The sequence below is a fragment of the Melospiza georgiana genome, chromosome 10, assembly GCF_028018845.1.
Source record: "Melospiza georgiana isolate bMelGeo1 chromosome 10, bMelGeo1.pri, whole genome shotgun sequence".
NCBI lineage: Eukaryota > Metazoa > Chordata > Aves > Passeriformes > Passerellidae > Melospiza > Melospiza georgiana.
Window position 1 is genome coordinate 1,004,353 of NC_080439.1, and position 127,084 is coordinate 1,131,436.

General features: G+C 52.1%; 4 protein-coding genes across 5 annotated transcripts; 1 reads left to right on the top strand and 3 right to left on the bottom strand.

The window, feature by feature from the left end:
- Positions 1–2,777: 2,777 nt before the first annotated feature.
- Positions 2,778–49,099, bottom strand: PLCH1 (phospholipase C eta 1). The gene is made up of 24 exons (XM_058031531.1): positions 48,997–49,099; positions 28,795–28,941; positions 28,092–28,335; positions 26,745–26,874; positions 25,082–25,252; positions 23,143–23,236; positions 21,787–21,990; positions 20,483–20,603; positions 19,469–19,640; positions 17,801–17,908; positions 17,067–17,228; positions 15,912–15,983; positions 13,035–13,129; positions 12,303–12,400; positions 11,618–11,797; positions 11,421–11,528; positions 10,762–10,886; positions 10,261–10,345; positions 9,622–9,768; positions 9,139–9,218; positions 7,842–7,901; positions 7,015–7,375; positions 3,979–6,241; positions 2,778–3,876 (listed from the first exon to the last, which is right to left on the bottom strand). Exons 1-24 carry the CDS (start codon positions 49,073–49,075, stop codon positions 3,741–3,743), a joined length of 5,442 nt encoding a protein of 1,813 aa, XP_057887514.1. The 5' UTR covers positions 49,076–49,099; the 3' UTR covers positions 2,778–3,740.
- Positions 49,100–61,387: 12,288 nt separating this feature from the next.
- C10H3orf33 (chromosome 10 C3orf33 homolog) lies at positions 61,388–67,104 on the bottom strand. The gene is made up of 5 exons (XM_058031361.1): positions 67,012–67,104; positions 66,865–66,924; positions 64,034–64,187; positions 63,189–63,349; positions 61,388–62,559 (listed from the first exon to the last, which is right to left on the bottom strand). Exons 1-5 carry the CDS (start codon positions 67,102–67,104, stop codon positions 62,287–62,289), a joined length of 741 nt encoding a protein of 246 aa, XP_057887344.1. The 3' UTR covers positions 61,388–62,286.
- A 1,452-nt stretch (positions 67,105–68,556) lies between these two features.
- On the bottom strand, positions 68,557–78,781 carry SLC33A1 (solute carrier family 33 member 1). Of its 2 annotated transcripts, XM_058031518.1 has the most exons (6): positions 78,058–78,781; positions 73,742–73,932; positions 72,930–73,114; positions 72,420–72,537; positions 71,469–71,684; positions 68,557–69,877 (listed from the first exon to the last, which is right to left on the bottom strand). In XM_058031518.1, the coding sequence occupies exons 1-6, from the start codon at positions 78,779–78,781 to the stop codon at positions 69,710–69,712; spliced, it is 1,602 nt and encodes a 533-aa protein (XP_057887501.1). In that variant the 3' UTR covers positions 68,557–69,709. The 2 variants fall into 2 exon arrangements, with proteins under 2 accessions (XP_057887501.1, XP_057887502.1); XM_058031519.1 differs by lacking the exons at positions 72,420–72,537; positions 73,742–73,932.
- A 1,167-nt stretch (positions 78,782–79,948) lies between these two features.
- Positions 79,949–103,268, top strand: GMPS (guanine monophosphate synthase). Its single transcript, XM_058031454.1, has 16 exons — positions 79,949–80,064; positions 85,237–85,418; positions 87,040–87,154; positions 88,036–88,133; positions 89,116–89,219; positions 89,849–90,042; positions 90,676–90,841; positions 92,277–92,428; positions 92,796–92,969; positions 94,296–94,401; positions 94,899–95,014; positions 95,910–96,035; positions 96,410–96,525; positions 97,795–97,925; positions 100,703–100,875; positions 102,767–103,268. Exons 1-16 carry the CDS (start codon positions 80,038–80,040, stop codon positions 102,866–102,868), a joined length of 2,082 nt encoding a protein of 693 aa, XP_057887437.1. The 5' UTR covers positions 79,949–80,037; the 3' UTR covers positions 102,869–103,268.
- The last annotated feature ends 23,816 nt before the right edge of the window (positions 103,269–127,084 follow it).

Here is a 127,084-nt window from a genome sequence, read left to right on the forward strand (position 1 = left end):
AGTGTTGGATCCATCCCAGCTTCTGCTGCAATCTGCTGCTCCTCGTGTTGGGATTAGATCAGAGAATAGCGGGGTTTGGAAATGACCCGACTGGTTTAACTATAAAGGAACTGTTTCTGTGTCATTATGAAGTCTAACACTGCAGTTCCCATTTCTTTTAAGTGCACCCACCAGGAAGAATGGGATTTATCTTTATTTGCAAGTGCCCAGCCAAGCAGCCAGTGAGATTCAGGCGGTTCAGAACCTCGAGCTCCCTTTTCAGCACCCCTTTGCTGTGTTTTCACTGCAGACACACACACATGGAACCACAGCAGCAAATCCACGTGGCTCCACCTGCAGAGAGGCTGCAGAGCTCCTCAGGCAGGAGCTGGACCCCCCAAACCCTGCTGGGACTGCAGCAGTGACAGGGCAAGGCTCTGCTGCAGAGGGTTTCACGTTAAACCCCCAACTGCTCCTAAAGCAAGGGTTAACAAAGCACTGCAGCTGCTCTCCCTCCCTCCCTGCATCCCTCCCCTCACACAAACACAGCCATGCCCACCTGCACCTGCCAGGCCAGCGCTGGGGGCACACACAAGGCCAGGTAACTCAGCTGTGTCCAGGTAACTCAGCTGCACCCAGAGTACAAACCCTCCTGGCTGCTCCATAGCTACACTAAAGTCACATGCAGAAGAAGATATTTCCACTTCCATGGCTTTCTACAAGCACAAAATCCCACCTCAACTAGGCCAGCCAGGCACTGCTCATTTTAATTTCTTTCCATCTCAACCAACACAGGACTTTAAAAGATAATCTCTGGTAGAAATTCAATTTGTTTCTTCTCCTGCATGTCTAAGCAGATCTGTAATCAGTGTAATCACTGTCCCACTGTCTCATGTGACTGAGGGTCCTGCATGATTTTCCCTGTTGCAAAAAGGAACAGCATTAAAATCTTATCAAACAAATCCAAATGAGCATCAGTCCAAGAACAAAATTGACCCAACACGCTCCTGTGTGAAAACCTGGCTGTTCTTTCACAAAATGTTTTATTCTTACATACCGTAATCTTATTTAAGATGCGAATGGGAAACTCAGGATGAAAGCTCTCCTACCAAAGCATCGGAACAGGGGCTCCTGTGCAGGAGTGAGGGATGTGGAATGGCTCCTGACACCTGGAACATTCTGTACAACTGTTTAAAGCAAGGGCTGTTGATATTCCAGTAAACAATCATATAAACGTAACTGGACACTCTTCCTGGCTTTAAATTAGAAAATATATAATTTCTCAAAAGTGATATTCCAAACCCATCTGTTCTCTGCAGATTCTTGAACAGCTTAATTTATGCCTTCTGTCATGAATTAGCAAAGCAATCTAAGCCTGCTAACCCAGGATGTGAGCCACTAGCCTTTACTAGGCTGAAGTGGTTGTTTATTCTGTGTGGGTACAGATTCTGCACCAAAAAAGTCTTCACTAGATGGATGTCCAACAAGCTGCAGCCTTGTTCAGACAGTTTAATTAATTTTGGGAGAGGACTCAATTGAGTGGCCATCTAGATGTCTGAAGTGCAGATTGCTGCTCTGTCCCACCCAGAAATCTAAATCCCTGGCTTTGTACAGTGCTGCTGGGACCCACACGCCAGCTGTTCCCAGAGTCTCAAGGATGAATTTCTGAACCCAGCATCCCTTCAGCTCATGATGCAGGGCACAAAGCTGGAGAAGGAGGCATTTGCAGTTCTCCCAAAGTGCCCCATTCCCACGGGGTTTTGGAGCTCCTGCTCAGAGCATGTCACCCCCAGGCTGGATTTTCTGGGACCCCAAATTGCTGCTGCAGCACCGATTCACAGTGACACAAACATTTCTGACCCAGTGTCCCACACCAGCTGGGGGCTGGCATCACCAGTACTCACAGTAACACACATCACCTGGGCACAGGAGAATCAGCAGGGTGCTTCAGGTACCCCAGGACACTTCGTGGCAGGAACATCCCCACGGGAGCAGCTGGATTGGCAGCAGGTGCGTTTGTTTGTATTGCTTCCACTCCATGAAACAAAATGAAGCTTGTTCATTTAAACTAAAGCTGAAGAAATATATATATATATAAATATATAAAGGCTGATGTGTATTTGGCTTCAGCTGCATTACAGCAACCCTGCCCTGCTCCATTAGCCAAATGTCACTGTCACACAAAGAACTGTCCCCATCTGGATTAACTTCTAAAATTTAGAGAAGAGTATAAGAGATTATGTGATAAAACACTGCTGCAATAATCTATCCTTACCTCCTGCAAACACCATACAATTTTTCTAAATTAATTCCAATTAAAGCAATTTTTTCCACCTCCCACAATGGAGATGTTTTCATTTGCTTCCTTACAAGGCACTTTTGCTAGGCCTCAGTCACACCTGCCAGACTGCATCCTGGCTATGAGAAATCCAGGTGCAAAGCTGAAGCGATTAATCCAGTGTCTGGTTCTGGTCCTCCATGGAAAAATGCTTTTTGTTTAGAAAATCCCCCGTTCTGTCCTGTGATACCACAGCCACTGTGCTTTGTTAGAGCCTGAGTGGGACAGTCAGACAAACTCAAGTGTGGCTCCATTCCCAGAAAGGAGACCAGAGCTCAGCTGCCACCTCCAGCCAAGATCACCCTGTGAAATGAAGGATCCTCCCTCCTTGCATCTCCTGCCAAGACAGATGTGTGCAGCCACTAACTGCTGCTGGATTCAGCACCAATCTATTTGGATGGATTTTTTTTTTGAGAAAACATAGAACCAAGTGCTTAAAAATCTATTTTAATGACGTTTTCAAGAATAATAATACTCTGCATTACAAAAGAAAGAGGTAAAAGGTACGTCTTTGACATATCAGAAAAACTTACAGCAAAGGCATAGAGTATCTTCCAACCAAAATAAAGCTATGTTGTTCCCTACAGGGAAGCTTTAAGTGTCTGAGATTCCTTCACCCAATTCACTTTCAGCCTTCATAGAAAAAGGTGAACAGTCAAAATAGTCACTCTACCATGTCAGCTTAAATATTCCACTGACTGTCGACAATTCAGCAATAAAATTACAAATATACAGAAAATGGATCTACTGTACCGAAGCTACTCACACAACCAACAGCAAAAATACATAACAAAATAAGCAGAAATAAAGTGTTTTCATTCATAAAAGTATAATTACTCGCACATTCCACTCTGTCCCAAATCAACACAGTAACCAAAAAGGAAGACAACTGTTGTCACACTTTGTAGAGAGGGCAGAAGACAAATCTACACAGGACTCACAAATCTGGACTAACCCTAATTCTACAAACCATTTGCTGCAGACTCACAGTTCATACATGAAAACATGTAAAATTTATAGTAACAATTCAGAACAAGTGATGCTAATGAAGGGTTGCTGCCTGTCGGGCAGAACAAGCCCCAGTCCAGCATTCCAGACACCACAGTGCTTTGGAGAATCCTCACAAAAGGCCGAAAGTGTTTTTCCAAGCAGGAGGACAAGACACAAGGAAACCAGTATTGCCTTCAGTGCAATGTCAGGCTTTGGAGCACGGCATGACAGACACAGAATGCTACAAATGCACACGGGCTCCATCAGCAGCACCCCTAAGGACGGAGGGTGGCTCCTGCCTCCCTCAGCCCTGCCAGGAAGGGGCACGTTAAACCACCCCTGACTTACTGGCATTACACTGCGTTCAGAAATACGCTGTGGGCTCCAAGCAGCTCCGGTACGCTGCAGAGCAGCAGTCGGGGCCGGGCCGTGCCTACAGCCGGAGCAGGAAATAGATCTCGGGCTGCTCCTGGGCGCCAGGAGGCAGCGGCAGCTCCCCGCAGCCGGGCAGCAGCAGTTCCCCACAGCCGTGCTGCTGCAGCTCCCCACAGCCGTGCGGCAGTTCCCCGCAGCCATGCCGCAGCTCCCCGCAGCCGTGCTGCCGCAGCTCCCCACAGCCATGCCGCAGTTCCCCGCAGCCGGGCCGCAGTTCCCCACAGCCATGCCGCAGCTCCCCGCAGCCGAGCTGCTGCAGCGCGGAGCAGGCTCCCTCGGGCACGCCGCGCCGCTCGCCGGGGCAGCCGCGCAGGTAGCGGCCGATGCAGGAGCCCGTGGAGTGCCGGTTGGCGGCCAGCGGCGGCCCCGGGGCCTTGCTCCGCAGCACCACCCCGGGCACGCACGGCCGCGGCTTGCCCGCCGCCTCCTGCCGCTCCCGGGCGCGGCTGGCGATGTTCCGCACCCGGCTCTGGCTGCGGGACGACAGCTTCCTCACCAGGGCCCGCGGGCAGTCCTCGTCCGGCTGCCTGGGGCACGGCGGCTCCCGGCCGTCCTCCTGCTCCGGGGACAGCAGCCTCCGCAGCTGCTCCGTCAGCGCGTCCGTCGAGTGCGGCCTCACGCCCTGCATGGCGGCCAGCTTCCCGTCCCTCAGGCCCGAGGAGATGAAGCTCCTGCTGATGTACTGATACTTACTCTCGAAGTTGCACGAGATGTCCTCCGAGGTCAGGTCTCCCAGGCTCTTGGACTTGCAGGGGCTGCTCTGCTGGATGGCCGGGTGTGTGGGGAACGGCAGAGCCCCGGGGTGCAGGGGAAAGGCTGAGCCGGCCTTGGGGACGCACACGGCAGCCCTGTGCTTCTCCGAGGGCTGCTGCCTCGAACCCGCAGTGCTCTCACACGCGGGGACAGCCAGGTGGCTCCTTGCAGCCCCGCAGGTCCTGGAGCAGTGCCGGGCAGCGGCACAGGGCGCAGTGGTGGAGCTGCTCCCAGCGGTCCTGTCACCGCCACAGGAGCTGCTCCCAGCGGTCCTGTCACCGCCGTGCCCGGTGGAGCTGCTCCCCGAGGTCCTGTCCCCGCTGGTGGAGCTGCTCCCCAAGGTCCTGTCCCCGCCGGTGGAGCTGCTCCCAGCGGTCCTGTCACCTCCACAGGAGCTGCTCCCAGCGGTCCTGTCACCGCCGTGCCCGGTGGAGCTGCTCCCCAAGTTCCTGTCACCGCCACAGGAGCTGCTCCCCAAGGTCCTGTCCCCACAGGTGGAGCTGCTCCCCGAGGTCCTGTCCCCGCCGTGCCCGGGCTCCTGCCTCTGCCTGAGGCTCACGGGCGAGGCCAGCTGGCTCATGTCCTCCCTTCGGTACTCACGGGCGGTCACCAGGAGCTCCTGGCCGTCCCCATCCAGCTCCAGCAGGCTGCTGCTGGCCGAGTGCTCCCCAGGGACAGGGCGCCCCAGCGGCTCCTCAAAGATGAGGCTGTTGGACCCAAAGGAGCTGGCAGGCTCGGGGGCTTCCCAGCTTGGTCCGCTCTTTGTAGCACAATTCCTTTTGGGATTTGCGTTTAGCAAAGAGAGGGATGAAGAGCAAGAAGAGCTGGGCAGGTTACTTTCTAGATTATTTAGTCTTTTCTTGCAAACTAGTGCCCTGTGGCTCTTACATTCAGAAGGTGGAGATGCCTCATGGAGAACTGTGTATGTGGAATACTCGGGATCCTCCAAGCTGGAGAACATGGCTGTGTCCAGAGTGGAGAATAAAGAGGATTTGTTGGATTTTGTGGGAGTGAAGTTGTGCCTACAGGGGCTGCTCAGGTCTGCAGCAAACATGTGTGGGACTGCATTCCCCACCCTGGGGGTCTGGCTGCTGCTGCCATGGGGGCTGGAGACAGGAGGAAGGGGAGTTTGGTCATCTGTGCCATCGAGCTGCCCAATGAGAGTGGACACAGCGCTGTCCAGCTCACTCTCAGTCGAGAGAGAGACTTCATCAATGAGGTGAGAAATGTCACTGTCCTGCAGGGCCGCCCTGGAGTGACAGTCAGGGCTCTCAGAGCACTCGGCAGAAGAAGGGGAAAGAGGTGCTGCAGTGCTTTTCTTCGTGTCACATTTGTGATTCTCCACCTCTGTGCTCTGAGAAACAGAAGTCCCCGTGAGACTGACCTTCCCTTCCTTAGATCCTTTTGTGTCATCTTCCTTTTTACTCTCTGCACAGTTTTTGTGGTGTGATTTTTCTGTGGGAAGTTCCGAGTCAGAGTCTTGCGTTAGGGGGACAGTTCCATCAGAAAGATTATCCTCCTGGTAGTCTACAAGGTGATTTGCTTGAGCTACACCATTTGCAAAAACCAAATGTTCAGGTTGCTCCTGTGGAGGTGGTGCTAAACAGTCAGCTGTAGAATCCCTCTGGTTATTCTCCTTCTTGAACTGAGATGCTAAATGTGAAGCATTTGACTTTTGCTCCGAACGTGGAGAACCCAATTCTTTCAAGCTTGTTTCCTTCTCATTTGTATTGTCATCACTGTTGGCTAAATTAAATGAGAAACATATTAGTGGCATTCAAGACTCTGCTCTGTCTATCAACAGCTATTTTGTCCTTAGACAGACAAATGGAGAACGCAAAACTAGGTACAGTTGTGACAGAACTTAATCATGGGGTTGTGCAGGTTTAGTACAAATTATCTGAGTGACATGAATAAATGGAAAAATACAACTGCAGGCACTTCATTGAAATTTCCTTGGAATGTCTATTACATCAGGCAGGTGATGTAATATTTGTTGTAAGTAATGTTAATGAGGTACCACATCATAGCTTGCACGTGGCATTACCTTCAGCTGTGTTCCTAGTCACATTTGTACTATAAAGAAGCGTGGCAATAAAGACAGAACAAAACAGCTCTGTTAAAACACACAACACTTGAAAACAAGATGCATGCTTCAAGCTGAGTCAAAAGCATCGAGTAGATGGACTCCAGACTGGTTTATACATGTGGCTACTGCAAAGTGTTACAGTACAAGGATTTTGTTTGGATCTTCTACCAGCAGGCAGCATTCACAAGGGCAAGGGTTTGAATTCCTCGAAAAACACATATTGGGTGTTTTCTCCACAAATCCTCATGTCTTTCTATGCCAGATTTGAGCTTTGTGACTCACTCCTTTGGAGATTTAATGACGCAGGGACTAGAGAAGTAAACTTGGTGTAATAGATACTGGTTTTAATGATTGCTAGAAATCAGGTACTCTAGGAAGAGGCGAGGGGAGCCCCGACCGTTCACCAAAAGTAGTTGTGGAAGCACCTTACCAGATGTGTTGTCCTGTGCCTCGGCCTCCTGGGCAGCGTCCTGTGCAGGGCAGGGCAGCTCCACCATGAGGAACCTGTCCACGGGCATGGAGGCGGGGCGCGCCTGCGAGGGGCGGTTCGGCCGCCGCAGCACGCCGTCCTTGTCCTTCAGGTCTGCCGGCTCCGAGGCGCTGTCCTTCATCTCAGCGGCCTCCAGGAAGCCCATCTTGCTCTTCTTCCTGCCCTTGGCCGGGGCGCTGGCCGTGCGCCGCAGGATGCGCTCGCCGATGGAGCGCTTGCGCGCATGGTGCCCGCTGGGCTCGGCCGCGCCCGCCTTGGGCGCCTTGGAGAACAGCCCTCGGAGCCCCATCAGCTGCTTGCTCTGCAGGGACACAAAGCACAGCCTGCCTGAGCTCACGCCCGCTCACGGGGCACAGAGCTGCTCTCACAGCGCTGATGAGCGATGACGGCAAAGTTCAAAACGCAGCAAAGCAAAAATTCACACCAAGCCACTCACAGCTACTCTGAGCAAGGAGCTCCAGCACAGGTCTCCATGGATTCATGCATGCCTGCCTTTCTCCTCATTAGGATGGCAGCCTGCCACAGTTACCAGAGAGCTTTGCTCAGCCTCCTAATGGGACCTGACAAGGCTCTAGGAAATGCTCGGCAGTGACAGGCTGCACATGAACGTGGAGTTTTCTACGCATGAGTTTCATCAAAGCAATATTCAGATGTTTCAGAGCCTGCATGGAGAATGGTTCCAGTTTGGCAGTTGCAGATCATGCGATTGGGAACCACTGGAAAGTCTGTGCCCAGCAAGTGCAAAGTGCATGCTCAATGAGCTCTACCTTGGTGGCTCCTAGAAAGTGCATTATTGTGTAACTGGGATTGAGGATTAAAGGGCTCCACTGAAAGGCAAAAAGAAATGCAAATCCATTTGGCTAATGTTTTCAAGACTGCCGCACAAGCAAATAAGGTAACAGTACATCAGCTGTAAACAGAACCACTTTACAGCAAACCATTTAAAGCTATTTCTTAGTTGAGTATGTGTCCCCCAGGAACGGAGCAGATCTCCTCAGTCAGCCGATGAGAAACAGCAGTGCAGCCATCATTGATTCAGAGCAGCATCAGGGGAACAGAGCCAGGGACACAGAGGGAATCCCAGCAGGTGTCCCCTCCTGCTCCCCTTGCCTCCCCTCTGGAGTTACACTGCTGGTTTTCTTGAGCAGATTTGTTCTTACAAGGGCAGCAGCCAAACAGGCCTTGCAAACCATCCCCAAGGGATGTGATTGGCCTGATCTGCCCAGATGTGCACATACCAATACATGAGATCCCATCCCATGATCTGAGGGGATCAGGGAGGAGAAGGGAAGTGGAGCTGGGAGAGGATCTGGACAAGAGCAAACCTCAGCCCTGCTGTTGTCTCTCTGTTCCCCTGAGCTTTCTGTGGGTGCTGCACAACTTTGGGTTCATGTTTGTCATGACATTCTCTGCATCCTCTCAGAAGGCACAAAGACTGAGGGCTGAGTGTCCTCTGCAACCTCAAACCTCACAAAGGTCAGGGTTTTGTGTTTATCTCTGTTTCTTAAATCACTGCTCAGGTGCTATTTTACTTAATCCTTCTGCTGACCATGGCCTTAATTTCTTTGTGCTGCTTATCTCCAGATGGAAACAGCTAAGGAAGGGCAGCTGAAAACACAGAACAAGCACTGTGCTTTCACTTTCACTTTAAAATCATTCTAAAATTAGCAAACTTGCAGAAAAGCAAGATCTATGCACTAAAACCCAAAAGTAAATTAGGTTAAAATAAATTTATTTAATTAACTGCTAAAAATAGCTTGTCAAATATTATGATCTGGTGCAGCTACAGTTCTCAGGATCTACTTGCAAAATAAGATCAGTGTAGCACACTGAAGAAATGTACCTAGACAAGATCATTGTTAGGTGCTAACAGTAAGAACATCTGCAAGCATGTGCACACCAAGAGTGGAGCCATGGTATGGTGACCTTTCCTTGCTGATCTCCTGCAGGGAAACCCCACACACACTCTGAGCCTCCTGGGCACTCCAGCACAAATCCTGGGAGGTTCCGGGCTACATTTAAATCCATTTTTATTAGAAGATGTAAATTTCCAGCTGTACCTACCTTTCCATAGGTCTCATTAATGATTATATGAACAAATATGGAAGCTTCTGTCAGTCCTTCTAAGTACACATGGCGATAGCCTGGGGAAACAGAAATAGGAATATTTCCACACAAACCTCCACCAAGAACCAGCAGTTTGCATTTTATGCCCAGCTAGGAATGACTGCCTGTAAAAGTGATGTACACACAGGAAGCCACCTGGTGCCTTCAGTAAACTTCTCTGGGGTCCTCACAGGTTTTCTGAGCCCCAGTACAAATTGCCTCCAAGTTATAAAAAACACACCACAGTAATTTCCAAAAGCACAGACAACCAAACTCCTTTTTGGGATGGTGCATAAAGCACCCTAAGATAACAGAAGGCTTGTCCAAGTTTCACATGAAGTCACAGAGATAAGATTTATAAAAATCTATCATCTTGTGCTGCTAATGTTCTCCTTGGGTTTGAGGGAGGATTTGCACACCTGGGAGAGCAGGGGGACTCACCAGGCACGAGGCTGCTGAAGGCCACAGTTCTCTGGCCCACAAAGTCCCTCCCGATGGGGTCGTGGTCCCAGACCAGGAACCGCACCAGGGCAATCTCGGGCATGTGGATGGTGAAGGTGAGGGTCTCCTCCCAGACAGGATTGAACCCTGCAGGGCAGACAGGACACACTGGGGAACAGGCCAGAGCCAGCGCCTGCCTCGGTTCCAGGAGCACAGGGCACAGGACACAGCAGCAGCAATGACAGTTCCAGCATGGCAGTCATTACATGTGGCACATCTGCCTCTAGGATTGCTTTAAAAACAAAATGGGTCTGCCTGGGAGCTGGCAGGGATACCCAGGCTGGCCCTGAGATAGATACAGATATAGATACAGAGAGATTTGAGCTTCTGCATAAAGGAGATCTAAGAACAATTTGGTTAAAAGGCAATGTGGGGAACAACTCCTGCCCTTCACCTCTAACTTGTTTGTCTCCACACCAGAATTTCTGTCTGGGAAGCAGAAATAATTTGTTAAAATACAATAATTTGATTTCATCAGATAAGATGCTTTGCAATTTAGAAAGCAATAACAGACACTAATTCATTTACACTTATTTAATATTTTACTCTAAGAAAAAGAAATCTCTTAGATTATCTTACCATTGTCATCCACCACTCTGGTCTGATCTTTACAGCAGTCAACAGGTAACCCAATAATCTCCACCTCAACAAAGGGATCTATGATCTGTTTATCAAAAACACAAGATTTTAAAAACAAGCCAGCCATACAAATGAAGGTGATTTTTTTTTTAAATTAATGGGGAGAGTTGATTTAAATTCATATGAGAATTCAAACTCCTTTGATTGACATGAATTTTCAAGCAGCACTATCATGTGAATTGGTTCCATGGAGTACATGTTGATGTATGATTTGCATCAAGAGCTATGGACAGCTATGACTAATTTTCATAAAAGTCACCCTTTAAAATACAAACCAAATCACTTCTTAAACATCACACGTAGGATACAGGCTGGGGAAAGTGTAGCATGTTGTGACCAAAAGCTTGACAAGATCTGAAATTTACTGGTGTATTTGAATAAGGAGAAGGTTTGAGTCCCACACTGCCTGTCACTCCCATGGAATGCACCAGAGCATCTCACCTCTCCTCTGTCCCCCAGCATTGAGTCAGGGGGCTTGGGGAGCTGCTGCCCACTGATGATCTTCAGAATCAGCTGCTTCTTCGGACTGGCAGGAAGTGGATCAGCAGAGTAGGGGTTGAATGTGCCTGAAAGATGGCAAGAATGAGATTGTAAGGGAAAAGATACACATAATAAATATCTCCCCCCAAAACACACACACAGACTAATTCAGTCAGAAATGAGAAACTATGAGTATGGAGCAGCTGCTCAGTAATTCTAAAATTCTCCTCCTATTTCTTACAACCTTTTCTGAGAGAAGGCCCCTTGGTTTTGTGATTCCAAGGCAGAGCTAGACCAAGCCCTGGATACTTGCTCCTGGGCCACTGCAGAGCTTCCTCTACTTTCCTGCAGCTGGTCATCCTAGAACCCCTTTTTCTTCTTTTAAACTCATGTTAATAAGGCAAAGAGCTCTATATATATATCTCTATACATATATATATATATATATATATATATAATCACAGTAAGAGATTGCACACTGGTACAAGTCTAAGAGCTGTGAGTGCAAGGAAATAGGAGAGATTCTAGATCTGTTTGCACTTTCCTTTCTTGTGCCTTCTCTGTGAAGGACAGTTTGTGCAAGGCCTGGCAGCTACAGTGATAACCGCACTGAACCTTACCTTTGCACATCTGCGGAGGTTTGAGCACATAACCACAGTTGCCATTTACCCTGAATTTTGCTTCATTTAACTGCATCACACGTCCCTCAGACTGGTAGTTTAGGGCCACTGAAAGAGAGAAGTGGGGTGCCATTAATAAAGATAATATTATTAGGCACATACACAGAAGGGAAGGAAGTCTTTCACACAGCTCCTACCTAACTGGCAGCCCACATTCCAGTAGGGAACAGGGTTGAAGTTGCTGGAGTCGATCCGGTAGGCTGAGGGATAGACCCGGGTCAGCTGCCTCTGGTTGTAGAGCATGAACTGCTCAGCCTTCTGCTGCACTGCCTGGTGGGCTCTGGTCTCACTGAATGACAGCACGTTCCCTGTGGAGCCTGTGTGCCATGGCACAACCAACAGACAGGTGACAAACAGTCCCAGGGCGTGGGCCTGAGCCCAGACCTCGTTACCTGGCTATTCATCAAGGGCAACCTGAGATTGAGTCCAGTGTTCCAGGACAGATTGTCTTGTCCTTCACAAATCATGTACCCTGAGTAACTGATGGGCACCACTCCCCCTCTCCCCCTTCCAGGAGGGTCTGCTGTTCTCCTCTCAAGTCTGTAGACTTGAAAGGAAAGCCAAGTGAGAGCTTGGCAGCTCTAGGGAACCTGCAGCAAAATCCTCTGCTGGCAGCAGGGCCAGAGGAGTCACTGCCAGGGAGGGAGTGCCCTGCCGGGCTCTGGTTTGCCCTCGTGCCAGCCTAACAGCAGCACTCAGTGCCCCCTCTCACAGGTGACAAGGACATGCCAGCCCTGTGCCACCCTAACAGCAGCACTGAGCCCCTCCTTTCACAGTGACAGGGACATGCCTGCCCTGTGCCAGCCCCGTGCCACCCCGTACCATCATCCACGATGTCCTGGGCTGCCACAGAGTTGGTGTACACCACCAGGTCCGACAGGGCCCGGCACAGCTTCACTGTCTTCCTGCGGCGGGCCAGCCTGCTGGGTGAAAGCAAACAGAAACGGGCACTTGCAGGACTGAAGTGTATTTCAATCCCCCTTTCTGTTCTTTTCAACAACAAGGAAATGAAGAATTGTGAGCAGGGAACCCTGTGAGGCAAACGTCCTTGGAAAGGGTTCTGGGATGACTGCTCCCCTCTACCTCCACAGCCCATCCACACAAACAAAATCTTTCAGTTAAAATATAATGGAAGAGCCGCACCATGGCTGTTCTAGACAAAACCAAGGAGCATTTCAGTGAGAGCAAACACATTCTCAGTGGCACTTTTCTGATTGCTTTTTTTCCCATTCTCAGATGCAATAACGTTGCCTGGGCTGTGATGCACATTCTGTAACCTGCACAGTTTGCTCTGTTTGCAGCAGGTGAAGTAGGGCCTGGCACCTTTCCATGGGCACTGGCACTGTCACACTTCTGTGCAGTTAATTGCTGCTCGCAGCCCGTGACAGGTGACACAGCCACAACACCGGGCTCACAGCAAACCCAGCTGACAGCTGTCACGTGTGGCAGACACATCACGCGTGGCACACACACACACACAGGACCTGCTCTGGCACAGCCTACACGCTGCTGGCACAGAGCAGCCCTGGCCCCACCTGGGGGGCTCCAGCTCACCTGTGGGGCTGCCCCAGCTCCTTGCCCGGAGGGTGCTGCTGGCCCTCCTCATCGTCCGAGGCACTGTGGGCTTTGGCTGCTGCCTTGGCAGCTCTCTGTGGGGAAAGAGCCAGGCAGGGTCAGTCGCTGTAACAGGGGCTGGGCAGGAGGCTGAGCTGGGCTCTGCAGCCCCAGGGACAAAAGTGACCCCTGGGGCTGGGCCAACAGAGCTTCCCTGCTGTGGAGAAGGAAAGGCACCACAGAGCACCCCATGGCAGTGATTCCAGCTGTGGGCAGGAGCAGCTCTGGGTGCTGCCAGGCCCCAGGGCTCATTTCTGCCATGGTCTGTCCAGCACAGGCCGCTCCGTGCTCTGCCCCTGCCCTGCTCCCTCCCAACACCAGAGGACTCCCCTGGCTCCAGGGCACTGCTCCTGCTGGAATCCCTGTGGGTTGTGTCCTGTTTAACAAACAGCAACACACAGCGGGGTCTAAATATACAGAGCACTGCTTATGCCCACCTGTGCCCCTCCCCAGTTTAGCAAATTAAATGTATTCATTAGTGAAGGTGTGAACAGAGTAAGGGCAAAATGTTCAAACATCATCTTCGTGCTCCATTTCGAGCCACTTACAAATATTCAAGTGATTCTAAATTATTACACTATAAAGAAAATAGCTATGATAAAAAGATTAAAACCTCAAAATCCCCTTTTCTCATAAGCACCTATGATTTAACAGTTTCCAATTTACACGTTACATCTTTTGTAATGCTAAACAGAGCTTCAAGTGAGAGTTACTTAATCCCCTTCTCGTCAAGAGGTAATTAATATAACTGAGAGCTCCTTATCCTTTTGCACAGGGCTCACTGAGCACAGATTTCTTTCCTCCTCTTGTCATACACCCTATTGGACATAATTCAGTTTGCTGTGTTTGGTGCTGACATGAAGCTGACTGTATTGGAAATCATTTGCATGGTTCACTTTGGAGTCTGAAGGTCTGCACTGAGCATGTTCCACGCAGTTAACTTTCAGGAATTGCCAGCTTTAGTGTCTTTGCACCTCCCCAGTAGTTTTAAAAGCATTTATTCATTTGGCACAAGAGCTGGCTGAAAATGTCATGTGTCAATATTGTTGGGTGGATAATTCTGTATCTGCAAAAAGATCAATAGTAACCAGTCTTCCCAGGCATCCCTTCAGCTGGAAAGGCATCAGGGAGCAGTTACAGGATGTCTCTGTTGCCTCAGTCTACAATACAATCACTATTTTCTAAAAAAAATCTATATGTACCCTTATTTTTTTCACCAGAGATGAAATGAATGGGCTTTCCAAACCTGCTACACCCATTAGGATAACTAGCTGAAGTAATTAAATTATTGACAGACTCTCAGCCCTCAGCAGAAGCAGCAGATTCCAGTGGCTGACGTTTGCCTGTGACATGTCATTCCCAGCACTGGTGTGGCCAGCAGCAAGCACAGGGTGCCAGGGGCAGTGCCCAATCTCAGGTACCACAGGTACCCATGAGGAGGGAACACGCACTGAGCTGAAGGTGCTGAAGGGAACACGAGCGCTGTAACTGATGCAAGCTTGGAACTGAAGGGTAAACACGAGCCCTGCTACTCTCTGCTTGGGGAATGTTGATGGCTCCTGGCTGGCTGCAGGGCAGATGGACTGCTGGCTGATTAAGTTCTTTGAAATGTCTCTTAATCACAAAAAACCGCTCAGATTCTCAGTCCCCAAGCTCGGTGCAGCCCTCACCATGGAGAGCAGAGTCTGGATGGCTGGGGCAGAGGGCTGCTGGTGGGACAGGGGCTGGCTGGGCTGCAGAGCTGCCTCTGTGCTCAGTGACTGCAGCTCTCAGTGACAGGGCTGCAGAGCTGCCTCTGTGCTCAGCCATGCACTGCAGCTCTCAGTGACAGGGCTGCAGAGCTGCCTCTGTGCTCAGCCATGCACTGCAGCTCCCACTGACAGGGCTGCAGAGCTGCCTCTGTGCTCAGTGACCACTGCAGCTCTCAGTGACAGGGCTGCAGAGCTGCCTCTGTGCTCAGCCATGCACTGCAGCTCTCAGTGACAGGGCTGCAGAGCTGCCTCTGTGCTCAGCCATGCACTGCAGCTCTCACTGGGGGGCTGCAGAGCTGCCTCTGTGCTCAGCCATGCACTGCAGCTCTCACTGACAGGGCTGCAGAGCTGCCTCTGTGCTCAGCCATGCACTGCAGCTCTCTCTGGCTGCAGCAGGAAGGGAGCTGGCAGCTGCAGCAGCTCAGGCTGAGGCTGTAAATCCAGGCTCAGGGCTCTGTGGGAGTGTGGCGGTAGGGGAGGCAGATGACAGGAGCACATTTGTCAGGATATGGGCACAGGAGGAAACATGGGCACTGTCCCTTGTGGGGGCTGCTCTGTGCCCAGCTGTGAAATGGGAGCTCTCAGCTCCTGCCTGGCCATGGAGACACCCCTGAGGAGCAGCAGGGCCGGCAGTCCAGCCCAGCAGCTGCACAAACACAAGCAGGATGTGAAAACCAGGAGGAGGTCAGGCAGAACACATGTGCACAGAGCAGGAGCCCTGAGCCAGCACGCAGCCATCGCAGCCCCTGGGAGCAGGGACAGTCCCAGCACGGCCCTGCCCAGGGTGGGACACAGCAAAACTGGGCCCTGACTGAACCAGGCACCATCAGCTCTCTGGAAAACAAGGTATGCCAAGACATTTGTCTCTGCTGCTCTTGTGCTGCTGCAGGTTTGATCAGAAAATCAGCAATTCCACAGCTCAATCTTCTGAACAGATTAAGACACCGATCCCTCCTCGCTGCCCCCATGCCCATCACACTTGTCTGGAGCAGTAAAACATTGCCAGGGTCTCTGGAATGCTGCCAGTCCTACAACAGCAACCTCAGCTCTCATTTATTTCACTCACCTTGTGTTTACTGAAGTTCCCCATTAATGATCGACCATGAGACTTTTTTCCACCTTCTTTTGTATCCAAGTTCTGTGCAGAAAAAGTGCAATAAAAAGCATAAATAAATACCTGCAGAAATGTCTTTAAAGAGTCTGCTACAGTCTCCAAAAGGCATCATTTCAACCTCATACAAGTTCCTCTGTGTCACTCTGGCTCACTATTAGGAAAATAAAATTATTGCAAATGAGACAAAGTAAGTTAAAGTCTGATCTGGGAACAAATTGAAATCCAAAATCTCATTACAGGACTTTTCTAATTTCTTTGTACACTTCACAGTTTAGAATCATCTAACTGTAAAGAAAAATACTAACATTAGCACTCAAGACAACAACAAGCCATGTAGAAAAAGCAGTCTAGCAAAACCAGGCAAATAACAACAAACCAAGACATCTGAGTGTTCTTGAAAGCAGCCACAAAGGGAAAAGGGAGAGGAAAAAGAATCTCCTAGCAGATAAATGTGGACTTCTCATAGGCAGCCTGCAGGCTGAGCTCCACATTCCCAGCCATGCCCCCAGACATCAGCTGGATAACTCCTGGCAGCATCTCACTTCTTCTGTCAGGAACACACAGCCCTTCATCTTCTGAAGAGCAAAACAAACTGAAGAATATTCCCCCAGCATTTCAGCTGGGCGAGTGCTTCAGTGCTGTGAACTCCAGCTTCTCCTTGCTCAGGGCTGAGCTGGACTCACTTTGGGCTTTCGTGACGATGAGGGCACTGGGGGCCCAGCAAAATCAATAACCTGGGTTCAGAGATTTGCTCAGAGCTCAGGCTGGAAGTCTCTGCAACACGTAGAAATAATCTTTAGCGGATTTTTACTTCTTTTAATAGCAATTACTTGGGAAAAATCAAAGGCAGACCAGTAATGAAGGAAAAATAAATGAACACTAAAAAAACAGGAAAAAACCCAACTGCTCCCTTTCTAGTCCATCAATTACACAGTAACTCCCAGAAAAGAGTTCTGTGACACTGGTTCATGAGCAGGCACATCTCCACAGAAAATCCACTCGGTATTTAATGTCCCTGGAGTTTGCATGCAGTTCCTCAGTTCCTGGCTCTCTCATCTGAAACACCTGCAGCACACTGCACCGTGCCCTCCTTCACAGCCCACGTACCTGCTTCATGTTCACACTGAAGCTCTGGTGAGTTGCCTTCAGCAGGGCCCTCACAGTGAAGCTGTCAGGATCCTCCTTGTCCCTGATTTGGGATTCTTTTAGCAGAGACTCCAGTTTTGTCCGTATGAAGGATTCCACCTGGTGCTGAGTTGCACCGTTGCTCTGAAAGACACCAGGAAACGCAGCTCAAGCAGGGTTTGTGTCCATCCCATGCACACTGAGGGTCACACGGTGCTCCCATTTCCTCCCCTCTGCAAGAACAGACTCCTTGCACAATCCTGCCTGATCCTGCCCTTTCTGCCTGTGCCTTTCACTGCCATTTCCCTTCTCCCTTTCCCCTGAGCCCTCCCAGCTCAGCTCACAGTCCCCCCACAGATCCCCAGGACCTGGCCATGGGCTCTCTCTGCCCCACAGCTGTCACAAGCTCCCTTCTCTTTCAGAAGAGCATGAATTCCCAGCTAATGCACTTACAGACACTCTAAGCATTGGATTCCTGCTCCAAACAGTGAAAAAAGCAAGTGATTTCTGCTAACAGTCATCCAGACTATACAGACTCAAACCAGTCTCTTACATAAGGCACTTAAAGTAAAAGTGAATCCTATGGAGCAGCATGAACCTGACACAGGAATTACAAACTTAGGAATGAAAAACTCTGCTAACTCTAAGTAGGACAGAAGTGTGCATGTAAGAGATGCAGAGCTGTCACACTCTGTGAGCTGACTGTGTGCACATACAAAGCAGGGCTTTAACTTGCAGTCGTCCTCAATTTCATCAGCACTGTCCTCTTCTGAAACCTCTCCTTCCTCAGCATCTGCTGCAAGGCTGCAGGGCAACTTCTTACCCTAAAATGAGGAAAAAACACCCCAATAAATGTGGTCAGTGTTAGTTAGTGCACCCAGTCTGCTCCTCTTGCTTCACCATCTGCTCCTACATAAATCACCTACTAAACTTCTGTGATATTGCTCCTGTGCACAGAAGTGTTCTCAGCCTACCTGCTGCATCAGTGGGAGACAGGAATGACACTCAGGATTTCTACAGAAAGGCAGAGGATTGATTTTGAGGCTGCATTTTGAAATTAATAATGCTGCTGCTAATGAGGGGTCAAATTCACTTCATGCTGGAACCTTTACACTGGCTGAAATCCCTGAGTGTAACTAGAATGAATCTTTATATACACTTACAGGATGAAAATTTTGCCATTATTTGAAATTGTTTGCGAATCAATACTAGTGAATCAATACTGCCTTTCAAAGGAAAATATATAAAAAGAGCAAAAGCAATAGCAAAAAGATGAGAAAGCTGGCTTACTTCTCAACAAGGTACTGATTCCTTAATCTGACTTTATGTTTTCCAACAGAGCTGCGTAAATTGAGCAGGTGATGGGAGGCAGGGCTTTGTGCAGGGATGCTGGGATGCTCGAGATGGAATTTCTCATTCTGAAAGCAGCTCAGCTGCACAGCAGTCTGCACCCACAGGGCTCCAGCAGTGAGAGCTGGAGGATCACCCTGCAGTGACAGCTCAGACGTGCTGGAAAGGCAGCTCAGAAATTCAGGTAAGAGCCCAGAGCACCCAGCCTGCGCTGCCTTTGGTGCAGTGCCGGGGGATTTCTGCAGGAGTGATGTTCCACATCATTTCCTGTGGATCCCTCAAACACCAAACTGTGTTTGCACAGTTCGTTAACCAGCAGCCACCCCAGAAAACGGATGCAGTGAAATGCAAAATCACGGCTGAGCACTCAAAGGGCTCCTAATTCGGGGTCAGCTCTGCACTGTGCACTGCAGCATGTTCAAACTAACATCAGACAAACTGGGGATCCCTGCAGCCAAGGACGGGGGGAAAGCCAGAGTATCCTGAGAGTTCACACAGAAGTGATTGCCCCCCTGTGTCCAAGTAAATTAGACAATGTAATGGGGCAGAACTCTATTAATCATCCTCCCAAAGGTCTGCCTTGTGCTCCTTCCCTGTTTTATCCGTCCTGGCCTTTGGAATTTCTTTCAGAGCAAATCTGTTTGGAGTGAGGGGCTCACACAATTAATCCTGCACAGAGCTCTCCCCCAGCTCCTCCTGAGCTGCTCTCCTCCCATAAACACAGCAGATGAACCATGAACAGAGAGCTCCATCCCCTGAACTGCAGCTCCAGCTCCTCCTGAGCTGCTCTCCTCCCATAAACACAGCAGATGAACCATGAACAGGGCTCCATCCCATGAACTGCAGCTCCCTGCTGGCTGAGGGGAAGGGCAGGAGAGCTTCACTCTTCTACCACTCCAAAGTACTTTGTTCAAGGAAAGACTGTCAGGTAATGTTTAGATGCTAAAGGGGTATGAACTGGTCCTCCAAAGAAAATATGCAATAAATATCTCAAGCTGACTTTTGTTGCACTCTGAACATGCCCAGCAAGTTACCTTCACTAGGATTTTCCCTTTTAAATCCTGAGGGCTGGGAAGCTGCCTGGGGTCTCCAGTGCTCACAGATGACAAGTCCAGTTTGTCACCAAATATGTCCTTCAGGTACTGGGCGATCTTCTTTTGCTGTTGAATGCTGCAGTGGTTTTCAATGGACAGGATGACTGGAAACCTGGAAACAAAGCCCCAGACACTGTCAGAGCTGCACCCTTACCACCCACCTGGGAATGCAACAGCCAAGTTCTTGCACAGATTTGCACGACTGTTTTCTAAACTCTTGGCAGCCCCAGGGCTCTATAACCCCAACCACCTCCTCTAGCTTTGAAAGTACCACCTTGTACTTCTCATCAATAACACCAAACTTTTGGGCTTGGTTGTTTTCTTTCCCACAAATCCATTGTTGGGTGCTTTTTATTTAAATAGAGAAAAGGAAGTATTTTCCTTTTATTGTCTTTAAACTACTCAAAATTCTCGACACCGACTCATAATTTGAGACTACTCTGCGTGTATGTGTGTATACACATATATATGGGTAAAATCCACAGTTTTCATAATAAACTGTTATAAAGCACCATGGCAAATGAAACAGATTCAGAACACTACCCCACACCTCAGCATTTCCTCAAACTACACATGACAGCTTTTCAATTTCTCTGCTGAAATAAAGTATTTTCAGTAGGTAGAGAAGATCACAGTATTGATTTTTCAGGAGAATTTCCCTGTGGATGTGAGTGGGAAGTTCTGTTGAAAGATAATCAGCAGTGTCAGACTGTCCAAAGCCTTACTGAGTTCAAGAGCACAAAAAGGTTCAACTTGGGCAGAACTCTCTCCCTCAGTTGATGGGAAGAGCTTGTGCAGATGAACAATAAACACAACACAGGCAATAAACAGGGGAACAGAATCTACCCTGATGTGCCTAAAGGAATATTTGCACTTCCTGGGCTTGATGGTTGTTTTCAGTGTGGGATTAACTACAGAAAACAGGTGTAGCTGCAAAGCTGGCTCCACACTTACTCGTTTTTGATGAAGGCATATTTATTGATGGTTTCTGCCACGTCCCGGAAGAGGATTTTGGAAGTCAGGGTGTAGCCATGGTGCACCACTGGCTCCCCATCTGGGCCATCCCAGCAATCCACTGTTGAGACCAGAAAAGGCACACATTAAGGGATGCCCCCAACCTCCCCATTCCTGTGCTCCTGCTGCCAGCAGAGCTCACCTGCTCAGCCAGGTTCACTCCATCCCTTGGCACCCCTCATCCCATCTGCTCTGCCCTGCCAGCAGAGCTCAGACTAACAGGACAGTCTTTTCCTAGCTCAGATGAGAATTCTGCATCCTAGAACTGTTTTCCCCCTTGTATTTATTTGAGGTTTTTTCCTCATATATAAAACTACAAAGGTGTAATAGGTCAAATAATGTTTACAGCTACCTCGGGAATGGAGTTTTTGCTTCTGAGGACAATCTATTTTAAAAGAACTTATCTTTTCCCACTCCCAGTTTAACTTGCAGCTTTATAACTGACTGTATGAAGAGTAGCATCAAATCCAGCACATGCAGAATGGACCAGCATAAGAATGCTTTTCCTAATGAATGCCTGTACTCTGAATTTGTACCAATCTTGTCACTGCTGCTGCCTCCACAGGCAGTTAAAGTTCCCAAGGAGAAAGCTGCAGATCTAGTCCCTGGGCTCTCAAGTAGCTGCAATAGCTTTGAGGTCAAGGAAAATAACACTGCTGAGTGTTCTTGGGAGCTGATCTGCAGAAGGCAATCACCCAGTTCTCTCAGGTTCATTTTCTCTAATTAATTTTTAAATAGAGATTAACAATATTTTTTTTCCAGATGACCTTTTGTAACACTATTCATAAAAAATTAATGTTGAGTCTAACTTTGCCAAAAGACTTTATTTATTTTTGGAAAATAAAGATACTAATACTAATATAAAACCGCTAATGTTTTGTTATTATTTAAATCATGCACAGCTTAAAAAATAATCTAGTGTGATCCCCATGGCAGCGGGGTAGAGCTGGGTGATCTTTAGAACCCCTTCCAACCATTCTGTGATTCTCTGGTGCCTGCCCAAGGTGATCATTCCCAACAGAAAAATCCAGTTTGGAGTGGTCAGAAAGTGCCTGAGGCAGCCCAGCATCACTGCTGGGAGTGTGGCCCTGAGGCAGTGGCCAGTGCAGCTCCTGTGCTGCCCCACGCAGCCAGCCCTGTGCAGCCAGCCTCTATGTAGCCCCGTGCAGGCCCCATGCAGCCCCTGTGCTGCCAGCCCCCCATGCAGCCCTGTGCAGCTCCCATGCAGCCCCCGTGCAGCCCACCTTCGACGCAGCGGCAGCCGGCCTGCAGCACGCGCGCGTACATGTCGGCGCGGGACTGGGAGAGCAGCTGGTCCCCGCTCAGGTAGGTGTTGTGGGACGAGGCGATGAAGTAGTGGCACAGGGGCTGCCGCATGTCCTGGTGCACGTGGCGGTGCAGCGGGTCGGACACCTCGCACGCCGGGCTGCGCATGAAGCTGGTGAAGCCTGCGGGCACAGGACAGCTCTGAGCCCCCGGGGCACTGCAGGGCACCAACGCCTTTCCCAGCAGAGCTCCCGGGTGGCACTCCTGCGCTGTGCATGGCACTGCCCTCAGCACACGCATTGGGGCACGCAAGGCAGCGGCTGCCCAAAGCACAGCCGCGCATCGGCGGCCAAGGCACTGACCCATCACCCTCACTTCACAATTTCCTTTTTCCTGTAAGTTTATTCAAGAAGATGGCATTTCATTTATAACCCTCTAAATAGAGCATCGCTGAACAGAGAAAGTTTTAAAAATATCTCCTTTAAGAATGAAACATGGAAAATGTTTGCAAAGGACTGTGCAAACAATACCAGCCCTGAAAGCAGCTCAGAGATAAAAGCAGCTGCAGCAGCAGGTTAAGAGGAGCAGAAATGCTTGCAGAAATATTGTTTAGGTGTCACAGCTTGTTTGTTTTACTTTCCTTTTTCCAGTTTGAGTGCAGCGCCCTGGGTCACATCAGAAGCTTGTTGAAGGGAGGCCATATCCAGGATTTAAATACCATGTGGAGGAAAATTCCTACTTTCCCCCTCCCCAAATCACCATGTACATAATGCTGCTCCACAGAAGCTTCCTTCTGGGCAAACGAACACAACATGGCTTTTAATCTATTTCATCTCAGCTCTGAGGCTGACCTGATACTAAATTGGATTCTGAATAAACATACAATTTACAAGTGCTTTCACAAGCAAAGGGAATCAGGTATTTAAACCCAATGAAAACGCAACTATCTGTACTTTATTTCACAGAAGCATCAAGGAATGGATTGTGCAGGATCCCAGACCCCAGAGCCGAGGCAGAATGAACACTTTGCTTTCATTACCTCGCTGGGAGCAGGCTGTAGATGAACTGCAGGGCCCAGGACAGTTTTGTGAGAGTGAGCAATAAATCCCCACAGCCTCAGGCATCCAGCCCCGCTGCTGAGGGTGGCTGTGATGGATGGCTGCGAGCTGCTGCCTCACCACACCTGCTCACATCTCCCCCCTGACTCACAAAACGCTCCCACGCTCCCGACCGCTGATCCAGGGGACACAAAAGCCTCAGCAAAACACATCAAAGCACTTCCACTCCACTGCAGCATGGCCAGGGAAAACTCACTCTGAAAGCAAAACTTTTACCTTCAATCCCAAGAACATTTTGCTTCTTGTTTTCTTCTGACACTTCAAACTTCTGTATGATGTCCAGACAATATTCTGGTGTCACATTATTCATCTGCACAAAAACAGCAGCGGAGGTACACTCATTTTTAACATCACCAGCATGTGAAAATCTACTTAACTTGGAGAAGACAAACAGGAGTGAGAGGTAGCCATCAATTAAAACCTATGTCATTTTAGTCTCAAGATTAAAATTGGCTGTTTAGCAGCCTTAATAGTTGTACTGGCCAATGCTGTGGAAATGAGAACTATGACATTATATTCTTTAATATAATCTTCTTAGACATGCAAAAAGATTTGGCAGGCTTCGATTTCATTTTCATGCGTTTTCCACTCCTATGATTTCATTACTTCCAAGGGAGTTCACTGTAACACACAGGCTAGGAGAGAAATAATTACATTCTGAAATGAAAAACAGCAGCTTTTCTGAAACAAATAGGAATTCTGTCAACAGCTTCAGCTAGGCCACAGCTGAGGTTCTAACTGATTGTGGGGCACTTGCAAGTGTTCACTTCTATTTCCTTCAGAACTAAAGGGAAGGAGCAGCTCCCATCTCATCTTTCCTGACTGCCTTGAGTTGTAGAGAACCAAAGGGAGAATGAGGATGGGGTGGATTTCATTTCTCCCTAACAACATCACAGGAAGACAATACTGGCTCTCAAACCTCTGGCACCTTTCTTGTGCCATCATCCAGTTCACTGTTTGTACTGTCCCAGCTAAGCCAGCCATCCTGAGATGCTGCAGGAATTGCACAGGATAATAAAAAAGAACAATTCAGTAGGAAAAATAACTGATTATCCTTGCTCAGGTTGGTGTTTGATTGCAAACACTGCTCAGAGCAGGCCTTGTTCTGGTACAAGCTGGCTCAAATTCACTTTTCCATTATCCCCCGTGGCTCCTTGCTGGCCCAGTGTGGGCTTCTCATGTGCTTGAGGAATGGCAATGTCTAATCTAGTCCAAAGCTGCATCTGCTGGGGAAAAGTCCACACATTTGTGCTTTTTAATTGTAGCTTGAGAGGTGATGACTTTGGCCATTCATTTTTTGTTACACTTTAGAGTCAGTACTCCACTAAAAACAATATGGGTTGCTCTCCTAAACAGGGAGTTCTCCTAAAAAAGAAGCCAGTTTAGCAAGCTAACAAAAACCCCAAGCTGCTTTTGTTCTGTCCTCAGGCTGCAGAGTGCTTCATATCCTGCCAATCGAGTAGCAGATGGAGCAGAACAGACTGTCCACAGATTTGCAAGCATCCAGACAACAGCAAAACCAAGATGCTGTTTGGGTGCTGAGGGCACTGGGGAGCTGCCTCCTGGCTGGGAGCACGATCAGCTCCTGGGGCAATGCTGCCCTGCCCCAGGGGAGCAGGGAACATTCAGGAATCTCCTGACCTCCAGTGCTGGGCACTGGGAAGGGGCACGGGGCTGCAAGGTGCCTCCAACTGCCCAGCCAAGAGGTTCGGGAGCTGCTGCTTTCACTGTCTGTGGTTTGCTGCTGGAGCAGTGCTGAGCAGGGCAGCTCTGCCCACACAGGGCTCTCAGGAGGGCACACAGAGCACTGAGAGGGTGCAGAATGCCAGACCTGACAGTCAGCTCCGGGGTTCTGCTGCAGCAGCAGCTCCACAATGTCCCTGTGCACCCCAAAGGCAGCTCTGCCACGTGTTCCTCTTCCTGCCCCGGGTCCCTGAGCACCCTCTCACACCACTATCCTGGGCACTGCAAAAATCATCCAAAGCAGCTCAAACTCTTTCTATAAGCATTTCAAAAAACAACAAAACCTTCAGAACTCTCTTCTGTCACATCTGTGCTTTGCCCTCTGCCCCAGGTCAATATTTTCCATAAAATCCTTTCCTTACACTTGAATGTAAGTGCATGGCCATAGACATGGGTGCAGACACTGCCCTACCTTCTGTTCCACCCTCAGAAACTGGGCCAGCTCCTCAGCAGTGAGATGATCCTTCTTGTCACTGTAGCTTAGGAGCAGCAGGTACAGATCTCGACGCAAGGACATCATCTTGTAAAACACTGAGAATTCTTCAAAGTTCAGGGTTCCTTGGTTCTCATCTGTGTCTGCCTCCTAAGAGGTAATGGCACTCAGGTAAACATGCTCAGCACAGGAGAAATCAGGGAATAAAACAGAGCAGGACTTGTGTACACCAACAGAAATGTAGTAAATTCTAGTCTGTAAGACTGTTCAGACACAAATCCCAACAGGCTAAAATAACTGCAAAATTATATCATCCTCTCTGGGGTTACTGGTGAAAACAGTTACTAAACTAAAGCCACAGATTCCCCATGAAACTCTAATTTCCTTTTTAATTCCATATTTATTTCCCCCAGAAAGAGGCTCACCCTGGGCTTTATTCTGATCTCTTGCCCTCCTGTGTGCCCTGCAGTTATCCTGGATTAAAACTCAGCAAGAGGCATAACAATATCACCCAAGGCTTCCCCAACAACAGTCTGATATCTTAAACCACTCAGGACAGTGTCAGAGTCTCCAATGCACATTATTTAATGTGCAGCACTCTACAGAGGGGACAGCTCTGCAGCAGCCCTGGGACTCCCCACCAAAACACACACCCAGCATCTCCAGGCTGGATTTGCTGCTTCTCCTCAGAGGTAGGAGGAGAAGAAAACAGTACTTAGCACACACTAATACAAGCTTTTTTCCTGTGAACATCTGCCTAAGAGGATTGCTGTGGATTTTCAAAACAAAGAATATATTCTGGAGAATGGCTGACAGGCACTGTGTGGGTCTCCATGCAGAGAGGAGCTGCAAACTCCTGTCACAGCAAGTCAGCTGAGAGGAAAGGAATTCTCAGCTAAATGGTGTTGAATGTGGTTTTAAATAATTTTAGATCTATTACATACCTTAAATGACATTTACAATCTGTGGGAACGAGTACAACCCAAACTAATCTCTGCAACACCACCCCACCAGTTTCCAGGTCTTTGGGAGTAACTCCAGACTCCAAAGATGTATCTCTAGTGGGGAATTTATGAAGAATAGAAGATTCTTCAACCTTCCCATGTTTTACAGCAAACCAGCTTTGAGCTGGTACTGGTTTAGAAAAGTGAACAGGACCTATTTTGCTCTCCATTATGTCCTTGGTTTATCTTTCCTTTCCTGAAGTAAACACAAGGACTGGTGGAAAATGGGAGCTGTTTTCAGACAACAGAAGTAAAAAATTGATTCTAAATCCATCAAATCTGAATGGCTAAATATGAGGAAGTTGTTAAAACCTAATTACTTGCATCAAGCCAGTTTCTATTAAATAATTTTCCATAAAAGAAATGAAATAAACATTTCAGTAGCAACAGAGTGACTTCATTGTCCATCAGTGCCAGCATCGAACGGTTCAGTTCACAGAGCTGAAACCAACAATGCAGCAGAAAGAGTAACATTGGTAACTTTTCTGTGTGCTTCCTGTCATTGAAACAACATCCTGATGCCTACAAAAAGGCAGGACATTGAAAAAGCCTGTGAGTGCTGTGTTTGTGGTGCCAGGCTGCAGAGCCTGCCCTGGCTGTGCCCAGAAATGGCTGTTACCTGGTGTCCCAGCACACACCTGGAACATCTGGCGGACCTTCCTGCGGGGCAGGCTGACGTTCAGCTTGTGCATCAGCTGGTGGATCTCCTCGATGTTGAGCAGCCCGTCGCCGTTCTTGTCAGCCTCCTCGAAGGTCTGCTTCACCCAGCTGCCAGCGTGTCAAGGACAGGCACACAGGGCTCTCCCCAGGCACAGCACGCAGGGCAGCTCAGGAAAGAACCTTTTGCCCCTGCCCTTACTACAGCTCAGCCAAAGCCTTAAACCACCACTGGTTTATGGCAATTATTCACAGCCCAGCCCCTCTGCACTCCCATTTCTGGTGCTGGTTCCTCCTCTGAGAACGTGCTCCAAAGGTTTCAAATATTGCTGGGCTTACTCTGGGATCTTCTTCCGCATGTCCTTTCATTCTACCTGAGCTTCACTTCCCAACAGCACCTTCCACCCCCTCCTTGCACAAATATCCCTCAGCACCTCCTGCTAAGTTCTTGCAGCAGCTGGGAGTGGGACAGGGCCATTCTGTGCGCAGGCTCCCAGCTGCCACACTGGATAAAACAAACGGGACTTGCAGTGCTGTTTCACCAGGAGAGAAGATACAGCAGACAGGAGCAGCTCAGAAAAGCCATGGTTAAATATAGCAAGCTGAGGACAGGTGCAACAGAGCATGCAATACAACCCCAATGGACCTGTGCCTGCTGTGGATCAGAATCAAACACGGCAGATATAAATTAAAAATACCTGAAATATGTATATTCTCCAGGAGTTCCACTGGAGAGTTCCATGAGGCAGAAGAACAGACAGGTTACAATTTTAATTAAGATGGCCTTGGGGTTTGGTATTTGGGGGAAGAGTGTTCTTTGTGTATAACATTTTAGTCATCACTGTTGTGAAAAAAAACTATGGGGAAAAAAAGGCACATGAAGAAAATATTCAGAGAACATGAGGTTCACTTTGGCTACTGAGCTACAACAAACATTTAAAGAGCTTTAAGGATTTGTGCTCCTGACAAACAATGGAGGCTGGGAAGAGCACAGGCATCTGACTTACACAAGAGCAACAGAGATGACCAGGAGTTATTGAGGTACTGAGATAACTAGAAATAACTGGTCTGCCCCTTCAAAAGGGAATTCATTACCAAAATGCAAGCCTATCCCCTGACTCCCATGCAGTTGGATCCAGCCCCCAAGGCACAGCCCATGGTTTATCACACACAGAAGTGTCCGTGTCAAACCCCCTGCTCAGGTTTCCATCGCACTCAGTGGAAGGGCTTTGGTCACTGGATAGGAGGAGAAGGGACAGGCTGTGCTGAGGTGCCTGGAAACCGAGGCAGGCACATGGCCCAGGAGGAGGCTGGCCCCCAAAGGATACTGGTCGTGCGTCCTCTGGCGCTTGGCCAGCGAGTCCTCGTCGCTGATCCCGGCCAGCAGGTACTTGAGCCCCGTGACCCAGGTGCGAGCCTCCTCGGGGTTGGACGTGATCAGGTCCAGGCTCTCCAGGTGGCTGCCGTGGTAAATGGTGAAGCAGCAGCTGGGCTCGAAGCTGCCCTCGGCGTGGCGGTGGAAGATCTCCGACTGCCGGCCCTCGCTGACTTTGTAAATGGAGTCGATGACAACTGGGGGGAAAGGGAACCAAAGGCCACGCTGGGACACCAGCCAGCCTCCTCCTGCTTCTCCCAGCCTGAGTTATTCAGGCTCAGAGGCATTAAACTTTACTAATGTTACATCTTCACATCCCAAAGCCCTCGCTGGGACAGCCAGCCAGCCTCCTCCTGCTTCTCCCAGTCTGAGTTATTCAGGCTCAGAGCCATTAAACTTTACTAATGCTACATCTTCACATCCCAAAGCCCCGTGGGACTGCAGGTTTCCCTGCCATGGCTGTGCCAAGTGCCAGCTGCCCTGGAGGCTCTGAGCACTGCCCAGAACATCACAGGGCTGAGGCTACAGAAAGGGAGCACAGGACACAGACACCAAGCATCTCCCATCAGCCCACGAGCCTCTGTGTGGCTCTGTAAGTCACACTCTAATACTAAACTGCCCCAGAAATTAGAAGAAATATGAGGAGGTTACTTTACTTTTTGCCTTTTCGCTCTTGCGGGAGGGCCTCCATCGGATGCAGGTCCTGTGCTCGTCCAGGTAGAAGAGACGGACCAGCCCCTTGGTTCCACTCTTCAGCTTCACCATCTGCGTCCCAGACTGCATCACACTCATGCATCTCTCAACTGTGGGGCAGAGCAGAACAAACTCAGCTGAACAGCCACCTCACCCACTAATGCCACGGCCCACGGGCTGCCCAGCATGTGCCAGGCACACCCCAGCTCTGGCCTGAGCCTCCAGTGACACAAAGTGGGCAGTGCTGGGAAACTGTTCCTTCTTCACTGCCACTTTCTGCACACAGGAAAATGGAACAGCTCATCTGTCTGAACACCCTCTCAACAAAGGAGGCAAAGAAAACTTTCATCTATGTTGAAGGAAAACATTTTATAGTTGTTTCATGTTCATCTTATTTACATTTTTTCTATTACTGCACACAGAGCTGTAATTTAAACCGCAGCACTCCATGCACTTGGACTGGTGAGATGCTCATTCAAACCCTGCAGTCCTTTGGGCTCAGCAGCCCTGGAGTTTGTCCCTCGTGCTGTGCCACTGGCAGAGCTGCTCACAGAATGACACAGACACATTCACACCCTCTCCATGCTGCCACCGACCTTCCAACTCACACTGGGATGATTTCCTTCTATCCACCCGTCCCATCTGAATGATAAGGCTTTTTTCCTCCTCTGTGTTTTGACTAAAATAAACCCATTTCTTCCATTTCATCTCCCATCCTCCCTCCTGCAGCCTTCCAAACACAAGGATCAAGATAAGATTTCCTCTTAATCTCTGTACATATCCACGCTCTTAAATTACCTTCTGGTTTTATCCATTCACAGCCTCTCCTCACTTGGTATCACTCCAAATTCATCTCCCTGGGTGATTTGTTTACACTCTGGCTGGCTCCCAAATAAACTCTCTGGGTCTGTCTTTATTTCTTATCACCCTTCCTCTCTGCAGCACTTCTCTCCCCAGTGCTCCTCAGTGTCACAGCAAAGGCCAACCCACACTCCCACTCCTCTGCCAGAGCTGGGATTGATTTATTTATTCTCCCAACAGCTCTGACACACTCACAGGCAGGCAGAGCAGCATCTAAACACTGAGCAAAGCAGGGCTGAGCAGCCCTTGGCACTGGAATAACCTCCCCTGGCTCCCTCACCCACCAGGAGCTGGCAAGGCAAACCCCACATGGAATAAACCCATCAGGAGGAGTCTTTTTTCTGAGTTCTCTTTTTGGAGAAAGGAGGGGACTGAGGTTGAGCTGAACAGAACCAAATTCTTCTGAAAGCCTCATGTGAGTGCAATAAATGTGTCCTTCATTACATCCATAAATAATGGCACCCCCTGGATGAGCACACGCTGAATGAAGGTGAGTTTGGAAGGGCTTTAAGATTTACCATAAATGTGACATAAATCAAGCCAGAAGGTGATGTTAGATCATATCCACATGTTGGCTGGGGCAGCATTAACTTAGATATATCTAATACACACAAAGTACCAGGAAGACAAACATTTACACCACGAGGGATGGAAAACTCTGAACCTGAGAGAACAAAGATGAACTGAAGCAAAAGGAGTCTCTAAAAGTCCCAATGTACATCCACACAGGAATGCCTTTCCTTGGCAGAGCCAGCCCTTCCCCGTGGACCTGAGCTGAGATGAGGTTTGCCTTGGATTCCCACCAAGACAAACAGGACCTGTCCCAGCAGAGCAGTGAGGGTGCTCACCCCGTACCCACACGTGCCCTGCTCCACCAGCCTGGCACACACACCAGCAGCACCTCTGCTTTCACTAACAGAGACATCACCCCAGCAGTGCTTCAGCTCCGTGAGAGGTTTAGCAACAAGCTACTCAACGCAGCAAATCTGCTCCTTTGCACCTAAGGCTAGCAGTGACCGGTGAAAGTCTTAAAAGAAGATCTAATTCTCACGTAAGGCTCTCTATTAACACCAGCTCGGTCGTCAGAGAAGAAATCCCAGCCCGGTGTCACTGAGATGCCATTGAGGGCAGCCAGCAAAAGGCAGAAGGGAGAAGATCACATCTATTCCATACAAGAAAAGCAGAGAATGGGCCACGGTCAGGTAACTGCAGCCAACAAAACTGGGGGGGAAAATAAAAACCATAAAAGGCAATCCAGTTCCTTCTTCACCATTTCAATTGCTTAAACATTTCTACATCGCATTTGGAATTGTTATGGGTGCAGTCACATTCATGCTTCAGGCACACTTCAGTCACAGGGAATAGATTTTAAATCACTTTCCTTTACAAAGTGGAGGACACCCAGTTCCTGCCCAATGTCTCAACAGCGTCCCCTCCCAAACCCCACCTGCAGCGGGTCCAGTGCCCCAGGGAGCACCATGTCTGCTGCCTGCACGTTCCCAATTCCAAGGAAGTACCACGAGAATTCAAACATTTAAAGAATAGTAAACATGTAAGAGAGTTCATGGCGTCATTGCTGCTGTGTAGGTGTTAATAACAAAGGCTCCACGTTCAAGAAGGGACTGGGGTAATGGAAATGCCACAGCAATCAGGAGCCCACTGGATCTCAGCTCTGCAAACCATTTACAAAACACCCCATCCTCCCCTTCAGGCTATTTATAAAATATAAGCACGCAAATAAAAAAGGTCTTTTTCAAATCTATTCTCAGTATGCTAATGCCGGTCCCTTGCCAGACACCACACATTAGCATCTGAATCAGGGAAGGTATTGAGCAGTGCAGGGCAGAATAAAGCTCCAGAAGAGCAGTTCAGGAAGGATTGCACTAAGGAATAGGGAAGCTGGTTCCAGAAAAACATCTAATCCTGTAGATAAACCAGGAATACAGAGCAAATGAAGCAGCTCCTCAATGCAGACACAGATTAAAATTTGGGGAAGCGAGACATGATTCCCATTAAAAGCTATTCTTCTAACACAAGGACTAGCTGGGCATTTTTTGCTCAAAGTCTGAAAATGAATTAAACTAGGACACAATGGAGTTTATGTTACAAGATCAAAGAAAATGAATCTGGAAGTTTAAATAAAAAATTATGCTTATGCAATGTATAAGGAAGGGCTGGAACTGGGTGAACCATGCCATGATTCTATGATAGGTGAAGCTTTAATTTAAAATTAAAAACCCCTGAAAACTACATTCACTTCTGTTTGCAGAGCTATGCAAACTTGACAGTCTAAAATCATCCCAACAGACATCCTGGAGTTTAACAGGATTTAATAATGAAAGAGCAGTCTCCTTTTCTTGCTCCCAAAATAACCCTTTAAAGCAACACAGACCTGAATTCAAATAGCCCTTTTTAATTTCGTTTAGGCAGCTCTGTGGGTGCCCCTGCCCACACTGCTCTCACTGCCCACTGAGCCAGCACTGCTGGGCAGTGTGGCTGCTCCATGGCACTAATCCCCAAACCAACCCGTGCCACCCTCTGTCCCTGTGCCACCCTCTGTTCTCATGCCGCCCTAAATCCCCGCGCCACTCTCCATCCCCGTACCACCCTCTCTCCCTGTGCCACCCTCTGTCCCTTCGTGCCACCCTCCATTCCCTCATGCCACCCTGCATCCCCTTGTGCCACCCTCCATTCCCTCATGCCACCCTCGGTGCCTGTACCACCCTCTGTCCCTTCGTGCCACCCTGCATCCCCTTGTGCCACCCTCCATTCCCTCATGCCACCCTGCATCCCTTCATGCCACCCTCCGTCCCTGTGCCACCCTGCATCCCCTTGTGCCACCCTCCATCCCCTCATGCCACCCTGCATCCCTTCATGCCACCCTGCATCCTCTCGTACCACCCTCCATCCCCTCATGCCACCCTGCATCCCTTCATGCCACCCTCCGTCCCCTCATGCCACCCTGCATTCCCTCATGCCACCCTCGGTCCCTGTGCCACCCTCTGTCCCCATGCCACCCTGCATCCCCTCATGCCACCCTGCATCCCCTCGTGCCCCCAGTCCCTCCCCTGCCCTCGGGTCACCCTCTGCTGCCCAGGGATGGCTCAGCACAGCCCCCCGGGATCCCCACAAACCCCCATGGCTTGGGGGCCGTTCCCTGCATCCCAGGAGCTGGGAATTCTCTGGTTTATTAAAGTTCATTTACTCCCAGCAGTCATGCTGGTGAGAGCACTTCTGCCTGCCCTTGTGCTCACCACAGGGACTTCAGGGTGTGCAGGACCCTGCAGTCAATGCTAGAGAAAATGACAATTATTTAGGGAAGTAAGACATTACGCTGAGCAGCATTTCCCAGCAAACACAAGAGCATTTTGCTACACAGGGCACATCCCTGCAGTGAAACAAACATCTCCTCCCATAAAACATGTTCTCTGAAATTAAATAAATATCCTGGCTATTTTTTGCTACTGTATTTTGGGGTTTAGTTTTTCAAGAAAACACTATTACCTTTGCATTAGCAGCACAACTCTACTGCCAAGAGTATACAGCAAAAGGAATTATCTGTCTCACCCCTGTTGTGAGACAGATAATTTTACTTAAAGTCAAAGATCAAAACAAATTTCTTATTGCTGTCCACAAATGTTCTTTTATTTTCCTGTATGTTAAGAAATTAATGTTTCAAAGTGCAACCAAATGACAAAAAGTCTGGTCTCATCTTGCTTTTATGGACTTACTGTTACAGCCGTCTGACAAAACAAAAAGATTAACTAAGGTACAAAGAGCATTACCAAACACTGAGAAGTATAATTATGAAAGAGGATATAAACTGGGTATCTAAATGATAGGCATCAACTGCATTAAGCCAACATTAAGCTTGAAGAGATCAAAGGTACCCATGAAACGCAGGGGTTACTGTTCTAAGTGCAGCAGCAGCTCTTGTCCCCTGCATTCAGTGTTTGGGGTTTCTGTGTTCTGTGAAGGGCGGTGAGGCCCTGGCACAGCAGCTCTTGTCCCCTGCATTCAGTATTTGGGGTTTTTGTGTTCTGTGAAGGGCGGTGAGGCCCTGGCACACCAGCTCTTGTCCCCTGCATTCAGTGTTTGGGGTTTCTGTGCTCTGTGAAGGGCGGTGAGGCCCTGGCACAGCTGCTCTTCTCCCCTGCATTCAGTGTTTGGGGTTCTGTGTGTTCTGTGAAGGGCGGTGAGGCCCTGGCACAGCAGCTCTTGTCCCCTGCATTCAGTATTTGGGGTTTCTGTGTTCTGGGAAGGGCAGTGAGGCCCTGGCACAGCTGCTCTTGTCCCCTGCATTCAGTGTTTGGGGTTTCTGTGTTCTGTGAAGGGCTGTGAGGCCCTGGCACAGCAGCTCTTGTCCCCTGCATTCAGTGTTTGGGGTTCTGTGTGTTCTGGGAAGGGCGGTGAGGCCCTGGCACAGCTGCCCAGGCACTGCTGGGGTCACTGTCCCTGGGGCATGTGGAAATGAGCAGATGTGGCTCTGGAGGCCCCAGTTTAGCGCTGAATGCTGTGGTGGGGCTGGGCTGATGGCTGGATCTCATTGTCTGAAAGGTCCTTCCCAAAGAGCCCCAGCCCTGCCCTGGAGCCCGCACACAGCTGCTGTCCCGTCCTGCAGGGAAAACAGCCCGGATCCAGCCCGGGCCCAAAGCACACCCCAGAACCCTGCGATGTTCTCAGCCCTCTGCCCTCTCCATCATCCCCCCACGCTGAGCACCGAGTCTGCCCCTCCAGTAATGCCATCCAACACCATTTTCTGTTCTGCCAGCTCCACCCCAGAGCACATCTCATCTCAGTCCCACTCAGCAGCACTAATGCCATCGGGGTGCTGATTGTTGGGGGTTACATAACAGCCCAAGGGCCGGGGGCGCAGGGGGCACACACAGGTCTGGGGCACTCCCCAGCAGGACTGGGCTTTGGTTTAAACAGCCACAGCTCATATTTTATGCCAGTTTAATTTGCCTCGCAGCAGCTCTTGCGGCCTCACGGAATTTCACATTAAGCTTCTTACAGTGGGTTTAATGGTAATCTCTGGGAGCCCGTGGACATGAGATGGACAATCAATCTCTCACGCTTCTGCACTTCCCAAGAAACCCTCGAGGGAGCCACTCAGCACCAGCAGAGCCACCAGAGGCTGAAAAGGGCACGGGCAATTCGTCTCAGCCCTGGAGAGCAGAGCATCAACACCAGTAACCAAACACAAGTTGAGACTACTCAAAACAACTGAATGGTGTCTAATCAAAGCACATCACTAACTCTGGGAAGCAGCTCGTGCTTGTAAAGTCACTAAATAATATGCAAACAATAAAGGGGTGAAGCTGAAGAGCAAAACCATTCACTATCCAGAATGGAGAAACAACCCCAAGCACAACTGAAATCTAACAGCATGTTTCAGCTCTTTGTAAGTCTGGAAACTGTCTGGTGGTGTCTTTTTTTCTTTCAAAATAACCCAAAACAAATGCAAAAGCTGGGGAGCAGCAGCTCCCAGAAGTCACGTCTGAGTAACACATATTTCACAGCAGCTGCTCTTTCAGCCTCCCCTACTGACACTGCGGGCTCAGTGCTTCCAGGACGGCCAATAACTCATCTCATTTTCACACTACAAGTGAAAGGTCTCTGCTCCTCACCTTTTCAAGCTGATCCCTGACAACCCTTAGTTATTCTTGCCATGGGAGAGCCCAGAGCTCCTTCCCAGGCTGAGGCCCCCTCCTCTTTTGCTCTGAGAGATCAGAAAGGAACCAGAAGTATCCAAACAAAAGCTTGGCACTACAGTATAATCAAAAAGAGCCTGAATGGTCCTTAATGACAAGCTTTGTTCCCTCACTGAGACTTCAGAGAGCACTGTGCAGTGCAGAAATGTCCTGCCAGGCCAGTGCCTCTTTCACAGGGGCTGTGCTGCCCTGTGGGACCCCATGAATAATGCATGTTTGCCAGCCCTGCCCAAGGACCCCTCCTTCTGCCAGCTCAGCAAAGTTCCACTTATTATCTTCAAGCAATTAGCCCAGGTTTCATCCTTTCTTCAGAAACAACTCCACCAGAGCTGTGCATTGTGAGAGCCCTGGTGCCACAGCAGCACAGCGTGGCTGGGGACTGTAAGTTTCCCATTAGGACTGTGGAATTAATCCTCTGTCAACACTGAAAAGCACAATCGTTTAAGCACAGCCATGGCCGAGTGCCAAGGCACATTGTCACATCAATGGGGTGAACAAGGAGCACAGATTTATTAAGCAAACACAGTTAAGTTTGCACATCCTAATCCTCTTTCTTCCTCGAGGATCCCTCAGCAGGGAGGGCACAGCAGTCGATTATGACACTCCAGAAAGTGGAAAAAGCAGGAGGTGGGAAGAGAGGCAGGAGGAGGAGGAGGAGGAGGAGGAGGAGGAGGAGGAGGAGGAGGAGGAGGAGGAGGAGGAGGAGGAGGAGGAGGAGGAGGAGGAGGAGGAGGAGGAGGAGGAGGAGGAGGAGGAGGAGGAGGAGGAGGAGGAGGAGGAGGAGGAGGAGGAGGAGGAGGAGGAGGAGGAGGAGGAGGAGGAGGAGGAGGAGGAGGAGGAGGAGGAGGAGGAGGAGGAGGAGGAGGAGGAGGAGGAGGAGGAGGAGGAGGAGGAGGAGGAGGAGGAGGAGGAGGAGGAGGAGGAGGAGGAGAGTTTCTGCTGCCCCTGCCAAGGGGAAGATGAGCACACAGGTGTGTGGTGTCACTGTGCCAGATCCAGGGTGGCTTTCAGGACAAGCATCCTTCCCCTGTGTGACCATGGCCCAGAGCACCAGGCACCATCCCCAGGTGCCCTTCAGGACCCTCCCTCTGTGTGACCATGGCCCGGAGCACCAGGCACCATCCCCAGGTCTGTCCCCATGTCCCCAAAGGAAACCTGGGGCTCCCCAGGCCAGGGTAGCTGTGCTCAGGAGGGCAATGCCTCCTCACTGCAGCTGGGCCACCCCTGCAGTGCCAGGGGCTCCTCCTTGGCAGAGAGCATCTGAGCACCCCAGGAGCTGAGCCTCTGGATGCAGAGGTGGAGAACAGTGAGCCACGAGCTCTTTCTCTGCCAGAATCCCATATCTGCCCTCTGAAAAAATCAATAGGTGCATAAATAAGGATCATACATCAGTGAACCAGACCTTGTTCTCAGCCTCCCTGTGTTGTATGATGCAACAAATACAATTCCCACCACAGCACACTGAGCTAGGGCAGACTTCCTCATTCACCACACCGCCCTTTGTATGTCACACCTCCCACTTAACTGCACCAATTTAACAAAAAATAGGGGGAAAAAACCCCCACCACCAAAAGGCCCTTCCTAGAGCTCACCCCTGTGCCCACACAGAGACGTGCAGAGGATGAACTGTGCCAGCCTCAGGGCAAGCAGTCAGCCCTGATGTCTGCAGACTGACCAGCAAACAGCCACGTGTGGCAGCACCTCAGCCCTGTCAGCACCACGGGCTGGGATGGGAGTGCCCTGATGGCACAGGAGCAGCTGCAAGGGGGATCCAGTGCCCAGCACCTGGGGCCAGGCTGAGGGAGCACTGCTTCCCTCCAGGCTGCCAAGCAAAGCCACATCTGGGGCTCGGCTACAGGCTAGGAAGAGGGAAAAAGGCAGAATAGAATGGAAGGTGAAGTTAATTAACCTTTAAAAGTAATGAATGGAGACTGCAGTGCAACAGATGATATGAACTAATTTATTCACCCTCCTCAGAAATAGTCATTTTGCTAAAGAAACATGTTTATCTATTCTATTTTAAATTGCCTCGGTGCAAGTCACCGACAGTGAGTCATCTGTGGGCAAACAATGAGCTGACAGCCTCAAACACCAAAGTGATTTTATTACTGAAAATGATGCTGCTTTGTGCATCCGAGTTCCAGGCTGATGGATGTTTCTGCTGGTAGCGTGGGAACACCTGTGAACCCGTTCTCTGCTGTACTGATGACCTGCACAGCACAGCTCCAGCTCCCTGCTATAGCCAGGAACAGCCAGCCTGGCCCCTCACAGCTCCCACCTCACTCAGGCAAGGAGACACGAGCAGCACTCGCTCCCTGAGGCACCAGCTGCTGGAGGAAAGGGGACGAGCCAGCACACACCCCCCTTGCAGCAGGCTCGGTGCTGGACAGAGCTGGGGGGTTTCTGCCAGCACGTTCTGCTCACGGCCCCTCGTGTCCCCAAGCTACTGTGAGCCACCACTGACCCCCGTGCGGCACTGGGGCAGCTCAGGCTCCAGACAAGCACTCAAGGAGTCACCTCCACAACTCCCATCTATGCCCCAGGCTTTTGCAAAGACAGCAGCTCTTCAGCAAACGACAAAAACGTTTCCCCTAACACCATGACTGCTCTGTGGATTTACTGAAACGAGTAGATTTCATTCATAAGCACCAAAACCACGAACACTAAGCAGTTAGCAAGCACATAATCTAGTTACTCCCTGGCCAGCCACGTCTCTGCAGAGCTGGTGAGACACTGCCCCACCAGCATCCAGCTCCAGCACCCTCAGCAGGGCCATGCAGGGACACTTTGTGGTGCCCCACTGTGACACTGGGTCAGCCAGCACTCAGGGCAACACGGGGCAACCTGCCCAGGATACACCGAACACCTGGAGGCTTTCAGCCTGCCCAAGCTGCCATGTGCATGTGCTAGCTTCTTGTGAGTGCATTTAATGCTGAGACAGATTTAAGCTGTTACTGGAATGAAACCTGTGCATGGCCAAGTTCTCCCCAGGAGTTTGGTGCCTTCCATAGGCACTCAGACCAGTCTGCTGCTCCAGGCTAATTCCCTCACATACCAGGATCCCAGAGCCTGCACAGGTGCCTGCACAGCTGCAGGCACACGAGTCCCACAGCAGCACTAATAAGGACATTGAACAGGGCACTGCCATGGTCCCTGCTACAGGGGGAGCCTGGCCATGACCCCACCTCAAAGCTCAGTGCCAGGGACAGCCCAGGACAGCAGGGACAGCGGGGACAGCGGGGACAGCGGGGACAGCGGGGACAGCAGGGACAGCAGGGACAGCCACTCACTGCTCCACTGCCCTCCCCACACTGAGGTGGCACTGCCACAGCCAAGGATGACCAGCTGGCATTTGGCCTTGCTGTCACATCTGGGTGAGGAAGGGACTGCAGAATGACCTGGAGCAGAACTCCACCCTCAGCCGAGGTCCCTGCTGTGGAACGAGCTCACCCACACACACAGGGCCAAGAGATTCAAACCCTGAACCTGATGCTTTCCTTGCAGGCCTGGTGCAGCCCCTCCAGGAGAGCTGGCTGCTGTGAATTATTCAGTGGGGCCATATCCATTACCTGGGGAGGCAGATGGAGTAACACCTGCCCTCCTTTAGCCACGGCCTCCACGGAGAGCTCTGGGTACCCAACACCAGCAGCCCTTGGCACCACGGCTCAGCAGCCCAGCACAGGCAGCCCTCCCTGCAGGCCATCCTCAAATAACTCATTTTGCCTGAAATAGGCTCTGGTTTCTATACAACAGCCGTCCCTATTCCTAGAGACTTCCAGCAGATAAAAAATATCTACTAAAATCAACCATGACAGATACAAAGGGAAAAAAGTATCAACTGCCAAGGCTGCCCTGAAATTTTCTAACATAACAGGAAAGATGATATTTCAAAGTTTAATCCATGACTTTTGATGGCTTTATTTTAGATTAGCTTGTTTGATTTTAAATTACAGACAATCTTGTCACAAAAATTTCTTCTGCGCTATACAATTCTGGCAAGAAAGCTCTTATGCTAAATGTATTTTCTAAGTGTTTTCTTTAAAAGAACATAATCCAACATCCTTAAGGATGAGAAAAACACAAAAATTAACTTGAATCTACCATGATTTCTCCTTCTCTCTACAGCATTCACTCTTTATCCACTTAGAGGCTTTAGCTAACTGCCGCTTTCTATTCAGCACTGACTTAAACTGAAAAAAATTAGATGTTATAAACTACAAGATACTGAAGAAAGTTATTCAAGATGTCTTCCTTTTTTGTATCATCTCCTGCAATTCTTGGAAAGACATCTTTTATCCAGTGCTTTCATTCAAAATTTACATACCACTTGCAAATGTGTTATACTATTATAAGTGCTACTAAAAAAAACTCCTCTCTGCTGAAAGCCACAGCAAAATTCCCAACAGATGAAAAGGTCAAGAATGTTTTTATTCAAGGCAAACACATTTGTAATAATTTAGGCTAACACAGAAGTGCAGTTTGTTCTCATCAAAAGAGCAGTATCTCAAACACAAGCTACATGTTTTCATAGAGAAGCTGACTTGACTTTCCAGTCAATACAAACCCACCAGGTTTTCTTGTTAAACATTCAGGAATAGATACACACTTGTTATACCAACAACGTCCACACAAACACTGCAATTTACCAAACCCAAGGGTTAAGTTACCTGATTTTTCTATAACTATTTCCAGACAGATTACAAGTTTGTCTCATGGCAATTCCAAACTCAAACATCCTTACCTTTTTCTGGACTTAAATTTTTATATACTTCAAGGTCTGCCATTAAATTTGTAACTCGGGCATTATTGGCAAGCAGAATGGAAATTCTCCCTTCGGGAAAGGCTCAGTTTGATCTTCGTGCCTTCAGAGCCAAGCAATCCTCGGAAGCACAGCCGAGCGCCGCTCCTCAGGACGAGCGAGGAAACCTCGGCGATGCATAGCACAGATGCGGAGGGGAGAGGCGGTCACGGCTCACGCTGGGGGAGCGCAGGCTGCGCGGGGGCCGGCAGGGTCTGCCCGTGCCGCGGCTGCGGGGCGGCGCTGCTCCGGCGGCTCCGCGCACAGCGCCGGGCACGGCAAGGGGCTGCGGGCACCGCGAGGGCTCCGGGCTCCGCGCACAGCGCCGGGCACGGCACGCTCGGGGCTCACAAGGGGCTCCGGGCTCCGCGCACAGCGCCGGGCACGGCACAGGGCTCCGGGCACCGCGAGGGGCTGCGGGCTCCGCACACAGCGCCGGGCACGCTCGGGGCTCACAAGGGGCTCCGGGCTCCTCAAGGCACTCCGGGCTCCGCAGGCGCTCCGGGCTCCGCAAAGGGCTCCGGGCACCGCAGGCACTCCGGGCTCCGCAGGCACTCCGGGCACCGCAGGCACTCCGGGCACCGCAGACACTCCGGGCACCGCAGACACTCCGGGCACCGCAGGCACTCCGGGCACCGCAGGCACTCCGGGCTCCGCAGGCACTCCGGGCTCCGCAGGCGCTCCGGGCACCGCAGGCGCTCCGGGCTCCGCAGGCGCTCCGGGCTCCGCAGGCGCTCCGGGCACCGCAGGCACTCCGGGCTCCGCAGGCGCTCCGGGCACCGCAGGCACTCCGGGCTCCGCAGGCGCTCCGGGCTCCGCAGGCGCTCCGGGCTCCGCAGGCACTCCGGGCTCCGCAGGCGCTCCGGGCTCCGCAGGCACTCCGGGCACCGCAGGCGCTCCGGGCTCCGCAGGCACTCCGGGCTCGGAGCGCGGCCGGCCCCGGGCAGCGCAGGGACTCCGCGGGCAGCGGGGCGAGGGGCGGGCAGGGATTACCACACTCCGGCTCGGGAGCGGCGGAGTGACGCAGGCTGGATGCGGGAGGGGAAACCCGAGCCCGCTGCCGAGTAACCCCCGCATCTGCAGCCGGAGGGGAGAAACCCCCAGCGCCTTTGTGGCCTTTGCCCCGGCTCCGTGCCTCTGCTGCTGCCGCTGTCCCACTGTCCCCAGCTCCGGAACAGCCACCCTGCAGGGACAGGCCAGCTGCGGCACAAATGCACCCGGGTCGGGCTGTGCATCCCTGAGCGAGGCAAGGAACGAGGAGCAGGGGCTGAGCACCAGCTCTGCCAGCAGCTACAGAAACCCCCCGTGCCCCTGGAGAAATCCTGGGCTGCTTTAAGGCATCCCAGTGCTCCTGAAATCAGGCAAAGTGGAACAATGGGCAGGAGCATTCAGACTTGCATAAACCGCACTTCCTTACAACGGAGCCCGCAGGGCTGGAAAGCACAGCAAGAATGAAGCCAGCTCCACATACAATGCTTCACATCCTTCATTTATTGCATTTTCTAATTCTTTCCCTCTTCAGCTGACTCTTCCACTGTGACATTTACATCAGCACACCAAAGGAATTCCCAGCTGTATTCCTAAACACTGTGACAGCAATAAAAGAGACCTTGTCAAGCACAGGCCAGGAAAAAGTTACACGACAGACAACGTGACAGAGGAGGAAAACAAATAAAAACCACTCAAAAAACCACCCCTCATAGTTCCACATGCCTGCAGAACTTCAGTGGGATGGGAGACAAAATCCAAGTGGAGCTGACATGTTTTACCTCCTGAGAAATCATCATTTCATAGCTGTTGGTAGCACAGAGAGCCTTCCCACAGCCCCCACGACAGAGCTCAGCACTCTGTGGGTATCCATGGACCATGTCCAGCACCCTGGAAGGTGAATCGAGACCCCAGACCCACTGCAGGATCTCTTGGCTGCTCAGCTGTGGCTCTGGCGGCACTGTCAGGAGTGGCACAAGTCCCACTCTGAGGAGGGAGTGTCACCCATTGCCAGGCAGAGCAAGGGAAATGGGGTGGCCACGGCGTTACCCCAGCTCTGGTTCTCAGCCCACCACCTTCATGGCTGAAACCACCACCGTGGTGCCTCTAGACAGTTACCAGTGCATTGAAATTATGCAGTTCAACAACAAAAAATAAACTGTCACTGCTGTACAGTTTAATTATTGATATATCAGATTGCACTTGATAATGTGTTAAATGCAAATTACTCACACTCCTACTGTTCTGTTAATTATAATACAAGCTACACACAAGCACCTTCAATGCCACAGCTGCTCTGTAAGAAACCTTACGCAATCACCAATACACTCTTCATTATTTTGTCTCCAAAATAAGCTTCCTTTTAAAACCAGACATGCCTAAATGCTACATGTCTTTAGAAATTCAAGCATGTTATGTAGGTTAGAAGCACATTACAGCAAACAAATGAAGATGTTATGTAATTTAGTTGACAGATGCCAAATGGTATAAGAAGACCTGTAGGTTTATCGAAAATCAATCCCCATGACAACTCCTCAGTGTCAAGCCAGGTTTTGCACTGAATCCCAAGCCCTGACGGTTGGTTTGGCTTTCCCCTGCTCACAGGCTCATTGTCCTGCTGGGAATGCTCTGCAGGGCCGCAGCTCACACAGTTCCAGCAGTCCCAGAGGTGATGGTGACAAACAAGTTTCTGAACAAAGAACCCACTTCCCTGTGCCTGTAGCTGATTGACATCAATGGCCACTGTAAGACAAGACCTTTTCAGCCATCGCTGCTGTCCTGGGGGTGCTGCACAGTCCCAGGTGAAAGCTGGCAGGAACAGGAACAGCCTCACCTCCACACCTGCCTTTCCCACTTGGGTTTCCTGCCCACACCTCACAAGGCTCAGATTACTGCACAGAGACACAGCCCTGCAAGTTCTACTGCAAAAATATCCATTTTCCAATAAACGAGAATATGATTTAACTAACAGTTTGGAAATTACAGCATCAGAGGAAGGTTCATTTTCTAGCTCATTGGGTTTTCCTTTATCACTGTCAAAATAGCTGGAAACCAGCACAAAGCCTAATTCTGCTAAAGAGCAAGAAAAGCTGATTAGAGAACTAACACCTCTTACAGGGAATAGATAATGAAATAAGGAGATAACAACATCTTCATAATCATCTTCCAAGTGTAATCTTAGATCTGAACTGTGAGACAATCTCCTTGTGAAAAGTCAGCCAGCAGTGAATAAAACTTTGTATCAGCTGCACAGAAAACTTGTCATTTTTATCAGATTAAAGCTTTTATCAACTCATTTATCGTTAATGAAGACATGGTTCTACGGAAAGCTGAGAAACACACAAAAATGAAAGGAGAAAAATACTTGGCATTGGAACACAAGGACCTGAAATACTGTCTGGAGACAGATCCCACATGAGACTCCACCTTTCATTAACAGATGCAGAGACAGACACAGCTCTTGAACAAAGCAGAGAGAGTTTCTTCAGGCACTTCAGGCCCTTTTTAAACCTCAGTGGACTTGAATACATTAATTCCTTAACGCTCTTCTTGCAAACACATTTCCATTTACATCTGTTTGTCCCAAGGAATGGATTGTGGATATTTCACATAAATCAGAACATGAGCCCAAACCCAAATTCCTGCACTCGTTCTGCTTTGCCAGCACCATTCTGAAGCAGATAAAAGGCTGAGCCCTGCAGCCCACAGCTGGCATCTGTAGCTGTGCCCCCAGCCCCGCACGAGGCTCCAGCAGAGCTAATTATAGAGCACTGCCCATAGCAAACATCAGGCCTGAAGGATTTGTGCAATCTGGCGAAGCTCTGGGACTGCTCCCCCAAAACTCTTGTGCTCCAATAACCAAAACAGGCCATTTGACTGCATAAAAAAGGACAACAGAAGGCATTTTCTGTTCTCACTGGGCACGGAAGTCTGAGGCCACTGAAGCAAGGAGGGGCTCTCCGTGGTTTCCTCATCAGGGTGTTGGACAGCCAAAGGCACCAGGATGTGCCCAACACAATTTAAGGACCTTCCATGGTCACCTGTCAGGCTCAGACCCACTCACACTTCCCAGGGAATTCCCTTCCCAAGGTGAAACACAACCTGCTCCATCCCTGCTTCCCTCCAGCCAGAGGGTCCACACCAAACACCACAAGTTTTGGAGGGGGTTAATTCCCACAGATGGCCACAAGCACAAACGAATTCCAAACATCTTATGGAAAAAAATAAAAAATATCAGATGCAGTGAAAAAATAGGAATTACCTAGATGCAGTTTTGGCTGGGGAAGTACTTGCCTTGCTGACTGGGAGGCACTGGGAGCCACAGGAAGGGCTGCTCTGTACACTTTGGGTTTTTTCCCTTTGTATTTCTAGCCCCGACCATCGAGCAGCAAAGTTAAATGGATGTTTGCTCTGACAGCACAGCCATTCCTACATTGTTACTGCCAGCAAACAAACAAAACATGATGCACAGTTACAGCTTAAAACCCCTGCAAAAATAAAAAAAAAATAAATCTCTCCTTCCAAGCCTAGAGGGATGCTGTACTTTGTATTTCGGAACTGCTCGCAAGAGGAAGGAAATGAAAGTGAGTTCATCAAATCCTCAAGGCTATTCCAAACATTCTAATTGCCTGTCTTCTCTGTTCTGCAGAAACTGCTAAAACAGCTCACCCCAGCCCCTGTCTCTGGTCTGTTATTCTCTGTGTGCACACACACTGCTGTATCTCACTGCTGCTGCTGCTGAAGAAAACTGACATTTTTGCTTCTGGGCAGATAAGACTCCCCAGAGTACAAGGCACAGCAGCAACCTCCCCTTCTGCAACCAAAAATTTCAGACATAAACAGATAAGAATTTTAATATCCTGCAAATGCAGCCATTAGCAGCTTTTCTTCATAAAATTATAAAATGATGAGAGAGCCTTAGGCGACGTGGATGCACCCAGTACTTCATTACACACATGAATCTCAGTCATTATTTAAAGACAACCCACCAGAGCCCGTGGAAAGCCCCACAGCTGTGTACCAATACTGCTTGTGTAACAGCGTGCAAGTGTCCCAAAGCACCCTTAAAGCCAGCAGAGAGCAGCCTGATCCATGGCCAGCAGCACTCCTGAATGGAATGGGAGCTCTGCTGATGTTCACTGGACACAGGGATTGAATGGGACCACGGTTAGAGTTTGCCAGCCTCATTTCCCACTAGTCAATACATTCCTGCTAATCACATTTACAGCCTCAGAGCAAGAGCACAAATACAATGCTGTAACAATTTTCCCAAAACCTGTCAATCTCCCACTCAAAATATCTTAGTTTTTCCTGGGCCTGTTTCATACACTTGTGGGCAATTTTCAACTTGCTCTGGTGCCAACTTCCCCCATCAGCTCCAATAAGCCTTTTCCTCTCTGAGCTTTCCCTTTGCAATGCACTCAGAGCCAGCAGTCACATCCCCTCTAAATCTTTGATTTCCAGACTAAACAAGCCTGACTTATCTCACCTTCCCTTCTGTACCTTCTCCCTGTTCCTGAGCTCCCCCTGCTCAAACTCTGCTGCCCAGAACTGCATCGGGCTGGGCCTTGTGCCACCAACACCTTCATCTTACTGAGTGCTCCAAATTTCATCCTCCTTCAGCTGATCACAGAACCAGAGTGCTTTGGCTTGGAAGGGACCCTAAACTCACCTTGTTCCACCCCTGCAAGGGCAGGGGCACCTTGCACTGCCCCAGGGGCTCCAAGCCCCTCCAGCCTTGAACACTTCAGGGATGTGACTCCCACACTAATGGGATTCTGCAGGGGCACTGCACTGCAACAGGGCTGCAGGCTCAGCCAGCTGCTTCTGCTGCAAGCTGAGCCTTTTTTCCTTTTGGTTTTACTGGGGAGGTTTGGTTTTGTTTGGGGTTTCGTTGGTGGTCTTTTGGGTTTTTGGTTTTTTACATCAAACAATTAAACCACTCCCAATAGAGCTTCAGCATTTTTATTAATGCAGTCCATGAGTTCTTGCCTTTGAACTCCTCAGCAGGAGGTGAACAAATGGAACCCCATATGCTCAGGTGCTTAAACTAATGCAGCTGCCACAAGGGTGTGAGGAAAACACCAGAGATGAGCACAGCCAGTGCATCTCTTGTGCACCTCTGCAGACACTTCCAGTTCTCCTGAAGATCCTCCTGTGGTTTTTGAGAACACCAACTGGCCCCGTGGGGTGTTTTCACCTGGGCTGCCCCAAGGTGCTGCAGTTCCTCCAGCTCACAGGTTCAGCTCCAGACAATCACCCCAGACAGCCCTGGTGCCACTGGCTGCCCCACTGCTCCCAGGGAGGGTGCACTTGGTTAATGTGAGCAGCCTGAATTCCAGCACAGCCCTGGAGCCTGAATTATCAGCCCTGGAGGAGCCCAGCCTCTCTGGAGCTCCAGAAAAACACACTAATTCCTGGGACATGCACACATCCTTACCCATGCTGTCACCTCTGTCACTGTCCAGGGGGAATTCAGCCCCTCCATACACTCACAGGGAAAGGAACTGTCCTGCAGCGTCTTGCTTAGGTTAAAGGGGACAAATGGGAAGCCCTGATGGATTCTGTGAGGGAAAAAAAGTTAATCTTTTCTGATCATCAATCAAAGACAGATAAATTAGGCCATGAAATCTTTCTGGTCTAGGATTCCTGCTCATTATGCCCTGGGCTGCAGATGATTATCACTTTGCAGACTCATCCCTCAATAGCTGTTCATGGATTGCTGGACTCTGTGTGATGGATCATTATCCAGCCTGTGCACCATTAGCAGGATAAAGGTGAGGTGCTGCTCTGAGCTGAAACACACCTCAGCTCTCAGGGCATGGACCAGGCTCCTCTTTCACTGATGTGGAGTGGCAGAGCTGCAAATCCACACCCCTGTGCCTGCTCCAGTCCCACACTGGTGCAGGGAGCAGGGATTAACAGGCATCCACCAAAACACCGCCACAGTGCCCAGGGGCACCGGGGTGAGCACGTCCCTTCCACAAGGTCAGAGGGAGCTCTGAAGGAACACGATCCCACCAAAACCAGTGGGACCACACGAGTGGCCTGATAAATGTCAGGAACAAATTCATTTCATTGGAGAAGCAGAGTGGTTCTGCCTGGAGATGACAGCACTCTCCCTCTAACACAAGTCCCAAGTGCAGCACACACATGAATTAATGTGACAACACCACTGTCAGACTTACTTACAGAAAGTTATTAACATTCTTCTGGTGTCCCAAATAGGACTAGAAGTGCTCGTGGGCAAGGAAAAAACAGTACAGGGAAAAATGGGGCTCTCTCTGAGAGCCGGCTTTCATTAGGAAGATTCACAGACTGACAAATGATTCATTCTCTCACTAAGCCATTAACTTCATCAATGGTGACATAACCACAGTGACAAAAATGCAGATACAGTTTGTTTTACAGTGGGCTGCAAACCTCTCCAGTCCTGACAAACACACTGAAAATGGAGCTGTATGCTCTCTAGGGAAAAAAAATCACCTTTGCTTTGAATGAGACGAGTATTTCTATCTTTAATTCAAAGCATTCCATGCCTCTGTTATTAATAGTGCCATAAATCTGCCCCAGTGATGGGGTTTAATTACTGACCTCAAAGGGAATACAGAATACAAGGTGTGGGGGATCGGTGGCACCGGGGGTCGGTCAGACCTCGCCGCGGGGGATATCGGTGGGACCGGGGGGCATTGGTTGGATCCAGCCCCGGAAGCACCGGGGGGTTCAGGGGGACCCGGGGGGGCGGTCCGAAGCTGGCAGATCCATCCGGGCAGCCCCGAGGGGGATCGGAGGACTCAGCCCCGGCCACACCAGAGGAGATCGGTGGTACCAGGGATATCGGTCGGGCCCAGCCCCAGCAGGCCCAGGGCAGACCGATTGGGCCCGGTACCGGGGACATCAGTCGGACCGGGGGACATCAATCGGAGCCGGTACCAGGGCCATCGGTCAGAGCTGGTACTGGGGGCGGTGGTCGGAGCCGGTACCGGGGGGATCGGTCGGGCCGGGGCACATCGATCGGAGCCGGTACCAGGGCCATCGGTCAGAGCTGGTACCGGGGGCGGCGGTTGGAGCCGGTACCGGGGTAAATCGCTCGGATCGGAGGACATAGGTCGGACCGGGGAGGACCGGTCGGAGCCGGTACCAGGGCCATCGGTCAGAGCAGGTACCGGGGGCAGCGGCCGGAGCCGGTACCGGGGGGGATCGGTCGGGCCGGGGGGATCGGTCGGAGCCGGTACCGGGGGGGATCGGTCGGGCCGGGGGCCATCGATCAGAGCCGGTACCGGGGGGATCAGTCGGGCCGGGGCACATCGGTCGGAGCCGGTACCGGGGGGATCGGTCGGGCCGGGGCACATCGATCGGAGCCGGTACCGGAGCCATCGTTCGGAGCCGGTACCGGGGGGATCGGTCGGGCCGGGGACCATCGGTCAGAGCCGGTACCGGGGGGATCGGTCGGGCCGGGGCACATCAATCGGAGCCGGTACCGGGGGGATCGGTCGGGCCGGGGCACATCAATCGGAGCCGGTACCGGGGGGATCGGTCGGGCCGGGGCACATCGATCGGAGCCGGTACCGGGGGCGGCGGTCCCGGAGCGCCCCCTGGCGGCGCCGCCGCAGCCCCGCCGTTCCCCGGTCGCTGCCGGGGGTCCCGCACGCCCCGAGCGCCCCCCGAGCGGAGCGGGCACGGCCGGGGCTCGGCCCCGCTCTGCCCGGAGCAGCGTCCCCAGGAGATACCCCGGGCATACAGCATGTCGGGCACCGCCGGCTGCAGGAAACACCGACCGCCGAACGCAGAGTGACCGAACTCACCGTGGAACACGCCGTTGTCCGCTAGGAAGTGCCGGCAGTACTGCAGGCTGCTCTTCTTATCCAGACTCCAGTAACTCATCGTGAGGCAGCTCCCCGCTCACCATCAAAGGCTCTGACCCTGCAAGGGAAACGGGAATGGGTGACTGGGGCTTAATTTACAAACAATGTCCCCAACTCCTGCTGCCGCTGTAGTTATTTGAGCCCTTCATGCAAAACGTTCCGTCGGCTTCACACAAAGATGACAACAAAGGAAGTTCTTCACTCTCCAAACGCGTCCATCCCCACGGACACATCACCTGGATGGAGGCAGAGCTGTGCTGCACTGGTGCCACCAGCCAGCTCCCCGGGTGCTGCAGGGAGCAATGGGCACCTCTGTCACCTCTGTCACCACCCCCGAGCCAGCCCAGGCCACTGTGGGGCCTGGAGACACGATCAATTTAATCCATTCAGTGATGCTGTCCCATATTTAACAGGCTACAGACACATCCCACACCACAGGACTATAAATCCTCCCCAAGTGAAGGTTACAGTAATTAAAGAGGTGACTCGGAGGTAATCACCCCCTGACTTTGAGAGCAGAGCAGAGTTATGAGGACACAGGGCCCTGTGCCCTTGCCCTTGGCTGACATTGGCCTGAGGCACTCTGAAAGCGCCCATGGACGGGCAGCTTGAGCCTGGGGAGGAGCACTTACATCAGCCACCCAAAATTAACACTGACGGCTGCAGGCAGACACACCAGCATTTCATACTTCTTTGAAGCCATGGAATTCCTAATCTCCTGTCCTGACACCAAATCCTTTCACTGGATCCTCCTTCTCCCTCTGCTATTTTATGAAGTTCAGGTTCTGGTTTCAGCAATCCAGACACCCCTTCCTGTTACAAGCCCACTTAGGTCTCCCATTTTATCTCCCTCCCACCTTCACTCTGGCCAACCCAGCTGCTTGCTCGCCCACACTTGGCACAAACAACCCCAACTGTCTTTATCCGAGCAATTCTAGCAGGATGTGAGGACACTGCCACCCAAATCTCCTCACTAAACCACTGCCAGGGGGCCTTAGTAACAAAGCCACCCCCAAATGCAGCACCACAGCACATGAAGGGACACAGATCCATTTCATTCAAAACAACAAGGACAACAAATAACCTGAAATCCCAGCCAACAGGACTCCTCTGATCCTTAACGACCAATTTAGCCACAGTCCATTCCTGGGGTGCAGCCAGCTAACAAGGGAACAGAAGGACCTGGAGAACATTTCCCCTGTCCCCGTGCAGCCTCAGTGTCAATGCTGATGCTGATTTGAGAGCAATAGAGACCCACAGGGCAGTCCCAGTGTGACACCACGCAGGAACAGCAGGGATGGGATGGGCTGGGTGCTGTGCTGCAGGTGGGAGCCACAAACACCTGCGTGTGCTTTGCTCCATCCTAAAACGTCCCCAGGCTCCACCGAGGGTGTGTTTTGGGTATGGACCGTGTGTTGTTCACACTAAAGGCATGTTTTCCCAACTTTGGAGCCCAAGCAGCAATACCCACTGCCCCTGCCAGGCTTCATCTTCCACAGTCCCTGCTCTTTCACCCTCGCCACCCAGCAGCTTTCCTCATAGCCTGCACTAGGGCCACTCTGCTTTACGCAGTAAGGCACAAGCTGTTAGTTACCTTCAGAGCACAGGAATAACACCACAGTCCAGCCTACAGCCTGGCTTTTCACTTTAGGCTACAGGAGTCCAAGAGGCATGGTGCTTTAATTAAGGAAACCATATCAAATATTCACCCCCAAGAATTTGCACACAATAGCAGCAGATCTTATCTCCCACACAGATCTCTCCCGTATCTCAGGGAGATTTACAGGAACTGTGGCTGTCCATACCGCCCTGCAGCGCCTCCAAAAGAGCCCCTGAGCCCCCTGCCCTCCCTCTCACGGCCGCTGACACAATCCCCCTTTGTTCTGGCACAAAGGGTTCTCCCACACCACGGCGGCCCCGCGGAACAAAGGTTCTCCCGGGCACATCGGGGATGAAGGCAGGCTCCCCAAGGGGTTGCATCAGCTGACACAAACATCCCACAAGAAAACCTTCCCAAGAAACACCAGCGGTTCTTTGGATAGTGCTCAAAGTTATTTGCTTTACAAGGCTCCAGGAGCGCCCAGCCAAGATCATGCCTCACCCTACGGTACAAAAAAACAGCAAACAAAATCCCAACCAGCCCCACACTTGGGCCAAATACCATCGTTTCAAAGGAACACACACTTAGGAACTTAACTGTATACAAATTTGCATCATTTCAATACAGGAGAAAAAGAACATTCTGTCTATGCCACTGACTAAAATGCAGGCTGTCCCTGTATCACTTATTTTATACACGTAGAACAAATTATTAGAGTAAAAAGTGTCCATAAGTACATAATTAGTTTAATTAGGACTGCAACAACAAAACTATTTTGGCAAAAAGTTACCAAAATCCTGACGAGATATAAATCTGAGTTCAAAACCAGCTTGATAAAGCAGCCAATTCAGAGAGAGTTGAAAACACTCCTCACTTTTCCACTCTGCAGGTTTCTCAGCTTGGGGTATCATTTTCACAATAAACAAATTCCTGCAGGTTCAGCCCTGAGCCTGCCACATTCATTCCAAAAGGTAAAACAGTTGGTGCTTCACCACCTGAGAGCAGAGATGCTAGTGCAGCGTGTCAGGAATCCACCTATTTTATCTGGACAAAGTGTATTAATCTGGAAGCTGAGCAAGGTGTCCATTATGTGCTGTGCAGAAACACAGCACCTTGAGAGAGCTGCATCTGCTATTTCAGCTGATTCATTTCCATTAAACCTGTCGACTGCCTTATTTTTGTGCTTTGAGCACTGTGTTCCATGAGAGACACTTTTCCAGAGAGCTTTGATTAGTTGTACAGAGCTGTACTTTACAAGAGAGTTATTAATGGAAGGATACTTCCATTAATAACTTGAGCAGTATCAGTTAACTGGTATTGCTTGTTATTAATAGAAGTAAGCAAATATTGCTCAAAGATTTTGTCCCTGTAGACCAAACCCCAGCTCCAGCACCAGGGATCATTCCTGAGGGCAGGGCAGAGCTGCAGGACACTGGCAGGACACCAGCACTTCCCTCAGACCAAACCACAGCTCCACTTTCACAGCTCAGATCTACCCAGTGAACACACATGGGAAGTGTGACTTATAAAAAAATGATTCCTTTCCTTAGCCCCAAATGGTGTATAAAGTTCATGTTCCTGGTAATTAAAGGAAAGTCCAGAAAACACTGAATATTAAGCGGGCTACTGAGTTTGGAAGCTTGTGCCCATTAATGACAAATTTTAGCATGAAAAATAGTTCAGAGATACTGGGCTCTCCAATTGACATAAAGGAAAAGTATAACAAAATAGTAATCTTAATTTTAAAAAGGTAAGAAATGAGAAGAGCAATTCAGAGTCACACAAAGGCCACCCCAAGTGTGTGGTGGAAATGATGCTGTGATGGAAACGATGCTGTGGTGGCCCAGCTATGGCCAGGGCCCTCTGATGAGCTTCAGAGATGTCAGTGTGGGAGGGAGCACAGACCATCTGGCTGGCACTGAGCAGCAGGAATAGAGTCCAGAGAGAAAGGCTGGGCTTTGGTGTGGCAGCTGGGATGGTGGTGGGGGCACGCAGCATCTCTGACGACACCATCTCGTGTGGGCAGCCACCTCCCAGCCGCTGCAAACAGAAAATAAACACCAGAGGACAAATGCCACTTTGAACTTCCCCTGCAGAATCCTGAAGTGGTATTGAAAACCCAAGCAATTCAGCTTCACTACAAACCTTCAGTGGTATTAGAAGGGAGGAAGTGAAGTGGTTTATCTTCAGTGTGAGAATAAGCAAGAGGTTCACTTGCTCTCCTCGGGAGCAGAGCGAGGGCTGCCCACAGGGGATCACTGGGTTTTCCCTACAGTTTCTTAGCTCAATGAAGAAATGTTCCCCATCGAGCTGTACATCATTTCCCAAGGTGCCATCAGCCTCAGCCCTGGGCAAGCACACAGACACTTCTCCAGGACACGCCCCAGAGCTCAGCCCCTTGTTACACTGGGATTAGGAATAACAGCACTGACCAGAGGGAGAGAGGCTGCTTGCACTTCTGTTCACACCACAACACGCACCCAGGGAACTCCATCCCTCACCAGCTTCCTTTCCCTGGACCTTATTGAAATACACTGCAGGCTCCCTCCTGGTTAATCAGTAGCCACCAACAGGAACTTCCCAGTCCATGTTTTTACTTTCTAACCAAAGTGACAACTCTGGTAGAACAGCTCTCAAACTTCAGAGACCAGTTCTGCACAACAGGGGCTGGGTTTTTTGAAACAGTACCCACAAAGCAAAGAAATTCTTGGATGACAAGCTTAGCCATAGTTAGACCTAAAAAGCACAAATCTGAAGAGATTATAAAAGCCTAATATGACAATATTCCATGGGGCATCCACCCATCTGCAGTCTTGGGCTTCTTATTCCACTAAGCCACCAACAGTCACCCAAATATTGCTAAGCATTTAAGCTGGTCTAAATTCATGCAGATTTAGATTTAATTGTCACACAAGCCAGGCTCCAAGGGTTCCACACATCATCTGTGCAAATCTCCGCTTCAATCAGAATCAAATATCATCATTCACTCAAAATAACTTGCATAAACATTGCTAAAGTTACACATATGGGAGTCAGGCAGAATAGGCAAGGCACACAAGATGGAAGTTCCATACTGCTGACTCAAAAAGACATTTTTTCCAACAAATTGATGTAATTTTCATACTTACAAAATAAAGTTTTACCTACCTATTGTATTAATTATGTCATTAATGTATGGCTGCTTTTAAGAGTTAAAGCATCTTGTATGAAAGAAAAGGCTTAAAAAATATCCTTAGTGTTACAATCCCTTTTGACCAGCAAATATTTAACCATAAACATTACCAGCATGGAAAAAATATCAACAATGCTTGGCAATAGAAAATAAAACCATCCAGTATGGGATCCTTTTCTTATTTCTCTAGGAACTGGTCTGGAGGAACGAAAGCAGAGATTTTAGCTTGGTTTATTATTCTGACAGACGAGTTCCCTAATCAAATGTGCCAAGAGGCCAGAACAGCTGTGCTGGCACCACGCTGGCAGCAAAGGTGTCTGAAGGGGCAAGCCAGAGCAGGAGCACAGGAACACGTCCTGTGGGTTTCCCTGGGAGCCACTGCACACTCAGAATTCCATTGTGACCAAGGGGAAGGGTCTCAACAGAGTTTGGGATGCACATACTGCGCTTGCATGCTCTTAGGTAGATAAGACTTACTGAAAATGCAGATTTTTAGAAACTTTTACTGGGGTTAATCTGGTATTCTGGCTATTCCCCCAGCAGAGCGGTAATCAGATCTTGCATGGCTCTCACCAGATGAGGACAGAGGCTCAGGCCAGCCCTGACTGCCCCAGTTTGGGTCCTGCTAGAGGACAAACCCCCAGGATCTGCTGTTCAGAAGCACGAGGAGCGGGCTGGGCTCCCTGCACAGCACAGAGCAGGCTCTGGCACACAATTCCCCAGCACCCAGCCCTGCAGGCAGGCAGGACACGGGGCTGAGCCCCCTGTGCAGAGGCTCCTCTACCTGTGCCAGCCCCTGCGGCTCCTGGCTGCTCGTTCCCATGCAGCTTTTGTTCCCAGCCGTTCCCCCACTCCTTCTGGGAGCCCTGAAAAGCGTGTGTCAGCACTCCTTGCCGCCGAGGAAGGCATTAGAAAGGATTTGAGCCCACTCCCCATGGCAACGGGCCCTGAAAGGGAATTAGCATTTGCTCCCCATTCCTCGAGAAGCCTCGATGGAATTTGTTTTTCTCCTCTTTGAGGAATTATGTGCAGGAGGGCCTCTGAGGTTCAGCAGGCACAGCTTCAGCTGGCACCTGCCTGGCACACCCTGCTCAGGGTGACACTCACCCACCAGACACGGGATGGGTAAATATCAGTGAGAGTTTTCCATGTTTGCCTTGCACAGACCTCCAGTGCTCTGCACACCTTTCTGCCAGCTCTGTACACCCATTCACCAATCCAAATCAGGTTTGGGTTCACTGCACAGAGAGTTTCAAACTGCAAATGAATGCCAGAGTGTTTCTGCAAATTCCTAGAAAATCTGAAATGTACAACTCACAATGTGATAAACTGTGGAGATAAGGACACCTGGAAAGGACTGTGCCAACGCAGCCACGTCCAAGGCATGGACATGGATAACCTGCACCTTGTGTCCCTGGCCAGTCACCAGTGTGTGTGTGGTTCCCCAAGAGTGGGCATTTCTCACCATAAGATCCTCTGTGCTGAACATCAATTAACAGTTGGCAATTGCTAACATTCTTCCCTTTTTTTTTCACCTGTGGGTGGAAGAACAGCCCAGCAAAGAAGGAGAAGCTCATGGGGCCCAGCACTGCCTGGTGTGACCCACGCCATCCCAGCCACACTCTGGGTCACACTCGGTGTGCAGAGGAACAGGAACTCCGTGTCAGTCCCAATAAATCACATCTGTAACAGAGCACACACCACGCTGCACCACTGCCTGCCTGCACTTGAAGTTTCTTGCAAGCAGCCTTGAGTTACTTCAGCCTGAAGAGACTCACATGGGCACCTCATGCCAAGACCTGTAACACACACACCAAACACCCCTGGAGTGGTTTTACATCCTGCAGTGGTAAACTCAGCTTCCACCAGGGCACGTGGCACCCTCAGCACCCTGGGCCCTGCTTCTTCTAGCCCTGCAACAGGCATCTGCTCCAAACTCTGCCCCTTCCCTGCACTTCACTGGCCCTGGGGAACCTTTGTGAGCACCCACCTGCAGTGTCAGATACCTCCTCGCATTGAGCGTCCCCCAGCCTGCCTTGCCACCCCTCAGATCTGTGCTCCACAGCACTGTCAGCCCCCCAGGTACACCTGGACAGTCCTTCTGCAGGGTCAGAGGGGCAGCAAAAGGCTCCAGAGTCAGGAGAGCAGAGGGCAGGCTCAGATCTCTGCAGTGACAACAGTGCCCGCCGTGAGCGTGGAGACTGGCACGAGACACCCACCTTTGTCACAGAAAACAGTTCCAGCTTCCTAAAATAAACAAGAAGGAAGGAAGGAAGGAGTACACGAGAACACACAGCTCCCTGCTGCCCGTTAGACCAGTCTGGCACCAGCTGGGCTCCACCAGAATCGCCTTCTGCTCCTGGGCTGGGAAACAAAACCAGATTTGTCCCTGGCACAGCCCAGAGCCACGGTTCAAACCAGTGAATCCACTGCCCAGGGAGCCGCTGGCTGCTGGCCAGTGCCCCCAACACCTCCCAGTGCAACAGCCACGGCTGCTCGGAGCAGGCTCTGCAGGAAAAGGCCACCACAGTGCTTGTGCAGCACCCTCACTGCCACAGAGCTGAACTCATCTTGTGCAGCACCCTCACTGCCACAGAGCTGAACTCATCTTGTGCAGCACCCTCACTGCCACAGAGCCCAGCACACCCACTGCAACCAGGGTCACACTCGGGCTCCTGAGCTCCTGTAAGGGCTCCCAGAGCAATCAGGCATCACAGTCTCACCTCCTCTGAAGGCACACGCAGAAAATGCTGTCCTGCTGCAGGCAGCACAGCGGGTCTCCAGCAGACCTGGAAATAGACATTTGCTTTCCAAATTTGGAGAGTTTGTTTTTGTTTTGCCTTTTTTTTTTCTTTTTTTTTTAACATTCAGGCTTGTTTGAAGTTATTAAAGAGGCCAGAGCAAACAAACAAAACGAATCTGCACACCACCACACTACCCCACGTGGCTGTGCCCCGACTGTGCCACCAGCGTTATCAATTTAAATTGAACTGGATCTTGGGTGACACCTTAGAAAAAAATGCAGCCTATTCAGATTTCATTAAAGGAAAACTGTTCCGTTTATAGAAAGATTATTTTATAGACCCCAACAGAAACACACAGCTTAAAGCCTTTCCCAGAAATAAGGGGAAGCCAAATCTTGAACAGAGGACTAATTTTTGCTCTACATTTTGATGCTCATTAAACTGTTTTAGTGTCGCGGGTATTTCTTGACAGTGTTTTAAATTACAGATCAGCTCATGCAAAGCTGGGAGCTGTTAATAGCGGGTGACCTCTCCTTTGCTTTTACGGAGTGAAAATTTTATTCTCCTTCCCAAATACCGGTGATTTTGATCAAAGTCATGGCGGGACACCCGCCTCAACGGCTGAAAGGACAGCAGCATTAAATCAATTCCCTAGGCAACCTCCCAAGCCGAGCCCCTTTTGTTAAAATAATGAGCTGTGCGCCACTTGATCCCAACCCACCAGCTGATCCCCGTTTTTATAGACAATAGGTAGCACAGAACCAGAAAGCACCCGTGAATGGATCATTTCCCACAAATCGTGCATCTTCAGCTGATAAAACTCAACATTTCTTTCTGTAACAGCCTACGGGCATTTTTAAATACAGGAAAAGAGCATCCTTCAGGGTTAAGAACAGATTTTACAAAAGTAACACTCTCAAACTTATTGCAGGGAGCTGATGCTTAAAGAACCAGGAAGACCTTTTAGCAGCATGCATGCGCTCTGCTGCCTCTCACCTCCCAAAAAGCCTGGATTTTCTTTCCATATCGCACATTATCTTAACTCAGGTGCCTCACTGAAGGGTTAAACCCTGCCTCTCTTTTCAGTACTGTTACCTGCAATTATTCTTTCACATTTCAGAGCAAACACCTTAACTTTTCTTTCATTTCCTAAGTTTTGCAACATGAGGGCCAGAAGTCCCAAGGCCAAGTAAAGCAGGAGGGCCCCCTGAAAACAGGCAAACATTGTGTTTTATAACTCAGGAGTTAAAGCACACTCTAAACAAAGAGCCTATGACTGGTCCATCAGATAAGGCTTATATCTTTCTCCCTGGAATTTAATAACACTTCTTCTAAAACACTTTCTGGCCAGCTGGAGTTGGAGTTCCCAGAATTGCACAGAGTGGCTGAATCGCAACAAAACGTGCACGGAGTTTAATTTGTACTTCATTTTTTAAAAATGGTTTATGGCGTAGGCAATTAGAAATAAGGTATTTTCAGGGAGAACTCAATCCAGCAAGAGGTTCGATTACAAGCACCGTCCCAGCCCCATCCAGGCGGGGACAGGCGCTCCCACTGCTGTCCGGCGCTGCTCGGGGGGGTCGGGATTTTCCACCGAGCCTCGCTGCACACGGGCAGGGCTGGGCTGGGCAGGGCTGGGGCGATCCGAGCGGCTGCGGCTCGCTCCGGTCTCCGTGCCCGCGGCCCAGGGGCTGCCCTGGCACGGCCGCGGGGCAGCGCCGCCCGGCACACGGCGAGCGGGGCCGAGAGCGGCTGGAGCTCAGCCCGGCCATCTCCCCGTGCCCAGCGGCACAAACACGGCCGAGGCGGGACCGGCCCCCGGGAAAGCCACGGAGCGGCTTCGGGCACGCAGAGCCGTCTGTGAGTGAAACGGGCTGAGAAGAAACTGCAGCTCGCAAACCCCCACCCCAGCCCCGGCCGCGAACACAGGGAGAAACCAGCACCAACCGCATGGGAAAGCCCAGCGGAGGCTCGCAGGGACACAGTCCCGTCCCGCCAGGAGCGCCCGCGGGGCCGCGCACGGGCACGGGGCTCGGGGGGCCCGTCCGCCCTCGCTCACTCACCGCGGCCGCCGGGGTGGGCTCGGTCCGGTCCGGTCCGGTTCGGTGCTGTGCTGTGCCTCGCCGCCCCGGCCGCACGCACAGCCCCAGCCCGGTGCGGGTGCTCAACCTGCTCCGTTCAAACCCCAGCGCTGCCGCCCGCCCCGCCCGGCCCGGCCCGGCGCGGCCCGCCCCCGCCGCGGGCCCTGCCGAAACCCGGAGCGGCCTTGGAGCGGAGCGGAGCGTCCCGTCCGCCCGGGAGCGGCTGCGGCGGCCCGAGCCGAGATCCAGCCCCGGTGTTGCCGCGGCCCCGAGCCCGTTCAACCTGCTCCATTGCTCCATTGTGTGTGCGCTGCGAGCGGCGGGGCAGCGGCGCCCGCTCCCCATCGGGACTGAGCCCCCCGGTCCGCTCCCCTCAGCACCATCGGGACTGAGCCCCCGGTCCGCTCCCATCCTCACCTCCGGGACTGAGCCCCCGGTCCGCTCCCCTCAGCAGCGTCCAGCCGGGACTGAGCCCCCGGTCCGCTCCGCTCAGCACCGCCGGGACTGAGCCCCCCGGTCCGCTCCCTTTAGCACTGCCGGGACTGAGCCCCCGGTCCGCTCCGCTCAGCACCGCCGGGACTGAGCCCCCGGTCCGCTCCCTTTAGCACTGCCGGGACTGAGCCCCCGGTCCGCTCCGCTCAGCACCGCCGGGACTGAGCCCCCGGTCCGCTCCGCTCAGCACCGCCGGGACTGAGCCCCCGGTCCGCTCCCTTTAGCACTGCCGGGACTGAGCCCCCGGTCCGCTCCCCTCAGCACAATCAGGACTGAGCCCCCGGTCCGCTCCCGTAGCGCTGCCCCCCGCCCGCCGGCAGAGTCTCCTCCCGCGGGACTCACCGAGCTCCCCGTGGGGAGCGGCGCCGGTGGGACGCGATGGGAACGGAGCGAGAAGCGGCCCCTCGGGGCGGCCCCTCGCCCAGCGGGTGCCATGGAGACCCCCGGCCCTCCCACCCCACCCTGCCATGGCAGGGACGCCTTCCTCAGTCCCAGGCTGCTCCAAACCATGTCCAACCTTGCCTCAGACACTTCCAGGGATGGGTCAGCCGCAGCTTCTCTGGGCACCCTGTGTAAGGGCTTCACCACCCTCTGAGTAAAACAATTCTTAAATCCGATCTAAACCGATCTCCCTTCGTTCAAAGCCCTTCCCCGTTGTCCTACGACAACAGCCCAGCTCGGAAGTTTGTTCCCAAAGGAAGCAAAGAGCAGCCCGGTGCCCGCGCTGCCGGTGGGCTCCGAGGGGCCGGGGATGTTTATTGCCATTTGCCTGACATGCCACGCCAGCAATAAAAAGTCTGTGCAGTGTCGGAGGTATTTTTCTTGGGCCATTTGGAGGCCGAGTCTCTCCTTTCACTGCCTGTGGTCTTTTGAAGATATTGCATCGCTCACGGCACGAGGGCAAAGGCACAAGTGCTAAATGTTGAACAGTTTAATTCTTGTCCCTATTCCCGGCCACAGAGCTGCCTCCTCTGTTGGAAACCCTCTGCTGGGCACTGCTGCGGGTGGAGGGAGGGATGGAGCTGCTGAGGGGGTTTATGAAGGGGAGAAAACGCTGCTTCTCCCCCAGCCAGCTACAGAGATATTTGTCTGTGCTCCTATTACTGCTTTTCCAATAGCCCGGCCTCCCACAGAGACAGGATCTGCAACCTCTCAAGCCCTGCACAGATGGGAAGCACAGCTTTGAACTGAATTGGGCTCTTTCTGAAGGGGGAGGGTGCGCTGGTGGGTTGGGGTTTTTCTTAAAGATAAGCCCTGCGTGATAAGGAAAACAGCACTAACAAACAATTACAGGACCTGACCCTCAAGAAATCATTTGTCACTGCAACCCCAAATCCATGTGAGAGAACAACACACTCTGTTCACATTCGCCCACACCTCACCTCTGCTTGCTAGAAATGTAGCATGTGGCTTCCTGAGACTTTTCTCTCAGCTTTACAGTGGATTTTTGTGATAAATCCTCCTGTGACTCATCTACAGAACAGAAGTGCAAAGTCCAGAATTATATTTAATTATTACAGAAAATAAATCATCAGTGTACAATTATGCCCAGCTTGGAAAAGCTCCTCTTACTTCCCAGACGTAGGAACACCATAAACCCCCAGAAGTGGATTGTTGCTGAGCCTGAATGCGTATTTTGGGGTTAAAAATCAAGAGCTTTGCTCTGGAGGGTGCCACATTCAATCCCAAATCCCTTGGGTGTGATGAGTTTCAGATCCAGGAACCACGGTGGTGGCTGGCTCAGCCCTCTGCTGTCTTATGCATAAACCCAGGATGTCACTTTTGTCATTTTCCGCTTTCAAACAGGCACAGACACCTGGTTTGCTGCCCCGGAGCTGCCTCCCCTCTCCCACACTGGGCTCCAACACTGCAGGTATTTATTTCATGGCTCGCTGCTCCCTAGCACAGCCCCACCCTGGGAAGACCAGGAACAAAAGGACTAAAGAACCACTAACATCTATTCTTACCCAAGGAAACTGGATTTTTTTAGGGATCTCAAGAGTCACAACTTCGCCCTGAAGTCAGCAGAGAAAATGCTGATGTAGCAACTAATTGCCAGATAAGCAGTGCTCAATTATTAAGGTTTTATGTACCACACGCTTCTGCTTCTACCCAGTGTTTCATTGGAAAGCAATCACACAGAAAGAAAGAAAATTTGTAAAACACTTCACTTTAAATATTTGGACTGTGGGAGATTAAACAAAAGTCAAGGGCTGGTTGTATAAAACATGTAACAATGAACTTGAGAAATTCAATCTTTATTCTGAGAATATTTACAACATAAATAATAATACACTCATATACTTCACGTGTGTATCAAAAATAAAGTAAGAATTCAAGTTCTTAGCACAATCTGATCAACCTTGTCAAATTTCATGTTAAAGTTTTGTGTTCATCTAATTTCAGATACAGAACCATCAGAAATAAAAACCCCACAGGTTTTTCCTCTTCAAATGAAAGTTGTCTTTGAAATATTTGGATTCCTGACATTATATTCTTTGATACACCAAATGGTGTTTTTCCTCTGAGGAACTTTAGTTATTACAACCTTATCAGCTTTTTAAGATCAACCATAACAAATCACCTTTTATATCACTAACAATGCAACCCATCATTCAAGATGAATGAGTTTTAAACCACAAATTACACCAAAAAGTAGCATAAGAACAGAATTCAAACAAAAAGGTTGTGTTTAAAGGCATCCCACGAGCTTTGTAAAGGCCTGACCTGGGGTTTGTGTCTGGTGTGGGCTTGGCAGCAGTGGCTCATTGCAGGGGTGTGAAGGGACCCTGCCCCTCAAACCTGCACTGGGCAGCACAGCCTGGAGGAGTTCAGCAGGTGGGAACTGGACAGGTAATTCAGGGCATCACTGTGGAGAAGTCTGGCATCAGAACATTTTCACTGGTGGCCTGCACACTGCTGCTAAACTTCAATCCTGTGTGGGTATGATATGGGATGTATTCTAAATAACCATGAACTGGGGCTTATATTGTGTGTAACCATGAACTGGGGGTTTCCATTCTGTGTAACCATGAACTGTGGGGTTTGTGTTTGAGACAGGGACCCTCAACATCACAGCACTGTTTGTGATCACAAACATACACATTCCCCACAACTTGGGGAGCTGCATTCCCCACCTTTTCACCTCTCAGTGGAGCTTCTAAACCTGCTCACAAACTGTTTCAGCCTCTGCAGGAATTTGTTGCTGCTTATGCGCTCCTGGATTCTTTCAGAGTAGCTCTGCTCCTTCCATATGCCTTTGTTTTTCTTCACAGCCTTTAACTCAGCCCGGAGGAGCCTTTTGTGCAGTTTCCAGTAGAGGCGGGAGTGGTGAGGCAGCCCCTCAATCCGGGCTGCTCTGGCCAGCCCTTGTCTCAGCAGCTCTTCATTCAAGCACATGCTGAAAAACCCACCCTGGAAGAACCACAATAAACAGATATTCACCATTGAAACAGGGTTATTTGGGGTTTGGGGTGAATTCCCTCAGAGGTACAAGCTTTACTCATGGCTGTACCTACACTGTGGCAGGAGAAGTTAGAAGTGAATTCAAACCCAAATTCAGGTGACTTCAAACCCAACTCCATGTGAGGGTGGGCAGGCCTGGCACAGGTGCCCAGAGCAGCTGGGGCTGCCCCTGGGTCCCTGGCAGTGCCCAAGGCCAGCTGGACATTGGGGCTGGGAGCACCTGGGACAGTGGGAGGTGACCCTGCCCATGGGATGGGACTGGATGGTCTGTAAGTCCCAATCCCAAACCATGCTGTGATTCTATAATGCAAGGCATTTGTGAGGGAACATTGGCTAACAAACATTAGGCTAATCAGAACTACAGACGCCTTTTTGGCACTGGCAGAGAAACACATTCCTGCCATGAATCAGTCTGAAGAACTACTGCTCCTACAATCAGATTTGCAAATGCAACATTTAAAATTCACACCAAGGATGATAAATCACAAACAATGGCATTTGTTAAACACACTGAGACAAGTGTGCGACTGCAGTGACATCTAAAACCGCAGCTAAGAGCCAGTGTTTGTGTCTCTTACCTTATGGACCAGGACGAGGCAGTCCAGGGCCGAGCTGTCCCTGCCCAGGAGCTGGAACCACAGGGGCTGTTTGGGGAGCAGCTCCCGCTGCAGCCAGGCCGTGCCCCCTGCAGCCAGCTCCACGCCGGCCAGGCGGATCAGCAGGAGCCCCTCGGGCTGCCCTGCAAGGGAGAGGACACGTCTGCTGCTGGGCACAGCTCAGCCTCGCACACACCCTCCTCTGCTGCTGCCGGCAACGAATTGATTCCTGCGTGCTACAACAATCCCCTTTAGTTCCTCAAGGCAAACAGGAATTTAGCCTCATCTCTCCTTCAGGGGAAAAAAAATATCAATTCAACGTTGCCTAATTCGTAATTTGGATTATTGTGCATGCAAAGAAAAAGATCTGTTCCCGCTCTCAGTCCCTATCTTTCACCCACAGGGGCAGAAGCATCAGCACCTGCTGGTGTTTGCACAGCCAGTGTGAGTCACGGACTTGATGGACAGTTTGTTTCTGACAGAAAGCTGTCCCCAAAAATCAGTGTCTGCAAATAAAAGCACAATCCCAACAGAGGCTTTTTGCCAGGAACGAGATGAGCTGTGCAAGCAGAAGCACAGCCTGAGTGCTTACTTCTGCTGCTGGAAAATATCACAGTAACTGTAAGGATTAACACAAACACTGTAGTGATAAACTCTCTGTCTCTTCATGTCTTTTATTTCCCAGTTTCCCACCTGCAAAGCACAGAAAGACCAAAAGGCAGAGCTGGAAATGTGCCTCAGCCCTTCCTCTCAAGCTTGCAGCCTCTCTAAGAGCAGCACATTTCATTTCTGCCCTTGCTCTTCACACTCTTTTCCTCATTACTCACATTTTCTCAGGATGGCTGAGATGAAAGGAATGCTGATGGGAATGTGCTCAACTTCCAGCCCCTTCTCTGTGATGTGATGTAATTTCCCTCTCAGTTTCACATTCTTTTCCACAAACTCCACAGGTATTTCCAAAGGATTTGTGAATTTCGTTGTCTGTTAATGGAAGGAAGAGAAAGACAAAATTTTAAGAAAAAATACAGAGCAGTTACAGCCACACTAAATGCAATGTCTCAAAACAGTTTGGGAAATTCCACCTTTATTATTACACACCATGGGCAAGTAAATATAGATATATATTTAATCAGCTGCAGAAGCTGTGCCAGCCTCTCCACACTTACCATATTCCCTGTTTTACAGGGCTTGCAACGTCAGCACAGACATAAAAGCCAGGTTTAGAGAAAGAACAGAAACTGCCATTTTTAGAGCAATGCCTATTGAAGTTCATTTGATTCCCCGAGAAAAGAGTGTTTTAGAAGCAGCCTGAATGGGGCTGGGAGAGGGGTGAAAGGAGGCCAGAGGACAGACACGCTGCAAACAAAGGCGGAGCAGGCAGGGCAGAAACAACCCCGCCTTTGAAACCAGGAGAGGGACAAAGGCAGGTGAACAGCCCTGAGAAGATCACAAGAAGATTAAATTTGATACTATAGCCTGGGAGGATCCAAAGGGGATGGTTATGTGATCACACAGGAAAACCAAGCTGAGCAGCAGCAAAAACTTGGGCTGTGGCACAGGACTGGAGCAGCCACAGATCTGGGGTGAGGCAGAAGGACACGTGAGACCCCAAAAAATTAAGACCCCCAAAATTTAAGACACTGTAAAAGGCCTCATCAGAGCACTGACCTGCAGAGCTGTGAAACCCACTGAGCACTGCTGTACAACTGTGGGAAATAAACCCCCAAAACACCACAACTAAAGCTGTGCCTCCTGTGTGTCATTTATTCAGCAAAGCTCCCCCTCTGCGGCCCACAGAGAACACGGGAGTTTGGGACCTTGCAGGCAGGAAACCTGGAGGTTTTTAGGAACAAAAGTTGTTCAAAGCTGATCTCATTTGCTCCACCAGTCAGGTTAATGCATTTACAGGCCCTTGGGTCAAAACCAACAAAAAAAAAAAAGACAGAGAAAAAGCATTCTGGCAACATTTGTAGTCCAGGTTTTCTGGTAGGATTTTTAAGTAAAAACACCACACAAATGTTCTCCTGTTCTGTTTGGAATTGTTCAGGGGGAATATGAAGGTAAGTGTGATTTTTTGAGCTGCTGGGACCCTGTGGGAGCACGGTGGCTCCTGCCCGTGGAGGTTCAGCTTCTCCAGGAGTGAGCAGCGTGGTGTTAGCCCAGCGTGCCCTGACCATCCTGGGAGTGAGGGAACATTTGGGTGCTGTTTTAAACCATTCAGAAGCAGTTCTGCGTGTGGAAGACAGAGAATACCCGAGGCAAGCAGCTGTTTCAGCTGTGTTTGGACAAGGGAGGGTGCTCGAGCTGCAGTGGGCCAGGCAAAGGGGTCATTACCCCTCCCAGGGGCCTCAGGAACAGCCGAGAACAAGGGACCCGTGGAGATGCCGCAGGACAGCGATATCGCGTCCCTCAGGACCTGAATCAAACGCTGCTGGCTTTTTTTCACTTGTTAATCAGTAGCTGTAGCAGGACCGTTATGATTAAGCAACCGCATTGTGAACCTTGCACGCTTGGCTAATCTTTAGTTTTAAGGAAAAGGGAAGACAATGCCAAGATGAATGGGCTGTCTGGGCGGGAGCCACCAGCCGTGGCTGAGCCGTGCCGGGAAAAAGGCAATTCCAGCAGGGGGACAGCGCGACTGCTGACCACTGACCACTGACTACTGAGCACTGAGCATCAGCCACTGAGCACTGACCACTGAGCACTGAGCACTGAGCACTGAGGATCAGCCACTGACCACTGAGCACTGAGCACTGACCGGCCATTGAGCACTGAGCACTGAGCACCCGGGCCAGAGGGACCCCGCGCTCCGGCGGAGGGAAAGGCTGGGGCTGATCAGCACGAGAAACGACAAACACAGCTGACACAGAAAGGGCTGAGTTGATAGAATTGACAGAAAAGCTACGGAATTTGTAAGCAGTGAATGTTGATGGTTTGTTAAAATATATAAATAATGTTAAGTACTGGGGAGTGGGCAGCCTTTTTCGGGAGCCTCCAGCTCCCGCTTTGCGCAAACCCGAACAAAACACGGGAATGCGGCGGGAACAGCCCCGGGCGGGACAGCCAGGGCCGGGCACGGCAGGCCAGGGCAGGGCAGGGCAGGCCCGGCCCCTCGGCCGCGGGCCCGAGCGGCCGCGCCGGGCTGCCCCTGGTTCTGAGGGGCCGGGCCGGGATCCCCCCGATTCTGATCGGCCGCGCCGGGTTCTCCCGCATTCCCCGGGCCCGTGCCAGGCTGCCCCCGGTTCCGAGAGGCTGTGCCAGGCTCTCCCCCGACCCTCCGGCCCGTGACAGGCTCTCCCCGCACCTGCTGCTTCTGAGCGGCCGTGCCGTGCTTCTCCCGCATCCCCCGGGCCCGTGCCTGGCTCTCCCGCATCCCCGGGCCCGTGCCTGGCTCTCCTGCATCCCCCGGGCCCGTGCCTGGCTCTCCCGCATCCCCCGGGCCCGTGCCTGGCTCTCCTGCATCCCCCGGGCCCGTGCCTGGCTCTCCTGCATCCCCGGGCCCGTGCCTGGCTCTCCTGCATCCCCCGGGCCCGTGCCTGGCTCTCCTGCATCCCCGGGCCCGTGCCTGGCTCTCCCGCATGCCCCGGGCCCGTGCCCGGCTCTCCCGCATCCCCCGGGCCCGTGCCTGGCTCTCCCGCATCCCCCGGCCCGCACTCACCACGCGGAGGCTCCGCGCCAGCAGCAGCACCCCGGCCACGGCCGCGCCGGTGATCAGGCCCTGCGGAGAGAACGGGGCTCAGCCGGGCCCAGCGGGCCGCCCCGGCCCGGTACCCGCCCAGCCCCGGTGCCCGCCCAGCCCCGGTACCCGCAGCAGCCCCAGGTGCGCGTCCACCCACTCGGAGAGCCGGGCCAGGGCCAGCGCGGCGCGCTCGGAGCCGCCGCCGCCCCGCTCCGACATCGCGGCGTGCCGAGCGCCCCCGCGGGAACGGGAAACGAACAGCGCCCGGCGCCGCCGTGCCACGGAACCGGGAACGAACAGCGCCCGGTGCCGCTGTGCCACGGAACCGGGAACGAACAGCGCCCGGCGCCGCCGTGCCACGGAGCGACACCGGCCCCGAGCAGCCCCGGCCGGGGCACTGCCAGGGATGCAGGGGCAGCCCCAGCTGCTCTGGGAATCCCATCCCAGCCAGGAATTCCCAATTCCCAATGTCCCACCCATCCCTGCCCTCTGGCACTGGGAGCCATTCCCTGTGTGCTGTCCCTCCATCCCTGTCCCCAGTCCCTCTGCAGCTCTCCTGGAGCCCCTGCAGGCCCTGCCAGGGCTTTGAGCTCCTGAATTCTGCATTGAGCTCCTCAAACCTGTACCACACCACCTCTGACATCTCAGATGCTCCTTTCTTCTTGGTATTTCAATTTTGCTTGATTTATTATTCTTGTTGGTTTGGGGTTTGCTTTTTGTTTGTTAGTGTTTTTAATGTTAAAGATGTTTAAGTCTGTACGAATTCTAATGTTAAATAGAAAACCCACTTTTGAACAGAGTTGGTAGAAAAAAAGTAGCAAGATCAAAATTTTATGGGTGCTCTTCAGCAGCCTGCCGAGGGGCTGGTACAGCAGCAACATTTCCAATTTACAAAATAGGTACTTAAATTAAAAGTACTAATCCATAACTTGTTTCACCAGTTTGAAAAAGAACACAGTTATTTATTTCAGGTAACATATCTACTCCTACCTATTTGGAGTTTATGTGCAATTTTGATATTGTTGATTATCTAATTATTGATTGAGTTAATCCTTAACCCATCTTTATTAGTGACAAGTTTCATTGGCACCCTTAGAAATAGTGAAAAAAAAATTGCAAAGTAAAACCCAAATAATACACAGCAAATTTAATTTATTGACTTCTGCACTTGATGTTTTTCCTCCCAATCAGAAAAGTTAAAACAACTCCTCTAGGTGTGCAAGATGTAGTTCAATAAGCAGCCCATGGTTCCAGAGGGGACCCAGAACTGAAGTGCCTCACAGCGTTAATGCAGTGGAGCTGGTGGGACAGGCACTGAAAGGGGCAGACATAAATCAGATATATTTTTATGTTTTGTTCTTAAGCAGAGGGGAAACTGGAAGACATTGTGCTTGGGCAGTAAGACCCGTGTGATTTCACTCAGCATGAGTGGTTCTGCTGTGCTTGAAGCACGCTGTGAGGTGTGTCCCTCGAGGGAGGGGACACAGCACGAGGTCACAGTGTCCTCTGCCAGTCCCCTCCTTACCCCGATGCCAAGAAGACCCTTTGTACACCCACCCACCCCCCAGAGGTGGTACTGGGTCACTTTTCCCCCAAAACACACAGCAGCAGAAGATCCCAAACCCCCTCCCAGCCCAGTCCCTCAAATATTGACAAGAAACGTGGCAGGTGACCTCGTGCACCTTTGCAAGGGATGTTTAATAGTTTTCCTTTTCAATACCACTGTTCCACATACACCCAGCAGGGTCTGAGTGCCTCTCCAGCCCCTGTGGGTCCCTAAGGCACTCAGGAGGGAGCTCAGTGGGAGAAATCCAGCAGGGTTGTTTCCACCACGTGGCACCAGCAGTGAATTCTGCAGCAGCTCTGCCACAGGACTGTGCCTGTTGGAGTGGATTGGTGTGAGGGTGAGTCCTGCACCAGCTCCCTGGAGTTTGGCACCTTTGTCATCACCACCTCACTCTTCTCACCCTGCCTGGGGGAACTCTCGGTGCTCCCGCTGCTTTTGAGAATGAACATTCAAATTTTAGTAATACACTTTGGAAAACCAATGGATTGGTCTTCCCCTGTCAACTCACCCCTTCCAAAGGCCCAGGTGCCCTCCCTTGGGAAGCACCTCCAGCTGCAGCTGCAGGACTCAAGGCTCAGAGGATTGTGCGTTGTTCCAGCCCTACCTTACAGCCTTCTGCCGTCAAGAAATTACCTTGAACGTAAATCAAACTGCCTTGAAACAGCGGAAATAAATTAAACAAATGTAATTTGCTTATAAAAATAGTTTCTTATAAATCTTTAAAGCTTATAAAAGCCAGAAAATACATTTAAAAGAATCTCCGGAACATTTCATCCTTTGAGGCGCGGTTACAGTTCAGAAAGTGAGAAGAAGCAAAGCCCACAGACATCTCACACTGATCTTCCCACAAGGAATTCCACAGTGCCATGCTTAACCTCCAGTCAGAATGCCTTGGGCATCCTTCCCCGGCTCAGCTGCCCTGTCAGATCGTTTCTGTGTGAAAATAAAAGCTGGCACTCAGCTGGCAATGCTGCTGCCTCTACAGCCACGGCACCAGGAGCTTTCCCAGAGGTGCCCTATGGAAGCAGCAGCTCTGGAGGCAGGGGTAAGCATGGGGCACGGAGGTGCTGCTTTGGCCATTCCTTTCTGAACTGCTGTGCTGTGGGGAGGGCAGTGGTGCCACGCACAGCCCTGCCTCGGCCACGCAGATCTCCCTGGCATGGCACAGGACACCGAGATTCCGGGGTGCTGATTATGGGGAACGTCTTTGTAATAAAAGTAAAACCACCTTGCTGGTCCATCCAACACCTGAGTGCATCAATTGCTCCTCTTGCACTTCCACGAAGACTGTCCTTCGTCCTGCAGCTTTTTGAATTTTGGTCCAAGGAAGAACCACCAGGCAAAGCCCAGGATGACGCAGATGATGGACTCCACGTAGTACCCGTCCAGGGTGGTGACACAGGAGCCCCCAGCTGCTGTGCACAGCTGAAACAGAGCACAGGGAATGCACTGAGCACACAGCACTGCAGAGCTGTCTCCCTGCTCCTGGGCAGGACTAAATAGAGTTCTTTACTCTTTGTTTCCTGTGCAGTTGGTCAGAGAGGCTTTTGAGCTTATCAGCAGCGTGAAAAGTAACAAAGTGCCAAACCTGCCCTAAACATGTGGGAAATGGAGCACATCAGCCCAAAGGGCAAACTCCAGCAAACAGACACAGCCCCACTGTCCGTGCTGGCCTGTAGGTGCAACCACTGCTCCCAGCCTCACAGAAAAAGATGATTTTTTTCTCTAGCCATCCATGTTGTGGGCTCCCCAGACCTGGAAATGTCCAAGGCCGGGTTGGACAGGGCTGGGAGCAAGCTGGGATAGTGGAAGGTGTGGCATTAGATGGGCTTTTAGGTCCTCCCAATCCAAACCATGCCATGGTTCTGTGTCTGGGAGAAACACACCCAGGATGGTTTTGAACTGGAAGACAAACACCCAGCATTCACAGGGTGATTGTACAGCCCAGGATTGTTTCTGCTATTGTTTGGCTTTCAACACTGCTCTAATCCCAGGATTAATCAACTCTCTCAGCTGAGGCTCTGCCGGCATGGTCATTATTCTGAGACATGTCAAGATCAGATTAGGAATAAGAAGGGAGTGGTGGTGGTGGTGGTGGAATGCCACCAACCAGGAGGATCAGAGGAGTGAGGTGAAGGAGGAGGAAGGACTCAAGCTCAGTAGAGGCTGAGACACAAGGAACCTAATTAGTGACAGGCTAATGAGTGAGAGGCTGGGAAAGCATCTGCTGCAGAAGCAGTTTCCACCAACAAAAACTGCAACTCCAGTTCAGACAAGTAATGATGGACTCCAGAACACTTTGATCATTTAGAGAACCTCCAAGTCCTAGAGCATCCTGGCATTCAGGAGTGAAATAAATCTCAGCCATGAGCACAGAAAAAAAGAAACCCCAAACATTTCTGCTCTTCAGCCATGTCAAATGTCTCATTTGCTGTGAGGAGGTGAATTTGAAATGTTGCTTTCCCAGCAGTTTTGTGTCCTGTTGTTTGATCTGTGTACAGCAAGCTCTTTGTTCTCTTCCACAGGGCTCCCAGAACTGGGCAGGCAGCCAGTCCCACTTGATTTCATGGGGAAAGTGGACACCAAAATCAGAGAGCAGAGCAGCATCTTGGAGAAGGTATCAAGGCAGGCAGATAAGAAGCCTCCAGGGAGACAGGAGGAAGAAAAACCTGCCAGAGAAACAGAGGCCCTGAGGGAGGGACAGAGAGCCTGCCAAGGACAGAGCCCTTAACTCAAACCACAGCTACAGGCTCCTCACACTGCACAGAATGTGGCACCAGTCTGGTGCTTCTCCTCCAGGTCAGCATGGGAACAAAGGGCTCACAACTCTGCAGCTGCAAACCCTGGGTAAGGGGTGCTTATTCTGAGTGCCCAGCTGCTGACAGCCTGGATTTTATCAGACAGGAGAATGAGCCCCATCAGTGGGAATTCTGAACACAAGCTATACACTGTGAAGGTTCCCAAAGGAAACATTTAACAGAGACACTGAGCAGAGCCCCCCCAGCCCCAGGCTCACCTCTGAGGCCCCTGCAGTGGCACAGGTGTGGCCCTGGGCCCCGGCACACTCCTTCACTGTCAGGGGGTCCACCAGCCACAGGGCCACCGTGGAGGGCCAGTTTCCCCCCAGGTTGGAGACGGTGTTGAGCAGGGTCATGTAGGTGCCCCCGATGAGCGGGTCGCTGACCTTGGCGTTGAAGGCCATGATGGCCACGTACATGCTGTACAGCGTGATCTGGGGACAGACAGACACAGGCAGACAGACAGACAGGGCTGAAACCCCCAGCACAACCCTGCTGAGAGCTCCCCTGAGCTCAGCAGCACCGACTGGAAACGATCCCAGCAGCAGCAGTTCCTCCTGCAGCCTGTCCCTGTGCTAACTCGGGGAGTGGCCTTGCTGCTTGTCTCAAGTCATGCTGCAACAGACCCAGCCTCACATGCACTGGCATGACTTGGGTTAGCAAACTGAAAGACAATCAGCCAGCTAAAACAGCACCTAACACAACCCTTCTGCATTTAAAAATCACCTCTCAAGGCCCTGCATTCCAGTTCTGATCCAAAGACCATGCTGTATCAGGTGCTTGTTTCCAAGTCTTTGGATCAGATCCATTATGATGTTCCTCCAACAAATGAGTTTTTTCCCTAGGACCAAGATCACATAACTTTCTTTGCACAACCATCAGCATGCCTACCAAGCTCAGGCACAGTTCTGGGGTTTCTCCAGCTCCTCTGTGCTTTTGAGCTTCTGGGTCTGGGGAAAAAGGAATCTGGGGAACTACACCAGTCCCAGAGAACTCAAAGTAGCTGCCAGATGATGTCCAATGGAGCACAGGGAATAGGGAGGAATAGCACTGGCAAGAGTATTAGAAGTCAGTCCTGCCACACAGCACAGGTCAGGCTTGGGGGGATTCCAGCTGACACAGGACAGGACAGGGAAGAGCATTTCCCCTCCCCACACTGTGACTGTTACCTGGTGTAGAGCATAGCTCAGCACCACCGCAGCGTAGTAATAAACAGGAAATCCTCCTTCATGCTTTACTTTAGGAGCCCACCACACCAGGAAAGCGAATTCCAGGCCAAGCAGCAACCTGGAGGGATGAGAAAGATGATTTGTTATTCCAAGTAATCCTTCCCATGTGGTTCCTCAACAAAAAGCAACCACTGAAAAACTACAGAGACTACATTAAATTAGTTTAGATCCAAACAGTTACACCTATTTCTATCTCAGAACTAGATACCAAATATTTGACAAGCAGTGACATTGTTAGTTAGGAGCAGGAGAGCACTGCTCTAATGGTGCTGTACATGCACATCCCATGCTTCTACACAGTGACACTGCATGAACCAGACAGTTCAACTCACTGTGACAATCCTGACACACTTCTCTGGACCTGGAAGTGAGAGAGTTACACACAAAACCCTACAGGTGATCTGAACACACAAACTGAGCACACTGTGTTCCACTAAAATGAGGCTTTACCTGTAAGGCATTGCTTTGTAGAAGGTGTTCAGGGGCTGGGGGCCCGCTGTGTATTTGCTGATAACCAGAGGCAAGATGATCTGCAGAGGAACCATTGGAACTGCCAGCAGAGCCAGGTGCTCTTTGGGGACTCCCTCCTCCACCAGTTTGAGTCCTGTTACAGCATCTGCTGCTGAAAACCCAATCTGCAATGTCAGGGAGACAAAATAAGCTGAGGAGAACAGGGAGTTTGGCTAGAAATTCAATTTACTCCCTATCATGTAAATTGAGAAATGGGATACAGAACACACTGTCACTGAAGTCACTTCTGCCCCTGATTTGATTTCCAGATTAGTTCTGCATGTTCTACACTTGACCACTCTTACTGTCATCACAGCCAAAACTATTCCAGGAACATTAAGCAGCACTGCCATTCACTCCTGTGCCTTCCCTGCTGCTGGCATCCTCAGTGTCCAACCAGGAGCCATGGAAACCCAGCTTGGACAGAGCTGGGCATTCTGAGCTAAAAACAAACATTTTCTGCCCTTTTCAACTACAGGCTACACAGCCTGTTTAAAAACGGACTTTACTTTAATGCCACACTGCCACCAAACTTCTCTTCAATGCTTGTGTCAAACACAAAAGCTCTCACAAAGCTTTTCTGCTGCACAGCCCTGCTCAGCACAATGAGATAACCCATTCTGCTTGAATTTCATGTGAAAATTCACAACTCTTGTGACAGCCAACAGCAAAACTTAGTTACATCCCGGGGACTCAGCAGCCTTCCAGACTCTGATGCCAGCATTTAACAATTCTTAAATGTATTTACTTACTTTTGAAGTGAGGATCAAGAGACAGAAAGTAAGAACTGCTGGCATCTTGATTATTGAGAATAGCAGCCTGTATGTGTCAGTGATGCCTTTTGTTTCTTCCTTTGCTGGTATTAGCTCCTCGTTTTCCTTTTTCAAGAAAGCAACCAATGTAGTGGTAACTAAGAAGACAGCTCCCCAGAAAAACAGGAAATCTGTAGGGGAAAATAAAATAAAATAAAAATTTCTTTGTAGCAGCCGCGATTGACAGTTGTAGAACGTAAACCTAATAATCAAAGTGGAATAAAAGCAAGCAGCAAAAGCAAACCACAAGCACAGAGCTACATGCAGTGAGTGACACAGCTGTGCCCTCCTCTGAAAGGAGGTGATGCTGGAGCTGAGGCAGGGGAGCAGCAGCAAACCAGGTCACCTCCCTGCTGCTTGCTGGGTTATTACCACAGCGAGCATGCTGGGGGAGGAATAGAGGCAAAAATGAACGTGTTGAAGGATTACACACACAGCCACTGAGGGCTGATAAAGGAGGAAAACCACATGTAATCGTTGGAAAACAGGGAAGAACCTCCAGAGGCAGAACTCCTTCCCAGCTCCTCCCCTGCCCTGCAGCCAGGGAAGCACTCTGTGCCTCAGCCCTACAGCCCTATCTCACATCCATCTCCCACCTGCATTTAGGAGGGTGAAGATGGCCCCAGGAAAGTTTTTACAGAGTGGTAAGGAGTCCTCAGATTTATCTGGCTGAAGTGGATCCTCGGCAGCATTCCAGTGGTCTGCTTTAAGCAGATCAGCATCTGCTAAATCATGGAGGTGGGGCAGCAAAAAACCACCAAGAGAGTACTTTCTGACTGAGTGAATGGCCAGGTCAAGATCATCCTGTCCTGTGCCTCTAGGACAGGGGCAGGAAAGAACTCAGCCTGTGCAGGGCTAGGACAGAAGCAGCATAAAGAACTCAGCCTGTGCAAGAAGCAGCCTTTATTCTTCCTGGTCAGGAGCAGCCCCAGCAGCCTCCAGGAAACCCAGCAGGAGCAGCCAAGGCTGGTGAAAGGGCAGAGACAAAGGTTTGGTCAATCATTGCCTGCTTCTCCTGCACAGCAGGGAAGAAAATGTGCAAGGACTGCTCCAGGTGTGCCCCACCATTCCCAGGGTAACAGAAAAAAGGCTCCTCATGCCATTTCTGCTACTTTTCCCTTTCCTAAAACAAACATGACCTCACAAGCAACACTGTCAGATTGCTCTCTCTTAAAAACACAAGGTGCCCTGAGCAGACATTCTCAAGGAAAGATGCATTTCCTGAGAGCCTCACAAATCACAGCCACTGGCTACAAAGGATGTAGAGGAGCAGTTCTCTAATAATAACCCTGAGCATTATCACTGCAGTGAGAGACACACAGTGCAAGGATGGGGATAGAAATAGCTCTGAGCATCATCACATGAGTGCTCCTGATCAGGCCAGCCCTGTCAGCTGCAGCACAGCACTGCAGGGGCTGCATCAGCAACAAAGCAAAGCAAGAAAAAAGAAAAAACCCCACTATATATATATATATATATATATAGTAATTCAGACAAGAAAAACTGGGGTTTTTGAAGCTGTAGGCAGTTTACACAAAAATAAGGTACATTTCCTTTCAAATGCAAGGAACCTCACTAACAGGCTACAAGCAGAAGAACTTTGAATGAGAGTTTACATAAGGGATTTCAAGGACAAACTTTCTGGTGCCACCACTGCTACTTCCCCCATGTCTATTTTGTTTCTGCAGCTACACTGCTAGTAACAAAACAAACCACTGAGATGGGGCAAGACAAGGTTTTGAACTACATCAGGGGTGGACCAGGCTGGAAAACAGCCTGAAGAAGGTACCCAGGTGGTGCAGGTACCCAGGATGCCAGGAGGAGGGGTGTTCCACAGTCCCTGGCACAGGTGAGTGGGGGAGGCCTTTAAGGGGCACCTTTGTCCGGTGTTCACTCTTTCCCTTTCCCTCTCTTTCCCTGGAATGGGCAAACCAGGCAGGAATCACAAACCCAGCCAGGGAGCTTCCCCTGCTCTTAAATAAACTGAAGTCACCTGAACAGCAAGTGCAAAATAAAGCCCTGGATGCACCAGGACAATCAGCCTGCAGAAGGGTTTTTCCCGTTTCCTTCTCTGGCACTTCAGCCTGACACAGCCCAGCACAGCCTGTGGTTTGGTGAGTTTGATGATGGGTTTACATCTGTCCATATTATTTCCTGAGGTTAATGAGAACAATGAATGCTGCTGCTGCTTCTCAACAACTCCAAGCTGACTCAGGATCACAGAATATCTTCAGCTGGGATGGACCCACAAGGATCATCCCAGCTCCTGGCCTGGCACAAGCCATCCCTGGCAGTGCTGCCCAAAGGCTCCTGGAGCTCTGGCAGCCTCAGGGCTGTGCCCATTCCCAGAGCCAGCACCCTCTGGGGAAGAACCTTTCCCTGCTACCCAAACTAACCCAGCTCCCTCGGGGCGCTGCCCTCTGGATCATGGAGTGGTGACTTGTTCTTTCCCTGGCACTGGGCTCAGCCTACAACAAAAGTGCTCAGAGATCTGAGCTGGCAGAGAACATTCACCTTTTCCAGCAGTGAAGTTTTCTGCTGCTTTACCTGCCCAAACCTGCTCGTCACGAGCCCATTACAGCCAGGGCAAGGACAGTGAGCCCCTGTGCTCCTTGGTGAGCTGGCTCCTCCTGCTGCTCTCAGCTGCTCCAGGGAAACACCAAACTGTGCCACTCACACCACTGAGAAACAGAAATTTCTTACAGTTTTACAGAAAAACCATATCCTGCAACTACAGTGTCAGTTATTTGCTGTTCTTACTCCAACCACATCAATACTCCAGGGCAGGTTAAGCAGGTGGCATTGGTGCTGTTTGGGTTAGGGGACAATATCTTTTTAAAACAGCACTTTGGTAATACTAACAAACCCATTTATACAAACAGCCGTGAGGGGAAAAAACCCCAACCAACCAAAACCCTGGGCAGTGAGGGAAGTAGAGCCAAGCCAGGCTGCCTGAACAGCAGTGGCTGCAAGTTGCATCAGCAGCAAAGACGTCAGTGTGCACTGCAGTGAGAGGATGGACACGGCAGCCCAGGAGCTGCCTGCACAGCCCCGGGGAAAGCCAGGAACCAGCTGGGACACTTGCAGGGCCACTCTGTGCTCCTTGGCACGGGCCAGGCCCAGGCTGGCAGCAGGGAGCACAGGGGAGGACTGCTGAGCAGGGTGAGAGCTGCAGAGAGCAGGCAAGCACAGCAATGGGGACACTGCTGTCCTGGTTCATCCCTGAGGAAAGGCAGGACAGAAAGCAAAGCTCCCCTTCACACAATTCCAGCCTGTTCTGGCATCCCTGATCTGAGATGGCTCAGGCAAGGCAATCAGTGTGAGCAGAGACTGAGACCATGGGGAGCTGCTCTTCACTGCAGGGTCACCCTGAGGCTGCAGCCAGAATGGTGCCAGCATTTCCTGTCCTCACTCAACCTTGCAACCAAACCAGCTGCACCTCAAGCATCTCCAGGGCAATGCCCCTAATATCAGCCATCACACAGAACCTTTCTGAGAAAAATCCCAAACCCCAGCAAACAGAAACACCCCTCCACTGACAGCCAGTTATGCTTGGATAACCACGCTCCATTTAATTCACTAAAGAGAAAAAGCAAATCCCCCCCTAAAATAAGGCCTTCCTTTAGAAACTGGCCATACGCCCAACCCTGAACACTTTCACTTTTATTCTGTGAAAAATATCATATTGGAAGAATCTTTGTTTGCTTGTTTGATTCTTTCTTCCTCCCACATGGAGACTTTGGCTTGCTTTTCTTAAAGAGTAATCTAGTCCATGGCCATTAAACCAGGAGGAAAAAAAAAAAGAGTTCCTCCAAAGTGCTTAGGTCAGCCAAGATAATGACAAGGCAGGTTAAAGCCCAGCAAAATCTGAACTCCAGTGCATTTAGCAGAGGACTCTGCCAGCCTCCAAGCAGGCTGTGCTTTCCCACGGGGCAAGGGACACACCAAACCTGTTTGGTTCCCACCATCAAACCACAGAGGGCTCCAGGCACAGGGCAGAAGCATCCTGAGGAAGATATAACCATTATTATTTGGAAAAAATGCTTTCCTGGCAGGGTGGGCAGGCCCTGGCACAGGTGCCCAGAGCAGCTATGGCTGCCCCTGGATCCCTGGCAGTGCCCAAGGCCAGGCTGGACATTGAGGCTGGGAGCACCTGGGGCAGTGGGAGGTGTCCCTGCCATGGGATCCCTTTGGTCCCCTCCACAGCAGCGCACTCTGGCTCTGTCCCGGCACACCGGGCGCACACCCGGCCCTACCTGAGAGGGTGACGATGCCCCGGGGCTGCGGCTCGAAGCGCAGGTACTTGTTGCAGAAGGAGGCGGACTCCAGGGCCAGGAACAGCACGTTTCCCAGGAAGTAGCCGGCCGTCTGCCCCACCGAGTTGCAGGTGGAGGCGTAGCCCACGTTCTCCCGGGACAGCATGGTGAGCGCCCAGCCGTCCACCGCGATGTCCTGCGTGGCCGCCAGGAACTCGAAGAGGAAGAAGGTGACGGTGAGGGCCGCCACGTCGGGGCCGCGGCCGTGGCCGTCACCCAGCAGCGCGTCCACCTGCGTGGACATGTAGATCATGAAGAGCCCCAGCACGTACTGCGTGGGCACCAGCCACGACTTGCGGCGGCCGAAGCCGCGCAGGTACACGGCGTCCACCAAGGGCGCCCACAGCAGCTTCAGGCTGAAGGGCCAGAAGACGAAGCTGAAGAAGGCCTGGTCGGTGTAGCTGGCGCTCTTGCTCTGCAGGATGAGCGGCACGCTGCCCGCCAGCCCCAGCGGGATGCCCTGCAGCACGTACAGCACCAGCAGCAGCAGGATGCTGCCCAGCTCCGCGCGGTACCCCCGCGCCCGCCCCGGCGCCGGCAGCAGCGCCTCGGTGTCTCCGGGCAGCCCGTCGGGGGGCGAGTCGCCCGTCAGGTCCAGGCTGTGCTGGCGGGTGGCGGCGCGGCGCTGCCGGCCGCCCTCCTCGGCGGCGATGGCGGGCGCCATGTCCGGCACGGCCCGGCAGCGGCCCCGGCACGGGCGGGAACGGCCCGGAGCGGCCCCGGCGCCGCCGCCGCGCTGAGGGAACGACCCCGCCCCGCGCGGGCCAGGCGTGGCTGCGTCCCATTGGTGCAATGGCAGTGACGTCATGCATGGCAACGCCCCCCTGTCCGTGATTGACGAGTCGGGGGCAGCAGGAGCGGAACCGGGAACAGGAACCGGCACCGGGGGTCGCATGCGGGTCGGGATCATTGGAGCCTCCGGGCCCAGGAAAGGCTGAGGGAGCTGAGACTGTTCAGCCTCGAGAGCAACCCTCAGCCCTCGCTGTCCCAATCTGTCCCTGGGTGCAGGGAGGGTCAGAGCTCTGCTCTGCCCAGGCTCTGCTCCGGAGACCCAGCAATGGCACCGGGACTGAGCCCAGGGAGTTCCACCTCGACAGGAGGAAGATCTTTGCTGCGAGCACTGTAACAGAGACCACAGAGCGTGTGGAGTCTCCTCACTGGGGATATTGCAGACCTGTCTGGACACAATCCTGTGCCATGTGCTCTTAGATAGCCCTGCTTGAATGCCAATGTAAATAGAACTGTAAAAGAATGACACATCCCAAAAAAACAACAGACCAGAAAGCCCGACTTTGAACAAAACTTGTACATTTCTATCAACCTCATGTCAGAACTGTTTGGAATCTGACAGCAGAATCAGAATTCCTTAACCAGAATTCCTTCATTCACCCCTTCCGTCATTCCTTTTATTTACACTGATGCTCAGGGAAAGGCATCAAAACGGCCCCGGGACCGCTCCAGGAGGGTTCCACGGACGCAGTCACGTTCTCCGGTGTCCGCTGGGGAATTCACCCAGCAGCCACAGCAGGTTCAGTGTCCAAGGCCGGGATGAACCTGGTCGATGGAAGGTGTCCCTGCCCATGGCAGGGGTGGGACGCGATGGGCTTTAAGCTCCCAGCGCAAAGCAGGCAGCGATCCCATGGTACCACAGGATGGTCACGCACAAACCCCACTCACTGCAGAGCTCTGATTGTCTTTACCCTCACAACAGAGCAAAATGCGCTGTCACACCCCAAAGCCCGCGGGGTGCGCGGCTCTCGGGCCGTGTCCCCGCCGTGTCCCCGGCCCGCCCCTGACCCCGCCGCCGCTCCTCCCCTTCCGCCGGAGCGGCCGTGCCGGGCGGCTCCTCCTCCCGCGGGCGGCATTAGCTCATCGGCCGCGGCTCCTCGCGGCCCTTTCTTCGCGCTGCCCGCCGCCCCCATGGCCCTGTGCAACGGGGACACCAAGGTCAGTGCTGCGGCCGCGGGGCGCGGGGCTGCGGCCCGGCCCGGTCCGGCCCGCCCGGGCACATGGCGGGGCCCGCGGCCCGGGAGGGGAGCGAGACCGCCCGCGCTGCAGCCGCAGCCCCGGCTGCTCGCGGAGGGCTAATTCATTAATAAACTGATTAACCCCCCGAGCGGGGCTGTTCTAACCCTAACCCCGCCCGGCCGTGTCCCCGCTCGCAGCGGGGCCGGGGGCTCGGTTCATCCAGCGGCACGGGCAGGGCTCCCCGCCCCAGCCCCGGCCCGGGTGTCCCCTCACCGCCCGTGTCCCGCTGCGGGGACGGGGGGCCGCGTGTCCGTGTGGGCCGGGCACAGCGGGGCACGGAGCGAGCCGTGCGCCGCGGGAACTTCTAGCGCTTTCTGATAATGCAACTTCCCACCGAGCTGCCTCCAGCCGCTGCTGTGGCGGGATAAAGGACTTGTTCTGGTTTCTTTACCGAGTTTGGGAAAATCCATGTCTCGGGGGTTCGGGCGCTCGGCTCTGGGAGCCCGCTTGGTCCCCTGTAAGTTTCTGACACGCTTTCCCTTGGCCATGTTCGCAACCTCCCCTCCTGCCGGGGCTGCTCCTCTCCTCCCTCCTTCTCGGCTCCATATCTCGTTTGCAAGAAGCTGTGCCTCTGGAGGGGTTTTGAGTGCTCGCTTTGTCCCTGTGTGAGTGTTCTGGCCCGTTTTTCCCCGGCCGTTGTCAGAGCCTCCTTTCCTGGCCGGGGCTGCTGCTGGGGCTCCGGTTCTCCTGGCCATGGGGTGTGCAGCTCCGGCTCTCCTGGCCATGGGGTGTGCAGCTCCGGTTCTCCTGGCCATGGGATGTGCAGCTCCGGCTGTCCCTGGCCATGGGATGTGCAGCTCCGGTTCTCCTGGCCATGGGATGTGCAGCTCTGGTTCCCCTGGCCATGGGGTGTGCAGCTCCGGCTCTCCTGGCTATGGGATGTGCAGCTCCGGTTCCCCTGGCCATGGCATGTGCAGCTCCGGTTGTCCTGGCCATGGGATGTGCAGCTCTGGTTCCCCTGGCTATGGGATGTGCAGCTCCGGCTCATCCTGCAGAGTGAGAGCAGATTGTGCAGGGAAAGGCTCCTGCTCCTCCTGCAGCCCACCCACACCTGCAGTTCACACCTGTCTGCTAAAGCTTCCCTGATAGAAAGATTTGGGGCTCTTGTCCTGCTCCTGGGGATGGCCTGAGTTTGAGGGAGCTGCTTTCCTGTTATGCTGTGAAATACGAGTGAGTATTCTTAGACCTGCTTAATTTCAATACCACAGGGAAACAGTTAAACTCTTGTAAAACCTGTGCTGGCTTGAAAGTGCAAAATCAAGGTCCTGGTTTAGGTTTGTCCTGAGTTACCAGTGTGGGTGACAGCTCAGGGCCAGGGGCTCGGACAGAGGAGCTGCTGCTTCTTTCCAGTAACCCAGAATGGGACCGGTCTGTATGGAAATGTGGTTTATAAATTGCATTAATGACCAACCTGCAAGCATGTGGGTGTGTGAAATGTTTAAAATCCCCTGATTCTGCACAAGTGGGCTGCTAGGAGCTTGCACACTGAGTTTAAGGCACTAGGTAGGTATGTGAGGAACAGGATTTGTGGTGTCCGTGGCTGGTTACTCAAGCCTGGTTCCGGTTCTACCTCAGCTCACTGGAGAACTTGGAATCATTTGGTTTTGGCACAGAAGAACGGCAGTGATGGAAGATTTTGCCCTCCAGTGTTAGCGTGGTGGAGCTGAGGTGGCGATGAGGCTGGCAGCACAGCTGGGGTGACACACAGCTCAGGTGGCACCTTGGTGCCGTGTCCCAGGTCTGTGGTGTTCAGGGTGACTTGTGAGTTGAGTTAGCTGAATGGAGACTTTCTTCTCTCAGCGTGCCCACGCTTTTAGCCCTGTGTTCAGTCCCACTCTGGGACAGCAGCGTGGTGCCTCTGCCCTGTGCCACCTGGGACAGGCGTCAGAGCAGCTCCCACAGCCGGTCTCAAACCAGAGCGTTCTCCTGACTTTTGTGTGATAGACCAGAGGACAAGGAGCTCTAGTTGTACCTGCACTGAGGGGAAAGGAGCTTTCATCGGAGGCTGTCAGCCCCAGCAGGAGGAGGTGCTGGCCCCATAAGCCCCGTCTGTCCCTGCAGGAGCTGGGCTGTCTGGTGTCCTCTAAATCTGCTGGCACACCCTGGTGTGCAGGGCTCAGCTGCTGTGCTGGCTGCACAGGAACAGCATCTGTTCCTTTTGGATTTCAAGTGACGTTTCCCGTGGTAAATTGGGGTTTAAAACCCCTAGCCTTGGAACTGTGCCCTTAAATAAGTGAAGCCAGATCCTGTGATGACTTTTCTGCCCTTTTTCCTTTCCTCTTTTTGCCTGTGATTTGTGGTGGTGTGTGTTGGGCTCTCTTAGTCCTGCACCCCCTTGAATATTCTACTTGTCTGGTGAGTTCAGAGGAGTCTGGATTGCCGTCCTGCCTCTGCTGGGGTCTGAGGGAGGTGCAGGTTCAGGACACAGACCAAACCATGCTGCTTTAACAGCTACTCCTGATGTAACTTCAGCCTCTGTCTGTTTTCACGCTCCTGTCTCCCTCCCACCTGTTAACTCATGCCCCCATTAACCACACCTGCCCGCCCAAAGCATCTCGGGGCAGGGCACTGAAAACCAGATTTATTTATTTATCAGCTACAGGTGTGGATGCTTGGCTGTCAGTCCAGCTGAGCTGACACCAACAGTACCTTCTGTTTAGTCTTTTTTGGTGAGGAGGCTGCAGAGCTCTGGCCCTAAATGAGACAACCTACTGCTCTGAAACACTTAAAGGCTTGAAATAAAAACATAGCACTGCCAGGAATAGTGTTTTCCCCAAGATGGGCTCAGGAAAGCACGAGGATATTGGTCTGTCTTGCAGGAGCTGCTAATTTAGAAATTGCCAGGTGAAAATGCCCAGAATCATGTAAATCACATGTAAAAGTGATTCCCTCCCTGCCTTGGAAGGGAGGACAGCTCTGGTGACTCTGCCTCACTGGCGCTGAGGCTGCTGAAGTCTGCTCTCTTCCAGCATGTGCACTTTTTGTTGTGTAACCTAGGACTAAATGTCATTAAGAGCTCTCCATCAGGCAACTTGGCTGCCAGCTGAAGGGCAAAAATTAAACATCTGAGTTTAACCTGGATTTAGGCTTTTGAGGGATTTAGCACTATTTTTTTTCCCCCACTTATGTCCTTTAATTAAGATAAAACCTCTTGCAGCTGGTGTGAACTTTGGACGTTTCCAGTGTGTTTGTTGGGAGGCTGTGTCCCAGCAGGGTGATGCTCTCCAGAATCACCTGTGGCTGAGTTCCTGCCCCAGGTGGACGTGGCCGAGCAGCAGTGATGGGAACACAGGCCAGTCCTGGGTTGGAGGTTCTGATGGTTTGGAGCAGGCAGCAGAACCACTCCAGCCTGCCATCAGGAAAACTTGAAATGGAGCTCCAAGGTGTTTGGAGGCAGCATTTGCCAAAGCAAAACCCTTCCCAGTTTGTCCTTCACCAAGCTACATTGGCATGGACACGGTAAGCTTTAAGTTAGGGGAAGAACACCTTGACAGAATTCAGTTCTTTAGGCAGCAGGTTTTTGGTGTTGCAGCATGGCTGTTGATTCTTCCCTGGAGATGCTTCCAATGGAATAGCTGCTCTCCCCACAAGTTTCTTTAAATGAGGAAACTGGGCCTTGTGTATTTTAGCACTCTTTCAGGTTTGGCTGAAGTTGGCCAGGCAGTTCAGGCATGAGGGGCTCAGAGGGAACCACTGCTTTGTCCTGATGTGCAGTCTGCTCAAATGCTGCACTCAAAATGTGTGGGTTTTTTTCTTTTTTTAATCGTTTAGCAGGGACATTTGTTCTCAATTTCCCCTTTTTATTCTCTCCAGGAGGTAATGTCAAGTGAAGTTCAGCATACGAGCCAGCGTGACGGGGGGAAAACATTTTTTGTTTGGTTTTGTGCTGTTTTGCCTGAGAAAAAGGCTGGTGCTCTCAGTTCTCATGGGCTGTGCTGGGGTTTGTGTGGAACTGGAAAATGGAAAGAGATGGAGAGGCTGCAGATGGTGATCAGGGCATATGAGCTCTTGCTTGTGGAAAGCTCTGCCTTCATTAGATCATTAGCATTTTTCTTCCCTAATTTGTGCCCTGTTTGGTTTGTCGTGTCTGTGTGTCTGCTTGGGGTACATGTTCTGTGCTGGTGTCCAGCACCTTTATCTCGCCAGTGCCTCAACTGCTCCTTATAATTGTCACTATTTTTTTGTTTGTTTTTTTGTATTTTGAAGTTTCTTGGCTGGTCTTTGTCATTTTTATCATAAATTAGCATAGCTAATTAGCAAAGCCTTGCACATGTTAGTCGTTAAAGAGATCTGGCTTAGTCAGTGGGCTGCCAGTGTAAAGCCAGAGAAGGTTTAGACTGGATATCAAGAGACATTTCCTGACAGAAACGTTTGTAAAGCATTTGGGGGGCTGCCCAGGGTAGTGATGGAGCCACCATCCCTGAGAGGTTCTGAAAATGTGTGCAAGCAGCACGTGAGGGCACAGTTCAGTGGTGACCAGAGTGGTGGGGTTGGGTGGACAGCTGGACTCTGGCCACTCACAGGGGCCTTTGCCAGCCCTTGGTGACCCTGTGGGATTGCTGGGTGGGTGTGGGTGACCCTACAGGATTACTGAGTGGGTGTGGGTGACTTGGAGGGACATGGGTGTGGGTGACCCCACGGGATTGCTGGGTGGGTGTGGGTGACCCCATGGGATTTCTGACCTGGGTATTGGTGGTTCCATGGGATTTCTAATGTGGGTGTTGGTATTCCTGTGGGATTGCTGGTGTGCGTGGCTCTGTGGGATTTCTGACGTGGGTGTCAGCAGTTCCATGGGGTTTCTGACGTGGGTGTCAGCAGTTCCATGGGGTTTCTGACGTGGGTGTCAGCAGTTCCATGGGATTTCTGGCATGGGTGTCAGCAGTTCCATGGGATTTCTGGCATGGGTGTCAGCGGTTCCATGGGGTTTCTGACATGGGTGTCAGCAGTTCCATGGGGTTTCTGACGTGGGTGTCAGCGGTTCCATGGGGTTTCTGACATGGGTGTCAGCGGTTCCATGGGGTTTCTGACGTGGGTGTCAGCGGTTCCATGGGGTTTCTGCTGTGGGTGACGCCATGGGATTGCCGTTGGCAGCCCGAGAACGCCGGGGCAGAGCTCAAGGATGGGCAGCACCACTACGAGGGCGCCGTGGTGATCCTGGACGCGGGCGCGCAGTACGGCAAGGTCATCGACCGCCGCGTGCGCGAGCTCTTCGTGCAGTCCGAGATCTTCCCGCTGGAGACGCCGGCCTTCGCCATCCGCGAGCAGGGCTTCAGGTACATCTGCCCTTCCCTGCCATCCTCCTGTTCCCTGCTCACCCTCCTGCCCCTTCCCTGCTCTCTGTTCCCTGCTCGCCACCTGGGTCATTCCCTGCCGTCTGTTCCATGCTCACTGCCTGAGCAGTAGCTCTGATGTTGCAATAAAGCGCACAGAACTCCATTTCTTCACATAGGGAAAACCATTTCTTTATTCACGTAACTCATTTTATGTAATTGTCACAGACCTTGTGTCCAGCTCCAAGTGGCTGGTAGTTTTCTTGCCCAATTCATTGGTTCAAAGGTGTTTTTGTGTGTGCGTGGTAAGATTCTCTCTTCGCCCAGGTGTTTACATTTTTCTAAGATTCTCTCTTCACCCAGGTGTTTACGTTTTTCATTGTGGATTTTTATGGGACAGATCTTGTTATTACAGGTGCAACCTATTTTTCTTACTAGAATAGGTTGTTGTGTTAACTGCTTCTGTGCAGGAGCACCAGCAGCCACAGAGGGGAGTTGAGGCTCTTCATGGCAGTCCAGGCTCAGGAGATGCACTGTGTCTCCAGGCTGACCACAGGAGTGCCAGTGCAGGAGCTGCAGGGACAAGCTTTCAGGGTGGTTTCAGGATGGTAAAACTGCACCCACATCAGCTGTGCTGGTTCCAGAGCCGGCCTGGAGATGCCAGCAGGCAGGGGAGCAAATGCTGCCCCTTCCAGCTCCATCCCCCTGGCTGGAGGGGCTGCGGGTGGCCTTGGTGCCAGGCTGGTCCCGCAGGGCTGTTCCTGTTGGTGGCACGGGCAGGAGTGGGCAGCACAGCTCCTGCTCCTGCTGCTCAGAGCCAGAACAACTCTGCTCTGTTAATCCCATTTGTGCACGTCCTGTCTGGTTTGGTTTTGCACTCCTGGCTCAGAACAAGTTTGATGTTCTCTGTGAAACAAACAGTTCTGAGTCCAAGGTCTGGTACAGCCCTGCTCCATCTCAGCACGAGGCCAGAAGTGTTGCCCAACTGGTGCTTCTGCAGTTCATGGTCCTGGAAATCACTGTGGTTTGCAAAAACTCTCTCTTCCCCTTTGAGATAATATAATTTTCTTTTCTAGGGTGAAGTATTAACTCCAAACCCTACATGATCACGTGTATTGTGCTTGTAATTCTCAGCTTGCTGCTAATGCCATTTCTGCATAACCAGAGTGGATGAAGGGACTTTTTTCCCAGCAGATTTAGGAGTTAGGGAGTGTATTTTTTGACTGCAGGTCTCTAGATGTCACAGACTTCGTAAATTATGTGTGTATATATATATACACACACATATATAAAAATATATATCTTGGTGCTAATACTCTACATTTGTCCCAACCATCCTGCTTCACTTATCATAGCTGCTGGTTGGCTATGAGAAATTTAAAATACACACTTTTTATGATGGTTTATATTTGACTTTGTTTAAACTGGGGAAATCCTTGCCTGAAAACCTGCTGGGTCTGACAGCAAAAATCAAATTACATGTAATGATATCTGTGTTAAAATGAAGTCTGTTAGAAAGTGTCAGTTCTAAGAGTGGTATGAGACAGTGCCAGTGCTTACAGTAAATAGATTTCAAGGTAACCAGTGTGTTTGGATTAATGATTTCTTCCTGTTCTGTCTGCAGAGCCATCATCATATCTGGAGGACCAAACTCTGTGTATGCAGAAGATGCACCATGGTTCGACCCAGCCATATTCACAATAGGAAAACCAGTGCTTGGCATCTGCTATGGCATGCAGGTGCTCTTGGGGACAGCACAGGGTCCTTGGGGCTGGGAAGCACCTCCAGGAGCCCGTGCAGCCATTGAATGTGCCTGCCCACAGCCTCCTTGAGGCTCATTTCTGCGTGGGCTGCAGGGGCAGTGCTGGGGGAGCCACAGCAGTGTCCAGGATGAGCTGAGCTTGCTGTGTGCTCCTCTCCTGGCCCTGCCTTACCTTGCAATGGCCCTGAACTGAAGGAGGGCAGATGTGAGTTAGTGATTAGGGAGAAGCTCTTCCCTGGGAGGGTGGGAAATCCCTGGCACAGGGATGCCCTGGATCCCTGGCAGTGCCCAAGGCCAGGCTGGGCAGGGCTGGGATCCACCTGGGGCTCACAAAAAAAAGAAATAACCCTTACTTCCCTTTGGAGACTCTCTGGTGGGCCTGCAGGGATCTTATAGATCCCAGCTGAGCAAAACCAACTTCCAGGGAGACAAGGGCTGCTTTAGGTGCATGACTTCTGATCCTGCATCTTGGCTTCTCCAGGGTTACTCCAAAAATAAAACCAAGGGAATAAAGTTAAGTTTTTGATGTGGCCTCAGGTACTCAGCTGGTTTGCAGAGCAGCCATTTCTGAGGGAAGGGGCTGCACACTATGGAATATACATAATTTTGCAAATCTCTGCCTGTGGGATTCTGCTCCCTGTGTGTGGCAGTGCCCCCAGCTGTGCTGGCAGAGGGGAATGAGCCCAGTACAGAGCCAGAATGAATTCTGAAGGGAATCCTTATAGCTTGGGATGTGGTGAGGTGAGGGATGGAGCAGGTGGGGAGGTGCTTTCTGATGGATCCCTTTGCTCTCAGATGATGAACAAGGTGTTTGGAGGTGAGGGTGGGGTGTTTTCTCATGGCTCCCTTTGCTCTCAGATGATGAACAAGGTGTTTGGAGGGACGGTGCACAAGAAGAGCGTTCGGGAGGACGGAGTGTTCAGCATCACCCTGGACAACACCTGCTCACTGTTCAGGTGCACACACATTTCCCCTTATCAAAACACTATCAGCCTGGGAAGGGCTGTCTGCATTAGGGGAAGGTTTTTTGTTTTTTTTTTTTTTGTTTTTTTTTTTTTAACGGAGAAATTAGCTGATAGTTTCTAATAAAACTTTTACAAGTGTGGTCACAAATAAGCAGGTTACTCACTGCAATAAATACTTTGGAATAACTTTCCAGTTGGCTCTAAAAAAGCAGGTGTATTTGCTGGGAGTATTGTATAAACTCCTTATTTCAGAGTCTTCACTGAGGCATTGTAAGTGCACCATGATCTGACAGTATTTGAGTTAAGCTCTTGTCTGCTGCTGTGCACTGCTCTTGTATTTGTTGGTGCCCATCCACTTTTGGAAAGGGCACAGAAAATCCAAACCTATTCCTCTTCTACCTTCCTTTAAAACTGCTTTGTGATGTTTCATAAACCAGAATTGGATTTCTTGATAATTTTGTGGATGGCTTTCAAGTTCCTTGTGAAAAGTCTTGACAGTTTACTCATCCCTGGTGCTCCAGTTTTATCACCTTCCCTCTGCAGGGCTCCTGCAGAGCTGTCTGATGTGCCCAAATTGCCCTGAAAACACCTAGTTTTGAACAAGAAAGGTTCACTTTGTTGAAATGAAAAGCAAGACTCCCAGTATCCTGACTGACTCCAGGTGGCTCCCCTTGTCCCAGAGGGGACCTCAGTCCTGGGGTGTGTGTAAGGAGAAACCCACAAACCCTTCAGAATCAATGTCAGCTCCCTCCTGCAGGAGGGGTGTGTTGGACAGAGACTTGGGCAGCTTCCCAGGAGGCATCTCAGAGCTGCAGATGGCTGTTCCTGGGAGGAAATGCTGCAGACATTTCAGATGTCCTGCTCTGTCTGTGGAGATGTGCTTTTGTTGGAATCCCTCAGGGCATCTCTTGGAAAGGCACAGTTAGGGCTTTGTTCTTCCTTGAATTGATTCTGGTTTTTAATCCTGGTTTAGAGGCCTTCAGAAGGAAGAGCTTGTGCTCCTCACTCATGGAGATAGCGTGGATAAAGTGGCTGATGGATTCAAAGTGGTGGCACAGTCTGGGAACATCATAGCAGGTATTTATTTTATCCTGAATGTCTTCTGATAATGTTTGGTAAAGAATTATGGCAGACAGGAGTTAGAACCAAATGGGAACAGAGTAATAGCCCTTGTTATTTGATTGCCAAATAAATGGATTGGTTTTAACAATTTCTGGAGTGTGTTTGTATGTCAAGCTGTCACGATTATAAAGAAATAGACTTTAAAAGCAATGGTCCTGATTTAAATGTGGTTAAAGTTAACATTATTTATACAGTTTATATTGTTTTAAAGCATGCATGTGTTGATTGTCTTAGAAATAAAATCTCCTGTGCCCTTAAGGCGGGGGAGAGGGGACCTGCACTGTGGTGTGCAGTGCCAGTGGGGTTTGGGCTGTGCACTGTCACAGTACAAGTCAGGCACTGTTTAATTATTAAAGCTTTATTAACTTGTTACTGTATTTAATATTGCATGAATGTTCAACTGAGCAGGAATAATGTAGGTGCTGAAAGCAGGGCTTTAACATCACACAGAGATTGTCACAGGAAATTGTGGGACATTAGAATTTGGGGTTTGAAAGCCGCTGCAGTTACCCAGTCCCAAAGAGCCACTTTGAGTCTCCTGCTTGACTTGGCTATGCCTATTTTTGTTTTGTCATGTGTACCAGGCATAGCAAACGAGTCCAAAAAGCTGTATGGAGCACAGTTCCACCCCGAGGTGAGCCTGACAGTGAACGGGAAGATGATCCTGAAGAATTTCCTCTACGACATCGCGGGCTGCAGCGGCACCTTCACCGTGGAGAACAGGGAGCTCCAGTGCATCCAGGACATCAAGGACAAAGTGGGCTCCTCGAAGGTCCTGGTGAGTGGGGGCACAGCTGGGGGCTGGTTTGCACTGGCTGGGGTTGGTGTGTGGAGCTGTGGTGGTTTGGGTGCTGCACGCCCAGGTTTTGGGGGAGTCGCGCTGTGACCGTGCTCTCAGGGGTCTGAGGGTGAGGGAAGAGATGAGGATCTGACTCCATGTTTCACAAGGCTTGATTTATTATTTTACTATATATATTACATTAAAACTGTACTAAAAGAATAGAAGAAAGGATTTCATCAGAAGGCTAGCTAAGAATAGAAAAGAAAGAACGATAACAAAGGTTTGTGTCTCGGACAGAGAGTCTGAGCCACTGACTGTGATTGGCCATTAATTAGAAACAACCACATGAGCCCAATCCCAGATGCACCTGTTGCATTCCACAGCAGCAGGTAACCATTGTTTACATTTTGTTCCTGAGGCCTCTGAGCTTCTCAGGAGGAAAAATCCTAAGGAAAGGGTTTTTCATAAAAGATGTGTGTGACATCGCGCGGCTGGGGCAGTGTGTGTTCAGTGCAGGTGGGTGCCGTGTTCACCCTCCTGGCTGCCGTGTTCCCCCTCCCGGGTGCTGTGCTGACCCCCTGCCCCCAGGCCGGCTGTGGCGGGGTGTGACAGGCTGTTGGTGTCCCTCAGGTGCTGCTCAGCGGCGGGGTGGACTCCACGGTGTGCACGGCGCTGCTGAACCGCGCGCTGAACCGCGAGCAGGTCATCGCCGTGCACATCGACAACGGCTTCATGCGCAAGAGGGAGAGCCAGGCCGTGGAGGAGGCCCTCAGGAAGCTGGGCATCCACGTCAAAGGTACCTCCTCCTGCTCCCTGCTCCTTCCCACACTGCCACCTGTGCTGCTCTCCCCAGAACCTGCCCCTAGGGTTGGGTTTGTTGAGCTGCTGTTCCAGACTCTGGTACCAAGGCGGGGTCGGTGATGTGGAGCCACCTGAACCTGAGCACAGAGCTTAAACCTGGAGTGTTAGGCCTTGTTTCCTTGATGGGGGCACACAGTGAGCTGCCCCATCTCCTTAGATGTTGGTGTGTGTGCAGGTGGGGCACAGCAGAGCAGTGGATTTGTGCCTTGGTCACTTCTCTGATCCTGTTCAGCTGCCACAGACCGCACTGCATTTTCATTTTCTCCAGTATCCTGATTAACACTTTAGGCTTCATTCCTTATCCTGAGTCTCTTTCTTTGTCAGCTGTGAGCTCGTTTGGGTGACTGAATGCTACTGTAGGCAAAATTACTTTCAGAGCATTTTTTTCTTGCTTTGAAAGAGGTGCATTTTAATGGTTTTGGGGTGACTTTTGAGAACAAGGTGTTGATTGGTCAAAGGCTGCACTCAATGGTCTGGGAGGTCTTTTCCAGCCTTTTTGATTCTGTGAGGGAGTTCCTGAGAGAGCAGGCAGTGCCCAGACTTGGCTGATGAGAAGGCTCAGAGGGTTTTGGTACCTCAGGTGTGAGGAGGTCAGAGAAGACCAAGTTTGTGCTGCCTGGTGAACTCCTGAGCCAGAGCTGCCTCTCCTGGGGCTCCCTGCCTTGCCCAGGGGCTCTCCTGTGTTCTGGCACTGGGTGAGCAGTGTTTCCCACTGGCACAGTGCAGCCTGGGCTGCAGTGTCCTCAGCTGCATTCTAAACACATTTTTCTACATTTATCGTTTTTTTTAGTGGAAAATCCATGTCTTATTCTTGCAGTCTGTGAAGCAATAAACCTGGGCTCTGGCAGGCAGCCAGAGGAGCAAATTGAGGGAATCCCTTTGCTGCAAGTGCTCCTTGTGTAGGTCAGGGAGTTCAGTGCTGGTGAAGGATGCCAGAGAGCCTCCCAGCTGATCTCTGGGTTGGTAGCCTCTCTGAATTAAGTGGCATAATGTAGCATGAGTAAATAGTGCATCATTTAATTTTGGTTGCAGAAAGGCCTTGGGGAAACACTGTCTGTAAACTGTTTAAAGCAAGTAAATTATAATCTGAGAGGGAAGCAAGAACTGGACTTGCATCCAGTTTTGTGGCTGCCTAATCTCACAATATGGAAAAAGTAATAGGTTAATAAGAGAAATAAAAGGCTCTTGTTAAAATTAATTTTTGAGGTATTGAGCAGCCCTTTTCAATGCAGTTAATAGTCAAAGGAAATTATTTTTATTTGTTGGGGATTTTTTTTAAAGCAATAAAGTGAAACTTCTATTTTGTAACCTGCACAAAAATCTTTATTGATTTTGTAAAAACCCCAAAAACTCCCTGTGATTTCCTGCAGTGGTGAATGCAGCCCATTCATTCTATAATGGCACAACGACTCTGCCCATCTCAGATGAGGACAGAACTCCACGTAAAAGAATTAGCAAGACCTTAAATATGACTACAAGTCCTGAAGAAAAGAGGAAAATTATCGGTGACACCTTTGTTAAGGTAATGCTTACTTGTTGTTTGGTTGAAGTTCTAAATACTGTGATTCCTGGGTACATCTCAGTGTTTAATCAGTGATGGTGTTTGATTAGTGGGTGCTTGTGTGAGCTGTGGATGACCCCAGAAACCTTTGGGAAAGACAGGAGAATATTTAATGGGCACTGATGTTCCTGTGCTCTGGGAGCGTTTTCTCCATTTTCTGCTCAGCACAAGATGGGGTTACAGGAGTGTTTCAGCAGTGGGACAGTGGCATCGTGAGCTTGCTGGCTGGTTGTGCTTTTCCAGCTCCCCGCTGTAAAATTCATTCATTCCTGAGACCTTTGAGAGCCCCAAAATGATGGCGCTCTGACTCTTTGTGCCCCTGCTGCAGATTGCCAACGAGGTCATCGGGGAGATGAACCTGAAGCCCGAGGAGGTGTTCCTTGCCCAGGGCACCCTGAGGCCTGACCTGATCGAGAGCGCTTCCCTGGTGGCCAGCGGCAAGGCTGAGGTGATCAAAACCCACCACAACGACACCGAGCTGATCCGCAAGCTGCGCGAGGAGGTGAGCCCGGGCTGGGCTGCTGGCACTGCCAGGGCAGGACCAAAACAGGGACTGTGCTGCTGCTGGCACTGCCACACAGCCAGCACCAAAACAGGGGCTGTGCTGCTGCTGCTTCTGCATGGCCAGCACCAAAACAGGGGCTGTGCTGCTGCTGCTGGCACTGCCAGGGCAGCACCAAAACAGGGACTGTGCTGCTGCTGGCACTGCCAGGGCAGGACCAAAACAGGGGCTGTGCTGCTGCTGCTGCTGGCACTGCCAGGGCAGGTCCAAAACAGGGGCTGTGCTGCTGCTGCTGCCTCTGCCAGGGCCAGCACCAAAACAGGGACTGTGCTGCTGGCACTGCCACACAGCCAGCACCAAAACAGGGGCTGTGCTGCTGCTGCTGCCACACAGACAGCACCAAAACAGGGGCTGTGCTGCTGCTGCTTCTGCATGGCCAGCACCAAAACAGGGGCTGTGCTGCTGCTGGCACTGCCTCTGCCACAGTGTGTGGCACACCTCTGCTGGGTGTGTGGCAGTGCCAGCACCAAAACCAGGGACTGTGCTGTCACTGCAGCATACCCAGCACCCAAAGCAGGGGCTGCTGCTGCCTCTGCCACAGCCAGCACCAAACCAGCAACTCTGCTGCTGCCACTGCCACTGATGGCTCTGACAAGGCCCCTGCGAGTCCATTGTCATTTGTAATTCATTGCATTGCTTCTGCTTATCAGAGAAACCAACTGAGGGCCTGTTCATGTGCAGTCCAAAAAGCCCTTTAAACACCTTTCTGTGCACAGCTCGTTAGTGTTAGCATGTCAAGCAGAGGTGAGAGGCTGCCTGGTTTTGGTTTTCTGGCTCTGGAATGGTGAGTTCTCTAACTGTGTTAAACTCAGATCCAGCACAGCAGAGAGACCTCACCCACCCAGCCATCTGGAAGGTGCTCAGTTACCAACTCCCCACAGGAGACAACTAATAATCCCATTTCTAACACTGATCTCTGCACAAAGTGCTTTCAGGGCTTTGGGGTTGGTCTGAGCACCCAGCAGGGACACGAAAGGTCTGAATTCCTGCAGGCAGAGCCAGCTTGGCCTTACAGCTCTGTCTGCTCTGCTGGGGCCGCAGGCTCTGGCACAACCTGGGGCTGCCTGGTCTCACCCTCTGTCCTCAGCTGTTCTACAAAGCCCACATTCACTTGGGATTTCTTTCCAGTGTTTGTGGAATCCTTGGCACTGGTGCTGTGAGCTCAGGCCGGTTTAGGTGCCAGAACCTGAACATTTGAGGCTTTTTGTTTGGATATGTGAGCTGGAGTGTAAATTGCCTTTTATTTAATTTCTTTTTCTTTTTTAGGGTAAAGTAATAGAGCCGCTGAAAGACTTCCACAAAGATGAGGTGCGAGTGCTGGGCAGAGAGCTTGGTCTGCCTGAGGAGCTGGTGTCCAGGCATCCCTTCCCAGGTATGGGGCTGGGGGGTCACAGCAGTGCTCTTCAGCACATCAGAGTCACTGCAGTGTAAAACTGATCTTCAAACACCGAAAAAATCTATTTCAAATATCATTTAAGCACAGTCTTTCAGGAAAGATGGCTTGAGAGCTGCTTGATAAATATACATCATGTTTAATGATTGAGCTTTGGTGGGAGAAGTTCTCAGTAAGTGCAGTGAGCTCTGCCTGAGCTGCCACGTGGATCTGAGCTGGAATAATGCTCTGGCCCTGCCTTTCCAAGGGGCATTTGCTGTCTTGAAAGTAAATACTCAACATTTCCAACACTAGAAAACAGCAAAGTTGGCAATTGTGGGTTGGTTTCTTTCTGTCCTTGAGGATATTTAGACAGCTGAAGCTTAGACAGAATGTCAGAATGCACAGGACTCAGTGACTGACTCAGTGTTCCACCCTTTCAGCTGAAAACCAGCTTCTGTTATTTGGTATAATGTCTCTTCAATGTTGCTTTGCAGGGCCTGGCCTAGCAATCAGAGTGATCTGTGCTGAGGAACCTTACGTGTGCAAAGACTTCCCAGAGACAAACAACATCTTGAAAATAGTGGCAGATTTTTCTGCCAGTGTGAAGAAGGTAAAGAAATCCTAAATTTTAATTTTGAGTGATGGTTCTGAAGTGAAATGCAGGGAGGCCTAGCCTGCTGAAAGGTTAAAAGGAGGTTTAGTCTGCTAAAAGGTTAAAAGGACTGGTTTGTGTTTGTGAGGAATGCTGCCTCCAAGTGCAGCTCAACTGAAGCTGTTCAGTGGAATTTATAGTGCTGTGACTGCTACAAGTGTTTTGAACCATTCCTGGAAACAAGAACTCTATTTACCTTTCAAATAATAAACAAATGCTGTTGTAGTTAAACTCTGTGCAGATGAGATCAAGCAGTGACAGGAAAAGCTCTTCCCTCCCTGGAGGAGCTGTGACATTCTGGGTTTGCACACCCCAAAATCCCTGGATGTGTAAATGCAAGTGCGGGAGCCAGGAGCTGGCCCTGATGCAAAACCTGGAATTTCCAGTGGCTGATGTGTGATTTCCACATCTCCTGCCTGTGCTGACCTTTGTGATGGCTGTCAGGCATTATTGGGGTCTGCTCTGAGGTGTGAGTTCAAAACAACTTCCAGCGCCTTTTTGGTAAATCCTGAAGGGCAGGGATTTCCATCTGCCTTTCCTTTAAAAGATGGAACTGTGGTGCCATCAAACTGGGAAGTGCAGCTTTGTGAGGGAGAAAATGAGCACAGGAAAAGAGCTTTCCCTATGGCCTTGGAGAGCTTCAGCTTCAAACTCAGTGTAATCACAGAGAAGTGCTTCAGCTGCTGTTTAATTGTCAGATGAGAGGTGTGCTTTAAATAGCTCCAAGGGGTAAATGTAGACTAAGCAAACAGTTATTTAAATTACAATTTTATTTGTGCCGTGCAGGGTGTGTTTGAGGGGCTGGGAGCTGTGTTTAATTTAATGTATTTAAGTTTTGTTGCATCCTTGGCAGCCCCACACGCTGCTGCAGAGGGTGAAGGCGTGCACGAGTGAGGAGGACCAGGAGAAGCTGATGCAGATCACCAGCCTACATTCACTGAATGCCTTCTTGCTGCCCATCAAAACTGTGGGAGTGCAGGTACAGGGCTGGTCCCAGGAGTGCAGGGAGCTGGGCAGGCCTGGGGAGCCCCTGCGCAGCTGCAGGGCTGGCAATGCAGGGAAAGCTGTGCCAGCCTGTCCTGGTGGCTGCAGGGAAAGCTGTGCCAGCCTGTCCTGGTGGCTGCAGGGAAAGCTGTGCCAGCTTTGTCCTGGTGGCTGCAGGGCTGGGAATGCAGGGAAAGCTGTGCCAGCCTGTTCTGGTGGGTGCAGGGGCTGTGCCAGCCTGTCCTGGGCATTCAGCGTGTGCTGAATGTTGTCCCCAGCTGTGCTGCTGTCACCTGCATGGGCAGGAGGGGCTGTGGGTGGCTGTGGCAGCAGAGCTGGCACTCAGAGTGTCTGTCTGTCTGTCCCCAGGGTGACTGTCGCTCCTACAGCTACGTCTGTGGCATCTCCAGCAAGGATGCCCCACACTGGGAGTCCCTGATGTTCCTTGCCAGGCTCATCCCACGCATGTGCCACAACATCAACAGGTGAGTATTGATCTGTCTTTATTTTTAATTGTCTCATTCATATGTGGAACTTCACCATGTGCAGACATGTTTAATCTGGGGTGTGATATTTTTATATGTTGGACAGGTGTCTCATACAGAGGTCACAAATACACAATAAATCAAAATATGGATTTATTCCCAGCTTGAAAAGAAATTGTTGGCCTATATCCTTGGATTAGGCAGCCCCACTATAATTTATGCAAATCCCTTCTGCAAGGCTCCGGGCTGGGGCTGAGCTGTGATGTGCTGCACTTTGCTTTGCCTTTGTGTCAGGAAGGGATTTGTGAGGGGCTGTCAGCTCTGATGCACAGGGAGGCTCCAAAGCTGGCCGGTTTGATGTCAGCTGAGCTCTCTGAGGATACATTTCCTGCCCACTCCAGTCCATGACTTCCCCAGCAGCTGAAGGTGCTGAGACATGAAATCAGCTCTGGGGAATTATACCCTCCTTGCTTGGCTGTGGGATTTCTGCCAGAACTGCTTAGAATTGCTTATAGCAAAACTTCATTTTCTCACATAAGTGACACCTACTGACAGAGCTTTTACTCTGAAAGGTGAGAGCAGGAATTGCAAGGCACCTGTTTAAATTAAGTGCAGAGGGGACAAAAGAAGGCGTAAATCAGTATTGCCTGTGCAGTTCCAGAGTGTGTCAGAAAATGAAAATAAAAGCCAGTTTGTGGCTTCAGAGCACTGCTGATTGCTCTAAGCTCTGCTGGGTTCGGCAGTGCCCTCCTGAGCATTCCACAGCTCTGGGAGCTCTTTGCTGTCCCCAGGCTCTTTGCAGGCTCCTCTGCTGTTCCAGGCACACTGAGGAGGCTCCTGCCCAGCTGGCTTTGCATTCCACACAGAAATCCACAGCACAGACTGGCACATCTGTGTGTTTTGGGCCTCAGACAGGTGCTCCTGGTCTGTGTCTGCAGGCCCACACAGTGCTGGGAGCGCCTCGTGGTGAGCCCATGCACGAGGCCACTCCAGCTCTGCAGCTTCTGAGACACGAGGAATGACATTAAACACACGAAGCTGATGCGACTGCTCTGAGTTTAGGAGGTGTTTTGTTGCAGATGGGCTTCTGTAGATGCATAAATTGCAGTTAGTGCCCTGTGCTGAAGCCCTCATTAACAGTGAGGTGCGGCATTTACTGGGGTTGGTGCTCACTGGGCTGTGAGCAGGATGGAGCCTGGTGCTGTTGCCCTGCTCTGTGCTGCCCTGCAGCAGCAGCTGGAGGCTCTGTGTTTGTCCTGTGTCTTGCAGGGTGGTGTATGTGTTTGGGCCCCCTGTCAAGGAGCCCCCCACGGATGTCACCCCCACCTTCCTGACCACGGGAGTCCTCAGCACTTTACGGCAAGCTGACTTCGAGGCTCACAACATTCTCAGGGAGTCTGGTAGGTGCTCCACCTCGTGCCAGGGTCACACCCGTGCTCCCGGGTCCCTGCAAACACACTGGGGGTCACAGAGTGGTGCTGTCAAATCTGCAAGTGGGTATTTGTGATGGTGTTCACAGGGGTCCCAGGAGGAGGGAAGAGATGAGGATCTGACTCCGTGTTTCAGAAGGCTTGATTTATTATTTTGTGATATATATTATATTAAAACTATACTAAAAGAATAGAAGAAAAGGTTTCATCAGAAGGCTGCCTAAGAATTGAAAAAGAAAGAATGATAACAAAGGTTTGTGGCTCAGCTCTGTGTCCGAGCCAGCTGACTGTGATTGGCCATTAATTAAAACAACCACATGAGACCAATCCCAGATGCACCTGTTGCATTCCACAGCAGCAGATAACCATTGTTTGCATTCTGTTCCTGAGGCCTCTAAGCTTCTCAGGAGGAAAAATCCTAAGGAAAGGATTTTTCATAAAAGATGTCTGTGACAGATATTTCCAAAGAAGTGATCAGTTAGTGGATTGACAGACCAAAAATATGATCAGTTAGTGGAATGACATCGAAAATTTGTGGAAGCTGATAGCCAAAGGCCAGGAGTTTATTTTAGGGGATTTTGGGGACTGAATTGCTTCTGACACATCATGAAGCTCAAAGCTGTGGTGCTTCACTGCAGACTTGTGCAGGCAACCCAGTCACCCGGATCCCTTCTCTTTGCTGAGCTCAGTGTTTACCTGAGGTGAAGGAACTTGACACGGTTTTTAAATGGTGTTTGTTCTGGGCAAAGCCCAGATACCAGGTTTCTCATGGGGATCATGCTCACAGCCTGTGGTGGTTTCAGATTTCTTAACTTGAAATCAAAGCTGCAGCCCCAGCCCTGCACAGCCAGGGAGTGTGGGGTCCCCTGGATGTGCTGCACAGGCAGAGCCTGGGAATAAACAGTTCTGAGGTTCAGCCTCCTCAGGTCTTTACTTAATTACCTTTGGAGATGTGATCTGTGTGGGAAGCACTGCATCAGCCCTGCCTGTATTTGCTATAAATCAAGTTGCAGCAGATCCCTCTCTCTGAGGATCCATGCTCAGTTTGCAGAGCTGTGTGAGCAGAGTTTGTACAGAATTAACCTCAAAAGGCTGAGATAACACTGTTGGCTGTGTTGGTAAAGCTGTAGCTGTGTCTCGCTAACTTTTGGTGACACTTGGCTCCGTGTGAATGAATTGCTCCTAAAAATAAGCCAGGAGTTGTGGCTCAGTGAGAAAACCTCCCAGTGCAGCAGCTCAGGCCAGGGCTGGCACAGGGAGGGAGCTGAGTACCAGGAGCTCCTCACACCTGGATTTTGGACCCTCAGCTCCTTGGAACGGGGAAACTGGGGAGCTGTGCATTGCCTTTCTGGAGCAGATGTTGGAAAATGAGGGAAATGTCTGCAGTTACCTGCCCAGCACCAGCCAGGAGTACTGGAGAGCTGTCTCCTGAGTGTTTCAAAGACTGTTCAAAGAAAAGTATTTCAAAGACAAAGAATAGTTCAAAGAATATTTCGAAGATTTTGTTGGGAATATCTCTTTATTGGACTTGATATGGGGACTGATAAAGCCCCCTGGTTTTATGTGATGTGGGAAGGAAAGTGGCTCTTCCATTGATTCACAGTGAATTACAGGGATAACACAGATTAGCTGGGATTTTTTCTGCGTGCCTGCAAAGGCTGAGGATCATCTCAAGTGGCAATTTATAGAATCTCAGAACGGTTTGGGTTGGAAAGGACATCAGGGATCATCTGCTCCAGGCCCTGGGGACACCTTCCACTTATCCCAGGCTGCTCCAAGCCCTGTCCAGCCTGGCCTTGGACCCTTGCAGGGATGGGGCAGCCACAGCTGCTCTGGGAGCCTGTGCCAGGGCCCTCCCAGTGCTGGTTTGCAGCTGCAGAGCTGCAGCACTGCTGTGGGACCAGGGGGAGCAGATCCCGCAGGAACAGCTTCCATGGGATGGGGAGCAGATCCCACGGGCTGAAGAGAGCAAGGGAGCAGCTCCCATAGGGTGAGGGAGCAGATCCTACAGGAGGTGAAGGAACAGCTCCCATGAGATGGGGAGCAGATCCCACAGGATGGAGCACAGAATCCCACAGGGTGAGGGGAGCAGATCCTATAGGATGAGCAGCAGATCCCGCAGGATGTGAGGGGAGCAGATCCCACAGGATGGGGAGCAGATCCTGTAGGATGAACAGCAGATCCCACAGGATGTGAGGGGAGCAGATCCCACAGGATGGAGCACAGAATCCCACAGGATGTGAGGGGAGCAGATCCCACAGGGTGAGGGGAGCAGATCCCACAGGATGTGAGGGGAGCAGATCCCGCAGGATGTGAGGGGAGCAGATCCTATAGGATGGAGCACAGAATCCCGCAGGGTGTGAGGGGAGCAGATCCCGCAGGATGTGAGGGGAGCAGATCCCGCAGGACGAGAGGGGAGCAGATCCCGCAGGATGAGAGGGGGGCAGATCCCACAGGATGTGAGGGGAGCAGATCCCACAGGGTGTGAGGGGAGCAGATCCCACAGGGTGTGAGGGGAGCAGATCCCACAGGGTGTGAGGGGAGCAGATCCTATAGGATGGAGCACAGAATCCCACAGGGTGTGAGGGGAGCAGATCCCACAGGATGAACAGCAAATCCCATAGGATGAGGGAGCAGATCCCACAGGGTGAGCAGCACGCCTGGCTCAGAGCGGGAGGCGCGGGTGGGAGCAGTGCAGCGCTCACCGTGCCCGTGTGTGCCCCGTGTGTGCCCCGTGTGTGCTGCAGGCTATGCTGGGAAGATCAGCCAGATGCCGATCATCCTGACCCCGCTGCACTTCGACCGGGACCCCCTGCAGAAGCAGCCCTCGTGCCAGAGGTCAGTGGTCATCAGGCCCTTCATCACCAGCGACTTCATGACGGGCATCGCCGCCACGCCGGGCGCCGAGGTGCCCGAGGAGGTGAGGGCATCGCGAGGAGGGGTCCTGTGTGCACCCAGCACAGAGCACAGAACGTGCCTGGGCTTCTCTCCTGCTGCACTGCTGAGAAACAGCAATTGATGGTTTTCTAAATACTGTCTGTCCTGCGTTTGGGAAGTGCTGGGGAAAGCCCGTGTGGGTTTCAGTGTGGATACTTTACTCTGACCATAACTTATTTCATGTCTATCCCGTGAGATATTTGCATATCAATACAGCAGTGTATTTTGGTTTTGGTGCTTGATGATCTTGGACAGAGCGCAAAAGGTGATTCTGGTGGAAGTAACACAGAAATACAACTTTTTCTGTGCTGGCCTCTTCTGGATGGATGCATATTCCAAATTCAGGGAGCTCGTCCCTGGAGCACTCATTGTTCCTTGGTGTTCCAGCTCCTGTTCCCCTCCTGCTGTCCCTCCTCAGCCCCCACTCCCAACTCATCTCTCCTCTCACTGCATCTCCTCTCACCCCACTGCCTTGACCTCGAGTTTCTTGCTGTTTTTCTCTGTTATAAATAATCATTAAAAAGTTGTGGCGTTCTGGGAAGCAAAACTAACAGAATGAGGGGCTGGCAGGTGGGTATGGCACCTCAAAGGCTTTGCAGCAGAGCTGAGCTAAAATACAACCAGATAAAGAGGAAAGAATACCCCAGCCATTCCTGGGATTTGGAGTTAATTTTTGCATCATAATTGGAAATTTCCTGACATTAGGAATTTAGGAATTACTTTTCTTTGGCACTTTAGCTTTTACTGAAACTCGCAGTTTAACATCTCAGTGCCCTGTTTGCTCTGTAGGTCATTAAGAGTGCTTAAGAGTGAGGTTCAAACTTTTCTTTTTTTCCTAACTTTATCCATGTCCAGTCAAGTACTTTGTCCCTCCTGGAATGCACTGTAGGAGTAGGATTGACTTTTTATTAAACACACTTGAGGAGCATCTGAGCATTGTTTAGTAATTGTATATAATTGAAGTCCTCTACTTTAGGGCAGCCTATCCATGAAAAGAACAGCTCAGGTTGCCATGTGAGCTACTATCCCACTGTATAAAATGAGGATTCATTTGTCTTTACAAACAACCAAACACCACAAAACCCACCCCCAAACAAAAACCCTGCATTCTTCAAAATGAAAAATGGTCATTTTAAGGATAGGTGGTAGCGTGATGGCTAAGTAATAGAGGTTATAGAGAGTAATCATATTTATGGGGGAAATAATCAAGTTTTTCTATGCAGAGCAATGCAGTGTTAATTTGTGTTTTCACTATAAACAGAACAGCATGTCATGTAAGTGGTGTTGGGAGCTGGGGGATTTTTAAGGAGTCTGAACTTCTCAGGATCATCAAATTCTCCCCTGGAATGTTGCTGCTGACATGGATTAATTGTGAGCTCTGGAAGATGGCTCTCACTGGGAAGCAGAGGTTTCCTTCCAGCTGATTTTATTCCATGTCTGGTGGCAAAGTGCTGGTCCTAACAGGCTCTGGTGTCCAGCAGAGCTGGTGTCAGCAGTTTGCCCTCCAGCCTTTCCAGGGTGATTTTTGTCATTTATAGGACAGGAAGTAACACGAGTGCACACACCACTGTTCTCAGGGTGGAAAAGAGGGAATTTTATTTTCTGGCCCTAACATTTATACATTTCCAAAAGTGACAGTGGATTGGAGTGCCACCTCTCCAATGACACTGGACAAACCAACAGTCCATCAAATTTCTCTTCTTTTATAAAAGAATGCAAAACAATGAGTTATTTACAGAAAGTGTGTGAGAAAGCTCGTTACAAGAATGCAAACATCAGAAGGCTCAGGAAATCTTAACCAATCAGGGTGACAGATTTTCATTGGGTCCGTTTCACACACGTTTTCCTGATGCTGTGTTTGCCCTGCCCCACAGGTGGTGCTGAAGATGGTGGCAGAGATCAAGAAGATCCCTGGCATCTCTCGGGTGATGTACGACCTGACGTCGAAGCCGCCGGGAACCACGGAGTGGGAGTAGCTCCCTTTTGCCTCTCCAAGTACTGTGTGCAGTCTAAACCATATCAGAAACCATTCCCAGTGTTGACATGCAGTACTGTGAAAGCGCGGCTGGAGCTGCTGCAGGGCCCCAGCCTGCCCTGCCGGGGCAGAGGAGCAGCCCAGGGCTCAGACTGTACGGGTAAACGACGGTGCCAGCGCTGCCAGCCCGGCCCCTCTGCTTTGCCTTTGCCTCTCCGGTGCCCCCCGTGTCCTGTTACCTGTCATTTCGGTGTCTCTTTGTTTTTGTACACTGTGGAAAAAGAAGCAGTTTATTTACTTCTACCAAAAGCATTGTTACAGCCCGGCCGTGTAAGAGGAGTCGATTCTTTGTGACCAACCGCTTTGGGACGGATTTATTATAAATAAATATTTTGCCAAACGGAGTGGTGGGTGCTGTTGAGTGGCTGTGTGTGCCGTGTGCTGTGCCCTTGCTCTGTGCTCCTGGGCACGGCAGCAGGGGGAGCAGTGCTGGCCTGTCCTGGCACTGCTGTCCGTGTGTCTGTCCCTGCTGGGCCGCAGCAGAGCTCCCAGCCCCTCCTGCCCGTGGCAGAGCTGCTGGGCTGTGCCTCCTGTGTCCCAGCAGGGCCCTGTGCTTCCCTTGGACCTGCTGGTGGTCCTGCAGCTGTGCTCTGGCAGGGTTTTGGGGATGGTTTGTGTCCTGCAGCTTGGCTCTGACAGAGTTCTGGGGATGGTTTGTGTCCTGCACCTTTGCTCTGCCAGGGGATTTGGTGATGGTTTGTGTCCTGCAGCTTGGCTCTGGCAGGGCATTTGGTGATGGTTGGCTCTGCCAGGGGTTTTGGTGATGGTTTGTGTCCTGCAGCTTTGCTCTGGCGGGGATTTGAGGTGTGCTGTGCTCAGCTCAGTCTGAGATCATCCTGGGTGTTTGTGGAGCCCTGCTCAGGGTGAGCTCCCAGCCCTGCAGCCCCTCCTGTCCCTCCTGTCCTGCTGCTGGTGCTGAAGCAGTAATTGGAGCTGGTTGCTGGGCAGGAGCTCTCTGTGTTGTGAGGCAAAGCCATTTCCATGCCCCTGAGCCCCCTGTCCCATGAGCAGCTGGATTCTGCCCTGGGCAGGTTCCAGGAGCCTGCTGGTGCCCCACTGGGGCAGCTGGGATGTGCTCCCACCCCTCTTTCCCCTGGTTTTCAGTTCAGGCAGTTGTGTTCTGTTCAGCTGTGACATCACTGCAGCATTATGGGGTGAAATACTTGCTTTGAGCCTTTCAGTAACATGGAGAATTTCATGGCTGTGCCTCCTCTCTGCCCTTGCCTGGGTTTGTGAACTGGAATCATACTGAAAGTGTTTGCTCCATATTTTTGGTGGCACGCATTTTCCTGCTCTTCCATTCCCTGCCCACACGTTATGGAAATGGGCTTTGGCAATTTCTGCTCCCAGGAAATGCCCAGCTGGTGTCAGTGTGTTATTTTGTCACTGGGGGAGGAGGTGGCACGTCCCAGGCAGTGCTCCAGGGCTGCTGGGGACAGGGGGGCAGCAATTGGGGCAGGGGGCTCAGCCTGCCCCAGCCCTGCTCTGGCAGCCCGAGCTGCTCACTCGGTGCCCCCCTTCCCAAGGGGCTGGTGCTGTGCACCCACAGCTGGCACAGCTCCGGGAGCTGCAGGCACGGCAGGGATTGTTGATTCCTGGGCTTCAGGATGGCTCTGTGCCCTGCAAAGGGGCCGTTGGCTGGGCAGCACCTGGCCTGCAGGTGAGGCTGGCCCCACAGGGAGCTGCCCAGAGCAGGTCTGTGCCCCTCTGGTCAGCAGGGTTGGGGCAGCTGCTGCCATTCCCTGGCTGCTGTCTCGCTGCAAAGGGTGCAGAGCCAGCAGCTGAATCCCTGTGAGAGGCAGAGCCCCCTCAGTTCTCACAGCAACGGGCTCGCCCTCGTGGCTGCTGTGTTGCCTTGACAGCAGCAAACAAGCGAGGCTGAGGGAATCACTAAAAATAATGCAAATAATCCAGAGAGCTCTGCAGCCCAGCCCCTGCTGCATTCTGCCAGGCTGCCCCCGTGCAGCTGCAGCTGCACTGGTGTGTGGGGAGTGAAACGTGCTCCCAGTGAGGGCTGGGGCTGCAGGGAGCTGCTGGGACAGCCCTGCAGCTCTCCTGGCAGGAGCCTTCAGTTCCCTGCAGGGAAAAGTCCCTGGAGCTGCCTCTCGACCCTGGGCACCCTGTGTCTGCCATCCCTGGGCACTGTCACCATCCCTGAGCCCCTGGGCTGCTCCCCCCTGTGTTCCTGGAGCTGGGCAGCCCCCCTGCCCTTCCTCAGCTCAGGAAGTTGGATATTGGACATTCTAGGCATAAACTATTGCACCATGAATCAGAATGTCTCATGGGAGTGGAGTCTGTGCCCCTCAGCCCTGCCTGCAGCTGTGCCATGCCTTGCAGCCCTGCTGGGCTGGTTTGGGAGGCTGCTGTGCCCATCCATCCCAGCAGCTCTGGGTGTTTTTGGGAGGTTGGTGTGCCCATCCATCCCAGCAGCTTTGGGTGTTTTTGGGAGGTTGGTGTGCCCATCCATCCCAGCAGCTCTGGGTGTTTTTGGGAGGTTGGTGTGCCCATCCATCCCAGCAGCTCTGGGTGTTTTTGGGATGTTGGTGTGCCCATCCATCCCAGCAGCTCTGGGTGTTTTTGGGAGGTTGGTGTGCCCATCCATCCCAGCAGCTCTGGGTGTTTTTGGGATGTTGGTGTGCCCATCCATCCCAGCAGCTTTGGGTGTTTTTGGGAGGTTGGTGTGCCCATCCATCCCAGCAGCTGTGGGATGTTTTTAGGAGGTTGGTGTGCCCATCCATCCCAGCAGCTCTGGGTGTTTTGGGAGGTTGGTGTGCCCATCCCAGCAGCTTTTGGTGTTTTTGGGAGGTTGGTGTGCCCATCTATCCCAGCAGCTCTGGGTGTTTTGGGAGGTTGGTGTGCCCATCCCAGCAGCTTTTGGTGTTTTTGGGAGGTTGGTGTGCCCATCCATCCCAGCAGCTCTGGGTGTTTTTGGGAGGTTGGTGTGCCCATCCCAGCAGCTCTGGGTGTTTTTGGGAGGTTGGTGTGCCCATCCATCCCAGCAGCTCTGGGTGTTTTGGGAGGTTGGTGTGCCCATCCATCCCAGCAGCTCTGGGTGTTTTTGGGAGGTTGGTGTGCCCATCCATCCCAGCAGCTTTGGGTGTTTTGGGAGGTTGGTGTGCCCATCCATCCCAGCAGCTCTGGGTGTTTTTGGGAGGTTGGTGTGCCCATCCCAGCCCTGCTGGGTGTTTCTGTGCCAGCCCTGTGTACTGGACAGCCAGAGTGGAGAGAACCATCACACTCTGCTCACATTTCTCAAGAACCAGTTCTATCTAGCACCTAGTTTACAAACTGATACCTGTAGCTGCCCTGTGCAATTGTTCACCTCGAGTCCTCAGTAAAACATGTCAGCAATTAGAGGAATTTGTATCGGGGGCACTCCCCATCAGTCTCAATTTTTAACATTTTTCTGCTTGTGAAATGATAAAGTACTGTGAGCCTTAATTTTTATCCACAAATAAAAATATTATGTTTGAACCTTGGCGTGACTTTTTTTATTTTATTTTTTAAGGGCTGATGTGTAAAACTATATTATGAATAGGAGCGTATTTTGGGTTGAGAAAGCTGGTTTTATGGATGTAATTGATTTAAATGTGTGCTCAAGAGCCCCAATAGAGCTCTTTAGAGGATATTTCTCCTTTCCCAAGTGGTTGGGAATACAGAGATTAATATAAAGCTGCTTGCAGGATTTCTTCGCACAGGGGTTTGGCATTGGGGAAGAGATGAGGATCTGACTCCATGGTTCACAAGGCTGATTTATTATTTTATGATGTATATTATATTAAAACTCTACTAAAAGAATAGAAGAAAAGGTTTCATCAGAAGGCTGGCTTAGAATAGAATAGGAATGAATGATAACAAAGCTTGTGTCTCAGACAGAGAGTCTGAGCCAGCTGATTGTGATTGGCCATTAATCAGAAACAACAACATGAGACCAATCCCAGATGCACCTGTTGCATTCCACAGCAGCAGATAACCATTGTTTGCATTTTGTTCCTGAGGCCCCTCAGCTTCTCAGGAGGAGAAATCCTAAGGAAAGGGTTTTCCATAAATCAGACAAACATCCATCCTGAGAGAGCATTCTGAATCCATCCTGGAGCAGGGAATGCACTGCTCAGAGCATGGCCAGACCTGCTCTGAATCCATCATTCATTCTGAATTCATCATTCATCATTCTGAATCCATCCTGGAGCCCTCACCTGCCCAGCAGGGAATGCACTGCCCGGAGCATGGCCAGGGCTGTCCTGAATTCATCATTCATTCTGAATCCATCATTCTGAATCCATCCTGGAGCCCTCACCTGCCCAGCAGCTCAGCCCCTGGTGTGAAATTCGTGCAGAAATTAAAGAGCCTGTGGGTGCTTCTGCAGCTTGTGGTGCTGGCTGGGCTGGCCAGGGACCATCAGCTCCCTCAGCCCCTGCCCACATTCCTGCAGACAGGTCTGGGTGCCTGGGCTCTCCTTGGCCTTGGGAAACCTCCCCCTTTCTCATCACGGGCTGCTCGGTCACTGCTGGGTGAGCTGCTCGTGAGTGACCCCCTGAACCCAGCAAAGAGGGGAGAGCGAGTTAATTAACACAGCCAGGCATCCTCCTCCCCACTTGGGTGTGCTGGGGCTGCCCTTTGGCCCCGCCATCACATCCAGAAATTACTGGAGAAGATAAAAGGCTGGAGAGAGCCACTTGCAGTGCAGATTTAATTTCAGCAGATGAGGCTGCTGTGCCCTGCTGCCCTTCAGGAGGCAGCTGGGAGCTCCGGGGCTGCTCTGGGGTTTGGGGGGACAGGGGTGTGCTGGTGGCTCTCTGGCACGGAGAGCAATACACAACTTTGCAATCATCCCTAAATGAGTAATGATTAGCATTGATCCGGGATTTACAGAAGGCTGATCAATCTTTTTATTATATAGATCATTATTAAGAAACTCATTGCTTTTATAGACAGTTATGATACAGCTGGACCTAACTGGTCCTTCAATTACAACACCATTATTGCTATTAATTATTATTGTCATTAATATTGCCATTAATTATTGCCCTTGGCTAATTAAGAAACTACTCTTTGGTACACAAATCTGCATACCACATTGCATACGTTCACAGTAACAGGCGTAGTAAGATGAGAATTGTTTCTCACTCTCTTCTCTGGTGTCTCACAGCCCTTCCCAGAAAGGCCTGGGGAATTTGTGATGCTCTCTGTGGCCAGAGCTGCAGGTGCACTCAGTGATCCCAGGGGTGCTTTAGGAGCTGGCTGCCTGCAGGGTTCCCTCTGTGGGACAGGTTTGTTGCTGCTGCCTGAGCAGAGGTTCATACCCTAAGTGCTACAAGAGCAGGGTGAGCCACTCAAACGCAATTAAAGCCCTTAATGAACCTTTCCTGCTGGGGTTTCACTCACCTGGAGCAGAGGAGGGCTGGGCAGAGCCTGAGCTCCGTGGCCAGTTGGATCGGGAGGTGGGAATGGCTCTGCTCCCGTGGGACCAGACCCTCGGCTTGCTGAGGGATCCCTGCCAGGCACATCCCACATCCATCTGTGTGTGACATTGGGGGTCACAATTGGCCAGCACAGAGGTGTCACTGGAATGGCACACACAGCTGAAAACTGCTCAGGAGATTTCCAAGCCAGGTTTAAGGGGCCCCGTGTGCGGTGCATTCACTCATCCCTCCTGCTCCCCCGAGCGGAAAACAGCTGCTGCAGGGGCTTCAGAAGCTGCTCTTATTTACATCTGGAAACAGGAGGTTTGGCTAAAAGGGCTCCTGAGCCAGAGGAAAATGGATTAAAGCTGAGCTCTGATCCTGGGGGCTGCAGGCTGGCAGTTACTGAAATGTTCAGTAACTACATTACTGAAATGTTCTGCTTTAGAGCCAGTGGCACAAACAGCCCTGGGGGTTCAAAGCTCTTTTAGGGCTGCTCTGTCCCCCTGCACCCTCAGTGCTCCGGGGCCTCCCTCGGCTCCAGGAGCTGGGGATTGTGTTTGATTCCCTGAAAATGCAGGGCCCTGGGCAGGAGATGGTTCCCCTTTCCTGTGTCCAGCTCTGGGGACTGCAGCTGGAATGAAAATCAGGTTTCAAAAGTGTTTTAGGAAGAGACAGAGAAATTTTCAAACCCTGGCATAATTTATTAATAAATAGAAGTTCTATAATATAAGTAATATAATAATCACTTATAATTCATAATGAACTACAGGTAGAGAGCTCCTAAACACCATTCTGTACATTTATACAACGTGCAGGCAAGTTAGAAATGCAATAATTTAACAGATGATTGCCTAGAAGAAGGAATAGAGAAGGAATATAAAAGGAATTCAGAAGGAATGTAGCAGGAACACAGCAGGCAGGAGGAGCCCCAGCCCCGAGCAGGGATCCGTTTGCAGTGCTGCTCCCTGGAGCATCCCTGGAGCCCGGTCCTGGGGCAGCAGGAGGGGTCTGGGGGGGTTTGTGCCCCAGGTCCCGGCCCTGGGACCGAGGGTTCCATATCAACATTCCACGGCAGCCTTGCTCTCAGGAAATCAACCGTGCTGCAAGTTTTATAAGGCGAGCCGGGCTCTCCTTTCTGCCGGGCTATAGAATGGCCTGAGCATCGCCCCAGGGAACGCGCGGGGCACGATGGCCCCGACACCGCGACAGTGCCACCCCAGAGTGACAAATCGCCGGCAGCTGCTCTGCTTTATTCACCTGAGAGAGACTGATGGCTCTGGGAGCTGCTCTGCTTTATTCACCTGAGATTGAGGGCTCTGGGAGCTGCTCTGCTTTATTCACCTGAGACTGATGGCTCTGGGAGCTGCTCTGCTTTATTCACCTGAGATTGAGGGCTCTGGGAGCTGCTCTGCTTTATTCACCTGAGACTGATGGCTCTGGGAGCTGCTCTCCTTTGTCCACCTGAGAGAGACTGAGGGCTCTGGGAGCTGCTCTCCTTTCTCCACCTGAGATTGAGGGCTCTGGGATCTGCTCTCCTTTATCCACCTGAGACTGATGGCTCTGGGATCTGCTCTCCTTTACCCACCTGAGACTGATGGCTCTGGGAGCTGCTCTCCTTTATCCACCTGAGACTGAGGGCTCTGGGAGCTGCTCTCCTTTACCCACCTGAGAGGAGCCTCAGGAGCAGCAGGGAGCTCCTGAGGTCAGCAGAATGATAAACACAGGAGGCTGGGGAAGCACAAAGTGCCTTGATGCAGCTCTCTGGGAGCTTTATTTGGCTTTGGATAACCAACTTCCACACGGAAGGACCTGCAGGATCGTGTATGTGCAATGGAAATATGTGTTGTTTCACTGCTCAGGGTTGGTGAAAAAGGCTGCTGGAAACTCCAGAAAAAAACCTCCTTTTCCTTGCTGTGAAGCACTTTAAATTTTAAGGATAAACAGGCTGGATCAGACACAGAACTAGAATGTTTTACAGCTCAAAGTTTGAGTCGTTTTTCCAGAGTTGTGCAAAGTTTCCAGTGAATGGTTTAGTGCCACGTCTACTGAACAGGTTGGATAGTGCCAGGGACCCCGAGCTCCCTTTGCCCCATCCCAGGAACCCACCCGGGGGACACCCTGCGGGGCACGGGGTGACGGTCCTGCTTTGGGGTGATCACAGCGCTTTTGGGGTGATCACAGCGCTTTTGGGGTGATCACAGCGCTTTTGGGGTGATCACAGCGCTTTTGGGGCTGTGGCTTTCAGGTCCCGCTGCCCTAGAGGGGCTTTGCTCGGGCTCTCTCGCACACGGCTCTGCCCGTGCTCCCGAAGTGGCTGCTGTGATTAGAGCTGTAATCTCCGTGCCAGCTTTTACATTTCCGACCGGAGAGGGGAATTAATGCGATTCCCGTGTCCGCCCTTCGGTGCATTTAGCAAACACCGCCGGCTCGGGAGCGGCCGGAACTTTGTTCTCATCCTCAGGGGGACCAAATCCCCAAATTCCTGCGGACCCCGTGGAGAATGGAGGTTCCTGCTGGCTGGGGCCCCGAGGAGCTGCATGAGGAGGAGGAGGAGGAGGGGATGGGCACGGGGATGCTGCGGGGCACGAACCGCGCCGCAGTTGGCCCGGGCCGGCCCACGAGGGGCAGGGCTCGCCCTCAAGGTGACACGTGTGGCCTCACCCCCGACGGTCGCGGCGCCGGGCGGCCGCACGGCTGTTCCAGAAGGCTCCAGAGGAAGCCCTCGCCGCTCCGAGGCCGGCAGGGGCGCGGGCGATGCCTCTGGGGGCCGTGCCCCGGCGCAGCCCGCACGGCTCCGTGAGGAGGGCGCCGGCCGAGCCCCGCGGCCGTCTCCAATTACAGCCGGGAGGGAGCGGCGCGGCGCGGTCACTCGGCATGAGGCGAGGCTGAGCGCTGCCCTCCGCGATGCTGGCGGCGCGCACCGGCACCGTGGGCGGCAAGGGCGCCGACGAGGCGCTGAAGCTGCGCAAGCAGTCGGTGCTGTCCGCGGGCAGCCGGGAGCGAGCCCTGCGCGGCTCGGCCGACGGCAGCAGGGACGGCCAGGGCCAGGCCCGGGCCCGGCCCCAGCAGCCCCAGCAGCGGGCGCGGCGCCTGGCGCTGCTGCGGGAGCTGGAGATGAACTGGTACCTGCGGGTGTGCGAGCTGTCCCACGAGTTCACCATCGCCTACACCACCGGCATGCCGCACAGGTACGTCCTGCCGCTGTCCCGTGTGCTGCTGGCCGGGGTAGCCGTGGCAGTAATCACAGGAACGGCAGCAGCAATAATAATCGCAGAGATGGTAATAGTCATAGAAAGGTCCTTGGCTTTGTGAGTCTGATTTTTCTGGTTATTCTGTACAGAGATGAATAGTCTGCAAACTTCTCTGTTGGTTCCCAGAACTTCGCCGGCACAAGCTGTGTGTAGTTGTTGAGCCTTGTTTCTAGCTTGCCCAAGTGACTGTGGTTTTGTTTGAATAGAGTAGAAAAGTCGCTGCTGTCGAGCAGGGACCGTGTGGGTGGCAGGAGGGTCCCTGTCCCCCCTCCCTGCCTGGGAAGGAGCCCCAGGCAAGGGGAACCTGCAGCGTCCGCATCTCTCGTCCCATCGGTCTTAAATGTCGCAGCCTCCAGAATCTGATCTGCTCCTTTAAAAAAATATAAGGGGATCTTGGTATTAGTGGAAATTAGACGTGCGAGTCTCTAATCTCCTGTGCGGGGTCAGACCCTCGCTGAAATCGGAACCGCAGCAGGAACGGCCCGGGCGCGGCTGCCCCAGAACCGGGAGCAGCTGCGGGACCGCGGGGACGGGAGGGTTCCTTCAGCTCCCCTGGGCTCTCCTTCGCTTCTCCTGGGCTCTCCTTCGCTTCTCCTGGGCTCTCCTTCCCCTCCCTTGGGTGGCAGCCGGGGTTCCGAGACCCTCCCCAGCCCCGGGCAGGGTGGGGGTGCCCGCAGCGCCCGGCACAAACCGAGCTCTCACAGATGTGCTTGGGCAAGAAATTAACTAGAATGTCAGGACAGTAACAATTAGGAATGGGATAAGTGGAGGAAAAAGGAAGTAAAACTGGGAGAAGGAGCGAGTGGGTGTTGGTGCAGGAGTGTTCACAGGCGCTGAGGGGAGCACGAGGGGTCTGGGGGCTGCAGGGAGCAGATTCTGGGCCCCGTGCCCCCCAGCCCCTCCAGCCTGTGGTTGGCACCCAGGGGCTCCAACAGCACCAAAAAACAAAGGGCTGGGGAATAACTTGAGGGAGAGCTGAGTTTCTAAATATCCACACAAACCCTGATCCTCCAAACAGCAAAATCCTCATGTCCAGAGAGCTCTGAGGAGCTCGCAGGGATATTTCTCAGCGCTGGTTCACCTTGCATTATAGATGAGCTGGGGCTGGCAGGAGGTAAAACCAAAGGCAGCTGCAGCAGAGATGGCAGGAACAGCCCTGGGGTTACACTGTGGGGAGCAAACACGGAGCCCTAGGAGGGACAGCCTGGGGACAGGGCAGGGATAGCCCAGGGACAGCTTGGGGACAGCTTGGGGACAGGGCAGGGACAGCTTGGGGACAGGCAGGGAGTGCCTGGGCGCAGGGCAGGGACAGCCTGGGACGCTCCCTTAAATGTGCTTGGGCTGCAAAGAGCTGGGTTGAGATCCCCCTGCACCCCTGTGGGATCAGCACTGTGAGAACAGGACCCCCACCCTTGGGCAGGACCCTCCTGGGGACACCCAGGGCCACCCACGCCCTGGTGTGACAGTGACACAAGAATAACGGGGCAATGCCACTGCTCCTGCCAAACTCCCCTCTGTGACATTGAATTATGAGCTTTTCAAATATATTCTGGGGCTGGGATCAGTCTTTCTTTATCTGCTTTGAAAGATTTAAGGATTAGTTGAGTTCATGATACATCCATCACTTGATTATTTAACTTATTTTTCTAATGTATTTGGGGCTGAAATGGGGTGAGTTTTTAAAATAGAAGAGTCTCAACATCTGCCTCAGTGGCATGAACCAGACCTTGGCAGGACTGTCTGCTGTGACCAGAAAAGGTCACCGTGGCTCTTCTGGGATGAAGAGCATAAGAACCATCCCTGGATTGTTTTTATGGAGGGCCAGGTTGGACAGCCTGGGGCAGTGCAAGTGTCCCTGCCGTGGCAGGGGAGTTCAGAACGGGGCAGTCTTTAAGGACCTTTCCAGCCCAAACCATTGCGTGGGTCTGTGAACCAGAACATTTTGTTTGCTGTTCGGCAGTGGTGAAATCACTGTTAACATCATCATTTGGTCCATGTGAGCTGTCTCACCCCGGGAGGCTGCAGAGGAGGAGTTCCCAGAGCAGGTAACCCCAGCTGTGAGAGCTGGCAGTGCCCTGAGACAGAACAAGATGTTCCCGTGAGCTGCAGAGGAGACGCCTGCAGAGTTCATCCGGCCAGCCAGGGCCCGAAATACACCCTGGGAGAGTATTTGCTGTGTGTTTATTGGCCTTGGGTGGAATCCCAGGCAAACATTTCTCATTATCTAAATATAAGGCCTGGGGAATGGGGTCAGTGCTCTATTCCCACAGCAGCCCTCACCCCTTGGAGAGGTCTCAGCAGATGAACAAGATTGCTGATCTTGGCCAAAATCCACCCTGGGCATCTCCCCAAGAGGGCTGGGTGCAGGGGGCTGAGGAAGGTCTGGGAGAGCAGCTCTGCCCAGCTCGGGACCGGGCACAGGGCTTTGGACCCAGCACAGGGACAGCCCTGGGATTGGGACCCAGCACAGGGAGGGCTCTGGGACCTGGCACAGGGACAGCTCTGGGACCGAGCACAGGGACAGCCCCGGGATCCAGCACAGGGACGGCATTGGGCTCGGGACCTGGCACAGGGACAGCTCTGGGATTGGGACCCAGCACAGGGACAGCCCTGGGACCCAGCACAGGGAAGGCTCCCTGCTCTGTCCCTGCAGGAGGTGCCCAGTGCCAGGCTGGCAGTGTCCCCGTGTCCCCATACACCTGTACAAGGCGGTGTGCCCCGACATGCCCCTGCCCCGGGTGTGTGCCCGGCGGGCGGGTGAGGCCCCACAGGCACGGAGAGCTGCCAGCTGGGCCAGGGCACGGAGCCCCCGCACCGAGGGGACACGGCTGGAGAGGGTCCTGCAGCTGCACGGGCTGGGGCTGGCCCCGAGCGACAGTGCCCGCCACCATGGCACCGTGGGCTACAGGTACGGGGACACTGGGACACCACGAGCTACAGGTATGGGGACAGGGCTGTGCCACCGAGAGCTGGGCATGCCTCGGGGGGCTGGCAGCATCCTCGGCTGCCTCAGGGTCTTCTCTGATTTCCGTGGGTGGCTTTGAGCAGAGCTGAATGCCTGCGAGCTGTTCTCTTAAGACGCTGAATTTGATCTTTCTGTTCTGTGCTGTTACATCTTGGAATGGTTTGGGGTGCAAGGGTGACAGTCCATCTCATCCACCCCTGCCATGGCAGGGACACCTTCCACGAGGACAGGCTGCTCCAAGCCCTGTCCATCCCTGCCCTGAGCACTTCCAGGATCAGGAAAATCACTCTGAATCTTCCAGCTCAGGTCCTGAGCCCCTCTTTGTCCTCATGGAGCAAATGGACTGAGAGCCCAAACCCCTGGCTGGGTTCAGGATGGAAATGCGTGGCTTTTGGGTTAGAAAGGGTGTCCAAGGCAAAGGGTGCCACCCCTGCAGGAGCTGGAGCAGCCTGGGGACAGGGGTGTTGGCTGGGGAGGGTGGGTGAAGAGACACTGGTGTGCTCAGTGCAGCAATTGTCATTGTGCCTTGCTTCCAAAGAGGTGCCCTTTGAAAGGATGATGTCCTGCATGGAAAGTCTACAAGTTCTGTCTCCTTCTAAGAAAAGCAAATTTTCTTTGAAGCATTTGCTTTCCCAAGGGGTTGATCTGTGCCTGTGGCTAGTCTGAGCTTAAAACTGAAATAAGGCACCGTGCCTGGTGTTCTTGTGGATCCAGCTCAGTTATGTCCCAGCTTTCGCTGCTGGATGGGGAAATTTGATGACAAAAAATTTCCTGTCTGTCCCCAGGACAAAAAATCTCACTGCTGTCCCCAGAGAGATCCCTCATTCACTGGGGCTTCTGGCCTGGAAACTCCACCCCCTTTAATGAGAAATTCCTTTGCCCCTTCTGGTGATCCCAGTCCCACCTTGCCGCTGTGTTTGAAAAGGCTGGTGTCCTTTCCAGGACAGGAAAATCCCCACTTACCCGGTTTCTCTCTGATTCTGCGCTTCCCACGTGTCAGCCCACACAGACACGATTTAAAGCTTTCCCCTCACTGAGGAGCAGAGGTGTGGGCTCAGAGTGCTGCCACGAAGGGCTGTGATCCCCTCCTGAGATGTGTTCTCTGTGTTCTCTGTCTCTGCGTTCTGCTGCGCCAAAACGTGCCCAGCCCGGGGGAGAACCTGCAAAGAGCTTGGGGAGAAAATTTCTGCAGGGTTGGATTTGGATGGAAAGGGGGTTCTGAAGCCACAGAAAAACATAATTAATGGGAGGCTGTGGGGCTGGTGTGGGGCAGCTGGGGCTGCAGGAGCCCTGCACACTCCTCCAGGCCCCTCTCTCTGTTTCTTGGCTCGGGCAGGGGAGTTTCCCTCGTTCAGCAGAGCCATCAGTCATGGGCAAATAAAGCATGAGCTTAATTTGTGCTGAAGCTGATGGATTGGAGCCCCTGCTCCGCGCTAAATGTGCGCATTGCTCACGGCTGACAGGAGCAGCTGGAACTCACCGAGGAGATTTATCCTTGGCATGGGCTGGGCACAGGGCTCTGCTCGGGGCAGGGGCGCTCCAGCAGCTCCCACCTGCTGCTCCCACAGGGAATTTCTCTTACAGAGCTACAGGGACTCTCCTGTCTCACTGTGAGCTTGGGCATTTTCCTCTTCTGCCTCGTGGATGTGCTTTAGCTCTCCATGGGTCCAGTCTGGAGCCAGCACAGCAGCAGCTCTGTTTTCACTAGGATTTATTCAATTACACGTGGGAAGTAATGAATTGTGAACAAGAAACACTTGCTGAACACTTGTAAGCTGGTTCATTTGCAGGCTGATCAGCTCTTTTCCCTTTCACTGCTTCAGCCCATGCAGCCCAGTTCTGCTGTCACAGAGGAGCCCAAAGTGCAGCAGTGCCCGAGCTTGGCTCATTTATGGTGACAGCAGAACTTCTCTCAGACAGAGCACCCTTTACAACAGAGTTTCTTTCAGATGAAGCAGCATTTACACCGTTTACAACAGAGCACTGTCCTCCTTTGTGACTGTTCTCAGGGGTCTGAGGGTGAGGGAAGACATGTAAATCTGACTCCATGTTTCAGAAGGCTGGTTGATTATTTTATTATATATATATTACATTAAAACTGTACTAAAAGAATAGAAGAAAGGATTTCATCAGAAGGCTGGCTAAGAATAGCAAAGGAAAGAATGATAACAAAGCTTGTGTCTCAGACAGAGAGTCTGAGCCACTGACTGTGATTGGCCATTAATTACAAACAACCACATGAGACCAATCCCAGATGCACCTGTTGCATTCCACAGCAGCAGATAACCATTGTTCACATTTTGTTCCTGAGGCCTCTCAGCTTCTCAGGAGGAAAAATCCTAAGGAAAGGGTTTTCCATGAAAGATGTCTGTGACACTCCTTCTGTTGCTTTTGTTGGTTAAGCAGTGAATTAAAGCCTGGCAATTGAGGAGTGTGGAGCTCTGGTGCAGACTGGCCAGCAGGCAGCCCCTTGAGGGATGTTCCCTTTCCTTCCTCCTTTTCTCCTTCCCCATTTTCCTTTTCCATTTCCTTCTCCCTTTCCTGCAGTGGGAGCAGTGAGGAGCTGTCACCAACCCTTGGCCAGGGCTGCCCATGCCATGCCATGCCATGCCATGCCATGCCATGCCAGGGGGATTCAGCCCCCTGGGCTCTGGCAAACAGAGGGGTCTGAGGGATGGGATTGTCCCTGCAGCAGATTAAACAGGCTTTGGCTTAGGGAAAGATGATGGACAGGGATTACAGATGTGTTTAAATCAGGAACAGCCTGCAGCCCGTCACTCACCGTTCCCACAGCGCAGAACTGGGGCAGGGGGAGCAAAGGACATTTGTACAGCAGGTTTGAGCACAGGAAAATCCTGTCCCAGCCCCTGGAATGGAACTGGGAGCTCCCTGACGTGGGATGTGCTGTGGTGCTGGAACCCCAGCAGGCTGAGGGTGTTACCAGGGATCAGCCAAGGCTGATTCTCCATCCCAGGTGCTGAGCACCAAGGGGAGATTTAACCCTGAGCTTACAGCCCTGCCGAACTACCCCAGAAAAGGGGAATTTGGGATTAATTCCTTTGCCATAGCTGCTCTCCCAGCCTTCCCCCAGCGAGGCCCGTTTTGTGCATTGAAGCTTTAAAATATCTAATCTTTAGATGGCAAAATATAGGAGGGCTCTTGATGGGGTCCTGTAATCCTGCCCTGTAATCCTGCCCTCATCTGCTCTGAGTGCTGCTGCATTATATTTATTGGGATATATCTCCCAGCCTTAATGTTTCCCTACTTCCTGTGCAGATTGATCCACGGAGCTGCATCCAGCTGTGCCCTTTGTTGATAGTCCCTGCCAGGCATCCTAAGTGGTATTTTAGTCTTTTTAGCCTGTTCAAAGCACACAGCAGCCTCCTGGTGCTGTGGTGACAGGGCACTTCCCATGTCTGGCCTTCCTCCTGATGATCTCAGTTCCCTGGGGTTTGTGTTATTTTTGTGGGGTTCTCTCCCTGCCCAGGGATGAGCTTTAAGGTCCCTTTTGACCCAAACCATCCCATGATGGTTCCCTAGAATGCTCACAGAGCCATGCTGAGGCTCAGTGTGCTGCTGTTTCCAGGTCCATTCCCACCTTCCTGTGGGAGTTCCCATGCCGTATGTGCTCTGTTTTTGGGGAAAATGAAGCAGACTTTGCCATTTTGCCCTCCCCATTCCCCACTGCCTCAGTGGATCCCAGCTGACCCTCGGCTGCTCCGCCCAGCAGGAATTTGCGCTTTTTTTGCTGCTTTTCTCCACTTGTGCTGCTTTTCCCCACCTTTGCTGCTTTCCCCATCCCTGCTGCTCCCGTGGGGTCTGGCTGGCCGGGCTGGGCTGGCAGGAGCTGCTCCATCCCTGGTCCTGAGCAGGAGCTCCTGCTGAGCCTCCTCCTCCTCCTGCTGCTGCTGGGGGCTGACTCTGGATTTTGGGATGTTCCCGTGTATTTATAGACGGGTTTGAGGCTGCACTCTGGGATGGAGCCCAGCCACGTGGCCCTGGCTATGAGAGGCTCTGTCTGGAGTCTTTGGGCTGACTTTGGGATGTGCTGAGGAAGGGATGCTGCCGGATGCTGCGCCGGCACAAAGCGCTGAGCCAATCTGGGAGCAAAAGCTCCTCCCGTGGCTTGCAGGCTTATCTCAAGGCTGCCTCCTTTAGGAATGGTGATAAATCCAGGGCTGGCAGGGCTCAGTGCCAGGGCAGGGCAGCTGTGTCACCAGCCTTGGTGCCAGCTGTGCCTGGCACGGCTCAGGTGGGCACGGCTCAGGTGGGGCTGCTCTTTGCACCCCTCTTTCAGCCAGAACTTGGCTTTTTGCAGTCCGAGGCAGTCAGAGCTCTCAGCTGAGATGTGTTTGCCCTGCTCCCTGGTTTTCCCCACCTCTGTTTCTGCCTCTCCCTAGTGTGGGGAGGGCCGAGGGCAGCTGGGCATGGGGAGCCTGTGTGAAAAGCAGCTTTGCCATGGACAAACCTCCTGTGCAGAGCTGTCCCTGCCTGATAAGCCTTCTCCTCCTTGTTTGCAGCGTCTTTTCACAGTTGCTGGCTTCACCCCAGTGCCAGAAAGGCTCCAGAAGCCAGCACGGTGTTTCCACCATTCCAAGGGCACGGCTGCTGCTTTCTCCAGAGGTGTTTGTGGAGAACACGGGGATTTTTGGAGGGTCCGGGGGGGCTGAGGCTGCTGCTGGTCTGGGGGTCCTCCCCAGGCCTCAGTGTCCCACCCCAGCTGGGGAGAGGAACCCGATTTCCACTGCAGAAAAAGACACAATCTGTAGATTGCAGGAGCAATTATTCATTTCCCCCGAGGGCCTAATGAGCGGTTATGCATTTGGCAGTAAGTAATGATCCTCTTGCAAATCTTTTTGTTAATTAAATGGGCGCCTTTCCAGTGCAAAAGTGGCTGTTGGATGTTTGGGATGTGCCCAGAGATCGGGGGCTGCTTGCCCGGCCAGCGCTGGCCTGGGAAATGCAGAAATCCTTGGCTTGGACAGTGGCTGGAGGTCACCCGAAGTGATGCACTTGATTTGCTAAAGTGGCATTGCCCCTGCATCCCTGGCAGTGCCCAGGGATGGACACTGGGGTTTGGAGCGTCTGGGACAGGGAAAGGTGTCCCTGCCATGGCAGGGTGGCACTGGAGGGGATTTGAGGTCCCTTCCAGCCCAAACCATCCCTGACATTGTGCTGCTCTGAGGTACATCGTGCTCCTGCCCGGTGGGCCAAAAACAGCTTAAAAAAATTGAAAAGGAATTTCTCTTTGCGGAGAATTCTGGAAGTGAAAGAGCAGAGGAGAATTCGGGAGCTGAGGAGTCAGCCCAGGCTCCGGGCTGGCAGCAGCGCTGTGCCTGCACCTGCCCAGGTGAAAAGCAGGTCCAGAGCCCCTGAAATGATGATTTTCAACCAGCGGCGTGGGCTGGTGCCTGGGAGGCAGGGAAGTGCTGACACAGCAGGTTTGCCAGTCCCTCCCCCGAACAGGAGCCTGGAAAAGGATCCATTAAAATAAATGGGGCTGAGGATGGCTCCCTGGTAATCTGCTGGTTCCAGCAGCACACACCATTGTCCCGGGTGGCTGCTGATTCTCCTCCGTGGTTAATTCCAGCAGAGCCTGGCTCTGGGGGATGCGGGTGGGGAGAGGAACAGGAGCGAGGGCTTGGTGCAGCTGAGGGGATGCACACCCTGTGTCACTCACGTTGGTAATTAGAAATGCTGCTGCAGCTGAAAGGGAGGCTCTCAGGAGGAGACTTAAAATTCTTCTTTGAAAAACGCAGTTTGGGAAGGTGGTGTTTTTAATAGTGCTTATTATGCAGGGGTGACTTATATAAGATAATGACTGATGGAGGCACTTGGCTTTCTCTGAGCTGCTCACAGGGGCCGAGTCCCTCCTTGGGCTGTAGGAGGAGGTGAAAACTGAGGGGTTCCAGAAGAGGGGGAAGTTTTTGATGGGGTATTCATTCGAAAGGAGTTTCCCAGAGAGCACAGCGTGCTGTAGCTGATCTTTGTGCTGCCCCTCTGCCGGTTAACATGACAGAATCAGGAATTCCTGCTCCATAATTGCTCTCTGTGTGCTCCAGCGTGTCCCAGAGCGTGCAGCTGGAGCTGTGCGTGTGTTTGTTTCCCAGATCCAAACCCCCCTCCGCAGCAGCCTCTCTCCAAACAAGTCAATTTGGAGCTCTAAGCTGTTACAAGCAATGCTCGGGTGAGATTTGACGTGTGTGGATAGCACAGCAATGCTCATAATTGCCTGAAATCTGCTATTCAACGGGCACAGCCAAGCTGGAGGAACACAGCTTGGGCTGAGCTTTATTTGGAATACATTTACCCATCAGGTGAAGCGGAGCACGCGGGGAAATTGTGCATTTTGTGTCTGCCCAGGGTGGAACACGAGGATGGCAGAAGGGAAAAGCATTTCTTGGCCTGGAGCTGGCACAGCAGCCTGGAGTGCCCCAGGGTGCTGCTGCTGCTCTGCTGCTCTGCTCCAGGCCTGGCATGGATGCTCAGAGCCTGGATGCCATGCCAGGGCTCCCAGGGGGAATCAAACACAAAACCCTCTTGTGCTGTGCCCTGGAGCTTCGTGCAGCTCTGCGTGTTCTGATACCGCAGGATCACAGAGTGGCTTGAGCTGGAAGGGGCCCTAAAGACCATTAAGTGCTCAGTGTAGCACGGTACATTAATATAATGGTGACTTCTGCAGCCCTTCATGTGAGGCACGGCCTTGCAGTCAGCTGAGAAATGGAATAGATAGCATGGAAAAATTAAATTACCTGCTTAGGAGCAGGGACCCAGCAGCTAATGGGCAGCAGGCACCGGGGGGAGTGTTGTCTCCACGGGGACGAGCAGCTGATTAATTGGATTGGGCTCTGATGAGTTCCACCCTCCGTGTCAGACACCGCGAGCTCCAGCCTCCCTCCCAGCGCCGATTCCTCCCTGTGCATCAAGAGATTCTTTATTTCATGTTGTATTTCATGTTGTCAGAGCTCCTCGGGGCTCCCTTGGGGCCGGGGTGCCCCCACACCCAGGGTGGGGCTGGCCTTGGGCCCTGGGGGCCATGGGATGGGATGGGGTGGGATGGGATGGGATGGGATGGGATGGGATGGGATGGGATGGGATGGGATGGGATGGGATGGGATGGGATGGGATGGGATGGGATGGGATGGGATGGGATGGGATGGGATGGGATGGAAGGGATGGGATGGGATGGATGGGATGGGATGGGATGGGATGGGATGGGATGGGATGGGATGGGATGGGATGGGATGGGATGGGATGGGATGGGATGGGATGGGATGGATGGGATGGGATGGATGGATGGGATGGGATGGGATGGGATGGATGGGATGGGATGGGATGGATGGGATGAGATGGGATGGGATGGGATGGGATGGGATGGGACGGGAGTTTGGATCTAGAGCAGCCCAGAATCCCAGCCTGGTTTGGGTTGGGAGGGACCCACCCAGTGCCACCCCTGCCATGGCAGGGACACTTCCCACTGTCCCAGGTGCTCCAAATCCCACCCGGCCTGGCCTGGGCACTGCCAGGGATGCAGGGGCAGCCACGGCTGCTCTGCTGCTGGGTTGATCCCAGTCCTCGGAGCTGTCCCTCCCCGGTTCGGTCCACCCCGGGAGCCCTGGGAGCCGCCGCTGTCCCCCAGGTGACAATCTCCTGTGCCACCAGAGGAACCCGCTGGGGCAGCGTCCCCAGCCCGGCTCAAACCCTGCCACAGCAACGCCTTTTAACTAAAAACCGTTTAATGGGAATTTGGATCAGTTTTCCTCAAGTGCAATTACGAATGCAGATGGGGTTTTTGATGTGAAAGCAGCGGAAATGCGATGGCCGTGGGCTCGATAAGCGCCGGGCCTTTGCTGTGCGGCTCGTTTCCCCGCGCAGCTTCCAGCGGCGTTATCGAACACGGCCACGAGAGCGTTCCCAGCGGGCTCGGCCGCACCCGAGGGCTCCGAACCGCCCGGTGCCGGGGGAGCGGCGCTGGAGCGGCTCTGAACCGGGTTAATCCCGGGAAAGGCGCTGGGAGCTGCGTGCCCTGCTCCGGGGCAGCGCTCCTCGCTCAGCCTGCCCGTGCTGTGCCATCGGGGATGGAGCTGCTGCCGCATCCCGCAGCTCTCCTGCGGGACACCCAGCGGGACACCCAGCGGGACACCCAGCCCGAGGGAGGTGGGCACGGGATGGGGCTGCCACCGCTGTCCTTGCGGCCCCAGGGAGCTTCCACTGGGACATGGGACTGGGACTGGGACTGGGACTGCCCTGAGCTGTCCTGCGGCAGTGATGGGGGCAGGCTGGAAATCAGGGCTTTGGGATTGCTCTGCTCCTGGTGTCTGGAAATCAGGGGTTTGGGATTGTTCTCCCGCTCCTGTGTCTGGAAATCAGGGGCTTGGGATTGTTCTCTCATTCCTGGTGTCTGTAAATCAGGGCTTTGGGATTGCTCTGCTCCTGGTGTCTGGAAATCAGGGATTTGGGATCATTCCCCTGCTCCTCATGTCTGTAAATCAGGGGTTTGTGATTGTTCTCTCACTCCTGGTGTCTGGAAATCAGGGGTTTGGGATCGTTCCCCCACTCCTGGTGTCAGGAAATCAGGGGTTTGGGATTGTTCTCCTGCTTCTAGTGTCTGGAAATCAGGCATTTGAGATCGGGAACCCACTCCTGGTGTCTGAAAATCAGGGATGTGGGATCGTTCTCCTGCTCCTGGTGTCTGGAAATGGGGAATTTGGGATCATTCAGGCTCCTGGAGAGAGACTGATGCCCGCAGTGTCTGTGCGGGCTTTGGGGAATGTGGCTCTGGGGCCCTGGACAGAATGTGGGGCTCTGGCCAGCTCTGTGCTGTTGGATAAAAAAGAGAAAGGCCTTTTTTTGGGTGGAGAAGCTCCAAGGGCTCAGATTTTGGAGTAGGATCCTGCCCCCACGGCACTGCCAGCAGTGTTTCAGTGCTGCCATGCCATCCCCCTGGGTCTGGTCCATCCAAGGGCATTGCATGCAAACCCTCACTGAGCAGCTGTCTAAGTGTCCAGCATGGTTAAACTCTCCTCATGAAGGCTGAAACCACAATTTTGATATGTCCCAGCCTGGGAGCACTGCCTGTTCCATCCTGCTGCATCTGCCTGGCCCTGGGGCTGCTCTGGCCGTGGGGAGGGCAGGACCCTCCGGCACTGGGAGCACAGGGAATGTCTCCAGCACTGATCACAGAGTCCCACAATGGTCTGGGCTGGAGGAGACCTTGTTTTGCTCCTTGTGCCACCCCCTGCCACGGGCAGGGACACCTTCCCTTATCCCAGGTTACTCCAGCCTGGCCTTGGACACTTCCAGGGATCCAGGGGCAGCCACCACCTCTGTCATGGGCACTGCTGCAGGTTTGCTGCTAAATTCAGTTGTTGCGCTTCCTCAGTATAGAAGAATTTCAGTTAAAGAGCTCAGGCAGGCTGGGCTGGCATCGTTACTGTGACCTGGATTGCTGGAATCACAGGCTGCTGTGGCTGGAGGGGCCTTACAGCCCACCCATCCCAACACCCTGCCGTGGCAGGAGGGTAAATAATTTAGCCTGAGACTGCAGCCAGGAGAAGCAGAATCTGCAGCCAGACTTGGCATCCTGTTTCAAAGGAGCTCCACTACAAGGTAACGTTTAAAAAAGGAAGGAGCAATCAGCGGGCTCAGCTCCAGCCCTGCTGGGCCGGGGCTGCAGCAGCTCACGAGGTCTCACCCAGCCCAGACTGCAGGACCTTGATTCATGTTCATATTTTGGGCTGCAGAAGCATCCTCCTGCCTCTGGATGCAGCCAGAGCCGAGCTGCTGACTGCCCCTGGAGCTCGGGAAGGGAAGGGAAGGGAAGGGAAGGGAAGGGAAGGGAAGGGAAGGGAAGGGAAGGGAAGGGAAGGGAAGGGAAGGGAAGGGAAGGGAAGGGAAGGGAAGGGAAGGGAAGGGAAGGGAAGGGAAGGGAAGGGAAGGGAAGGGAAGGGAAGGGAAGGGAAGGGCTCCTTCCTCAGCCCTGCTCTGAGCCCAGCCCCATGGCCCCTTCCAGCTCTGCACGGACCCCTCTGTGGCTGCACAAAGCATTTATTCCATTGTTGGGGGTTTCCATCCTGCTCACCGTGGGGTGTGTGTCGCCCTGCCCCTGCAGGGTACAGCCCTGGCATGGAAGGGATTGTGCAGAGACCCAGGCAGCTCCTGTTACCCTGGCCCTGTTGTCCTGCCCTTCTGCCCTGGCCCTGCTGGCTCCGGATTTGGCCCCAGGGTGGCTGCAGTGGCCCCAGGGCTGGGCTGGGGGGTCACAGGGTGGTCACAGGCAGCTGTGTTAAACCACATTTGCTTGATGAAGCATTTTGAGCAAGTAATTTAATGAGTACTTGCTGTCTTGCTCAGGGGGAATTGCACGGGCACGTTGTCACAGTGATTTGGTGGCACTGAGGTGTCACAGGGAGCCCAGGCTCAGCTCGTGGCTGTCCTCTGCCAGGGCTGTCACGTACCTCCTCTTCCATAAGCTCAGGGTTTTCATCATGCCGAATTATGTGACTCCAACGTTTTACTCTAGAGTCTGATTATCTTGCTCAGGAAATGAAATAAATCCCATATTTAAATACATCTTCTGTGCAGAGACTGTAACCCCTCCAAAGCTAAGCAGCTTGAGGTAAGGATGTGCCAGTGCAGATGTGGCTGTCCCTTTCTGTCCCCTCCCTGGCACCTCGGGCCGTGGGCAGCCCTGGCAGTGGGCATCAGGGTGGCAGTGACCTGGGCCCATCCCCAGCACTGAGTCACAGCATTTGGCAGCCCTGGGGCAGTGGGAGCTCCCCGGAGATGTGCAGGACACAGGCAGAGCACACCTTGGGACGCCTGAGCCCGGGGCTGTGAGGCCAGCAGGGAGGGGAATGTTCCAGGTCTGTCAGTGCTGCTCTGGGCTCTGAAACACAGCTGGGCTCCAAAACCCCCTGGGTGCTGCCAGCAGTGCCCTCAGTGCCGGGGGACCCTCAGGGTGTCCTGGCTGTGAGAGGCACCCAGGGGTCAGTGACCCAAGGCTTGTGCCCCCCGTGCCCCACTCTGCTGGCTTTGCTGAAGCACTGATGAGGGCTCTGGGGACTCTCCGGGCTCCTGCTGCCCCCAAACGCTGCCTGAGGGTGACTCCAAGGAGACCCCTCCGAGCTGCGAGTTGGTGGCTCTGCTGCACGATTAACTGTTAATCCTCTTTGGGGAAATATCACACGGCGGCTGTCTTTGTTGGGATTTAATGCTTTCCGTCCCCAAAGGGATGTGCTCGGTACCTGTTCATGAGCCGTGCAGAGGAGCTGGCCCTGTCAGGGCTGGTGGGTGGCCGTGGCTGGCTGCCAGCCGCCCCCTGCCCTGCCACAGCCCCCTCCTCAGCAGGGCAGAGGGGACACACGCCGTGCTGTGCCCCGCTGCAGGGCAGGGTAAATCCCTGTCCCCCGGAGCCCAAACCGGGTTGTGAGCACCCCCAGCGCCCCCAGCTCGCTCTGCCTGGGAGCTGCTCCCACCCCAAGGGCAGGGCAGGGGCCTGGCAGTGAGCGGGGTGGGCACCAGGAGGTGCCCCCAGCTCCATTTCCCGGGCAGCCTGGGCAGGGTGGGGCCTGGGGAGCCCCTCTGGACCATTTCCCGTGGCCTGGCTGGGTGGGAAGGGGACCAGGGTGACCCTGCCCTGCCACCCACGGGCACCCTCTGCTGTGGGGCTGCACCAGGGGCACCCACTGCCCGTCCTGCCCAGGGCACTCTGCTAGTGCCAGTGACAGTGCCAGTGCCAGTGACAGTGACAGTGACAGTGACAGTGCCAGTGCCAGTGACATAGACAGTGACAGTGACAGTGACAGTGACAGTGACAGTGACAGTAACGGACAGGGCTCCTCGGGGGTCTCCAAACCCACCCACTCCCCACTGCCTGGGGGTCCCCTCGGTGCCCAAAGGAGGGAGGTGGCACAGGGCAGTGTCAGGCTGGCAGGGCAGCCTCGGCCGGGGACGGGGATGGGATGGGGTTGGAATGGGGCTGGGGATGGTTTGATCTGCTGAGGGACGGGGATGGTTTTGCCTCCAAGCCTTTGTGCTGCGGCTCATTCCGCTGGCGCTGCTGGGGGAGCGGGATTAACCCCGGCCGTGCTGCGGCTCGGGGAGCTCGGCATTAACGTGTTAACTGCCTCGCACTCCGGAACGCAGCGATTTCCCTCCCCCTCCCCCCATTTTTTCCCTCCCTTTCCCCCATAATTAACCCATTTTAACAGCGGATCGCTGCCCGCTCTCGAGACCTCGCCGAGCGATGCCGGCAGCGGTTTTTCCGGGCGGATCTGCCTGAACGCCTGCCTTCGCCGCGAGCACAAAGGAGGCCCGTGGCTCGCACCCTCCCATCGCTGCCGTCCTCGCCATCCTCCCCGCAGGCTCTGGCGGGGGATCCCGGCGCCGCTGCGGAGCCGCTGCCAGCGCTCGGCGGGCTGCCATGGGTGGGAGGTAGCGCTGCTGCTGCGCCTGGGCGAGGGAAGGAAGGACGGACACCGATGGATGCTGCCGCTCCTTAGGGACGCGCGGCGAGGTGCGGGGCTCGGCCGTGC

What these genes read in the sequence shown, in the direction of transcription:
- SLC33A1 (XM_058031518.1), bottom strand. Translation starts at nt 78,781, where the DNA reads ATGGCGCCCGCCATCGCCGCCGAGGAGGGCGGCCGGCAGCGCCGCGCC. An exon ending in GGGCATCGTCACCCTCTCAG is followed by an intron (nt 73,933 to 78,057) that starts GTAGGGCCGGGT and finishes TTTCCCCTACAG; the next exon opens with ATTTCCTGTTTTTCTGGGGA. An exon ending in TCTTGATCCTCACTTCAAAA is followed by an intron (nt 73,115 to 73,741) that starts GTAAGTAAATAC and finishes CTGACATTGCAG; the next exon opens with ATTGGGTTTTCAGCAGCAGA.
- C10H3orf33 (XM_058031361.1), bottom strand. Translation starts at nt 67,104, where the DNA reads ATGTCGGAGCGGGGCGGCGGCGGCTCCGAGCGCGCCGCGCTGGCCCTG. An exon ending in TGGCGCGGAGCCTCCGCGTG is followed by an intron (nt 64,188 to 66,864) that starts GTGAGTGCGGGC and finishes TTCCATTAACAG; the next exon opens with ACAACGAAATTCACAAATCC. An exon ending in GCCTCGTCCTGGTCCATAAG is followed by an intron (nt 62,560 to 63,188) that starts GTAAGAGACACA and finishes TGGTTCTTCCAG; the next exon opens with GGTGGGTTTTTCAGCATGTG.
- PLCH1 (XM_058031531.1), bottom strand. Translation starts at nt 49,075, where the DNA reads ATGAGTTACTGGAGTCTGGATAAGAAGAGCAGCCTGCAGTACTGCCGG. An exon ending in GAATGTGGGCTGCCAGTTAG is followed by an intron (nt 11,529 to 11,617) that starts GTAGGAGCTGTG and finishes TCTCTCTTTCAG; the next exon opens with TGGCCCTAAACTACCAGTCT. An exon ending in ACCTCCGCAGATGTGCAAAG is followed by an intron (nt 10,887 to 11,420) that starts GTAAGGTTCAGT and finishes GCCATCTTTCAG; the next exon opens with GCACATTCAACCCCTACTCT.
- GMPS (XM_058031454.1), top strand. Translation starts at nt 80,038, where the DNA reads ATGGCCCTGTGCAACGGGGACACCAAG. An exon ending in TCAAAACTGTGGGAGTGCAG is followed by an intron (nt 96,036 to 96,409) that starts GTACAGGGCTGG and finishes GTCTGTCCCCAG; the next exon opens with GGTGACTGTCGCTCCTACAG. An exon ending in CAACATTCTCAGGGAGTCTG is followed by an intron (nt 97,926 to 100,702) that starts GTAGGTGCTCCA and finishes TGTGTGCTGCAG; the next exon opens with GCTATGCTGGGAAGATCAGC.